General features: G+C 34.2%; 5 protein-coding genes across 9 annotated transcripts; 1 reads left to right on the top strand and 4 right to left on the bottom strand.

The window, feature by feature from the left end:
* Positions 1–77534: 77534 nt before the first annotated feature.
* LOC140744300 (uncharacterized) lies at positions 77535–107911 on the bottom strand. The gene is made up of 5 exons (XM_073075861.1): positions 107626–107911; positions 88603–88729; positions 84732–85049; positions 79724–79838; positions 77535–78561 (listed from the first exon to the last, which is right to left on the bottom strand). Exons 1-5 carry the CDS (start codon positions 107678–107680, stop codon positions 78433–78435), a joined length of 744 nt encoding a protein of 247 aa, XP_072931962.1. The 5' UTR covers positions 107681–107911; the 3' UTR covers positions 77535–78432.
* A 540-nt stretch (positions 107912–108451) lies between these two features.
* On the top strand, positions 108452–111233 carry ECSIT (evolutionarily conserved signaling intermediate in Toll pathway, mitochondrial). The gene is made up of 5 exons (XM_073075859.1): positions 108452–108944; positions 109486–109712; positions 110125–110332; positions 110610–110732; positions 111003–111233. The coding sequence occupies exons 1-5, from the start codon at positions 108554–108556 to the stop codon at positions 111167–111169; spliced, it is 1116 nt and encodes a 371-aa protein (XP_072931960.1). The 5' UTR covers positions 108452–108553; the 3' UTR covers positions 111170–111233.
* On the bottom strand, positions 111229–113103 carry bisc (TM2 domain-containing protein 1 biscotti). Its single transcript, XM_073075860.1, has 4 exons — positions 112673–113103; positions 112393–112474; positions 112032–112197; positions 111229–111674 (listed from the first exon to the last, which is right to left on the bottom strand). The coding sequence occupies exons 1-4, from the start codon at positions 112908–112910 to the stop codon at positions 111552–111554; spliced, it is 609 nt and encodes a 202-aa protein (XP_072931961.1). The 5' UTR covers positions 112911–113103; the 3' UTR covers positions 111229–111551.
* A 5971-nt stretch (positions 113104–119074) lies between these two features.
* Positions 119075–138331, bottom strand: LOC140744296 (uncharacterized). Of its 5 annotated transcripts, none has more exons than XM_073075854.1 (28): positions 138134–138331; positions 137848–137986; positions 136173–136339; positions 135366–135538; positions 134700–134911; positions 134132–134252; positions 133927–134014; positions 133696–133798; positions 133247–133400; positions 132744–132810; positions 132462–132630; positions 132024–132091; positions 131117–131323; positions 130546–130715; positions 129984–130145; positions 129300–129479; positions 128802–129091; positions 128304–128447; positions 127445–127672; positions 126372–126848; positions 126204–126299; positions 124851–126129; positions 124296–124483; positions 123675–123836; positions 122274–122340; positions 121420–121580; positions 120783–120909; positions 119075–120008 (listed from the first exon to the last, which is right to left on the bottom strand). In XM_073075854.1, the coding sequence occupies exons 1-28, from the start codon at positions 138170–138172 to the stop codon at positions 119978–119980; spliced, it is 5469 nt and encodes a 1822-aa protein (XP_072931955.1). In that variant the 5' UTR covers positions 138173–138331; the 3' UTR covers positions 119075–119977. The 5 variants fall into 5 exon arrangements, with proteins under 5 accessions (XP_072931955.1, XP_072931957.1, XP_072931956.1 ...); XM_073075856.1 differs by having other exon boundaries at positions 121420–121547; XM_073075855.1 differs by having other exon boundaries at positions 122283–122340.
* Positions 138332–138931: 600 nt separating this feature from the next.
* Positions 138932–142423, bottom strand: sro (SDR family oxidoreductase shroud). Its single transcript, XM_073075440.1, has 6 exons — positions 142321–142423; positions 141816–141936; positions 141447–141593; positions 140482–140639; positions 140021–140183; positions 138932–139314 (listed from the first exon to the last, which is right to left on the bottom strand). Exons 2-6 carry the CDS (start codon positions 141913–141915, stop codon positions 138971–138973), a joined length of 912 nt encoding a protein of 303 aa, XP_072931541.1. The 5' UTR covers positions 141916–141936; positions 142321–142423; the 3' UTR covers positions 138932–138970.
* Positions 142424–144179: the final 1756 nt, after the last annotated feature.

Raw genomic sequence — 144179 nt, 5'->3', positions numbered from 1 at the left:
GCTACGATACTCGTAGCAAAAGCTCGTAGCAGTGCTACATAATCTCGTGGCTGACTCTAAAATGCATAGAAGTACAATGCATTTTTCAATAATGCTTGCCAAAAATTTTAATGCAGATTTTTTTCATTAATTGCAATTGCATAAATACCATTTGAATCTTTCAGTAGTTGTATAGTATCCCATTACATTTTACCAAAATCTAAATAGAGCCCCAATTTTGTATGATTTTATAACTGACTAGCTGACCCGGCAAACTTTGTACCGCCTCAAAATCTATTTATCAAGTATATTTCATATAAAATATAGCCTATGTTACTCGTGGATAATGTAGCTTTCGAATGGTGAAAGAATTTTTAAAATCGGTTCAGTAGTTTTTGAGCCTATTCATTACAACCAAACAAACAAAGTTTTCCTCTTTATAATATTAGTGTAAATAATTGGCCACTTAAGTCTACCGTTACGTAGACATACATAGATACGTACAATTCACATAGGTTCTTTACATAATCATCTTGTCTACAAAAGACGTACCTCACGTAAATAAAACAGTTGTAAAATATTGACGTATTCTTGTCTAAGCCTCGTATACAATTTCCGCTTCGTTTGCTACAGGAAAATGCATGTAGGTGTAAATATTTTTATTCTCATGTGCATAATATTTTATTGTTGTACTCGGGTATTGTAAGTTTGTAGCAAAATGCAGTAAAGAATTGTTCTAAACGAAATAAATAAGGTGTTTATGTACTCATACGTTACGTACGCTATCTAAGAACTTGAACTGAGCTATTCTTTTGTAATTAGTCACCGAAACTGCTTGAACAATTTATTTGAAATTTAATTAACTAACTTTGTCTAATCGCTACTCACACCATATGTCATTTTCTGAATCCCTGATAACGTGTATATAAAATTTCACGACAATTGGTTATGTAACTAAGGCGTGAAAGTATAGCAAATAAACTCACATTCGGATTTATACTACTAGTTAGGATTAAGATAGATATAAAATTATTTTAGAAGTAGGTGGTACCATAAGTCGCCTACATACTATATTGTAAGTAACAACTAGATAAGTATGTGATCCATAATAATGACGGTAAGTAGTCTCTACAACATATGAATCTGTAATTAACCATCAAACTTAAATAGGTAGGAGTCCTATCTGAACCCGATTACAAATGCATATACTCCTAGAAACTAAGTACTCCTAGTACGTCTTATGCTCCTCAAACGCACACATACGAGTACATATGTGAATTTTAAGCTGTATGAGTATATGCATTTGAATGTGTGTGTTTTATTCAATGTAGTTTGTTAGTGTATAAATAATACATAAAAAAATGTATGTATATTTGTCTGTTTGTTCTTTAAATAAAATACATCCAATTGGCATGAGACTTTGGGAAGTTTGTAGTACAGAACATCTATCATTATACGATTGCACCCGAGTTACTTAAATTATAATTAAATCCGAAACAAAAATCTTAAAAAAATAATTTTAGGTTGTAAGTGATTTTGCCACAGCCCGTTTGACAAACCTTTTCGTTTTGATGTATAATTAAAGCTTTCCATCTAAGTCACTATGTCCAACTAACACAATGACATAAAAAACATCAAGTTAGACAATAAATATGTCAAGGAAACCAAATCCAAAAAGATTTGTAAAACAGTCGTAGAAAAGATTACAGCGGTTGCCATTACGAAAAGGAATGGAACAGGCCAGCGATACATCAGCAGGTAATACGGCAGATTTGTACCAACAGAGAAATATTTTGCTATTTATTGCCGTTAACTGCTATAAAAATGTTCGAAACACACATTAGCGAGACTAACACGTGGCACGCGAGCCGCATGCCGTGATATGATGGCGGCCAACAACATGCTTACAAATGTGCGCTAGTTTAGCAGTGGGCTCTCCTTTATAGGAACGACACGACACCGCCACGGCGTCGCAACGACATCAGAAGGCGCGTGATTCAAGGATATTGTCTGATAGCATGTCGTTGCCACCGCTCAAATGTTGTCGATGCCAACTGTGTGACAATTTCGTGCCGGCATCTTAATACGTGTGTTGTCTACACACTCAACTTCTGTATGGGAATATTATTTGATGTATAGGTTATCCTTTATATTCAAAAGTAAAATAAATTTAATATCCTTATTTTAATAAATGATCTGAATAATGAAGAGACAAACCACTCGTGTCGTGTTGTGTCGGTGTGGATCAAAATGAATAAATAGCTGCCGGTGTCCTTGTGTTAACGCAGTTGCGGTGTCGTGTCGTGTCGTCACTGTGAAGAAGAGCTCAATGACGATTGAGAACTTTCTTCAGAATGTTGACTTTTTATTGTATGTCTTGATAAGGTCCTGTCACGTTAGGAAATGAAATACTGGTTTCTATTACGCGGTACGAGCTTAAGTTTTGCTAGCACGGTTTTCTTTTATAACTGAAGTTGGTTTGAAATTTGAAGGTAAAACCTTACTTATGTGGTTCAATAACGAAGATATCACCGCCTCGGCCATTTGTCTTCTAAAATGGTGTTAATTCTGAAAGAGGTAACCTCTTGCAGAATTAACCATTATGATAAAACCAATTTTATATAAACAGCCCTTTTGCTTTACGTTAGCTATTTTTCTCAAAGCTTTTAGCTCAAAAGTATTCATTAAATTACAATTTATTTAAATCTGTGATTTAATTTTTGTAGTTATTCGTGGACATTTTTGTACCATATTTTTTTATGCTACGATTAGAGTTTTTTGTCTCATCCACACAGGTAACACATGTACCTATTTAAATTCACGCATCAGACATATACCTAACCGGGGATCAAACCTGCACCATCTGCATAAACCAAATAACTAGCTGCACGTTAACACATTAGACTTAGCCACGGTATATCTGGCGAAACCGAGCAAGTTCTAACTACGAGTTCTAAGGGTTCAGAACTTGTTCAACATAACAATACCTTCGGGCCTCTTGAAGTTTATACCAGTAGTGCGTTCAAACTCCTTGAGCACGACAAAGGATAACAACTGTCTTTAGCAATACTACGAACTAAATTGAAACATATTATTATAGCGGAGATATGGTTAAATGTATATAGTAATATAGTGGTACATTTCTATTGAATATTATAGAGTGAATAGGTATGTTTTAGTATGTTCTATAATGTTTATTTAAATTTAAAAATAATAGTTATCTTTGATAATTAATTAATTAGACTCTGGAAATGCCATTAGATTTGCTTTTGCAATACTTAGTTCAAGTTTTACATATTATATAAATAAAATATACGTGTGTATTCAAAGGAAGTTTAAGTTAATCAAGGAACAAAATAACTTAATCATAAATGCAAAATTGCAATAATAAGGCCGTATTTGGAGTTCAAACAAAAATATATAAATAACTTTATAATAAAGATTCCACTATGTATCTATAATACAAACATATTTGAAAGGTGGTAGAACCCTTTGGGGTTCGACTCCGGCGGCACCTCCGCCACACCTATTACTGCCTCATAACAGCAGTGTTAAGCGCTGCTGTGTTCTGGTTTGAAGAGTGTGGTAAGGGAGACAGACTTTTCCGAGGCGTTCCAGCTTATTCCTCAGGGGTAGCGGCGCATTTGTGGCCGTCCTCAGGTAGGAATATCTAATCCTATCTGGGGTTGGTTATAGATGTCCATGGGCGGCAGTAGCCACTGACCATCAGGTGGATTGCATGTTCGTCTACTACTCCTATATTAAAAAAAAACATTTAAGAGTAAATAAAACTATATATATGTGTAATATAAATGATTCGAGAGTTTCCACCTAACTATTTTTAAGAAACATCGTTCCTAAGGGTCACTTAAACCCGCCCGTATATTTAATCTAACATTTTTACATAATGATATATTATAATAGTACATTACTTTCCTGTCCCTTCGGTACCTCGTCACAGGCTCACTTTGTGCTTAACGCGCTTAGAGGCTTAATTTAGGGAAGGTTAATTACATGACTATGGCCCTTCAGCTTTGACTGTTCAAAGTAGACGCATAAGTGACATGAATGTACTTGAGAAAGTTGTTTTAGAGGACGAAATATGTAGATACCTATTACATTAAAAAACATTACTAACCCGCCTTAGTATAAAGATATATTAAAATTCGTGTAATATAAATATACATAGAGTATGCGACGTAGAATGTTTGTTTAATAATATTGGAGTAGTACTGCAGTCCAACTGATGGTAATGGCTGCCGCCGTCCAAGGGCATAATTTAATTTTAAATTGATTGTCTTATTTTAACCTAGGTAATCGTACGAAAATTTTAAAATAAGTTTAAATAAACTATATTATGCTGTCTGTATGTGTTTTTACGTTTTTACAAAAATGACTGATTTTGTATTTGTTTATGTATTTCCCATACATATCAATCCAGTTCTGATACAGTCAGCTAGGAGTGGTGATTGGAAATATATGGGCAAATACGCAAAAAAATACAAAAACGGTAATTTCTGTAAAAACGTGAAAACTCATACTAAGGGTACAGACAGCATAGTAACATATTGACAGCAGACATACAAAGAGATATAGATAAAAATGCATACAGACGCGTCCTCAAAGCCGTCCGGTCCGCATAACAATGAATGGTATTGATTGGCAACTAGCCACTGATTGCAGGTGGCCAGTTTGGCTGGCAAAATATAGACTAAAGTACAGGAAAGCCTCATATGCAAGTTTATAGTTTCGTAACAATTTGAACTAGTTTGTGGCTGTTTGATCCACTATTGGATATTTGCGCCCGTAAAGTATTTTACGGCTTATTAGAATAAGTTGTTTTGGAGTAACGAAATTCCTATAATATAACAATAATTAAACTGATGAGATGTGACACATTTTAAAAAGTGTAATGAGACCTAAAAATAAGATTTACGTAACTCTTATTACTAACGAACATTCTCAAATAATAGGTATATTCGAATTTACCGGAGCATGTATAATTGCCAGTTATAAAATACGATTCTTGTAATTGTATAGTAAAAATTACATGAAAAGTGCAACTATCGACAAAAATCATTATTAATAAGCAGTGTGAATTCAGCACACACGTGTTTTATCCGAATCCTAAATCGATAAGAAAGAAAATTCTTTTAAAACATTGAATTGTAGTTAAAGTAATCTTGTTACTAAAAATAATTTTTGTATACCTGCTTATGGTAAAATCGAGATAAATCAAAGTATGTTTACTGAGTGGTTAATTTGCGGCAATACATTTATCTACGAGTAAATTGATCAAACACTCCGCCACAACGCGTTTTCCTTGGTTTAACAGTTTTGAAAAAGATTATTAAGAATTCAATATATTTAACGATACTTATTTTATATTAGATAACCCTCCACGATGTCGAAACATAACGTTATAATAGTCCAGGTAAATTATTCAAATAAGAGCAAGTATCTCGGAATAACAGATAGGCTGTAAACTTCTAAAAACCTTTTGACAATCTAATGAGTATGTGTCTAAGTGCTATTCCTATTTTCGATCTCCTTCCCAAGAATGCGTTAGTAATAAATAATGCTAAGCAAAAAGTTAACGCTTATTTCTTCATACACGTAGATCAGTTTAACAGTCCGCATTAAGGTTAATTCCATTTCAATTTAACAGATCATCCGAGCACAAGAACAATTTACAAGACGGCCGATAATAGTTGTAAGCTGATTAGTGAAATTTATTACGACAATCTAAAGAGTATGTATCTAAGAGCTATTCCTATTTTCGATCTCCCACCCACGAATGGGTTACCAATAAATTCGCCGACATCTAAGCAAAAAGCGCTTATTTCTTCATACATATAGATCAGTTTAACCGTCCGCATTAAGGTCAACACATCCCATTTCAATTTAACAGATCATCCGAGCACAAGAACAATTTATAGGACGGCCGATAATAGTTGTAAGCCGATTAGTGAAATTAGTTCGCAGTTTCGCAGACCCGGCTGACCCTCGCAGTTTTGCCACATAAGCTTTGATGCTTAAGTCGCACAACATGTAGAAATACCGGACATGGGAAGTAATTTCACTAATTGTGATGACAATTTGATATTTTTGAGAATTTGTGTTTTGAACGGACGTGCTTGTCGTAATTTGCGATGAAGCTATTCCTTAAGTTAAATAATGGGCAATAATATTTAGTCCTTTCAATGCAACTTTGTGGCTGCTACATTTTACCAGTCTAAATTTCTAAATGTGAGAGACACGAAAATCTAGACAATCAAGTGGGTTTTTAGTATTATCTAAAATAATATTATACTTAGAACAGTTCCAACTTGTAAGAACAAAAACACTAATCCTATCATTACGATAATTAAAAACTTCGATTAAATGTCAGTCCTTCCGAAATTTATGATTTCACGAATCATCAATTTAAATTCTTACTAAAATATTGAGAAACACTGAACCGTAACGTATCCATTTTACTCTACTCTCGTGCAGACAGGCTAAACGATTGCAAATAGTTTAACAGCTAACTGAAATGCATTTTCGTGTGTGAACATAGCTTTCGACTTAAACGAATTTGCACTCGATCATTCAAGCATTGGACAAGTACACAAGAGTTCACTAAAGTAATTTATACTTTTAAATATTTATGAAAAATGGTTTATAGAACGAACATGCGTTGCAATTTTATAAAAAGGGTTAATCAGGGACATAATGATTTTTTTAAAACATTCAAAATTAGTTAATATTTTATCAGATTTTTATACGATTGAAGTATCTGTTTGTAATGTCATAATAAATAGCCTTTTTATTGCACTTGAAGTATAGGGTAATTATACAAAAAATATATTTTTTTTAGTCTGTCAATCTGTCTGTCCGCTTATTCCGATTAATTTGCAAATCTGACTAATTTCCAATAACCACTTACCAAGTGCAGTGTTTACTTACCACGACTTTTATCGTCAATACACAGATAGTTTTGGATACAAATATTTACAGAGAACATGCTACGTATTGATAACAAATGGCACTGCGGCTATGTGTTATATATGTGCATATGTGATGAATATCTGCTATGAATTGCATGGAAACTTCAAATACTGACTGCTATATTTTCAATCTGTTACAATTGACATTACTAAGCCAACTAAAATATGTAGGTGCTTAAACGAATATCTATAACTAAAGCCAAATAAATCCTTATATCACAATTACCTCTTTAAAATCTTTATTTATTCATTACTATTAAACTGCTGTGCCCTTGTTTAAAATCAAAATGAAAAGAACTCGGGCCACAGTCAATCACGTCAAGGACAGATTTCAGACACTTTTGAGCATTATATTTACAAAGGCCTCAGTGCAAGTCATTGTTAATTTCTAATACTTATATAACTTCAGGCAGTGATAGCCTAGTGGTTAAGAAACTTGGCCTCTCGATCGAGGGGTCCAAGGTTCAAATCCCAGGCACGCACCTCTGATTTTTCAAAGTTATGTGCGTATTAGAAATTAATTATCACTTGCTAAAACGGTGAAGGAAAACATCGTGAGGAAACCTACATACCTGGGAGATTTATAAAAAAGAAAAAAATCTCAAGGGTATGTGATGTCTACCAATACGCACTTGGCCAGCGCGATGGACTATGGCCTAATCTTTCTCATTATGAGAGGAGACCCCTACCCAGCAGTGGAACAGTAATGGGTTCCTGATGATATAACTTCATGAAATTACAGCTACAATGCAAACTGTGAACCCCCAAGCGAGGTTCGATTTTCAAACCACTAAAAAAACATAGTACTATTATGAAATAAAACATTATTTAATTAATATACTTTCAACAATATTTGAGCTATCTAAAAGTAATCACGGCTGACCGGCGAACGTTAAATAAATTAACGATTGTATTTGGCGAGAACGTTTCACAATCAGTTCGCTCATTAAAATCATTCGCGTCCAGTCATTCAGAACGAGCCTGTCAGCGGTTCTCTTTAACACTATTAGGGATAATTTCCATTTTCAGATACACTCGCTTACGCAGTATGATTTTATGCAAATGATTGTAGATTGTTTTACTAATAGATGCAATAACGAAGTCGTAGTTCATCTGATTTTAAGTGGTCTCTCATAAACATCATGTATCCGATTTCATATAGAATAGAGCTCTCGAAACCGATTAAATATAATTTACACGTAATAAAGAGACAGACACCTATGATAATGTGCAATGTGTTTCAGTGACTATTTTGTACCAGGCGCATTAGTTACGGATATGATATACAAAACGAAATATTTCAGAAATAATATAACGTTATAGTACAATATTTTTGTTGTCAATTTTTCCCGAATATAGAGTTTAACCATAGTATTACTCAGGTAGTTAACCTAAGGGCCTTATTGTTATGCTATTCGGCAAATCAACTGTGTATCTATGCAAATTATCCTGTAAGTAGGCAAATACCGGGTTGATTAGCTAAGCAGAGATGTGATCAGGATCTTTAAATGTTTAAGTATTTAGGCAGGTCATATGTAAGTTTGTTTATTATGAGAACTCTAAGAGATTTATGTACAAGATTTACTATAATAATTGTCAATCAAAGATTGAGCTCTAATTGTTTTCTAACATTTCGATGGTAGTTATATTTTACCAACTGATGTTAACGATGTAACTTGGTTTCCTAGAAAATTACTTGTACTATAACTACATATCAAGGGATGCAATAATGCTCTTTATTTGGGAGATTTTCCGTCGGGCTAGGGCTTGCAGCGCCATCTCTTGACGAATAAGCCGCCACATCTATCAATCTTAACTATTTTTTTCTTGACACGCTTCGAAATTTGACTAAGTTGGCAGCCAAAAACAGTCGAATAAGGAGTTTTCGACCGTCGTGTATAAACAATTTTTTAAGCTGCCAAGTATAATTTGAATAAAGAGTCGACTAACAAGTCCATGCATACAATGAAACAAAAATCAAGGCAAATATGTACCTCCTGCGGTTATGCTAATCAGAATAAACTCGCTAGAAATTAAAAATGTGCACACAGAAACAATTGGTCCATATTTTTCTGCCGTTCTTCGTATAATTAAATCACAATATGCTCTATTTCACATTTATTTATTCACAGTTAAATTTTATTAAACAGACAATATCAATTTTCATTACGAACATGAGTGTCACCCGAGGCGGTCGCTGCATTGCAAACGAAACGTATAATTGTTTGTTAAAAATCAATCTATAGAAATAATGCAACTGACCAGTTTGTCTGTATTTAATATTGACGACTTCTACGCTCTTATTTTTATGGTCTTAGTTTCTATGGTACTGCTGTCTGTCTGTCTTTCTGTGGTGTACACATACAAGCTTAATATACAAAAAGAATTGAAGGATTTAGTTGAGATGTTAAATCATAAGTAGAAGACGTCTCAAAACGTGACATAAAATGTAACAGGTAGTCGCAAGTAATCCGCCGAGTAACTCGCCTGACAATGACGAGTATGTAAACGCCGCAAACGAATATAGACGTCGTTTAATTCGAGCTACAAAACGCACTCCGGCACCATAGGACCATAGCAAGTACCAAATACACCAGAGTAGGTTATTTTATACTGGTATTCGTAGTACCTAAATTCTATCGAAATCGATCGTCAATATCAAAATTTCAAAATGTGCGCGTGAAACCGACTTCTATACAAACGCACCCATCCCTAATATTGCAAAATAATAACGCAATAAATATGTACGAGCGGCACTGAATGCTCTCGGAACATGACATGTAAACTAACCTAATAAACCAGTCTGCAAATTTATTATCGCCTCCATATTTCGTTGCAGATAACAACTGAGCTTTGTCCGAATTGTGAGCATTAACTGGAACAATTTTGCATGAATGTAATATTTTCCCATACAACAGATAGCTTGGTATATTATTAATCGAATCGGATATACATGTGATCAAATGTGGTGTCAATGTCTGAACAAGACCCAGTGTAGTTCGACCGGGGAGGTACTACTGTCACACCTTTGTTTAACGTGAAGCAGTTCCTACTTTTCGATGGTAATGTTTGAATGCCTGTTGACTTTCTTGAAAGAGGCGACCATCTTAGTAGTAGAGACAACATAAAGGAAATTTATTGGTTGATACCACGTACTTAATACATTTTATTAAATATCCGGGACCATCTTCAGGTCAACTCAATAATATCATATTATTACATAGTCACTGAACTTACGTAACTATCCCAAATTCCTGCATTAACTATGGGTTAAGAAGCTAAAAATTACAAGATTCTACCTATAAAAATTAACATACCAAGTTACAAAAAACTTTTTAAAATAACTTTAACAGTTATTGCAAATTGAAATAATATTTTTAATTTATTTCAGTGTCTACGTCTACTACAGTACTTAACGAAATCCACACGGGCACGGAAAAAGTTTCCCAACTCCAGCCAACTCAGAGGCAGTCGGAGCCGGTCCCGAGCGGGCGATGATTGCTCGGGGATCGTAGATTGCTTATTGCGGGAACCAGCTAGCTGAGGTGTTTTACCAGCTATCATAAATGAGTGTAATATACGTTCCTATTCGATATTAACACGCCTATCCATTTTCGTAATTTTTGACAACAACGAATTCATAAAACAATGTGATATTTTATTACAATAGTATAGTCAGCGCCAAACTGCTAGTCCGCTTTGAAGTTGTTGCGAACAGGTGTAGTCATACAATTTGCTATGGCGATGCGATTCATTTCTATATTTGGAGCGGACTACGGGACTAGCAGAATGCTAAAGGATATATGTTTTACATATCAAATAACATCAATATTATTATATAGAATTTTAACAGAAAACTTGAAATTCCACCACGTCTACCGCAGTACTTAACGAAATCCACACGGGCACGGAAAAAGTTTCCCAACTCCAGCAAGTCAGAGGCAGCCGGAGCCGGTCCCGAGCGGGCGATGATTGCTCGGGGATCGTAGATTGCTTATTGCGGGAACCGACTAACTGGACTGTGTTAACCGATTATTATAATGTATAACGTTCTTTTAACATTCACAAGCATTTTTATTAAATAGAGTAAACGAGAATGAAGTCCACCTGATTATGAATATCATTTTCTGTCTTTTGACACCTAATCAACCCCAAATAGTAGTAGAGTCCTACCTAAGGTCAGCCACGGATGCATCGTCAGCCCTTAGGGATTACTTTTTAATACCTGATATAGGTGATTCAGGACCACGTCAAAGAAATTTTCACGTTAAAAATCGATATTTTTATCTTTTAAGTCCGTGTAAACGAGAATATAATTATAACGTTTTACTACAGGTTTATTTGTTTTCATAGATTTCCGAATAAGGCCTAAACTTTATAAAAAAAATGCTGATTTATAAACGAAATTCGCCATGTCATAAGTATCGAAACGTTACAGCGCACGAAATTATGCATGCATTGCGCTCCAACGGAAAATGAACGGTTATTGTGAACGACGCTTTATTAGAACCCACAATTATGTATTTTTCCATGTAAATATGCAGCAACAAACTTAATTTTGTGGATATTATGTGATATTGTAATTTAAAACGCATAGCATTTTCGGATAGCTAGCTGTCATATTTGATTTTTGAATTAATATAGGTAATCTAGGTATGAATATCGAAATTGAATTTAATGTTTTTGTCGAAAATAGTTACAAGGTATGAAAATAGTTCAAATTCAAGCAAAACAGCAATATTCTTTAAATATTTTTTAAGTATTATTTTGTGATCCTGAAATGTTCTAATAGGAGCACATAGAAGACGAACGAACGAAATTTAACTGATCACCTGTAATTTCCATAACGTTGATAAAAATACGAAAAAAAGATGGCCAGCAAACTCTAAACAAAAACTCTGTACCAGAATTAATGAATACGTAATTATGCAAAGTGTAACCTTTTGTAGGAAAAATGCACGCGCGTCGCCGAAAAAGATCAATTAAAATGTTAATATGTGTTTGATGCGCTTCACGAGAATATTCCATGGAGGTTTTATATTTTCAAACACCACACGGCAGCGACTACTTAATTGTTGCCCGTAATTGTAATTTTACAATAGACACATTTGTTTTCCAAAATATACTAACCTATTTATTATATTACGCTGTATGAGTGTATTTTAATGAAAATATTCTGTTCAATGTAAGGTTTTTAGCATGATTTTATGTTATGAATGAATGACATGAAATTAGAATATGGTAGAACCCTTTATGGATCGGTTCCGTAAATAAAGTTTCTTTCTTAAATGTCGTGTAATAGTTTAATAGTGAGTTATTACCAATTTATGATATACGAGTATATTGATTATTTTATCCACTAGTACCGTAGCCCGTCTGCGCTTTAGTAAAAAAGTAACGAAATACCTTAGTTATTTATAAAAATACAAAATATATATTATTAAGTTGATTATTTTTACTAAACGAAGCACCAGTTATAATACGAAGCTAATGAGATGAGTAGCCTTAAATGTAACGCCTACGATGACTTTTTCAAGCAAGGAATAAATAATATCTTAGGAAAGACTTTTTCTGTGAGGATATTTTTCTCCCAAGGTATTTTTTCTTAGAACATTCTTCGACCGCTTAACGTTTTTATAAAATATTATAAGTCTCTTAACTTAAATAAATATAACATTTTAATTTCCCATCTACCATCTTTACATACTTTACATATAACAATAGATTTCCTTTAGGTATTATAACATATCATTTGGGATACACATCAAACAACAGTGATTAATTCAGTTTTATGTATATCCTTTATGTAATTTAAAAAAGGTATTGAGTATATATCTTTTTCCATTCATCACAAAATATCTATATATATAAAAGCGAAAAGATACTCACGTTCAAAACGTATTAATCAAGGTTTTGACTAAACTACTGAAGCTGCAATCATGAAATTGGAAATAAAGCTTCATTTTATAATGTAGATGCGCACTAAGAACGGATTTTTTGATATTACACCGTTAAGGGGGTTAAATGGGGGTTGAAAGTTAGTATGAAAGTCCGTCAGTTTTAAAGCAAACTGGATGAAAATTGGAATTTAGATTTCTGATTTAAAGCAATAAAAATCTAATCTAAGGGTTTTTCCAAAATCAACCCTAAAAGTGGTTAAATAGGGGTTGACAGCTTATTTTAAATTTTGCCATTTTGAAAACCAGCACTATGAAAGTTAGCCATTGCTTTACTGGTAAGATATAAAAGAACTTTAGTTCTACCGTTTTTGGAAAATCATCCCCTATGTGGGTTAAATAAGGGTTGTAAGTTTGTATCAAATTCCCTCAGTTTTGACGTAAACTCTATGAAAATCGGTATTAAAAATAATTAAATACCTAATTCACCATTTTTGGAAAATCAACCCTTAAGTTTGTAAAATAGGGGTTGACAGCTTATTTTAAAATTTGGCAATTTGAAAGCCAGCACTACAAAAGTTAGTCCTTGCCTTACTGGTTAGATATAGTGGAACTTTAATTCTACCGTTTTTGGAAAATCATCCCCTATGTAGGTTAAATAAGGGTTGTAAGTTTGTATGGAATTCCCCCAGTTTTGATGTAAACTCTATGAAAATCGGTATTTGGGTTTACGATTAAAAATAATTAAATACCTATTTCACCATTTTTGGAAAATCAACCCTTAAGTTGGTAAAATAGGGGTTGACGGCTTATTTTAAAATTTGCCAATTTTAATGCCAGCACTACGAAAGTTAGTCCTTGCCTTACTGGTTAGATATAGTGGAACTTTAATTCTACCGTTTTTGGAAAATAAACCTTTATTTGGATTAAATAAGGGTTGTAAGTTTGTATGAAAGTCCCCCAGCTTTGATGTAAACTCTATGAAAATCGGTATTTGAGTTTTCGATAGAAAATAATTAAACACCTATTTCACCATTTTTGGAAAATCAACCCTTAAGTTGGTAAAATAGGGGTTGTCGGCTTATTATAAAATTTGCCAATTTGAAAGCCAGCACTATGAAAGTTAGCCATTGCCTTACTGATTAGATATAGTGGAACTTTAATTCTACCGTTTTTGGAAAATAAACCCTTATTTGGATTAAATAAGGGTTGTAAGTTTGTATGAAAGTCCCCCAGTTTTAATGTAAACTGTACGTAAATCGGTATTTGGGTTTTCCATAGAAAATAATTAAACACCTATTTCACCATTTTTGGAAAATCAACCCTTAAGTTGGTAAAATAAGGGTTGACGGCTTATTATAAAATTTGCCAATTTGAAAGCCAGCACTATGAAAGTTAGCCATTGCCTTACTGATTAGATATAGTGGAACTTTAATTCTACCGTTTTTGGAAAATAAACCCTTATTTAGATTAAATAAGAGTAGTAAGTTTGTATGAAAGTCCCCCAGTTTTAATGTAAACTGTACGTAAATCGGTATTTGGGATTTCCATAGAAAATAATTAAACACCTATTTCATTGTTTTTGGAAAATCATCCCTTAAAGTCGTTAAATGGGGGTTGGAATTTTATTTCAAACTCCGTTAATTCGGAAGCAAGGACTCTAAAAACTTGCATTAAGGCTTTCCTGTTGCAAATAATAGAACTTTTTTAATTAATTAAATATTAATGCTACTTTATCGTTAACATTGTTAAAGGTACAAATTTACGATTACAGTTATTTGTATGTCATATCATATTTTTTACGCGGGCGAAGCCGCGGGTTCTGCTAGTAATTTATAATAACACTTATGAATGAAAGGAAAAGGCAAAATTTATATAAGTTGTGGTAAATAGTACCTAATTACAGAATGCTTACTCCAATATAAGAACTTGCAACATACCCCGAATAAAGTAGTAAAAAAAACAGTATTATTGTACATTTTTCTAAGACATATAGGTACCATATTTGTCATTAATAACTTGGCTTAAATATAGCTCTTCGCCTTCAGAGACTAAGTACTTAAGAATGACCTTTTTAGACTTTCCTTTGAGTTTTATATGTCTAAGAGGTATTGTCCTGAAACTGTTTGCTCCACTAACGGGATTAATCTTAGAAGCTTATACGTACAGCTTGTGGAATATGTTTCTACTCTGTGGAAATGGATGTATCTACTGAGATCTGTGAAAGATCTAGACCGAACATTGTGGTAGGATAGTTTAGGAGAATTGAAATGTACCATTAAGTATTAGTACCTACCGATACACACAATTTACGAATATCTTAAAAGTACAACTGTATCCTTTGTATGAGTTTTTACGTTTGCTCGAAAACTCTCTCCGTTTACATATTCACTCATACAGCGAAACTATAAAGCTATCAAAATTAAATTAAAAGTGGAAAAATAAATGCATTCTATTTATATTTGTAAGTTAAAAGTCGATACAATTGACTATTCAGTTTTTTAAAACTCATAATGAGAAATTATAATTGCGATACGATATGGTCCAAGGCGCTGTATGAGCAAATACGTAAACGGTGAGTTTACATTACTTATACTAAGGCAAAACACTCATTAGCAAACATATTTGAAGTCTTTAAAAAATAGATATTAAAATTTTCGTTACAAGTAATTAAAAAACTGTATTTGTGTCATGCGAGCTTCGTAAAACTTTAATGGGAAAATATGTTTTGTAAGCGCTACAAATTACGGCAAAACATGACGAATGAAGTTTTAATGCTCCGGGCAGGAGGCTTTGTTAATCCGCGGCGAAACGAGCGAGTAATTAAATAATTCGCGAACAAAAACCACCCGCGCATCGTCCTTTTGAATAAGTTAATATTTCATCGCAACGCACCCATCAACTTTATCTTTCAGAGTTCAATTTGGAAGGTACTAAAAAACCTCAGAAAAGTCGTAGTTACTCGCTGAGTTATGTGGTGCTGTATGCCAGTCTTTTTTATGTACGTATCTAAAATTGGAGTAGGAAACGAGCGTACTGTCCACCTGGTCTGTAATCAATCTCAGATAAGATTCGATTCCTATTTAAGGTTGGCGATAGATGCGTTGCTAACCTGGCGAAATAAGTTGATACGTCTTGAATAACTATGTCTTCCTTACCATATAGTATATCTATTCAAAAACAAATGAAGTGCGTTAAGTCTTAGTGACAAATGACCTAGATATAATGCCTATACATAATATAGTCATTAAAACGTCATATCATTGTGTGCTATATAAGATTTTTTTATATGAACGTAACTTGTGACCCACTTATAGATATTGATGCATAGTACTCCTCTCCTACAAATCCATCCTTGTTTATTTTACTACAGGTATTCTATATACACTCGACTCTTATACATAACATGTGATATTTACCGATGCGTGACGTAGGTACTTTGTGGTATTGGGTGCAGGTGCAATCCGGTTTAGTTTCGACATCTGGGTGTAGCGGAGCATTCGAGCGAAAACCATAAAGCTTGAGGGCTCAGTTAGGAGATATTCGAATACGTATCTCACTCTTGTGTTTATATACATAGGAGTATTTGACTGGGATATAAGGACTAACTATTTAGTTATATCATTCATTTTTACGGGTTTAAAACACGCGCTCTAGCTAAAACTTCTTTCTTTTCAAGCTTGAACTTATATATCTCGTAATACTTCTTTTTATCATATAAAATTATACTCGTAGTATCGTAAATAGTTAATAGTTAATCAGGCTAATATAATAGAATCTAATATAATATTTAATTATCACATCGTTTTCATTTCAATGATGATGTATGATTGAACGAATTGTGATTTAATCTAGCCTAATGAAAGGTTTATTGTTGGCAAATATACATCTTGTATAGCAAAACATTGGTATTAAAATATAGATTACTCGCATTTTTGAGAGTTGACGCATGTTGAGATTATCTCAACTGCATCGTTTGTGAAACGAGCTTTGGGTAAACCCGACTTACCTAATACTAAGCAGAGCTGCTCTCTGCTGACAAATGACTTACAATCTAATTGAATTATGTCACCTGGAGAGGCCATCTCAATTCGTACTGTAGTTTCGTAACCACACAGTCGAAACACACAGAACTTGCTAACGACATCGCCCCGCATTATGTCTCTCACATCACAATTCACGAAATAGAAATGGAATGTAAGCGTACTCGTAACAACCGTGTACACAAATACAACATAACCAAAGTTTCTCTGTATATTTCCAAAATAACTTCAAGTTTAAATACTTATTCGTAAGATACATACCAACTCATAAGAATCCTAGTCTCACAGACTGGTGGATTATCTAATAGGCTGACAACTAATATTTCCACATTTTTCCGAATTGATTTTGAGGAATTAATAAAGTGCTATTTAAAAATTTTGTAGAGTAATAAATAGGCTATAAGATTATTACGTCTAAAAAACTTGTAATAAAACAATCTTAAGGGAAACTATGACGTATATACGACAGATTCTATATACCGAACATATGGGTACTAAACTGCATACTGCCAGCCACTATGTTATTCCATTAAGAGGGCAATGTATCAACTCGCATAGAATTGGACGCGGAATTGTCTCTCGAAAGCTGCATTGACAACTATACCGTACCTATACGTATAAAGTGGAGTAATAAAGCCGAGAACAATCTTAAATGTACTTTCGATGTAAATATTATTATTATTAATGTCTGATCTCGGTCAATTTCCCAAAAAAATCAATCAGATTTCTAATAAGCGACTTTTATGAAGGTGATAAAGCTCTTTTTGGTTTGACTACGAATACTGCCACACTGTTTCCTGTCTTATAATAACAGTGTTACTATTTGGTTTCATAATTGTGGTAATAGAGACATATTTATCGAAGACATTTCAACTTGGCCATCAGGGGTAGCAACAGTAACCGACCCTAGTGAGGACAGTAATCCTATCTAGGATTCAATACAGATAAACATGGCAGTGGCTCCCTGGCATCAGGTGAACAAAGTGTACAAACAATATACAAAAATTTAGGTATTTGATATGTTTATTTTTCAATTATACAAACCCATATTTTTTTAGAAGATTTTAGAAGATATAATGTAATAAAGAATGTCACAGTACAAAGGTACCATAGGTGCGAAAAAATAACCTTAGTTTGCAGTTGGGTAATAAAAACATTAATGTAAATATATTTATTAACTTCATGTTTTTACCGTACGCTATGTTTTTCAGTATACTTATTACTTCATTACCTGAGCCTTAGATAAAATAAATCATATTACTAGTCTTCAATATCGCTACAAAGGAATATGTACATATATTTATTACGGAGTTGCCATAATACATAATGTAATATCTAGGTTTCGAGTTGTTTGAGACAATATTGATAATTCAAGTCTAGGCAAATGTTATGCTTTAATTTAATCTATGAAATATCTCCGATACATAGTATAAAATAAATGTCGATTAATAATAATATAATCATACAAAATAAATATTGATAAGTAGGGATTTTTTATGAAAAGAACACATACACACACAATTTTTTTTTAGAATATAAAAGTAGCAGACGAGCATGCAGTCCACCTGATGGTAAGTAGCTACTGCCGCCCATGGACATCTGTAATCAACCCCAGATAGGATTAGATATTCCTACCTGAGGTCCGCCACAGATGCGCCGCTACCCCTGAGGACTAAGCTGGAACACCTCGGAAAAGTCTGTCTCCCTTACCAAAACCTTGAAACCGGAACACAGCAGCGCCTAACAATGCTGTTATTAGGTAGAAATAGGTGTGGCGGTGGTGCCGCCGGAGTCGAACCACAAAGGGTCCTTCAAAAATATACACATACTCTCAGACCCAGAAACAGAAACCTACACTTAAATTTCTGTCTGGCTAGAAATCGAACCCGGGACGCTGTACGCGTCAGACCGGTATGGTGACCGCTCTGCCACGCGGGTCGTCATAATAAATTTTATCAACTATTTACAAATTACCGAGGTCGATTAAATATGACACCAATTGGAATTAAAATCTGAACTGATTAAGCTGACTCATTTCACTAAATTCGTAAGCGATTAGTGACGGCACGGGTTAATAATCCCCAGTATATTCGAACATAGAATGAATTCGTTTATTATAAATATACGAGATTTTGTCATATACAATAAACGAAAATTGTAATTACTAGCAATTTCAAATAAAATGGTAAATAATAACACAACAAAAGGTAGAGTCGAACCCTAAAGGGTTATTTATAAAATCTATCCAATGTTTTGCCAAAAGTCGACTGTAAATTTCTACTGCCTACTACATTTTTTTATATTATTTTTTTTGTTATAAGTAAGGTTGGTGAAAACCTCAACTAAATAGGGTATGTGTAAATGGAATTATAGACAAAATATGACCAAATTACACTAATTTCTAATCTCAAAGTCACGACTTTGTGATCAATACAGAATTAATGAAGTACTCGTATCTACTCAGTGCAGGTTTTCAAAGCATTTTTTCGCGAACCTTAGATTTTGTAATATCAGAAATAAATTATGAACCTTAATCTGCTTAACTACTACTAATACAATCTTACTAATACTTACCTAGATTTTGCTTAGAAACCTTATTTCCATCTAAAATGCACCTAGCAAAGCTTGTTACGCTTCCGCAATTCTAGTAAATGCAGAATTATTCTCATATATGTGTATGTACGTTATTATATAATACTGTATTGTACGCAAAGCAAATATATCTCTTGAAAGGAAGCAAGTTCTTAACATCTACAGCAACTAAGAAGCTCTTAACATCTTTATGAGCATGATATATGTAATTGAGGTTGCCTTAATTAATAGGTTAACTTATACAACCTAATGAGATTCGAAATGTTAACTGAACATTTAATAGCAGTATTTCAAATTATCTTTCGTAACTTATGAGCACGATATAATATTAAATATAAAAATAAGGAATGAGCTTGCTGATATGGATGTTTTGACGCAGATCGGTCAATGTGTGTAGGAACATATATTCGGATCTAATCCAATATATACCGAGAGTCCCAATGTATCTTTGAGCTTTTGTAGACGATGCCGTTTTTTCGTCAATTTACAATCACTTTTCAATCAAATGTTCCATTCAATTTCCATTCAATTCAATTTCATTTCAAATTCAAATTCAATCAAATTTTCCCTGACAAAAAAGGTAATTTGAATACTTCTAGTAGGAAAATATGTCAAATGTTGATATTATCTATTAGGCAAAACTTTAGATTGGATTCACTATTAGTTAGTTATTAGGCGTTAGTGACGAATTTGCAAACTGTCGACGAAAATATCCTTCTTCACATTTCAAACGGCTATATAATTATATGATTACAAGCAAGGTAAATGTATTAAAACAGAAATTAACGTACTCCCACGCAATGTTATTGGAGAGACGCTTAAAGGGACTAATATGTGGGCGCGCCGGTAGGTAGATCTACAATGGTATTTCGATTCAACTAATTTAACCAATATTTATAAAAATTATAGTTAAAATAATTAAACGAATAAGCGTTAATGCCACCACAGTAACAATAACACCCAAGCAAAATACCAAACAGTTCAGAGCACCACCGTGCCGTGCCCACTATTGGACAACTTCTGATCTGTTGACAGTTGCGCGCCCCTTTTTTATACCATGATACAGGTAGCCAATTGTTAATACGGAGCGGTAGTTCGAAATTAATATATTGTGACTTTAAAAACGGAATATTTATATATGAAATTAAGCATTCTCCCACAAATAATATTTTTCTTTTAACGTCGACAGGGGTGGAAAGTTTATAAAATTGTAAATTACAGAAAATAATTTCTTAATTAATTGAATCCCCAATTGAGAATAGGTATTCTCAATATATTCTCAATATTCATTTATTTTTAGACTTATAGTAGACGGGTATTGTTTAACGTTTTATCGACGAATTTCTTGATAATAAGCCGATAAATATGCTTTTTTAAGGTATTGCTTAGTATCTGATTAAATTAAAGTTTTTTTCGTATTCTTATCAGAAACTCCTTTTATTTGATACCCATAAGAATGAAGGTTCATAAATAAATATAATTGGCCTACCATATTCCGTCGTCCGCCATATTGAATTTAAAATGACGTCAATCATCATTTGTCATTCAAACCAACCGTAGCATTTTTTTATATGTTACCTAACGATAAGGCAGACGGGCTGCCTGATGGAAAACAGTCACCGTCGCCTATGGACATTTGCAACACCAGAGGAGTCGCCAATGCATCGCCGGCTTGCAAATTTACTTGCAAGATTACCCTTACATACATAAACAGAACAACATAAAAGAATAACATCCAGAAATAAATCGAACCAATTATTATCAATTATTGTTCGTATAAAAATACATGCCAAAAATAAACGACATAAATAGTACACAAGAGACACCGTATCAAGATTAACAGAGTAATTGATCCGTAAATCCCTCGTCATAATTAACCTTCTCATGACCTCCCTGTTAAAGGTAAAAGCGTATAATCAACAAATTGCTTTTGTAAAAAAAACTTGGTTTTCAACTGGGAGTGGTAAAGTATAGAGCGAGCATACTTGAGCAAGAACATTTGATACAGGAGTCATGACAGAACACACAGTTTAGTTCAAGTTAAGTGAGATAATTTCATTGACATAACTTATAATAGTAAATAGTCGACGGACTGTAGTAGGACTAACTGCGAAGTGGATCTCCTCTAGAGTGAGAGGCGTTTAGACCACAGACTACTATTGAACTACCGCTTGCCAACTTTCTTAAAGTTTTTTTATAGAATTCTTAGACGCGTAAGTTTCCTCGCGATGCCTTCCTTTACCGAAAAGCAAGTAATCATTAATTTTAAATACGCAAAAAAAATTGAATAATTAGAGGTTAGAGCCTGGAAAGAAACGTCGGACTAAGTTATCACTACTAAAGTGATAAATAGTCATTCCAGCGAAACCTGCTGTAAAATCGAGTACTTAGTATACAGTTTACAACTATTGAGACGTTAAGACTAAAACACACGACACGACGTCACAACTCAGTACGTTTGACTTAGTTTTAACTAAAGCACCATAGACGGGCTCTATCCTGGTATTACTCTGAGTTTAATACAAAAGTGGACTGCAAACAATAATCCATTAAAGCTTCGTAAACTTTATCGCGATCCAAAAATTATTTTTAGTAGCAGGTTTTTAACATCCATCAATTATTTTTACACTAGCCCGATTTTATCTGGCGAAAATATTTTTCAACAGATATAACTTTCAGAATCAATTTCAGTCCGTAAATTTCGTATCACACTTTTTGTTTTATGTTTTACTGAAACTTTATTTTTTTGCAACAAAAAAATGTAATGAGCCGTTTCAGAAGAAATATTCATTAAAGGACAAAGAGATTAATTCATTCTACGTAGTCTAATGATTTTGAGAGAAAATACCTTTTATTTATGATACTTTCATTAATTCTTTAAAATAATACTGATAAAACTATATCAAATATCGTATATGTTTTTGAAATTTTAGGTTGCTTTGGTTATGTGTTATATATTTATGTACCTATTATGTAATCATGTTTATTATTATAAGATGAGCAATTCAAATGTATATTTGTTTGCGTCTACGAAAGGACAATACATAATGTTTATTTATGGAAAGTTTTTTCCAGACGCGCATTTGTGTACGAGTACTAAATGTCTGTGTGCATATTTATTTAATAATCAAACAGCTCTTGTACAGAAATCATACACCAAGAAGATCTTAAACCTATCGTTTCCTACATAAAGTTTGAGAGAACGCAAATGAACACGTATTAGATGTACTCCAGTCAGCCTGTGGAGATCCCGTATGATTTATTCACGCCAATACAGGTATCATAACGTGGAGGCGGTGCAGGTGCGTGCTAGCTCAGCGACAGCTGGCAGCGGCACAACTATATGTAAACGTGCCCGACTTGCTGAATAGTACGTCAAAAGGTACATAATACACTCGTATATCTTACTCGTAGAGCATCTACACCGCGGTTATATTGATGTAGATAAATGAATTTTAGGAATTTCTTCTATGTAGGCTGAAGATCCAAGTTCGATTCCATGGCATGTATAAGTGGAATAGGAAACTAAGGTTAATATGCTTTTAAAACGTTCCCTAAGTCATAAGGGGACTATTTAGCCATAACCTCAATTTAGCCAACATGGTCTTTAAAACTCTTTTTACTAGACTGTAGGGTAATGTTTTAGAGCGTTCGTCATATTATGTATGTCTCCGTTTTAACACGCTTTGCAGTAAAAACGTCTTGACGGGTTTTAAAATACAAAGTGTCGAATTCGTCATAGTTTATATTTATAAGCAGTCGAGTGTTTTGCTTTTATAATAATTTTCTATTCCCATTCTTCTGTCTAAACGAAGATTATTTATTTGTTAATATTCTTCCCTCATCGTAAGTTCAGGAACCAGAATTATATTTTCCGACATTTCTGAATCAAATATGTTTTACCAGTACTCGTCACTCGTCGAGAGTCATTACATTTACATTGTTATTAGCCCCATTGACAAAAGTATAAGTAATTTTTCATTATATAATTTCCCCTTATTGCCCATAAAATTAGCACTGCTGCGTTATTTCAGAGTCCCCAGTCAACGATTAACTTTTAAACATTTATATGAAAGATATTCTCTAGTAAATTGTCCTAACTAAAACATTAATACTATTTTGAGAACAGGATCTTAACGATAAGTCTTACGTGTTTTTATATGTTTGTATCACCAAAATATCACGAATATCTAATATACGTTATATAAACACAAGGTATAAGTTTTATAATACTGTAATACAAAAATACTAGATTAATTGAAGTTAGGTGATCACGTTACTCGAAATCGAGACCTTGCGACCTAGTAATCTGTTAGAACTGAGACAAGATTGTCTTATTAATTTTACATGTTAACTTATTTGATACTTTTATATTTTTATGTAAGATTGGCAAATAAATTATTTAAGGTAAATAAACATAATTATAAAAAGAACAAAAAACCCGAATACTTATAGCTTATAGCTTATGCTTATAGCTTATAGCTCAAGTTTTGAAGGTGGTAGAACCTTTTGTGGTTCGATTCCGGCGGCACGACCGCCACACCTATTTCTACCTAATAACAGCAGTGTTAGGCGCTGCTGTGTTCCGGTTTGAAGGGTGTGGTAAGGGAGACAGACTTTTCCGAGGCGTTCCAGCTTAGTCCTCAGGGGTAGCGGCGCATCTGTGGCCGACTTCAGGTAGGAATATCTAATCCTATCTGGGGTTGATTACAGATGTCCATGGGCGGCAGTAGCCACTTACCATCCAGGTGGACTGCATGCTCGTCTGCTACTCCTATATTAAAAAAAAAAGTGACTCCTACTATTTACTCGAATCTAACGACACTTCATATGTTAAAGTTCGTTAAACCTTTTAAATTGTAGGGCTGCCATAGAAAGAATCACACATACATTCGTACACATACAAACAATACGAGTAGTCAGTGCGTAATTTATCAAAAAAAAAATTTGTTACATTAAAAGCTTCGTAATTTTCTATTCAATTGACGAGTATTGAAGCACAAATATTTCACATTCAAATACAAAATAATAAGCTGATTATTACCTCACTTGCGAAGAAATCAAAGTCAGAAATCATTCACCCTGAACGAATTTGAAATTGAAATTTTCCTTCCCAATGTCGTCGTTTTGCCACAGAAATAATATCTTTCTTTTCTAATAATCTGACCATTCATCGAGAATTGAAAGAGATTTTTTTATTTAAATCACCAGTATTTTTGCAATACACGATTTATATTGCAAAGTATTTAGATAGCTACGTAGGCTTTATTAATAATTGAAAATATCATGAGCTTTAATAGCCTTTGCCTTTAGCTAAAAATAAGTATATAGTTAATATTTTATCACTTACCAAAAATGTGATAACTTCATGTAATTAAACCATCATCATAAAATAATAGAGTACTAGAACGCCGTGTACCACGATCCCTCCATTGACAATACAGGTTGTGTTGCGGGTACATTTTTTATTTCACACACGCGAGAATTAGCTAGGTATTTGTGTCATTCTCACAAGTTACCGCTTTAAAATACTATGCCTAACTCTTGAGCATATAAGCGTTTTCTTATGTATTGCACAAAGCCTTTAATGTTAGTCAATATAGCTATTTTTTAAATTGTTTTAGAAATTTATAGTAGTCCATTGAGTGCAACAATTACGAATAGAAAATAAAATTCTTAAGAATTATTATTTAGGTGGAACATCTGCAAATCATTGCAAAATTTGGTTAAAATTAAATTAAAATAATAAACGTTTTCAATTTGATTTACAGGTACTCGTATAAAACGGTATAACTTCTCAACAATCAATAAACCAATTTTAGTAATCAAGAACGATATTTTCATTAAACACTAACCTTGAAACAAAACGTTATTAATCCTAATTAGCCTTATAAGAACAGTGAAGTGATTAATCAATACGTCTGGCGCAAAGAGATGATTAATCGTGCTTATAATATCGCTTACAAATAACAATCCCAAAGTTATAATGTACCGAACTGAAGAGCTTGGTGTTTGGCAGAACACCTGAGCACTGAAATGTGGCGATCATTAAGTGCTTAAGCATGTACAATATTTTCACAACTTTATTTTGTGAACACTCAATATTTTATCATATTAATTAGTTAAGCTTTTTGGATCAGAATAGATTTTGTTGTGTAACTACTATAATTCATATTAGATATATTACAGCGTAATAAAAGATTAGTATCATAGATTAATCATTAATTTCTACAGGAGCTCTGCGAAGACCTATTAATTATTACTTGTGTTCGCCTGATTCTCATAATTCGGCCATGATCATAAATAAAAAAATGTTAATACTAACGTTGCGATTTTTGCCGCATTTCATTTGTTAATTAATAATGTTTCACTAAATTACTTCCGTGTATATATATACGAGAGTTTCCGAAACTGGAGAGCAGTTCTAGTTAGGCAGAAACACCTGAGGACTTAAAGGTAGCTAACGATCATTAAATGCTTGAATATTTATGTGCATAATTTTCGTACATTCATTTTTATTTCTAAAATAACTTTCCTCTACATTGCATTGCAAATTTTTTAACTTATTGAAGATCTTGCAAAAACGTTGTTATATTTGTCTAGAATAGTAAATGGTTAGTTTATTTTGTACTTTAAAAATATATTACATACTAATCGTTTTTTGCAGGTCAAGGTTGAATCCCTATTAGTTAGAGATACTTCTAATATCCATTACAAATAAAAAAAATCTCAAAAAATATATTGAAACAATATATGAAACAAAGACTATGTCGAAGTTTGAAAGGAACACCTGAGGACTGAAATGTAGAGATCATTATGTGTCAGAGCGTGTACATCCTGTTCCTGTCTTTATATTTCGGGACTTTCAATGTGACCTTTTTTCCTACGATGCTCTTACTACGATCTTTGTTTTTGTTAAGTCTAGTATATTTTTATAGGATACTAGCTGACACGGCAAACGTTGTGTATAAATAAAAAAATGTTAAAAGTGAACAACCCTCATCACTAAGGGGTATGAAAAATAGATAGTAGCCGATTCTCAGACCTACTGAATATGCGTATAAAATTTGGTGAAAATCGGTAAAGCCGTTTCGAAGGTACGGTAACTAACATTGTGACACGAATTTTATATATAAGATGGAGACTCAATACTTTACACGTTGCTAAAGCATACAACAACTTCATTTGACATGCATGCCGATGCACTTTACCTTTGAACTACAAACATGAAGCGTCGCTAATGACTTTGATCCTTGGAAGTAGGTTGTCATTAAAATTTTAGCGAACATTTTTTGAGTTTTTGACAGGATTCGTTTAAACGCTTTTAAAGAACACTTTGTGGTACGTCAAAGGTACGAACTACTGTCCTATTCTCAGTCGTAGGGCAGAAATAGGCGCAAAATTTGCGTTTCTGTCTTTTTTGGTAAATAAAGTAAGGAAGACATTTCGGCGGTTTTTGTAAGTATGGATCTTACATAACGGATATTTTTCAGTGCCGGAGGACAAAAAAGAGTATACTAAAAACTTCAATGAAAGTAAGCAGTGAAATCTTCGAGTAAAGTTATTAAATTACTGCTAACACTAACACAATGTGGTGTGGTGACTACAACAACATTTTTAGGGAGGCCTATGTCCGGCACAAGGTTAATGAACGATGAATTATGTTTTTGATGTTAAATATACTCTTAGCTATATATCTGAGCTATCTAGTTTAGCTATCAGCTGCAAATACATAAAAATGAGCAACGAAATTTATAACATTAGAAATTAAAAGCGTCACGTTAAATAGGTTACGAAAGTTATTCCTGCAATGTATGTGAAAAATTTTTCAAAAAATAGTAGAGAATGCAGCTTCTGCTGTAATCCTGATTTAAATGCAAAGCTTTGGAATCGAATCGCAACGCCACAATGCGATCATTTATTCGTATTCTGTTTATTGTAACGGATAAAAGTATTTCATACAATTTTGCTGCGGGTTCAGCATAATCAAGCAAAAAGTCACATCTATCATATATTATTTGCGGTAACTAACCTATATTGTAGTGTGACTGCACAACTGTCACTGTCTACTTATGGCCCGTGTACAACATGTTATTAATTAAAAAATCGAAAATTACAACACACCATGACACCATGATATTCGTATTTTATAACGCAATAAATCAAGCAACAAGATAACACGTTAAGTATTCTTAAAGATGTTTATTTTAATTTTAATTATATCTTGTATGAATAATTGGTGAGGAAGACATTCTAATCCGAGGCGTTCCAACTAGGACAATGTAGGACTCTTATCTGAGGTTGATTACATAAGTATAAGGTCGACAGTAGGCACTTACTCAAGGTCTTAGAAGGAAAATATTACATAAAGTGTGATGTTGACGAAGATGAAAGTTATTTTTTTATAATACAGACGAGCATGCAGTCCACCTGATGGTAAGTGGCTTCTGCCGCTCATGGAAATCTGCCCCATATAGGATTAGATATTCCTACAGATGCGCCGCTACCCCTGAGGACTAAGCTGGAACGCGTCGAAAAGTTATGTCTCCCTTACCACAACTTTTAAACCAGTAAACAGTTATTAGGCGGAAATAGATAGAAAAAAGCAGTGATAGCGTAGTGGTTAAGAAACTCGGCCTCCCGATCGAGGGGTCCGAGATTCAAGAAATTAATTATCACTTGCTTAAAACGGTGAAGGAAAACATCGTGAGGAAACCTGCATATCTGAGAGATTTATAAAAAAATAATGACAAAGGTATGTGAAGTCTACGCACGCACTTGCCCAGCGCGGTGGACTATGGCCTAATCCTTCTCATTCTGAGAGGAGACCCGTGCCTAGCAGTGGGACAGTAATGGATTGTTGATAATGAGATGTGGCGGTGGTGGTACCGGAGTCGAAGGGTTCTCCTTCAAAAAGTATTTTTAACATCAACATACAAGAAACATTTATTTTGTAATCACATAAATAATGTAGCATGTAATCACACAGTACCATTATTTACGGAATGTTAAGGGTAAGACGGTTCATTGCTCACGGCGAGTGAGAAATGGTGCGCAATCTAATTGAATTATGTCACCTGGACAGCGCCGTCCAATTTGAACCAATGTGTAATGTAACCACAATGCAAGTAGCATTCCGACCGTATTGCGAGCAATGTGTCAACATTAATTGATGCTTCTAACTAGAGTTATCCTAATAAAGAGTTAGCACCACCACAATACTGCCCTATAACAGTGTTAGCGCTTCTATTATGGTTTGAAGTTTGGTATGGAATATACACTTATACGAAATGTTTCGACTTAGTCCTCATAAATAGCAACGCATCTGTGGCCGTCAGATAGAACTCTAACCCGATATCGAGGTTGATATACAAAAAATATACACGAGAAACGTAAGAAACCATAAATATACTACTATAACGTCTTTATTAGTGGTACATCTATGCGAGAAAAGTATAATCGGCTGCTTTTGTATATGTTTCTTGCTCATTCATATCAGGAAGGATCGAAAGGCAAATAGAAATGCAAGATTTGTAATACACTTTATATAGTTATATATAGTGCTAGTAAGCTAGTTAGCTTATGTGGCTAGCCTATATAACCGTAACCGTTTACCTTTATTAAATGACGCGTCAAGTGAAGCAACACCGACATCAATTGGACATTGAATGGATTATCGCTAAGGGCAATCTACGTCGCGTTGCGATCACCACATATCGGTTTGATACGATCCCCATACAATTCTCAGCCAGGTGGTATCTGAAAAATTGTCCAAGTGCGAGTTAAACTCGCAAGCAGAGTGTTCCGTACCACCATTCATTTGTTTTATTTTTAGTATTTGATATCATAGCAGCAGTACATTGCATGCATTGTGAAAATTTGAACTGTCTATCTATTACACTTTAATAGATTAAGCGAAAGACGCTGAAAATTTGCGATTCCTTGTATAGTGGCCCCCATTTATTTTTAAGGAATTTTTATTTTTAGTACTTATTTGCTGTTATAGTGGCCACCATTATACATATTCTGTGATTTTTTAAGTGTCTATCTCTTACGATTACGACAGACAGCGGAGGCTTAGTGATAGGGTTCCTTTTTTATCTTTTGGGTACGGAACCCTACAAAGGATTTATAATACTTGCCAGTTGTTTATGTGCTTATTTTATTTGAACAACAATAAAATCAACAAAATAATCTCATAGTAACATACAAACGTATTCAAATACATATGTAGATTTATTTGAATAAGCTGTTGCCTCGATCGGTTTAATTGGATTTTGATTACTACAAATAAACATATGAATTGTAATTTTCAGAAGAACAGTTGTCATGCAAAATATTTTTGTTTTAAATATATTTGGATTATCGATATGCAAGACTGTTTGAGAAGAAAATCAACGGGTTGCACCGGGAGTGCCGACAGAAGTGAAAACTTTCGAAACCTAACCTGAATAATAAAATATAATAAATAAAAATGAAATTGACACCCATTGACATATTTTTTCTATGCTAACGACGGATGACATCTTGACTTTTGCAGTTTGCTTTGCTGTCTTACGAATTTCCGATCTGGCCACGTGCTCTGACGCGAGTTTAATATTTTTTACACATCACAAAGAGTGCACAATGCCGTTAAAGAAGTTTTCACTTCAAAAAAGAATATTAACATAAACAGAAAGTACACTACTGGAATATTTACTTTATGTATTGTAGAACAAAAACAATAGTACTGTGTAAGTACTAGGTCTGTACTTTTTTCAAAGAATAAATAATACTAATACCTTCAGTAGTAATGGTAATATCATAAAGGCCGTAGGGACCTAAAGCCAACGCACAAAGTCCTTTGTTAGGATTCTGAATTTGTCAAAGAAAAATATATGAGATGAATATTATTGTTTCAGGGGAGCTTTCTCAAGTGGCGGATGTGTGAAAGCTCTTAAACATCCTTGTGTCAGAAGGTTGTAGAGTTTTGAGCGTAATGATACCCTAGGGCGACGGAAGCCTTGTGATGGGAATTGTAACATCTCGTATTAATGGTCGGGGTTCGATCCACGGCTAAAGATTTTTAGAGACTGTGTAGAAATTCTAGAGAAACCTGTGTACTTGTTTCTATTCGTTATTTTTCTTGTCCTTGTCTTTATCCTTTTTCTTGTCTTGTCCTTGTATTTGTGGCCGACCTCTGGTAGGACTTCGTCTAAGATTGACTACAAATGTCCTGGGGTAGCAATAGCCACTTACTCTCAGCTGGACTATATGTTTATTACTCAATATAAAAAAATGAGTATAGAAATTGGTATTATAAGGATTCTGTCCCCAAATTATAAAAAAAAAGTAAAAAATAAACCATAATTTACTCCTATCAGTCATTCTGCTTATCCATCAATTATTCCGACCGGTTGTCTATTCAGCCGTGCCAAAGATGGAATTTCTACGATTTTAACTACTCTAACCTCAGTATAAATATTTTAGCAACACGAAAGGATTTACCCATAGCAAAATCACAATAGATATAATAAATGTATCTTACCATACAATTAAAAAAAGAAGCTTCTTAAAGTTACGTCATTTTGTTTTTAGTATTTTCTTCTTTTTATACCCATATCATAGTGTTGCATAAAAATAATTGTTTTGCCATCATGGGACATCCACCATATAGAATTTAAAATGACGTCACTAAGCTAATTCAAATCAAACATATACAAAAACTGCAAAGTTATCTCATTTGGGTGGGATCAACTAGTTTAAAATTCAGTTGCAAGATTTGATCCATATAAACACACGAACTAACTGCCAGCAAATTCCGTCTTTCCCTGGTGAACATTTGTGTACCTAGACCTTCTGTACGACTAAGTAATCTCAAGCATTTTTATACCTTTTACAATAAATGTAAATATGCGTACAATTCGCCTTTAAACCTTGCCTTAAGAGATTATAACAATGTTTTCCATAATGTTTATATAGATATTTTTTCGGAATCATTATTTAAATTTAAACAAAAACTTCATATTGCTCTAGGCTATTAAAATTAAAATATTACCGTTACTTTATTTTTATGTATTTTAAGTTCCTTTTTATCTTGTATCCATTTTAGATTAATTATTTTTTGTGATTGACTATGTTTCTTGCAATGCTGTGCACACCTATTAATTTAAGTACATATTTTAATAACTAGCTTTGTATAGTCTCTTTTTAATGTTGTTTATGTATTTAGTTGGTATGCCATTTTTCAAATAAATAAATAAACGAACAAGGCAATTTAAATAAACGCTTAAAAAATTGCTGTAATGTGCTTTTTAGGTACAATAAGTACGTTAGGTATACTACTAAGATAATCCCTACATAGCTCGACCTCTTGCAAACTTGTATTGCCTTTATTGGCCAACATCCTCTTTACAGCGCTCGAAACTTGGACAATTAGACGTCATCGGTACCCTCGGACTATTCGCAGTAATGTACAGACTTGGAGAATATCCTAAGAAGCAGTTTTGTTAAACAGGACTCTGGGCGGCGTTCGGAGTTTCAAATTAGGTTTAATTTTTGTTAGGATAACGACGGACATTAGAGATGCTGTAAAAGATACAATTGTGTTAGAGTCTAAGAGAAAAGATTTTCATTTCATTAATAAACATAATTAATATAAAAACAAAAACCCGGCTGCTTTACATATAGTTCTGTTACTTTTACAATTGAGACAAATTGGACACAAATGCGTCATGTTTTACCACCTTCAAATCAATATTTTAACAGAGTCAAAATCGGAAAACATCTGTCTATTTCTCATTTCGAAGACCAACTACATCTTTCAATTTCCAAAAAAAAATCCTTAACAATGACCTGGTAATGTACCTGAGGGTTAATAAACGTAGTTGGTAACAAACTGTCTGTTCGACCTACATTCGTAAGTTACGACCGCGGGTAATATCCGGCGAAACAGATTGATGCGGTGATGTCGATGTTCACCGGGTTATAGACCGCTCTTTAGTTATAAATCTTAGCCAATTTTTGCCTACAAAACTTCAAAATTTGACAATTTTTGCCTAGAAAAAATTCTAAACCAAACGTATCAAAATTTTAGCTGAATCGGTTAGAGTTAAATGGTTAAAAATTCAATTGCAAGATTTAACCTTCAGATACGAATGAACTAAGCAGAAAAATTAAATAAAATCTTGTAAAAACTGCTCCTAACTGCTTAATATCTCGTACTTCTTAAAGAAATGACTAAAAGACAGATATTTTGCTTAATTGAGAGATTTATGCAACATCAAAATGTTGAAACTACAACAAGGATATCATAGAATTCATTTAATTCCGGCTTTAACGTACGCTACGAACAGTTATGGTGTGGCGTTCATTTCAACTTTAGTGGGATATTCCAGTAGCCTTAATCTAAAAAACATACTTTATATCATTGTGCACTTTTTTATTAGGTACATTAAAAAGTCTTAAATAAATAGGTAGGTTTATGTGGGTGTATCAAAAAGGTAGTAAATATGTACGAAATGATTTGTTGAATGGTGAAATCAAAATAAATGTCCTCTTTCCTTCTTTTCCTCTCTATTTATCAAGGTACAAATTATTTGTACATAAGTACCAAATAGTACTAAAAATAGAAGAAGGCAATTTAGTATTATCCACACATTAAAAATCACATGTGGTCAAGCGGTTCTGACGCTTATGATAATTCGTATTAGGTAAGATAACAAGAGTAATTAATAATCACTTTCGTTTGCCATCATTAAGTAATAGTCTTGCAAACTGATATTTTTGTATAATATAAGAGTAGTAGACAAACATGCAGGCGACCTGATGGTAGCTACTGCCGCCCGTGGACATCTGTAATCAAGCCCAGATAAGATTAGACTCCTATCTGAGGTCGGCCACTAATGTGCCACTACTCCTGAGGACTAAGCTGGAATGCCTCGGATAAATATGTATCCGTTACCACACTCTTTAAACCAGAAAACGGCAGGGCTTAACACTGCTGTTATTAGTCAGCAATATGATCGAGTTCTTCTAGAAAGGTAGATGTTTAAAATTCTTTTTTATGTCATGAAGTAGCCTCTAGCCTGTAAATATCCAGTTAAGAATATCCGTTCTACCTGTAGTTCGTGGTCACACGCGCGACTCACATCTTCCACACTCAAACCCGCAATTTAGTTTGTGGTTTACCGTTGACAACGAGCGCGCTCTATCTAATTCCAGCTACACATATTAGCTAATTAATAAAAGTGGTCAAGCATATGGGACAATGAACGGAGGACAGAGGAGAGTATAGTAATCGATATGAATATGTTATTTTCGGAAACAAAAATAAAATTCTGTTTCATTTTATTTATCTATAAAAGTTTTAAATCATATTCGTAATGGGTAAACGCAAAATAGAGTATCACCAGACATTTTTTACTTTTTTGATGCATGAATGTGAATGTAACGATACTAATTGCATACCAAGTAAATTGGAGAACCATTTTCAAATGGCAACTATTTTTTAGGGATACGTTTATTTCCTTTTTTCGGCTTTATAAGTTGTTTCTTATTTTTCCCATCACTAGGAAAGGATCAATAGGAAAGAAACCCTATAAATGTACGGATTTCCTTATTTGTTTTTATGTGAGTACGGCAACGTTCTCGGAAGCCGACTTTCTGCTTGAAAGTCGACTTCTAAGAAATAGGTGGATTAAGTTTTAATCAATATACTATGTTTATAACAAATCCTGTTATTTCCAATAGATGCAACAAAACATTCTATTCCTATCTCATACATTTTTATACCAAACAATAATGCTGATAGCAATCTCATGTAAACATTTATGTTCTATCGGAAAAAACAACACGATCGGTATTTACCTACCTTACCGTAAATATTTACCACCTGTCTGTTGTTTTGAACTTATCATACATTTGCATATACGTCTATTTGCTTTATCGAGGAACTAGCTTTATTGACTGAATCATTTTGTGATATACCCTAACCTATGCCTCAGATAGGAATTTTCAATTATTCTGGTTTTAGAAAGGTAGAAATAGAAGAAGTCTGATCGGAGAGGTATCGTCGCCACACACATTTCTAGCGTGAAGCAGTTCTGCGTTTCAATTGAAAGATGTGGATAATGACGTATGAGGTAGGATCTTAATCCTGAAGAGTGGCCATGTATTTGTTATAACATGGGCGGCAGTGACCGTCATTAAAGATTAACTGTGATACGCCTATATGACTTATATGTGAATGAAACTTGTTGAACTTCGTATGGCACTACATCACATCGTAAGTGCCACGCGTCATACGAAGCGCGGCGTGTTATATTGTCTCGAGCTAATACTGTTAGAGTAATAAAGTACACCCTAGTACTAGATTACTAACAAAATGAATCAACCTACCCATCTTTCAGCACTATCATCTACTATAAATATCATCTATCTATAAAGACCAGAGACTCCTTACCAATACGAATGAAAAGAGACTAAACTCGACGATTTTGCGTTGAACGAACAAAAACTAATCTAATGAATTTACGACATCTATTTTGACTTGCAAGATGTCTTATCTGCCATTCATATTCATCTGACGACCCACGTGGTGGAGCGGTTACCATGCCGGTCTGACGCGCAAAGGGTCCCGGGTTCGATGCCCGGCCAGACAGATATCTAAATGATGAATTTAGATTTCTGTTTCTGGGTCTGGGTACTTGTGTATTTGTATATGTGTGTTTTCATGGCACCCACGACACAGGGAATCCTAGTGTGGTGAGTGTAGAAAGCGTTTGTTTAATTATTTATTTATTTTATATTTAGTTATTTTTCTACAATTTGTTTGAAAAAGAATCAATAGCAATTACACACCCATATTGTACTAAGTACCATTGTTCCTTTGCCTCAAAGAGTCATTGTAAGCGAACCGTGACCTATCAAGCTGCTCTTTGCAGAAACCATTGCAGATGACAGAGCTTCATTGTTATGCAGTTTTCATTATGATTGCTTTCTTTATTCCCTATACCATATTTTATTTATACTGAACTAAATGCAGTGCAATCAAAAGTTAGATTGTAAGCTTAACCGGACTTTATGTGACGTTAGCGCAATGGTTACCTGTTGAAATTTTCGTACTATATTTGTCTAAACTTTAAGTATTTAACAAAGCAGAAAACATGTATTCAGTCCATGTGTTAATTGGTCACTACCGGCCTTTAAATAATTGATTCTGAAAAGTGTAGACCCCGCAGACACCAAAGTTTGTTTTGACTTATCCGTGATGTAAAAATGTCCCTTTGAAATCAACCTTTCAAACTTAATTTCTGAAGGTGGTAGAACCCTTTGTGGTTCGACTCCGGCGACACCACCGCCACACCTATTTCTACCTAATAACAGAAGTGTTAGGCGCTGCTGTGTTCCGGTTTGAAGGGTGTGGTAAGGGAGACAGACTTTTCCGAGGCGTTCCAGCTAAGTCCTCAGGGGCAGCAGCGCATCTGTGGCCGACCTCAGGTAGGAATATCTAATCCTATCTGGGGTTCATTACAGATGTTCATTGGCGGCAGTAGCCACTTACCATGAGGTGGACTGCATGCTCGTCTGCTACTCCTATATTATAAAAAAACCTTTTTTTTTAATTAAACCCACATCGCTCGGTGATCAAATTCAACTGATTAAAAATAACTGTACCGGTAAATAAACTCCCTTTAGGAAAACCACATGGTTTTCCTAAATAGAAGTGAGAAGATTCTCACTCTATCGACTCACCTACTTTTTAATACGACAACAACGATATATGTATGTATCATTGCGATTAGTGGATGTAACACTATAAACAACTTAAGACGCTGCGTATTAGTAATCGCAAAATAAGAATAATAAACCTGCTAAGCGGTTACTCAAAAGAAAAAGTTCCACTGAAGTCCAATTGATCCAAGTTAACCGTACTCTTAACTAAGCTCGCAGTAAAAGTATCCTACGGAGGTTTAACTTAGCAAGTACTTGTTTCTTTTTAAGTCTTCTTGCACTGTACTGTGCAACGTTGTTTTTATTTTCTTACACGCAGAAGTAACATGAAAATAAAATAAATATGCAGGATCTGGAGCCAAGTCAGGATTCGGAGGTCCCATATTGCAGGGATTAAATACTCACAATTAAGTAATCAAAGGTTTATTTACACTAATCTTACAGGATAGTACAACACGTACGATAAGTACTCAATATAAATATCTGGTATACAAATGGTAACAAAGTTAAAATAGTTACGAACAGAACCTTAATCCTACGTTCATATAATGGCAACACTATCACTCGAATAATGACGAACATAACCTTAGTTCTACGTTCGTATAGTGGCAACACAGCCACCCGAATAGCGACGAACAGAGTCTAAGCTCTATGTTCGTATAGTGGCCTCACAGCCACCCGAATAGTGACGAACAGAGCCTTAGCTCTATTTTCGTATAGTGGTTACACAACCACCCGAATAGAGACGAACAGAGCCTCAGCTCTATGTGTTCGTATAGTGGCCACACGTCCACCCAAATAGCGTATCGCCTTGTTCAGGCAATACAGCTAAAGCATAGGGTATCGCGCTAGCGATTCCGCTTATGCAATATACAGTGCTAGACTGTACCAGGTAAACCAACAGTTCTGTTGGGAGCAGAGCTCTTTCATGAGTCTTATCCGAAGATAGACTGCCTGCATCAGCCAGGATGAGCTCTTATATAGGGGTAGACCACGCCCCTAATTCCCGCCAAACAGCTCTGTTCAATGGAGTTCGGAAATACCATACGTCACGTGTTTACTCGATACAGTTCTAAATTTAAATTATTAGAATTAAATCAAACATTCGTTCAGAAATTATCTTAAAGTTAATACAGTGTTACAATGTCAAAATTTAGCCTCAATAATGTTTTGAACAGTACCCATTTAATATTTAATTATATTCTCAATTGCCTTCGACAAATATAACTTTTACTTTTGAGTCAGACATTTTAAATTTTAAAGATTAATTTTCGGTATAAAAATTTAAGGGCCTTTTTCCTGACCACTTATCGTGCGTTTATCATGCTTTCTTATCATGCGTTCCACAGAGCACAGACACGTGGTTGGATAAAATACTGCATCGAGTTCATTTACGCGTACGGTAGAGTCAAGCGTGGTACGTAGACCCGCGTGACAGGAAACAGGTCCTTAAGATTGACGGGTATATTTAAGGTAAATCTCAAAATCAATGTTTGATTTCTTTACCATGTACATAGCAGGAATAAGTTAGCGATTTAAGATAATAAAGTATATATATTTTTTTATTTCATAAGTTTTTTAATAATAATAATAGGTAGTTTGAATTTTAACTTTATATTAGTTGTCACACCATAGACTTGGATATTTTTATATCACCACAGTATCACTGGCTTATTTGTAATCTATGATAGATGGGTATGATCTGTGATAGAATTTGATATCTAGAGTTCACAATCAAAGAAATTCGGTATTTTTTTTATCGTAATAATAGTTTTATTAAATTAAATTCCAGTAAAACCAGCCTTCCAGGTACTTGATCTAATGTTTTAAACAAATTTGCAGAGTCAAGATAAATACTGAATCAATAAATCAGCGTTTACCAATATTTGCCAGTTTCGAGGCTTCACTGTTCAGTGTTTGCTGAATCGACGATAAATTTTGTAGAAATTTTCGTACAATTTTTATTAGAGTTATAATTTGAAAGATTTTAACGAACCAACCATTACTCTTACTCTTTATTAAATGTTGTACTAAAAATGTAGGTACAATAACTATTCTAACGCGTTAATGAAATTTGGTTTTTAGATAAAAAAAACTATAAGAAAAAAACTTAAAAACTAAGTAACTATTTGTTCTTTTCTTCATTGTATTTTTAATTGAAGAGCTAAAAGGTTCCTTAGGACAACTTTCTTAGTTTGAGGACTTACCATTACGTGATTGATTTCGAGTAAATAGTCTTTGTTCCCGTTATAGCGATTTACTAAGTTTGTATGGGTACTACGAAAAGAAAAGAATAGTTTGGCCAGACTACTCCAAAGTTTGACAATACATCCACCAGCGATACCTTGCAAGTAAAATTCTGAAGTTAGAGATTTTTTGTTATTGTGAGAATCTTTCTTTGAAATAGCAAAAAAACACGCGGTCTCTCTGACTTTAGTCCAAATAAGATGGTGCACATAAGACAAGAGTCCTATCTGAGATCGGCCGTAGATGCTACCCCGTCGAGCTATTTTGGAATACTTCCGCATGAATGTTACCGGAGTCAAAACACGGAGTCGATATTTTTTAAAGAAAGTCTAGATTTTTTAGTGTAGCCTATTTATTTATAGCTTCTATATTATATTAAAAATATCATCTTCAATCCTTATAACTTGTGTATATCAAAAATATCGTTAAATACATACTATACGTATATAAATAGTGTACATAGCTGCCAATCGGAAATGTAAAGAGTCGACCCTTGTTTACAATCAAAGACAAGTTAATTGGAGAAAGTGATTGCTTGCTATTGATTCAGTAGCCGCCTGTAAACAACTCCGATTGTTCTGTAATCCGACTGTTTTGTTACTTTTTACTCGACTACGGAGGATATGTGTGTATCTATGTATGTATTTATGTATGTATGTATGTATGTATGGATTTCAACATATGAGATGTCGTTGGTTACGTGTAAATTGTGGGAGTGACATAGGTTATATTTTTAATCAGGCGGGATTTTCTTTTTATAATAATTCTCTAGTATTTTTTAAGAGATAATATTCGTTACTTATAAAAAACTGTATTTTAAAAATGGTTATTTTTAATACTTTCCTTTCTTAACTATACAAAGTATAAGTAGGTACTTAGAATGATCTACCGTAGCTTGCAGTTCTCCTGATAATAAGTGATCATGTGGGTACTGCCGCCCATGGACATCTGACGTTCACTGATAGTTCACTACGTAAAAAATAGACATTTATTCTGTTCTACCCGTGCGAAGCGCGAGCGGGTTGCTAGTTAAAGATAAATTAATTAAAGAAACGAATTGTAAATGAAATGACATACATTAGCAGACTCTAGTGGTTCTCGTAGTTACTAAAGTTAATCTAGGGTAGGAAGTATTTTATTTAGGTTGAGAAGGATTTATAAAAATACGCCACTAAAACATGAGATTGCTTTTAGTGTATCGTCTGTTACATTTCGCAAATAAAGATACATGGTTAACACACCGTTTACATAAATGATATGGACTACGTTAAAGTATTAACGAGCTTATACATCGATAATCAGTTAAAATCATTTAATTTATCCGTCTTGAGTTGAGATGTAGAAAAAATAAAATCTTTTCGTTTTAAGACGAAAGCTCGCTTTTACTTACTCGTAATGAAATTATTTTTAGTTTAGTAAATACTAAGTTATATGCTCTGACATCTGTAATCAACCCCAGATAGGTTAAATATTCCTACCTGAGGTCGGCCACAAATGCGCCCCTACTCCTAAGGACTAAGCTGGAACGCCTCGGAAAAGTCTGTCTCCCTTCCCACATCCTTCAAAACGGAACACAGCAGCGATTAACGCTGCTGTTATCAGGTAGAAATAGATGTGGCGGTGGTGCCGCCGGATTCGAACCACAAAAGGTTCTACCACCTTAAACTATATTTATTATTATTATTATCAATAGATTTTTGACTAAGCGTATAAATTGTGAAATATATAGAGAAATATCAACAACAAGGACACACACAGACCCAACTAGAATTAGCTTGTAAAGCTTGCTTGTACGTAAAGGATACTTACGATATGTGGTTTTAATTTCTTTATAGTCGATATTTCGACGCCGTTACGTGGATCATGGCCGAAACGGCGTGTTTAGTGGTCAAGCTGTGATCATGGTCGAAACGGCATGTTTCGTGGTCACGTGCGGGTTTCGCCGTGACCACAATTCGTGAAACTGGGTCGAAATATCGATAATAAATAAATTAAAAGCTGCATATCATGACTGCTACACGGTATAGCTTTGTTGCATATTTCAGTTACGCGATAATATTAGTTGAGAATAACTTTATTTTATTTCCTTTGTGCTGCTAATTTAAATTAATAAGCTTTTACTATTTTCAGTACATTTTTAGTTACAATCTACAACTATTAAGTAGTTGTCATGTTTTTAGCCTAATCTAAAAAGTTAATAAACAAAGAATTTAGGAGGGAAACCCAGCCTTACGTTATGGCAACAATAAATAATTGAACGTCAAATACTCCCACCGGCGGCTTATCCCACATGAACAAAATATTTACAAACGTCATTACCGGCGCGGAAATAAGCCTAAAGTTGCACAGGAACCCCGCACGTGACTGCGGAAGTCAGGGAAACAACAATATTTTATATCAAAACAACCATTTTATACACCGCGAGGTTTTAGATTCATGAGTTTTTAAATTCAGAACATAATACATAGGTAATTGTGATTCAGTTGACTTAGGGAATGTTATTGGGAAGTTGCACGGGAACCCCTGCACGTGACTGTGAAAGCCAGGGAACCAACAATATTTTAAAGCCAAACAACAATATTATACACGAGTTTTTAAATTCAGAACTCCATATAGATAATGGTAATTCAATTGAGTTAGTGAATGTTATTGAAAGTTTTTTTTAAATTGCTATTAAAATATTACTGGAAGTTATTGCAAACTAGTGAATGTTATTGGAGGTGACTAAGGGTGGCAATTTTTTGGAAAATCCTCTTTTTATCCCTTTTACTGTCTCTAGAATTACTCACCGCCATAGTAGATGTCAGATAAACATTTCTATCACAAAACTTATAACATTTAATTTCTCCATTTCTCCATTTAATCGTAAAATAATATACTCATTAGCTACTTAACACCTATAGATACAATAAAAATGTTTATCTCTTCCCGTTTAAAATTTCTATTTACCCTCCGGGAGTAGCTCGGGGGTGCGAAGTTTAGTAGGCTAATGAACTGTTTGGCGCGCTCACGGAAACGTGATTCCTGCTCACCGCAAACCGATAATTCAATATTCATTTTATTAAAATCTCAGTTTTCCCTAGAGAACTCATTATTGGATCTTCATACGAAACAAGCTCTATTTATGTTATTAAAAATATATAAATAAGTAGTTATTTTATTATTACACTAGGTTATAGTGACCTCAGTTTTCATTCTACGTATACAACTTAGAGAATCATTAGAAAAATCCCATCTGCTTAAAAATACAGCCTATGTCACCCGCACAATTTAGTCAAGTCGTTTACAGTTTTGCCTCGGAAAATGTTACTCTCCATAGCCGGTCAAAAATCTATATGTAATTGCATATTGATATTACTAACTTAATATTTACGGTCAAATTGCTAAGTAAAAGTCTTTCGAATGATAAGGAATAAATTCTTATAACATTAATAGCCTGTATATGCGAGTTGAAAATCTTGAAACACTTTTTAGAATATTACGGGAAACTCTAATGTACTGAATATTCATAGGAATAGCAGGATTTAACATAGTATAGTATTAACTCGCCAATATTGTGTGCGAATAGTGTTTATCTTTCAAACGCCATGGCACTTTTACGAGCTTCCCCAGAGCTTCGTTGAGTGGCGCAAATAAACAGCAAACACAACCTCGTTACGGAGACGCGTAACTTGGGTCAACAAGCTACCCATCTACATATATTAATAGTAAGACGCAGAGTGTTTGTATAATACACGGACTTGGCGTCTCTGATTGTAAATAATAGGTAAATGCACAAACTCTTATCTTCGTGGATTTAATGTTAAATGTTATTATCATTTGCTATGTTATTATCATTTGCTATGATTCAAGACTGTCCCAGTGTGTACAACGACATGTTTAAATGTAAGAATGCTACTAGCCGGGAAAAATTAAAAAAACGACTCAGAACGTTGTGTTACAATGGTACATCTACTTTAGTTTTTACTTAAACTATCCATAAATGTGATGCACGACCTAAGGGCTAAAATGGTTACCTCATATGTAAGACAGCCGACATCCTTACCCTTCTACAGAAACCCTATTTCAAACTAGAAATTAGTATAATAGTGATAACTCCAAAACAGTATATCATCTTCAGGTACTTTCAATAACTAAATCATCATCTCTTAAATCGTTATCTCGCTACAGCTGTGAAGCAAGTCCCTCGAATATCTGAAAGTACGAAATAAACAATCAATCAGAGGCGATTCCCGAAATTTCTTCACGGTTTTTCCCGTCCCCTACTGAGCTCAGATTCATTGATATATTTATTACGATTTCTTTGTACTCGGTTGCTTATTACATATCAGATGTTACATTTTTTTGTAATGGAAAATGTTCTTAAGTTCAAATAAAGTTTAAAGGTAGTAGAACCCTTTTAAGGTCCAACTCCAGCGGCACCATCGCCTCCACCTTTTTTGCCTAATAAAAGCAGTGATAAGCGCTGCTGTGTTCTGGTTTGAAGCGTGTGGTAAGCGACATGCCTTTTCAAAGCGTTTCACTGCAGTTCTCCGGAGTAGCGGCGCATCTGTGGGCGACCTCAGGTAGGAATATCTAATCCTATCTGGGGTTGATTTCAGATGTCCATGGGTGGCAGTAGCCACTTACCATCAGATGGACTGCATGCGCGTCTGCTACTTCTATATTATAAAAAAAATTCGTCTTTAATAAATGTAACAGATCTTTCAAGACCTTGATCTTTCTAGATAAATTATGATCTTACTAGGAAAAGCATACATCACTACTGGGAAAGCGAATGCGGGAACTATTCGCAAAATATGAACTGTCTGAGCGGAATAAAACGTTACTTTATGGAAGAAATATTTTAGACATACTCGTAATAAAGATTTTTTGCACCAGATTCGATTATTGAAATACCTTTCGTCTGCTACGTTCCTGCTACGTTCCAATCGACATTTTATTTTTGCTTAGCGAATAGCTTAAACTCTTATTCTTTTAATTTGATCACCTAAGTTACATTTTTGTTACTAAGTATCATAAAAGCATTTAATCACAGTAGAAATCAATGTAACTCAACTCCAGAAGCACCACAAACCATGCATATTTTTGCCTTTTAAAGCAGTATTAAATGCTGTTGTGCTGCACTTTAAAGGGCGTGTTAAGGGAGACATACTTGGAGGCATTCTGACTTAGTATTCAAGGATAACATTGCACCTGCGGCCAGCTATTGGTAGAAATCTATTCTTATCTCGGGTTTAATCACAAATGTCGATGAGCGATACAAGCCATCAAGTGGATTATATTCATGTTTGCCACTTTAATATTATAAAAATACACAAAATAATGATGAAAAACAATCCTCACCACCAGAATGAGTTTGAAGTACCCCAAACCGTTTTTATAACACGTCAGCCGGCAGTTGTCCAACTATACTTTGAAAAGGGTAAAAACTAGGAATGACGACCGCTCCCGGATTTTGCAGGTAAACATCAGTTTTGATTTTGACGCGGGTAGACGTCTGCGGACAGGCTCGCCGCAGATTTACAACGAATGGCAGCAACATGTGAAACCTCTACGTTGGGTAGGCATTACCTATTCATCATCCTACACTCATGGGATGAAAGAACGTCATACTATACTATACATAAATAATAAAATAAGAATGTATGTAACTCAACTTCCTAAACTATTTCATACTGATAATTCCTTTGTAAATTTAAGACCTCATCCCAGCAATTTCTATAAGTAAATATATTATACGTATTAACCGATTAGTTGTAGTAAGTACATGTATGATGCAATGAAATTAAGAACAAATCAATTACTGAAGAAATAAGAATACAGTCCACTAATGATAAATAACTGGCCACTGCCACTTATGGACATCTTTAATTAATTATTCAAGATAGGGTAGGGTACAGACGCGTTGGTATTCCCGAGTAATAAGATGGCCTCATATAAGTACCTTTCACTTACCACAACCTATAAACCAACAGACAGCACTTAACACTAAAGTTATGGTTCATAATTAAATATGTGTAATAGTTCTTCCTTACACGTTGAACCGCAACGAGTTCCACCACCATCAAGATAAGGCGTTTTTCAGAAATTAGTTTAATTACTTCATTCTTCATTATATCAAAAAAAAGTGTGTGTGTGTCAGCTACGACGCACGATTGGAGTTTACTCCTTACGAACGATAATTATGATATATATCGAATAGAAAATAGTTAATGACGTTTTAATGTTTTATATATTGCTAATTATTTTTATTGTAATAATTACTTTCATATGGGATTTGAACTTACTGTATTTTAAATTAATAAAAGCACTCTTGATTCATATTTTGGTTAAAAACGCTACTTCCTTTTTGAGAGGATATGATGATTGTAATAAAAAGGAGGGATACGTTGCCGCCTAGCGACATGTATACATGTCCGAAACGAAATGTACCGTAACCGTCCACGGACATGTATACATGTCCGAGTTTAGCACCTTCGTATTTGGCTTATTTTAAATTATCTATGTTTTATTTGTGGCTAAAAATACTTTTAATATGTAGTCTGTGAACCTATTTTACCGATACAACGCATTCCTTCACGTCACTAGTACAAAAAAATAAAATTATGACATTTCTATTCAGTGACTTCACTGGTGTTGCGCGTAAAGTGTGGATATATATGTTTGTCTCTTTCTACGTTACGCCTCAACTTTTCGTGTTACACTTGATTTTACTCCTCATAAAATTTCCGTACCGGGCCTTATAACTCAAATCGTTTCTTAAGGAGTAAACTCCAAAAAATCTTATTCTCTTTTGGGGATCCTCTAAAGCTAACACCATCGTTATTTTATGTAAACGAGCACACATACAAAAATGAATACACAAAGAATACACCAATGTGCTTGAAGTCAAACTGACACGAAGTTCAAACACCATTTGTGCCGCTTTACATGAATAATTGAATCCCACAATCAAAGGCGAAGTCGTGTTCTGTTTACGCATTTATATCAAAACACATGTATTCATTATTTGGATTTTTCTGTCATAAAAAAATCTAAGCTATTTTAAGAGTTGTTTCAAACATTTTCATGTATTTAAAAGTTCCGTGACTAAAATAACTAAGTAAGTAAACTTTAATTAATCTGGATCGGAAAATTCGTAATATACGTTTTTTGATTTGATTTTATTTAATGTCTATTTAACAACACTAAGATAAAAAATAAATATCTACATCATTGTATGAAGACGAGTATGATTATTACTATGCCATATTTATGTTACGTACGAAAATTTCAGCTTGAACTGTCAATACACCTAAAATATGAAAACTCTTATAACGCATATAATGCTGGTTTCCACCGGTCACTGATATCACGGACAGACGCCAACTAGTCTGCACCGAAACAATGTGGGAGGAGCATTGTTTGTGGTAGGACGTATGAGTCTGTAACAGCATGTCAGAACCGTCGCATGTCAGTAAATTCAAAGGTGCGTTGCGGACCACTCTGCATCTATCTTCATTTTAGAATAACAAAATTACTTTAAATCTGAAGAGTACAATACGAGAGTGCAACACATACAGTTCAAAAGGGTCTAATGCGATTTTTGGCCGTCCGCCGCCCGTGCACAAATCCATAGATTTACGACCCGTCGGAAACCATCATTAGAAGCCCCTACAAATCAAACCGGACAAATACTTTCTCCAATCAACTAAACACATTGTAAACAAGGGTGGCAAGAAACGTACGAATAATATCAAATGTATTCGTAATAAAACAAACGTTGACTTTAACAGATTTTAACATCGTTTCGCTAAATAAACACTATTATACTCGTAATTTAAATTTTCTTCCCTACACTCATATTGTTTGTCAGTTTCCTTCACATTACTTTGTCACGTTAAATAAGTAATGTCGTAATTTACTTTCTTCATGTTCCTTTAACATCTGGTTCTTCTGTTGAGTACTTAATATTGCAAGTTTACAACCTATCATTGTAAGTACCTTTAAGCGTAGACGGCAAAAAAACTACTGTCACTTCACTTTACTTAAAATAATTTAATGGAATGACTTTCGAATCACTTTCGTAATAACTTAAAAGTTCTTTAAATTATTGTTGTGGTAAAAACATGGACATTGATCATCATCATCAACCCATTACTGTCCCACTACTGGGCACGGGTCTCTCAGGTCGGGTCGGGTCGGGATTTCTCAGATATGCAGGTTTCCTCAAGATGTTTTCCTTCACCGTTTCAACAAGTGTCAATTAATTTCTAATACGCACATAACTTTGAAAAATCAGATGTGTGTGCCTGGTATTTGAATCTCGGACCTCTCGATCAAGAGACCGAGTTTCTTAACCACTAGGCTATCACTGCTTATCACATTCATCATTGTGATTTATGTATTTGTTACAGAAATATATGTCCTAACAGTGTTATATCCAAATCAATTATCATCATCCACTCAAATTAAGAAGGTTCATTTCATCATGGGCCAAGTGTAAATTTACCACTAAGAACTTTTAGATTTTCTTTATAGAAAATATGGCATTATTTTAAAAAACTACGCTTGCCCGTAACCACGAAGACTCGAATCTCCAGTACACAAGTTCGTGACTTATTTGACCGCGTCTGTCTCCATAGACGTGATGCACGATTTGATACTTTAGGTCCCTGCCAAGTGCACAAGACCTATTAATTGTGAGAGAACAAAGCTAGCGATTTATCGGACAATTATAATAGAGAACTAAATCGTACTTTTTGGCCAAATTAATTTTGGTCGTCAATTTCAGGGTTCCAGACGTTTTATTTCTCGAAACCGTAATAAAGATAGTCTTATGTGAAGTGGAATATAATAGATGCGTATTCAAAGGATCAGATAAACCATTTTTGAAATTCAACACAATCAATCCACTCAAATAACAATGAGAGGTATAAATAAAAATAATACGTCATTACAAGTTTCGCGGGAGAATGGCTCGCAGAGTTCGAGATGTTTGTTTACTACTTAGGCCTTATTATTCGGGCCTGAATCAAGGGTCTTCAAGGGTTGTTTTTCCGAATAAACACAAACACGCATAGTTGGCCTAAAGAATTAGCTCTTGAGCTGCGGAAAGTTAGCTCATTTCCTCGAAAAACTCCTTCGTTTAGGCCGCGGTCACGTGCGGGATTTCCGACAACTTTCGGAATAGCCGTATTTCCGAACGGTAATTACGTTTTCAAAATCATGTCTGTAGTGTGTAATTAAGTACCTTTCCTCATGGTTATATCTATTTTATTTATAGATTTTTTTTTACAAAATTAAGCTTGTCTTAAAAAATTAAGCTTCTCCATTCTCCAACTTGTGAAGTGATAATAGTTGTATTGACATTCAAAAAGTGCTCTGTAAAGAACCTATTTTAATAATATAATAATACATTTAATTTTAATAATACATTTTGATTTGATTTGATTCGTAAATGATCGTCCACCTGACAATAGTCGCCGGTTCTACCTAAAGCCGATCACCGCTACGTTGCCATCACTAAAAACTTAGGAAAACTGTGTCATGTTAGAAATCAGACGATCGGACCATATTATAGTATAGGAAGACTTTGTCTACCACGGCACAATTTTGTACATTAAATGTCTGGACATATAAACGAACCCTTATACGCCCCTCAACATAATACGTTGTAGAGAACCGACAAACCACAATAGGCCACTGAAGATAGCCTAAACACGTTCAAAACACTTCGCTTAGTACCCAGCAATAGGACAAATATGGTGACATGTGATGTAGTGTACGTAACATATTATTCTTCATAGCCTTGTGGACCCTTGTTACCTGTCTCAGTTACCACGCTATTTATTTTTACCCCCAAAACATAATAAATGTCGCCTCGAATTATGTTTCTTTTGTACCTAATTTTACGTCATGAATACGAGGTCTTTAGGAAAATGTCCTAACAGTCTGAAATTGCTTTATTGAATTAATTTTATCTCATTACTATAGTCTGTATTCTGTAATATGAGGAGTAATAATAGGTTTATTATTTGCTTTTAGGTATATTTATAAAGCCGTAGGTTGAAAGCGTCCATAATTTCTATACCTATATTTATTATGCCTTTTTTTTTGTTTTCGAGGGGGAAACCTTCAAAAGGTACCGATAACTTGGGAGCGACGCCGGGTTATGTAGGATTTTTACCGCACTAAAACCCCCCGGTGGCCGTCCTCAGCGCTTGGTGGAGAACTCCGGGATCTCCAATGAAACACAACCGGAGTCCTCCGAGCACGATGTCCCGGTCGGGCTCTGCCCTGGGGGGAGCAGTTTACGCTCCTCCCGCACACCTGGTGTTTACCACGGCATGCGACCACACATGCGGCCGTCCTTCCCAGGGTGGCTTGCCGGGCGGTTCGAGCTCCCACTCTTGCCGCCCGCAACCCCGGAAGCCCCCTTTTAGTCGCCTCTTACAACAAGCAAGGGATACCGTAGCCCTATTCTAGTCCCGGAACTACAGGGACAATAATTATTATGCCTATTATGTATTTCAAACTAAAATATGTTTTATATAAGGCTCACTATATTAAACAGATTATTTATAAGTTTTACACCGTTTTACGTTTATTGTACATATTATTGTATCAATATATTGTGCTGTGTCTGTTAGTATACATAATATAAATATGTGTAAAAGTTTAACGACTAAGTGATGGAAATATATTTATTGGAATTGACATTCGTTACCAAATTCATTTTAAAAAAGAAACAATTTGAACATTATTTATCGAATCTTTTAAACGACCTACACATTAACGTTAACATTTTATTATGGAACAAAAATTAAAAATAAAAGCGTACCCACTCACCATTATAAATCATGTCGGCTACATGATATTTAAAATTAAATGTGACGACATTATTGTAGTAATGAAGCAGGAAATTAATGAACGGAAATTAAAAGTGGAAGCTTTGTAACAACAGATACATTTTTCTCCTTTATGGTAGGGATGGCGATTTGATATAATCGAAAAATCGATCTTTTGGGCCAAAAAAAAGTATTATTTTAATCGATAGATTCGATTAATGGATCGATTCGGTGAAAGGATTTTTTATCCTAGAAAATCAAAAGTCGATCTTTTCAAAGTTGGTTGGATGTGTTATAGACATTTTTTGCTGATGGATACGTACTTCAGTGCTTTGTTGGTCATGATGACCTTTTTTACGCTAACTTCGCCCTTTTTTAGCGGAAAACATCGAAGATCTATTGAAAATCGATTATTCCGGCTTCGCTTTTTTCTGAATCTATTTATTACAATTCGATTCTAATCGATTCAAGAATCGATGTTTTTCGGAAAGAATCGCCATCCCTATTTTATCGTCTGCTCTTGTCGTGTAAAATACAAATATTTAGACCGAGACCCAGCCGTAGGTCGTGACAATGTTTATGAGGGAAATAACAATTTTTCTTACCAACGTTTTGTGCAGTTACAATGAATTTCTAGCGATTTACTTGTCTAATAAGTAAAATTGTAGTCTTTCGCTTGTTATGTAGTTTTCTTGGCATAATGTATGTTTTACATTACTCTACCAAGATACTGTCAATTTCATTGTTTATTAAGTACTAATTTATCACTGTTTTTAAAAAGGTGATAATAAAAAATTCCGAAGTATTGAGGTTAAAAGGTACAAAGTACAAACCAACATCACGCCTCATATAACTTTGTTGTGGGTCTGAAAAATATTCATAAGTACTTACCTACTCATTTTATAAATGCTAAAGTACGAGTACGTAACTCTGTTTGTTAAGATTTCACAGCTAAACCATCACACCGATTTTAACGACATTTAAAATGTATTTAGATTGAACCCTGAGAAAGAAAATAGCCAATTTCTTTTTCGTAAAAAGTCTCCAATCGAATAATAAACTCATATTCTCTCTACGGCCGAATGCGTAAACACTTCACAACCTTTTTTAATGTATGATATGATAGACTCCCAGATGAAAAGAGTCACAGTAAATGTCAATAATCAGCAAATCAAGATCTCATCCGTCCATCCTACGCATATCGTTAACAACCAAAATCAGACAAAGTGACTTTCTTGCTTAAGATTAAATCTTTATCTTTGCATTTTATTGCAGAATTGGAGCACGACCGAAATAATTGATTGGATTATACCTTTCATCGGGTCGCAGCTACGTGATCTCTGTACATGATTGGTGGATGCGAGTCAATTTATTTAGCTACAGTGACAATAAAACGAGTTATCTACGTCATACAAATCCATTGCCGGACGGTGCACTCGAATAAAATGTATTTTTAACTCGCAGTTTTATGCAATTTCGTATTTATTTAAATCCCCGTCACAATGGCGCGATGTTTCACTATCGCTGGCAACTGACACCGCTCGTTGGTTTTATTTCTAATGTAAAAAATAAAAATACGACCCGTTTGGCGTGCAACAGATTAAATAGGGCATAGTTTAATATACGCAATAGTAAGTTTAGAATAGAATTTTTTGCTAAGTACTTATTTTAATGATGATTATAATCATAGTGTGCGGTGATATTTAATCTGTGTGCATATTTGTGCATGCATACATACATGTATGCGTGCGAGTGCATGAGTTCGTGCAAGTTTGCATACGTGCATGTGCATGCTTATTTCTTTGTTTCTTTCTTTTATCATGATACTTTCGAACTCAAAATCTCCTCGAATAACTTACTTTTTATTAAATTCTATTCAATATCACATAGAACTAACGCGGATAAAATCCTATCCTAGTTTTTATAAACCTCATTTGACCCCACAGATCCGCAAAAATTGCCCTATTTATGAAAGGGTAGAATCTATAAATAAAATCTACTGTCTAGATAGCTGGGATTCAACGTTACAATTTCGAATGAAATCTGAATATGTAAACAACCCATATCAAGGGTAAACTTCAGAATAAATAAGTATATCTTTTATTCTTTTGAAGTATTATAACCCGCATGGAATGATCACTTGTGTGGCAAATTTGACAGCTCCCTGTGGCTTAAACACTTAATTTCTTTCGTCTTCGTCAAACCATTGAGAATGGCTCGGATCGCTTCTTTGAGTGAAAATGGTTTAGGCTGTCCTCCACGCTGACCAATTGCAAATTGGTAGACTTCACACGCCTTTGAAAGATCTCGCAGGTTGTAGGTTTCCAACCAATCGTGAGTGTGTGGAATTTGAAACTCTGATCCCCCGCTATATAATTATACCGAGTATCGAACACTAGGCTGTCACTTCCATCAAGTACTTAACTATGATAAACAATTATTTAAGATTATCTTACGAAAATATCACTTAATCAGTGCCTCCCAATAATTTAGGAATTCTCCCAAAAATTCTTCCAGAAACATCCAATCTATTCCAATGCTGTTTTCACTCTCATCAAATTAATAAACGTTTAAACAAAGCGGTATACAACAAATATTATATCGCGATTTCAACTTCGTATCTGAATTCTGAGATCAAAAGTATTTCATTACGTTCACGTGTACACATTATTTGATTCATTAAATATTAGACGGCGACACGAGCGTCGTGATATCGTTACCGTAACAATGTTCTGAACGCTCACACGTGTTGAATCTAGAGAGCTCGCAGAGACAATTTGTAAGCCGGTCCCTGGTTTCGTTTAAGTTAAATGTCTTATTGGATCTTAAGTTCCTTAATACGATTGGCTAGTAAAATTGTTTTAGTGTATAGTAAGAAAATTGGAAAGTTTGCAGCTCCTATTTCTATGTAATACTATTTATTGCCTTACTAATATTATTAAAATGATTGCCTGGTTGTTCGTCTGTAGAATTATATGTCTTTCAGGGTATAACAAATAACCGACCAGAATTTAGAAAAAAAATCCTTTTAAAAAAATATATATCTGTCTGTTATCATGTTATTCACGTGTGTACAGTGTAAGTTCCTTAATACTATTGGCTTGTAAAATTGTTTTAGTGTATAGTAAGAAAATTGGAAAATTCGTACCTACTATATTCTTTGCTAATGAAAACCTGTTCTTACGTATGTTGGATTATTGTGATTGCACGACATAATAATATTTTTTGTCCTCGAAACTCACGACACGACATTGAGCGTCGTGATATCGTTACGGTAACAATGTTCTGAACGGTCACACGTGTTGAATCTAGAGAGCTCGCAGAGACACTTTGTAAGCCGTTCCCTGGTTTTGTTTATGTTAAATGTCTTATTGGACCTTAAGTTGCTTAATACGATTGGCTTGTACAATTGTTTTAGTGTATAGTAAGAAAATTGGAAAATTTACAGCTACTATGTCTATGTTTTACTATTTATTGCCTCAATAATATTATTAAAATGATAGCATGGTTGTTCGTCTGTGGAATTATATGTCTTTCACGATATAACAATTAACCGATCAGAATTTAGAAAAAAAATCCTTTTAAAAAATATATATCTGTCTGTTATCATGTTATTCACGTGTGTTCACATCATTTAATTCATTAAATATTAGACGGCGACACGAGCGTCGTGATATCGTTACCGTAACAATGTTCTGAACGCTCACACGTGTTGAATCTAGAGAGCTCGCAGAGACAATTTGTAAGCCGTTCCCTGGTTTCGTTTAAGTCAAATGTCTTATTGGACCTTTAGTTCCTTAATACTATTGGCTTGTAAAATTGTTTTAGTGTATAGTAAGAAAATTGGAAATATCGTACCTACTATATTCTTTGCTAATGAAAACCTGTTCTTACGTATGTTGGATTATTGTGCTTGCACGACATAATAATTTTATTTGTCCACGAAATTCACGACACGACACAGAGCGTCGTGATATCGTTACCGTAACAATGTTCTGAACGGTCACACGTGTTGAATCTAGAGACCTCGCAGAGACAATTTGTAAGCCGTTCCCTGGTTTCGTTTAAGTCAAATGTCTTATTGGACCTTTAGTTCCTTAATACTATTGGCTTGTAAAATTGTTTTAGTGTATAGTAAGAAAATTGGAAATATCGTACCTACTATATTCTTTGCTAATGAAAACCTGTTCTTACGTATGTTGGATTATTGTGCTTGCACGACATAATAATTTTATTTGTCCACGAAATTCACGACACGACACAGAGCGTCGTGATATCGTTACCGTAACAATGTTCTGAACGGTCACACGTGTTGAATCTAGTGAGCTCGCAGAGACAATTTGTAAGCCGTTCCCTGGTTTCGTTTAAGTCAAATGTCTTATTGGACCTTTAGTTCCTTAATACTATTGGCTTGTAAAATTGTTTTAGTGTATAGTAAGAAAATTGGAAAATTCGTACCTACTATATTCTTTTCTAATACTATTAAAAGTAAAACCTGTTTTCACGTATTGGAGTATTGTGCTTGCACGACATAATAATATTTTTTGTTCACGAAACTCACGACACGACACCAGCGTCGTGATATCGTTACCGTAACAATGTTCTGAACGTTCACACGTGTTGAATCTAGAGACCTCGCAGAGACAATTTGTAAGCCGTTCCCTGGTTTCGTTTAAGTCAAATGTCTTATTGGACCTTTAGTTCCTTAATACTATTGGCTTGTAAAATTGTTTTAGTGTATAGTAAGAAAATTGGAAATATCGTACCTACTATATTCTTTGCTAATGAAAACCTGTTCTTACGTATGTTGGATTATTGTGCTTGCACGACATAATAATTTTATTTGTCCACGAAATTCACGACACGACACAGAGCGTCGTGATATCGTTACCGTAACAATGTTCTGAACGCTCACACGTGTTGAATCTAGAGAGCTCTCAGAGACAATTTGTAAGCCGTTCCCTGGTTTCGTTTAAGTTAAATGTCTTATTGGATCTTAAGTTCCTTAATACTATTGGCTTGTACAATTGTTTTAGTGTATAGTAAGAAAATCGGAAAATTCGTACCTTCTATATTCTTTGCAAATGAAAACCTGTCCTTACGTATGTTGGATTATTGCGCTTGCACGACATAATAATATTTAGTGGTTTCGTAATTCACGACACGACACGAGCGTCGTGATATCGTTACCGTAACAATGTTCTGAACGGTCACACGTGTTGAATCTAGAGAGCTCGCAGAGACAATTTGTAAGCCGTTCCCTGGTTTCGTTTAAGTTAAATGTCTTATTGGATCTTAAGTTCCTTAATATGATTGGCTTGTACAATTGTTTGTGTGTAGGAAGAAAATTGGAGAGTTTAAATGTGTACTATTTATGTCTGTATGATACTAAATATTTCCTTCTTAATAATATTAATTCGAAAGTATATTTGTATCTTATTTCTATTCCTCCATGGTAAACCAATAAATTTATTATAATTTAGAAAATAGATGTTATATTGTGTAACAAATTTACGCGTCCCCGTATACAATGCTATAGTTATATACCTCTAAATTTGTATGAGTCTTATATTGCTGTGTTTAAACTTCAAAAATATTTTTGATTTTATGAATAACACGCATCCCGCGAGAATGTAGATACACTTTTATGGATGATGAATTAATGAATGAAAACGGACGCTGTGGAGTTTCTCCGTAATGTAAAAATAAATATTGTACTTAAGTTCAAGTTACGAATAATCAGGACATTACACGTAGTAGTACATCAAATAAATCAGCAAGCTCGTCGGAGGGAAACCTCTACATTATTAATAACAAACATATACTCAAAGGACTCCTTTGGTAACAGTAGCATTACAATCTAAAGACATTTCCATTTCATTATTTATTAGTAGATACTCAGATACTGTATAAATATCTATTGTACCCGATGTACTGGAGTTACTTTTAATTAAATATCGTATTACTCTCATTATGTTAATTAAATAGTAATTAGAGCATCAGATGAACTGAAATATCAAATTACTTCTTAATTATGACCTCGCCTAGAGCATTCCCAACTTTCCCAACGACGTGGAAATATTCAAGTATGCGGTGCACCGCATACTTGAATACTTCGGTCATACAGCCCGAAGAAATAATGACAATCTGGAAAAACTACTGGTGACAGGCAAGGAGCAAGCCCAAAACGATGGTCAGACCAGGTATCGGACCATCTAAGGATACCGGTCAGCTAGGTGATACACCAGGCCACCAATCGCAATCTCTGGAAAGACACTATAAAGCAAAGAAGTCACGATCATCAGAATTGAGGGACCGACTATGGAGAGAGACCTCGCCTAAATTTATTTATTTTCAGTAGGTATATGTTTAAATTTGACTTTAACATAAGAAACACTTGAGCTAGTATCGCTTGCGTATATCTATATCTATTTATCAATCTGGTGACAGCTCAGTAGACTAACCGGGCTATTTAAGTGCTAGTAAAATTATAGCCTACGCAACTCAAGTACTATTCGCCAATGGGCGTTCAGCTAAAATCTTTAAAGCTACCAACGAACGTATGATAGCCTGTATGAGCCTATAAGTATACAGGCCTCCCACGCATAAGGTCTCGACTCCAGGGATATTAGACAAAATGTAGATTTCTATGCTGAGTTAATCGTCATGTACATGCTTAGGGATTCTGGTAAGTGTAGAAAGCGTTAGTAATATCGTCAGGAAGGACACTTATTTTATTTGAGATTACTTGGCTCTTGTCTTAAAAATGCTCATAAACCTCATATATACAATTTTATTTTATTGAAGGTGGTAGAACTCTTTGTGGTTCGACTCCGACGGCACCACCGCCACCCCTATTTCTGGCTCATAACAGCAGTGTTAAACGCTGCTGTGTTCTGGTTTGAAAAGTATGGTAAGGGAGACCTACTTTTAACGGCGCAGCTGTGGCCGACCTCAGGTAGGAATATCGAATCCTATCTGGGATTGATTACAGATGACCATGGGCGGCAGTAGCCACTTACCATCAGATGGACTGCATGCTCGTCTACTACTCCTATGTCATATAAAAACAAAAAATCATTAATAAGATAAACTTTCAACCTCATAAGCTACCTGTAACTCATATCTGAGAAACTCCTGTGCAAAATTTCATACCAAAAACCTACTTTTTCCAGGTGTGATCTGTTTAGACTTTAATAAGAGGTCTATTTTCGAATATTTCGATTGCGAATATATTTTCTATAAATACAATTCAACCATGCAAAAATAAAAGCGTTACTAACCGGTAGAATGACGGATAAAGCGCTATGTTAGAGTTCCATTTTGGAGGTTTTATTTCGGTACCATTCACAGCGGCCAGTTTTCAATCACAAAGCAATTTAACTACACAAACACTAAACTATTTACCTCCTATTATGCGATTTTCATTCAGCAAACTCGATGTTTCAATATGTTTCTTTTAGATGAAGTAATTACATGATATAATGAGTTTTTAACTATGTTTAATAACGGTTGAGATATTAAAATATTTAAGTTTATGTTTTAAAATTTCTGTGTAGGTCCAGGGTTGCACAGAGCACATACATATTGACAGTTACATTATCTTTGCTTAAACTATTAACAGTAAACCGTTCAATATAAGATTAAGGGAACCTACCGATTGATGACTTTTGACCGTTCAAACACAACATGATTTAATACTGCCGTGGTAAGGCATAAATAGATATAACAGTACAGTGTGAGTAATTGCAAAAGATTCTACCACCTTCATAAAAATACTAAAAAGATATCAATGGTAGAAACCTTTATGATTTGACACCACCACCACACCTACTTCTACCTAATAACAGCTGTTTTATCCACTGCTGCGTTCTGGTTTAAAGGGTGTGGTAAGGGAGACATACCTACTTATCCCAAGCGTACCAATTTAGTCCTCAGGGTAAGGCATCTGCGGCCAACTTCAGATAATACTGATATTATCGGCGCAGCAGTGGCCACTTACTTTCAGATGCACTGCACACTCATTGGCTACCTCTTTATAAAAAAAAAACCTAATCGATAAGCCAAGACAACTAAGTTCCCGTCCAAATATTGTCGTCAATATGGCAAACACATGAACGTGCTAAGCCTCGCAACAGCGCGATAAATATCTGCAAGCGCTGACTTATTGCTACAGCTTAACGGTGCAGATTTGCTTCATCTATTCCGAACACCAAATTTCGCTGCGAGAAAACAACTTTGCTTGTAGGAATAAAATCTTTTTAGTTTTACCACATGCTCTGATACGACAGATGAAGAATAATTTAATAATGTGATATCCATGTGATATCCTACTAATGCAAATAAGCATATATTACATAAGTTTAGAAAATATTAATTATTTTTAAATTATTAGCAGTAAATATAAAAATAAAGAATATTGCTTCTCAAATAAATTAAATAAATATTACATTTTAGGAAAAATATTCTCTACGTTTTTTGATTCGAATAATAAACATTTATTTAACACTATGGTTCATCAAAGATAAACAGAAAAAAGAGTTCTTATAATAACAAGAAAATGTTTATACGCGTTGCTTATTTATGTTTCTTCTCTTTTAATTATCTCTAGAGACCAAAATCAGCGGAGGACAAAATAGTCAGTCAGATCTTAATAAAAGTACATTTTCTTTTGTTATACAAGTACACTTCATTATTACGGACGAAGGCTTAGGACAAGTAACTTGAAGAGTTGTTCCCGCACCCAAAGCTACAATATCACGCGTTAACCTACAGAATTAGTTCTCAGCTTGGGAAAGTTAGTTCATTTCCTTGAAAAACTCCCTTCGCTAAGTACGGTACGCGCTCACGTGCGGGTTTTCCGGACTCTTGGATTATAAGTAGAATTTCCGCGCGGTAATTACTTTTTTCAAATATTTTTGTTTGTATCAAGTAACAATATCGTGAGTTAACCCACAAAAGAGATTGTTTACGTTAGTAAAATAAGCCATTTACAATAAAAACGTTTTCTACAAAGAATGGTACTCAGTTATGTGCGATTTTCCGGACTCTCGAATTATACAGAGAATTAAAGTGCAGTACCTACCTACTTAAGTAATTTTTACAAATAAAAATTATTTGTAGCAAGTAATACCTAATACTATAAAACCAAATAATTAGGGAAGATCATCAAACTTAGAAATCTAGGTAGGTTCTTGAAATTTTTCACTTCCTGCTTAAAGTACCTAGTTACTTAAGAGTTTTACTGACTTTTAGCATTAAGATTATAATTTCCGGTGATAATATTACTTTAGTAATATTTTTTTTTCTATCAACCAACAATATCATCACTTATTTTTTAATTTCGAAAAGTTAGTCACTTCTTATAAAACTTATTGCCGTGTACGGCACCCGGTCACGTGAAGGTTAACCGGACTCTTAGATTATAAGGAGAATTTCCGGCGGTAATTACGTTTTACAAATATTTTTGTTTGCCAAGCGAGCGCCGGGTACATTATTCTTTATGTCTGTCTTGTTGACCCTCGTTACGCGTCTCCGTAACGAGGTTATTTGTTTGTTATTTATTCAGACCTCAACGAGTGCCGTTTCGGAGAAGCGCTCGTAAAAGTACCACGGTGTTTGAGATAAAGAGTTTTACCACTTGTGGTGGTATAAATTATAAGAAAGCCTAATTTGCCTAGTTGTTTTAGCTAACATTATAAATTTATTCTTATGAAATAACTTAGACCTTGCACATTGAATTATTATTTTTGTATTTAGATAGGTAAGTGCTTGATACTTAATCTAACCAGATGCTTGATACTCAATTATATAGTCAAATATATAGCTCAAATATATAGTCTATAGTCTAAATAAAATATTGTATAGGTAAGATTGAAATTTGACAACATTGGATTGGGTCAAACATTGGATAGGTTGATTATTAATAACGGGCGCTAAACTAATCCCATATGTTTCCAGAACGGTGTATTTACGTGTCCATTTATACAAATGTTTGTCGTGTCTTCTACCATACACGCATTTATTTTTCTTTTGATTACTCATCTTTCAATAAGTATTAAGCAGTATACGCGAAAAATTACAGTCTTTTATTTTTATATTGATAATAACATTTCAAATTCAAAATAAAATCCTCGAAAACTTAAGCCGTCTGCAAACAGTAGATAGCGTTGAACTGCAAATCGGAACGTTTCATGTTGATGTGAAAACATTTGCGGAACAATTCCTAAAATTTAATAACATTGTTTGTTTCATGCATCGAACAGCCTTTGACATAAATAGGATACGTTGCTCGTACGTGATGTTTGATAGGATAACCGGATATAACCGGATATATGAATGATCGCAATGAATTTTTACCGTCATTTTTATAACTAAGCTCTTCGGTCGTATCTAGAAATATGTGAATTTTTATTATATGTCGTAGAGTAACTTTACCTTAAGGTTCATGAATATTATGCCCAACGTAGTAAGCCAGAGTTAGTAAACACAATGATTGAGGTATTGAGGCTTTTATTACAAATATTTAAACTGATAATGTGAAAATTAAATAAGTCAATCTCATAGATTAGTAAAGATACTTCGCCGCCTTCTGAAATTGAATGGCACACAGCTTATTAGTAAGTTCTTTTTTTAATTCTTGACAAATAATAACATTTTTAGAGAAAATTTACGATATATTTACGATTACGATAAATAACTAATACTGCGTAATTTACATAATAAATAAATAATTATTTCAAATATTTTAGGGATATTTTAGCACGGAGATGTGGCAAAACATTTTTACGCAATTATTTCAATTCTCAAAACTGGGTACATTTTCTTGTTAGGAGTGAGTAATCTTTACTTATCTATGGTCAATCTAGAAAAATCTTTATAAACATGACGATTTAAAATCTATATAGATTTATTATAATTTTTATATGGTTATGTTAGCAATGTTTTATTATTACGATACAACAAAATGAAAATACAATTAGGTATTTCGCACGCCGACACAGTTAAACAAACAATGAAATCGAATAATTTCTGATCGAAAGCCATCGAACAAATGGTAGCATTTCCCGTTTATAATATCGCTCATACAAATACAGTGCCTCATTATTGAAGATAATAGCAAACATGGCGGATGATATCCACGATCTAAGCAAATATGACGCACTAGAACGAAATTCCAATAATTAAGTATAAACAATTATAGCTCTCAACAACACAGTTGTTTTGATAGCGAATTAGTTTGACCCAATTATTATTTGTTGCGTTCATTTACATTTTGAACGGTGGTCCAGCACATAGCGTGAAGCAGTTTTGCGTTTCGATGGACGAGTATGTGGATAGAGTTACTAACATATGAGGAGACCATGGACTTCAGAAGCGGCAACGCATCCTGTGATCGGCATCACGTAGATTCTGTTCTGTACCCTTACCATGAGTTTTTACTTTTTGACAAATATGACTGCTTTGGTATTTGTTTACGTATTTGCCCATACAAATTCCAATCAGCGCCCCTAGCGGATTGTATCTGAACTATAGTGTCAGTAACGTAACATTAAATGTCTAAATTGACAAAATGGCGCTTTATGTTTCGTCTCTCTTTTTTGCGACCATGTGAGGCAGACAAAAAGACTGTAGCACTTACTTTTTGTTACGTTTACTCAGTGTACTGAAGCAAACGGAACAGAATAATGGATTGAGTAAACGTAACGTAAAATTGTGGGATGTTGGAAAACTCACGGTAAGGGTACTTGTACAGAGTTGGACACATATATCGGTAGGCGACAGTGACCACTTATCAGGGCTTATATAGAGCTAGTCTCAACGGCTTCAAGCTGTTTTCGTTGTTTAATGGATTAACCTCGTCACAATGCGATCTATACTCATTTAACCTAAACGTGGTCGGCAATAATAACTATATTACTATGTTTCAACAAATGTTATAATACCTTTTTGAAGGTGGCAGAACCCTTTGTGGTTTGACTCCGGCGGCACCACCGCCACACCTATTTCTGCCTCATAACAGCAGCGGTAAACGCTGCTGTGTTCTGGTTTGAAGGGTGTGGTAAGGGGCACATACTTTTCTGAGGCGTTCCAACTTAGTCCTCAGGGGTAGCGGCGCAGCTGTGACCGAACTCAGATAGGAGTATCTAATCTTATCTAGGGTTTATTACATATTTCCTTGGGCGGCAGTAGCCACTTACCATCAGGTGGACTGCGTGCTCATCTGCTTCTTCTATATTATATAAAAAAAACCTACATACCTATATTATTGTAAAGCACACGTTAACTGTATAAATTTCATATAGAAATAAGTAGTCTGTATATTTGTATTAAATTTTACGTTTTCCATCCAGCAAGGAGGCATATTCATAAAAACTAATTATATTAGAATAATACGTCCACTGTTTTACGCTAAATTGCACGTTATTTCAACAGCCTAAAAAAGGGTTCAAAGTTTTCATAATTGATTACCTTTTTGACCTGTGGTAACAACCCTAATCATTAATTGTGAAGCCCCTGTAACGACCCTCCTATAATAATATTCATAAATGACATATTATTAAATTTAAAGAATAGTGAAAGATTTTCTTGATATTTTAAGCCTTTGTAAATTTAAATTTGTCTAGGAGTCCACCAGTAAAGATAATGAAACTTTATTGTGTGGTTTTCGTTTTTTTATTACATATAAATATGATTATGTTAATAGGTCATCAGGTGCCATCTATCGTGACTATGTGTACTTTGTGGACAAGTATGTTTTGATATATCGTAATGATACCTACACATTCTATATTTTTCTCTATCCCTTGTTTCCCAGGTTCTATTCCGGCTTCACAGAAGAAAAAAATATATATTACCTACGTTAATTCTTGTAACTCTTATCCCTTTTTAAACATTTTCCTCTCGTTGTGTGTGGAAAGTGTTAACGTTTATGACTTTTTTATACAAACATTCCTTCTATAATCCCGGCATTATTATACATAGGATGTGAGACCTAATAAAAGTAGGTAAACATTTCCCTTGCCAAGAACGCCGTGCCAAATGGGTAATACTGAAAATTTATTGACCCATACGTTTTTTATCTTATTATTACCTAAAGCATGTAAAGGTATTTTTATAAAAATAAAACGATTATTATTAAAAGAAATAAAACACATACAAAAACGGTTATTTTATTGTAACCTTTTTTCGTCTTCACTTTTGTCCAATTCTACCAATCATAACTCAATAAAAAAAAAAACATTTAAATATACGATAAACGAGAATTTAATTCTTCCCATTTGAGTTATCAATTAACTTCATTTTATTAACACATTACATCCCACTAAACCGCTGTTATCAGCTGCTAAGTTCAATGAATTATGATATTAGAATAATTTACTAAATACTTAATACCATTTTCCACTTTACATATTTCTGTAACGATACATTGTCTACCGAGCTTTAGGTACTTACCTGTTTCAGCACAATTTCATTATATTTTCAAATAAAAAATAACATTAAATGTTACCACACTATTGTTATGTCTACCCAGCAAGATTCGGGATAAAATACGCATAGCTCGCGGCGATATCACTAAAAAATAACAAGGTATAACACTGACATTGGCATACATGAAACGAAATGAAACCACAATTCGTTTAGACTATTCTGACGTACGCAATGCTACGACAAACTTCAAAATAAACGGTATAACTTCAATGGAATCATCGCTCTATTCACAAACAATATTAAATTTTACACAAGCATTTTTTAACAAATTTAATAATATATACCTTTTTTCTTTTTTCTTAACAAGGGAGAAACCTTCAAAAGGTACCCGACGATGTGGGAGCGACGCCGGGTTATGTGGTATTTTTACGGCACTAAAACCCTCCCGGTGGCCGTGGCGGTGGCCAGACCACAGATGAGAACACAGAAGCGCTTAAGACTGCTGTTACATAAGACAAAAATATATACTTACATTTCGAATAAACTTTCTAAAGCTTTTGATAAAAAACAAGATATTAAGGTAATCCTGTAAGATATGGCACGCTAAGGTCTATCATTCTAAAGATAGGTCATCACACGTGGGTCGCTCTAGATACAAATTTCGCTAAGGAAGTTACTGAGGATATGCGCAAGGTATGAACCCATAACTGATAAGAACCTGACGACTTGAGTACAGGTTTACTGAACTACATAGTATTAGGTAAATCATGGGCAAATCAAATATATTTTATATGAAACTTCGATACATTTCTAAGAATTTCCGTTAAACTATTTGTTAGTTAAGGGGTTAAAACTGACGCTAAGTCTAGCGTAGCTAAGTGGTTACTTTAAAGTCCTAAAACGCAGTAGGTTGCGGATTTGATTCCGTATACATCTAAAAAATATGTTTTTTTTTTATGGGTATTTGTTCGGTTATTCATCAATGTGTGTGGCAGTTACATAGACTCTTTATTCCTTAGAACAATTAATCTAAAAATATTTAAGAATCAACAACAGATTTTAAAATACATACCGTACGTAGTAATAAAATAAAGGAACAAAAGTTCTTTTGAATCTCCAGATAGAATACCACGTAAGTTACAAAGGTAATCCCGTAAGATATTGCACGTTACGGCGGTCGTTCATTGCGCTCGCTGCAATCGAGTAGAGAGTAATCGTATTTCATCAGGACTCGGTCTCAAAGTACTGATTCCTCTGAGGAAGCTATCGAGTACCTGCTTAAGGTATTTGCTACATCGTCGATAAGTAACGACTACGAGTTTGAAACTAGGTTTGATATGAACGGCAAAATAAACTAGAAAGACATTCTAAAATAAAGGTTGTTTACATATTAGATAGTTTTATGATATTGTCATTCATATTATGTGTTATGTTTTATTGTGGTAAAGGTGATAGAAATATTTATTGTTCGACTCCGGTGGAGCCACGGATACACCTTTTTCTGCCAAATAACATCAATGTTAAGCGCTGTTGTATTCCACTTTGAAGTGAAACATATTTATCCATTGCGTTCCGTTCCAACTTAGCCCTTACTTGGCGCATCTGTGGCCAACCATGCTGGTTTTCTAGTTCAATATTATAAAAAAGGTATTAAGTTATTGGGTTTTAAAAGTGCACATAGGAAGTGGTTAATAAATGAATGAATAAGGTTAAAAGCTTTCAAATGGTAGCTCTTTATAACATGATGGTAATGCCATAAGAAATTGCACATTAAGTCTGGCCTTCCATTGTGCTTGCTGCAGTCGAGAGAATAAATTATCAGGATCTAGTCTCTCAGTATCTACTGATTTTTCTAAGAGAATTATCGAGTACTACTTAAGGTATTCCTCTCATTACTCACGAGTAAATAACTTCTGCTACACTAAACTTATGTATTTTGATATTGATAGAATTAATTGGTTTTTATAATTTTATAACTCTACCAAGATGATAAATCTTCCTAAAGGACTTTTTATATTTTTAAAGAAATTTAATTATGCTTACGAATTTTATAAAATCAATAAGTAAAACCCTACATTTCTTTCTAACTTACTTACTTGTGTCTTGTTTGACATTATAATTACTGAAAAACAACCTTACTTATACCTTAAGGTAGGAACAATGTTAAGGATCGTTTATCGCAAATCCACTATCAGTAAAACAAATACCTAAAGATTGTAAGGGATTTAACACGAACTTTTTTCTGTGTCCTAGGACGCCAGCAACTGTCGACCGCGGACTTTTTTTACCCGCAGTCGACTCTAGAAATGTCGGCTAGATAAGGTTTTTGTACAGAACAGATCTTCGTTTGCAAGTGGTTTTATTTCTTTGTAATCTGCTTACAAAGAGATTTTAAATCACTTTTAATCTTTTCCATGCTAAAATATGTTGAACGTGTATAATTGTACTCGTACAATTATTTTGCGCGACTTTGTGGTTTGGTCTTTTAACATTGCAATAGATTTTAAAATTAATGGGCTTGGCTTGATTATTGTAAACTACATTAAAAGTCCGTTTTTGAAATGATAAAGGTATCCGTTATTGAAATGCGGTGAAATTACCAAATTAATCAATGGCATGTACTGCTTTGAGTTTAATGTGATTTCATACGAAAATATTATTATGATACAAAAGCTTATAACTATTTTCGAATATCATATTACAATTATTATGTTAAGTATCCATAAATAAAAAGAAACTTATAACAACCCTTCGTACACATCTCGTTTGAGTCGACTACAGGAAGGAGTTAGCTTGTAGCACACCTCGACTCGAGCCACTTGACTGTTTCAAACGTTTCGTACTCCTTATTTTGTGACTTTTTCTCTCAACTCCGCTATGTGGATAATAATAGGCGTTAAGACGGTTCTTACATGAATCTTTTCTTACGTGAGCTTTGGACAAAGAACCTCTTTTAGTTTTACACCTTGCCGATTACGGAGTTAACTGTTTGTAAAAAATGCGAAAACATAGAAATATGAATTTTAAATGTGTCTGACTTTATTACTTCATTTGATCACCCTCGAAGACTACGATGGCATGGTATCCGGTTATAATAGTTCGGTTTAATTTGGGACATAAACCTACCTGCCTGGGATTCGAACCTCGGACCCCTCGATCAAGGGGTCGAGTTTCTTAACCACTAGGCTATCATTGCTGATCTCTATGTACCTACCTACCTATTATTTTTATATCACTATAATGAAACGATCCAAACGTGAAACGATCAAACAATCAATCTACGTAAGTATCGAATCAATTAGGAAACAATCCGAGCAGAAGAGGAAATATTTCGCCAACAGCCCAACAATTGGACGCTCTTCCGAATATCTATAATACCTAAAAACGAAAGAACTTTTAGGCGCTGACCGACTTTCTATTTTTCGGTCCACTGCCCAATGGACGTTCTCGTCAAAGGTTCTTTTTCCGCGCCTGAATTGCATCTCTCTTTTGTCTTATATAGATGGCGGCTGGAACTATTTCTTTCTATTCTGATCCGTCGATACAAAATATCGTTTGTTTATATATCAATAGTTTAACTGGAACGAAAAGTAATAATGATTTAAGGGTGATAGACTACGTTATTGGACTCCGGGGGTAACACAGCCACATCGTTATGACAACCAACTAAAGTGTTAAGCGATCGGAGAGGGTACCAAAGGACACATTTATACGAAGCTTTTCAAATAAACAATACTCCTAAAGCGCGCAGTACCCTTATATTAGTATTTGTTTTTACGTTTTTACAAAAATGCCTATTTTGGTATTTGTTTACGTATTTTCCCATACATTACCAATCAGCGCCCCTAGCGGACTGTATCAGAACTGATTGGAAACGTAAAAGTCGTACTAAGGGTACAAGTATAAATTAATTATACATTAAAAGGCTCATTCCGTATTTATATGAATTAATTTAATGAGGGCATTAATGAAGCAAAGTATTTTAATCACTGTTATTAAATGTAATTACAATATTTACATACAGATCGTTTTTTAGATACCTACATAATTATTTTCACACATCACATAGTACCTATCATCTTTAAATTTCTGTGGAGAAGATAGGATTGACGACGCTTCACTTCCATACATCAAATCCGTCCATTTCCTACCTAAACACTTATGTAACTTTAAATATTTTAACATATTTACTTTAGCGACCATTCAATTTTAGCCGTATTTAAAGTAAAGGGTTAGAAGTCTTTGACGGGCTGGACTTTGAGGGATTATAAGTGTTTGTGGTAATTTGTCGTGGAGCTTTAGTAATGGTCTTTTGATCAGAAGCTTTTGAATGGGCAGGAATATGCAATGGCGGTTAAGAAATATACGCGTGAATTCTCTTGAAAACTCTAGCATTCATATTTTATTTCAAGCGTTACTTCATTTACCTACATTTTATTAAAGTATAAAAAGAAACTTCTTAAGCTTAAGGCCCGACTGAAAATCTCATAGGTATTGCATACTGTTGTACATAATTAGAAAAGAATTTGTAGAAATTGTTACCACCTCGTGCAGAAAACAATCATAAGGAACCCACATGTCAGATAATTCCATAACCTTAATGATTGAATTAGCAGGGTGAATTTAATCATTGTAGTTTCTTATAACGATAAATACTAATATCGACAGTTCCTACGTATTAAGCGACATGTCAAAAACGCAGATTACAGGGGAGCGTAATTAAGATTCAAACCACTCTAGAAATAAATATCTGTACAATTGTGAGATTTTTTTTTTTGTAATGTTGTTCTAAATTTAGAAAGCTTGTACTAGTATTTTTAAATATTGTATTTTTTTATATTTCCTGAGAAAACTGATAGATGACCGTTTCTACATGAACAGGAAAATAAAAAAGCATGTCGATATGCGATCCAGCTCGAAGGCCAGGCCGAATTTGTGATGAGTAGATAAAACCACCAACCTTGCCTTCCAAGTCGATCTGCGGACTGGAATCGTGTCAAGGGTGATACGCACGGCGCTGTCACTGGGCCCAAGGAAGCAAGCACGGCCTAATCTTCCCGAGGAGTAGTCTCTTTGCACTTCACAATGCACAAGAGAGGGCACGTACAGAACGTCTTTAGAGTCCCACCGAGCGCAATACGGCGACTGGTCGCACGAAACGACTTTGACAAGACAAATCTGGTCAAATATTTACATCTACCCACCTAAAGTTGGCAAGGATTGAAAAACTAATAAAAGGATTTTTAAAATTACAACCTCCAAGGTGTCCTCCAACTCTATTAAGTGTATGCTATTATATACCTAAGTTCTATCACACAGGACATAGTGCACCGTCCAAAATATTGGTCATGGCACATTAGATAAATTGTTTTTACTATAGTTGGAGGAGGTAATAAATCAGTGCAATACATTGTGTATGCTTAATATTCCGTCGTTCAAATACACCAACCCCGACCTGTTGCAGCAAGTTGGAGCCACTAAATCACTTGCAGTACGAGTGATTTACAACCCCTTTATACACATAAATGCAATGTGGAAATAGGAATACAAATGTGCTTTAAAAAGGAGTGGCAATAATTATTTATGTACCCTTTCCCTAGATAGAATTGAACTTGTTAACTCTTATTTGAATATGATAAAAAAATTGAAATTTATTAAATAGGAGGTGAGCTGCATGTTATGCAATGTAAAGTTTTTTATTTATTACGAAGCTCAAATTGAGTTCAATGCAAACTCGAAATAAGTGATGGTATATATTTCACATTAAATTCTGTAGCTTGAAGTGAAAATAACATTAAAATCGTTGTAGCTGTTTTAAAGAAAACCCTTCAGGAGCCACACCGATGTTTTCCGACGATGTAGAGCTCCCAGAGTTTAATTAGGAAGAGTTCTACCACCTTAAAACAAATAAAAACATTTACCGAAAGTTCCATATTAGTCTGAATTCCAACTTGAAAATTAACTACTTGCTTCCTCTCATCAGTAGTCAATTTTGCGTCATAGTCGGAAGGTATCTCAATTACTTATTAACTGTTTCGAACGGATAAGATGGAGCGCAACTGAAACTTCTCCGAAGTTTCCAACTAGAACCCGTTAACAGGATATCGGGTTATCTGAGCTCCTAACTGATTGAACTTTATGTAAATGAAGATGTTTATGCGGTTGATTTTTAATACAAACTATAATTAGGTAAGTAAATAATTATCGCATAAACATCCGAGCGATTGCATCCGAGTAGGTTCCTCTAACACGTTGGTATCTAAGTAGGTACAATTAAGGATAGATATCAGGAATAATTGATTTCTATTTCTCATAACACAATTCTTACGTCTGTCTGCCCACAGACGTATAATAGGTAATAACTAGATCATTTCTAAAGATCTTATGTTATTTTTTGCCTCTTAGATATAAAGCTTACCTCTTTCCTATTTCCGTTACAAGTCCGTGACAACAATATACGGTAAACTTGGTTAGAGTTCAATGGGGCCAATAGTAAAGATATTGCGTTATAAAAAAATAAACTTGTAGAACTACGTTGCTTAAAGTTAGTGTTAAACAACTCGTACAAGTAATCTCCAAATTATTAATTGTTCAATTAAACAGGCTGCGTTTGCTACGTAGACGGCTTTCAGTTGTATATTTGGAATTTGTAACATGTCGAACGTGATGTCATGTGTTGTGATCGAATGTGATGTGATGTGTTGTGTTTAAACGTTAAATTAGATAATTTAGCTCCAGATTTTTTATGAATAAGTTAAATATCTTTAACCAGTTAATGTATGTAGCGATGCGGCGAGGAGTGAACGATATTGGAATGATATTAGGTGACATGATGTATTGCGACCTGACAAGACCTAATGGGACAGGGATTACCGAAATTTTCGAAAATTTCTATATTATTTATAAAATGTAAATGTAGATATGTAGTACGTACGTACTGTATTTCTCATAAAGAACTTAAGTACCTATCCTATATTAAATAAACCTAACTGGTTTATTTAAATGCATGCATAATAGCAGTGATAGCCTAGTGGTTAAGAAACTCGGCCTCTCGATCGAGGGGTCCGAGGATCAAATCCCAGGCACGCACCTCTGATTTTTTCAAAGTTATGTGCGTATTAGAAATTAATTATCACTTGCTAAACGGTGAAGGAAAACATCGTGAGGAAACCTGCATACCTGAGAGATTTATAAAAAAAAAGACTGGCCTAATCCTTCTCATTATGAGAGGAGACCCGTGCCCAGCAGTGGGACAGTAATAGGTTGATGATGATGATGATGATGATGACGAAATGCATGCCAACGAAGATATAGGAAAAAAGGAAGCAATTTTATAAAATCTACATAGTAAATTGTTAAGATGCATCCGTAACTTTCTCGCGAACCAACTTTTGATCGAGTTGTGTATTGAATCAACAATTTACAGAAGTCAAATGCAGCATTTTTAAGTTGTAACGATATCAACACAATATTCTATACTTTAAGCTTCTGTTACTTAGGTACTGTTGTGAACTATGCTGCCTTATGACAGCAATGCCAAGAGCTGGTACGCGGTGTTCCAAATAAGTTCTCAGGGGTAGGTAGCAACACAACGGTGGAAGTTTGAAGGTGGAAGAACCCATTGTGGTTCGACTCCGGCGGCACCACCGCCACACCTATTTCTGCCTCATAACAGCAGTGTTAAGCCCTGCTGTGTTCTGGTTTGTGGGGTGTGGTGAGAGTGAGGTGAGACATACTTTTCCGAGGCGTTCCAGCTTAGTTCTCAGGGGTAGCGGCACATCTGTGGCCGAATTGTAGGTATATCTTATCCTATCTCGTGTCTTACTGATGTGGTGTCCATACTGATGTCCATAGGCGGCAGTATCCACTTACCATCAGGTGGACTGCATGCTCGTCTGTTACTCCTGTATAATAAAAAAAGGAAAAAGACCTGTAAACGACCTCAGGTAGAACTAGTTATTCTAGCCCTAAATATATGTCCCCGACCGCACCTGCATTTAAAATTGCATGTATGTATGTAAAAAAAACTTCTACATGTAATCAGTAATAACTTATTTAGTGCTACGGTTGCTAACAGGATGCATCTGTGCCTGAAGTTTCTCGCAAACGTACCAAGTTTTCAAAGAGTTGTCTGTTGAATCAACAGCTTGTAACAAGTTGAACAGTAATTAAAGATCGGCGTTTATCTTAGCTGGCGTTGCTACTGGCTTTCAACAACTCACCTGTTGAAATATAAGTTAAAACTAATAAGTCTAAAGCAAATTAAGGTTAGAAGAGTAACTTGTAGCTACTGTAGACAAACTGTCATTTTAATATTGTTTGGGGATTTCCGACAAATAAATTTTCACTAAGAAGCTACTCATTTTTGGTTAGGATTAATTATTCATTTCTAATTTTCACTTTTAACACACCTAATAAAATTTTCCAAGTTTCAAGCTTCCCTTGTCTAAGATTCCTTTGTTAAATTTAAATCTTTCATCATATACAATCGTAAAAAATTTAAAAATTAAAAACTTCAAAACAGTTTTTTCTAGAAATAATAGCAAAAAATAAAACACCATATGAATTTAATTGAGTTCGTATTTATTCGGTTATCAAATAATCCTTTAAAACCTAGTGGATACGGATTTTCTATAATAAGAGATAACAATACAAATACAATAAATAACTAGATGAAAAATATTTACAATGAATAACATGCTAGGCATCAATGACTTATTTTACATCTAAAAGGGAGCGATATGTAAATATAATTTATAATTTTACCCCTAATACTTAAATATTTACGAATACGTATATAAATATTCTATAGGTACATACAAATAAATAGGTACATAATGACACCCTTAATTAACGGTGAAAATACGTAGAGAAACTCATTATAACAATTATATTAAGGGGTATATATATGTATATAACTGGAAATAAACCTCAAGCAGGACTCTATTTTAAGAAATATTATTTCATACTGTAACTTACAAGATAGTATATATATAATGTTGAAAAACAAACAACAAACTCACTAAGTTTCAACAAACTAATAAGCGTACGATAAGCGACGAAAAAATATTCTCCCGATAAAATAGCAACAATTTTACATGAACTTGCATATGCATTAATTATTAAAACTGGGAATACACTTGTTTGAATATAAAGCAAACCGCCGATTATCAGTTTTCATATGAAATTAAAAAGCTTTTCATCGTAAAATCCATATGAAAAATTGCGGCTTTCTTTTTCAAAAATATTTCCATTGAAAACTATACGTTTAAAAATTGCTTTGCGAGATTAAAGGTTCTCGACTTAATGAATAAATCGAAATTTACGACAAAATAAAATTTCATATTTCGGATATTCGACATAAGAGTATTATCCTCATCTCATTTGTGTAATCATAAGCACACTGCCTCATATTAATATACTGTACATAATTATATTATTATTAATTTCATACTAGAACAGAATAATTTTATATTCTTCTGCAATTGTAACATTTTTGTTAATCTTATCCAAACAATTTTGTACCTTAACCAAAAAAGTCTTCTAAATAAGATTTACCAGATGTTATCCGATTATTTCTTCCAAGCTTTCCCTCCAGAGAATGCAAAGTAGAAGGCGAAATGCACATTGCTATTATAAATACGTTACTTATTTGGATACTGATATTAATTCAAACTCTTTGTACTTGGATTACAGGTGTGTCACTGCCACATCAATTTCCCCCTCATAGAGTATGATCGCACTGCTTAGTATATTAGTTAAGTAGATATTCTATATTCTAAGTTCGTCCTCATGACTGACGTAGGTATGTTTCACATTGTTCCTGTAGTTCCGGGACTAGAATAGGGTTACGGTAACTTCTGCCTGTCGTAAGAGGCGACTAAAAGGGGGCTTCCGGGGTTGCGGGCGGCAAGAGTGGGAGCTCTAGCCGTCCAGTAAGCGAACCCGGGAAGGACGGCGGTATGTGTGGTCGCATAGCGTCGTGTACACCAAATGTTGCGGGAGGAGCGAAAGCTGCTCCCCCAGGGCAGAGCCCGGGGCATCGCGCTTGGAGGACTTCGGTTGCGTTCCGTCGGAGATCCCAGAGTTCTCCAACAAGCGTTGAGGACGGCCACCAGGGGGGTTTTAGTACGATAAGAATCCCACATAACCCGGCGTCGCTCCCACGTCGTCGGGTACCTTTTGAAGGTTTCCTCCTCGTTAAGAAAAAAAAAGGTATGTTTCACATATTTTAAGTCTAGAAGACTTAAAATACATATGTATATAAAAGACGCAAATAGCACATAAGTACATAAACCTTGTGATGTTGGGCTGTTTGGAAACTTCCGACAGGCACGTTGTCACTAAATTGTCTCCACTAATCTGCGTTTAATTAGCGTTGTCCTATTAGAGGACTGGTTTTATTCATGTTCATAGTTAGGCAGGTTCACAGTTAGTTAAAACCTTTAATGCAACTATATTTCTTTCAACTATAGGCAAGACTTGCAAGATTTTCAAGTTCAAAATAATATTCTACATTTTTTATAACATTTTGATCTCTCAGCAAAGGAATGAAATCGTGAAAATCCAAATATAGATTAATATGCAAATGGAAAGCTTTTACAGCTAGTGGCCTATTTTTAAAATCACCTTATAGCGTTCAAGCTTTTAAAAGCTGCGATAAAAGCTCAAATTCTACCAAAGGCCCGCTTTGGTAAACATTTCGCGGTAATATTGTGATTATATCGTAATATTTGAAATGGTATTTAAAAACTAATAATAAACATCGCCTTGACTTCCGTTATTTTATTTTGGTAAAAAAGAAAAATAACACTTTAAAAATAATTAGATAGGTATAGTCCGCGCCAAACTGCTAGTCCGCTCTTATATTGGCTTCATTGTACTTAAAATTATTTATTGTTGTTGTTTTGTGTGACTTGTGTACTTTCATCAAAAATAAAAAAATTAAAATTGAGACCTTGTCTAGATAGGGGACGAGAACTTAGATTTTTATGGGAGAGCGGTCAAAAACTGGACAATAAATTTTACCACATATTCAACTGACGAAAATTAACAAAAACGCAGGTGCAATTTGAAACTTTAGATACTATACTCTTATATACTTTAGATACTATATTCTTTATTGCCTCAAAATAAGTTTTCCCAATATAAGAGTTATTTTCTCACATCACCACCCTTATACGCGAATATAAACTATATTCGGTCGTATATTGCAAGTATGTACCAAGTTCGTAAACTACCATAGGTTATTACAATAAAATGGAAATAAATTTCAGGAAGCATAGCAACATTAGTTAAAACTGCAACCGGCGAGACAACACAATGCCTCCAAGTTTATTATAGTCACGGCGCTTCTGCAAATTTATTTGTTCTCTTACTTAGTTGCACAAGTTGCACTGAAAATTTTATTTCATACTCATTGCAGCGGCGTATTGCTGTTTAGGAGTTGAGTGTTTTAATGGTATAGCCCATTCGAAAGCAAAGGAAAGCTACGTACGATATTTTTATAAAAATATTATTTTGTTCCTTCATTGATATTATACATACTGGCATGTTATTGGAGATCCATGCTATTTAAGATTATATTTAAAAACACAAGAATCATAAATTATAATAAGTGCGTATTGAAACGTAAATGAAGTGCGTTAACTTTTAAGGAAAACGTATTACGTATTATTATATTTGTTTTTATAACAATGTTTCAAATCTTCGCTTTATAAGTCTCACAGCTAAGTAGTACGTGACTTCCCTTGTTATGAGAAGGTCTCGGATCACGCTAGTTAAGCGGAGATTAATAGTGTTCCTAAATAAGCAAGGATTAGACTACGCTGGTGATAGACTTCACACATTTAGAATACTATGAATATTTTTATCAAATATAATATTTTTTCTCAAGATTAAACTGATTTGTAGGTTTATGCACATTATAAATAATAAGTACTAAGTAGCAACATAGTTTTTCACGGCAATTTATTATAGTAAGTCGCAACAATATACTTCATATCGGGAAAAGGTTTAACAAAGTATTACGTTCAATCTTTTACTGCTTCTACGTGTCCGCTATAAGGAAAATAAAGAGAAAATATTTTTAAATTTGAAAATGTAACAGAAATATCCAAACTAAAACAAGTATTGGTACATTTTAAAGTACCTTATTAAACAAAATATTCTATTATAGGGACTTATGACAAATTATATGATTTTATGTTTTACGGGGTTACGCTACAAAATAATTATGAAATAGGTGTAAAAATAAAAACAAAAAACAATTAAAATTATAATAATATGATGAAAACGTATTTACCGAAATAATTTACAAAATTAATTTACACAACTGAAATTGTTTCTAAAACTATCACAGGGTGTTCTGAGCTTACTATATTATAAAATAACTATACAAAATATATTAAAAATAATATATTAATAATCAATATAAGCTGCATATTTTTATTAATAATATTCTACTATTGCACACCATTCATGCGTTGAAATGAAGTACGAACTTACTAATTCTATAGTACAGAAGTTGGTTAAAAATAAAACTAATCACTCAATGCTATGTTCTTAAAAGCATACACAAATTGGGATCTTATTTTAGGAACCGTGATACAATAGAGGCACCATTGTCATACTTATTTCTGCCTTAATAGTGTGTAGCAACTGTTTTCTGTATGCACGGATTCTGTAGTTTCGAGCGAAGTTTTGAACATTTTATATGGGAAATATTTAGAAACATTCATAAGTTGAATCTTAATTCAAGTATCATGATATAATAGGATAAAGTGGTAGAATTCGAATAAATTGGCCACATGACTACATTGGCCACACTTACCTATTTTTCTGTCTTATATTTCTGCTTTTAATCTGCAATAGGCGTATTTATTTTTACATAATAATATAATAATGATGAAAAATAATATAATGATGAAAAATGAGTACAGATAAAAAATATAACAATGAAGATAGCCTACTTTTTACAACATATAAGTTCATAATCTTTTCTTTACCAATACATGCATCATTTTTAGCTCATTGTAAATCGAAACTTCCTAACTCATTTGAGCAAGCAATCACAACTTTCATACAATATCGCAAAAATTACCGAACATAATATCAACAGAAATTATAAGTATCAATTAAATCACATACACATTACATTTCAAGGTTATTAACCCAATTTAGGTGCAGTTTACAGAAAAAATATACTAAAGTATTTACTTACAATCTCATTTTTAATTGAAATAATTATATTTCATCGAGTCGAATATTACGGCGTAACAGAAAGTACCAGTAATTTATTATTAAGTAATATGCCGTATAATTTGTTATGACACCAATCAAAGACTATTCATCAATAATAATATTTATTTTAAAGTATGAATTAATATCAGTGGTTCTATTGTGTTCTATCCGTTTCGGACCATCCAAAAGTTAACTTTTGTGATTTGATAAATTTTCTATCAACATATTTTAACAAATGGACTTGTAGCAATATAGATGCAAAAAGTCCCGAATGTATGAATGATATTCAATTGAAATATACTATTTTCATAGCTATAAAATAGTATAAATCACAAAGTTTAGCGCGACCTCTGTATATTTTTTCATATTCTAAGAATTGTGATTTTTACGCAAATTTCCATTGGAAATGCAGTGCATTACTCGAATTTCCCTCTAAGGATAGTTTTTATTTTCATATTCAACAAAATGATATAATATTTAACAAGTACATAAAATATAATGACTTTGCTCACTTAAAATATATTTACAAGACTTGAACAACTTTGAAGATAAGTAATAGGAATTACAGAAACATTTGAACCTTTGTGGTTCGACTCCGGCGGCACCACCGCAACACCTATTTCTACCTAATAACAGCAGTGTTAGGCGCTGCTGTGTTCCGGTTTGAATAGTGTGGTAAGGGAGACAGACTTTTCCGAGGCGTTCCAGCTTAGTCCTCAGGGGTAGCGGCGCATCTGTGGCCGACCTTAGGTGGGAATATCTAATCCTATCTGGGGTTGATTACAGATGTACATGGGCGGCAGTAGCCACTTACCATCAGGTGGACTGTATGCTCGTCTGCTACCCCTATATTATAAAAAATAAAAAAAATTAAGATGTAACGAATTGAAATTCACGGAATAAAGATCTTTAGGCTTTGCTAGTTTACCTCAAATAAGAATTTTAGAACTATGAAAATGTATATCGATACCTTAATTCGCAAACCAGCCAACTCCACTTTTTTTCAAAATATTTTTTTTTTATTTATTTTGATAATAAATGGCGTTAAACGAAATCAAAATAAATAAAAAATAACATTTTGAAAAAAGTGGAATTGGCTGGTTTGCGAATTAAATGACACATATTTATATCTGTCGGTTTGTCTGTTTCTTTGAGTATTGATTGTATGAGTACAAAATCTATGTTTTGTAACTTACATTGAATATATTTTTAATTAATAATTGTAAATTATTTTAAGAATATTACGTCCTAACCAGTTTCATACTTTCATAAGAAGGCTGTGTATAAGTAAGATCGTGACAGGTTTATAAGGGCTGTAAATGTTTAAGGACATTTAAAGTTTTGAAGGACACAGTATTATGTCGCATTCTCACCTTTATTTATAACTGTAGCACACCCTAGACACTTTTTAAAGCCTTCTGGAATCAAGTGAAAGGTTTTTTAATTAACATCAGTACTGGGAATACTAAAGGCAATATACTCTTTTAAACACTTGCCGTTACTAAATTGGTAGGCGTTTGATTATATTTTTATAAATCCAAAACTAAGATCATTCAATTTTTATAAACAATTCGTGAATATTTTTATAACGTTTAATAAAAAAAAAGAACAACCATTTTAATACACACAAGTAAATATACTTTTAATATTAAATTTAGAATATTAACATGTTTTTTTTAATTATAACAATCTTAACTTTCGAAATAATTGTAGCTGATTACTCTGAGAATATGCTAACTATAATAACATAATAGATGCCACGACAAGAAACCTTGGCAAAATTACGTGATCTATACTTCGCTATCTCATAGTACGCGTATGAAAGTAGTCTCTTCAACAGTCTTGATTAAAAGTAATTTTCCGTTGTTCAAATGAATACAACACGTAAATGAAAAAACAAACATACATTAAGGGTCCACACAGACTGCATTTGGACTGCAACGTAAATGCAAAATTGCAGTTTGAATGCAGCTTTTGTCCAGTTGCAAATGTAGCAAAATGTGCTAGCAGACTGCACAATTCGTTATAAGTTGTTAAATTGCATTTCAACAGCAAGTGCATATACCATTAGATGCAGTTGGATTAACTACACAAAAATCTGTGTAGTTAGAACTGCAAATAAACTGCATTCCAATTTCGTTTCAGTTATGTCAATTTGGTCAAAATCGGCAACCAAACTGCAATTTTCCAGTTATATTGCAATCCAAATGCAAACTGTCTGCATACACTAACATAAACAATACAGACATAGAGCCCTACTTTCGGCTTAGCCGGTTTACTTAAGATCACTTATAAGTTTCACCTTTAACCGAGGAACTAACATTCTACGAACATCGATTATTTACAGTTCAGTGAACGTTGCAACAACGAACTAGCAACAATTTTCTGGCACGCGAATTACTGGCAACACATTTGCCATCTATTTTAATTCGGTATTTCCCATTAAGTATGGATGTGATGGATATTTTTATGTGGCTACGACGTAGTGTGTTATATACGTCATCACAGCTATGATGGGTAGTAGTGGGCTGTGGTGCGTCCGTACTGCGCTCCCAGCTACACTGCACTCCTGGCCGCGGTATTCCAGGCAAAAACTCTGCAAAGAACAAATAATGTTACTGAAATTAAGACCTGCATATGAGAAACAGATGACATTTTTTATTGTATAATAGAAACATTTTTTTCGCGACTACCTTCTCTATTTATCTGAATAATCTTGGTGATTCCAAAAACTCTATGGCAACGCGAAGCACAGTCAGTGCTTTAATAACAATCAATAGCCAAATTTTAACAACTTTTCAACAGTTTAATAATACGCTAATCGGATTGACCACTAATCAACACCAAATATCACCGTATTCATATTCTAAATGGATCTAAAAACGATACCATTTCTAATAAAAGATGTCATATTTTCATATGTTCTTTGCTGTCAAAAATATGTTTAGTTAACCGATATTTAAACGTCAAACAGAAAGTATCATAAATGATAGCGCCTACAGCTACAGTACAAATATGGAACAAGGTACGATTCTCACCACCGCTTAGCTGATATTCCACAACATGTAAACTAACAAAAATAGCCGAGAATAATGCTAAACTCTATTCCATTATCCGGTGTTCGCAACAAAGAAACCTTTTTATGGTTTACGTTCAGTTAAACGCGGGAACAAACAGAAAATAGCCGCGGGTCATTCAACCACTCTAAATACTATTCTCGGTAGAATGTTATGAATACAAAAAGTTACTCTACTGAAATATACGGATGAAAAAGAATACGTTTTTGTTATAGCGCTGCTGAAGTCAAGATTTGTATTGTACTTTATAGAAGAAAATATAAAACCTAGAATCTGTGTAATATTAATTTAGAAATACCTAAAACTTTGTAGGAATGGATTATTCCAACCACCTCAATAATAATAGTAATAATAATTCTAATAGTAGAAATAAGTGGGGTAGGTCCTCGTAGCTTATTTGAACCTTGCAACCTATATTCTGGTTTAAAAAATGGTGAAGTGGATATACCTACTAAAATAAGGTCATAAGTGGGTAATGTAGTCCTGAAAGGTAGCAACAATTTAATATGTGTCATTTAGTAGGGCAGAAACTTCTTAACAAAAGGCTTTCATTTCCATTCATTATTCTGTATTATTAAAATACAGCTTGACATACCCCCGATTCTTCGATATCTATTGGTTATGTCAGGTCAATACTGCTACAGCAAACAGAGTCGGCAATCAAAGGCTATTGAATAATACCTTTATTATTTTAGAAGCCATCCGCTTCAGGAATGCGCTGGTAAACAGTGCTGCCTCTTCTCCGCATGACCTCTGCACTGTCCGCTCGGAACACGCCAGATATTCTTGGAATGAGCTGCAACAATTATGACTAAGTTAGAGATATCATTTGACAAAGTTTATTGATTATTTTGTGTAGAAAAGATAATTATGATGACGACGCGTGCAATATTTTAGTGGTAAGTGGTCATTGTCTGCCAAAGACACCTTCTATTGTCGTCAAATAGGAATGGAATTCTGCTTGGAAACTAAACTGGAATGCCTCGTGAAAATGTATTTTGCCATATACACTCCACATACCAGAATACACCAGCGCTTAACACTGCTTGCGCAGCCAAACCACAAAGATTTCTACCGCAGTTAGAATAGTATAAAAAATACACAATACTAAATTATTACTGAAATAAATTAAATATGCATTGTGACGTGTTTGCAATGAAATATTTTGTAGAAAAAATAGTATTTAAATGCACGGAATATAATAAAATTAGATATTTAATTATGTTAAGCGATTGCGACCAGCTTTGCCAAAAATAAGAAAAAAATCTCTTAGGTACTTTTTAGTTAAAAGTAGTGACAATTACTAAGTTCATTTTAATATTCATTACAATCAATGTCAAGCAAAGTTAAATGCTGTACATAAAAAATCTATGAACTCGTAAACTATAAAAACAAAACTGGACTTGAGCCCAATTTCTTAAAAATAAATCAGAACCACAGGATTTTCATTAAGATTTAAAATCGGAGCTATTGAAATCAACCCGTGATTACAGATGACAAAAAATATTTCTTTTTATTACCAGATCTCACTGAGACATCATAGTTATCAAGTACAATAATCCATCAATAGAAATAACAAGCAATTACTAGAGATTTGAATTATAAATTAGATCTCGAGTAGATACCGAGATACACTAGACAGCCGTCGAAGTTCTAACGAGATAAAACATACAGCGGGGCATGTCAGCTGGGAGCCTGGTGAATAATATGAGCATATTGTTATGCCTACGAGACGCTTAGGACGGCTACAAAACGTATAGCCCCGTGTGTAATGTCGATAAGCAGTAGTAATAAACTCAGTTCCACTGCTGGGAACAGATCTTCTCTCAGAATGAAAAATATTAGGTCATAGTCCAGTACGCTTGCCACGTAGCTAGCATGTAGGATAGATTTCACATATCCTTGTGATTTTTTCAAATCTTTCAGGTGTGCAGATTTTTTTACGATGTTTTTTTTCACACTTAAAGCAAGCTTATAATATTAATTTCATAGTTATGTGAAGACACGTAAAATCTTCTAGTTTACGCGAAAGTCTCCTCCAAAATTACACTGTATGTATTTTTTAACTATAATATAACCTTTAATCAATAATCCAAATAGTAATCAAAAATATCCGTGTCCCCCAGGGTGACTGGTAGATAATACTATCAGACCTTAAGTTAAATCATTTTCTTTTTAGAGGGTATGTAATCAATAAATATTTCAAATACAAATATATCAAAAATTTACATAGAAATACATTTTACAAGCACTCCATTCAACACTGATAAAAGCCGGAAAGCATTACTAGTGACATAATAAATGGGTGTACATTTTACTGGGAATCATTTGCTCATATTTCCCTGTTCGCACAATTCGCATTGCGAACAGAATCGCAGTTTTTTCGCGGGGAAACACTATTGTTTTATTTATCTTTCCATTGTACCGGTGCAACGATGTATAAGTCCTGTGATAGTGACTGAATATTTTTAATAGACAAAAGTGACCGCGTTTTAATATTACATTGTTGGAACAATTGGAATCCTCTTAAAGCTTAAAAGATTTATTACAACGTGAATATTTTTCTCTTGCAGATTTATCGGGATGTATATTTGTGTGTATCCAATCATTCAGTGTCCACTGGAAACAATTAACGAAATGTAAGTATGTCACATATGATCCATTCATATGATCATATGATCCTAGTTGAGTAATTTGACAGGTTAACTGAAATAACTATTATGTCATCGAATTGATCGGTGCATCGAAATTTACATACTTCACAAAGGAATTCCTGTTTGGATTTTAATTCAACTTAAGACTTCATTAAAACGTTATTAGCAGAGCAATTAAGTTTTTTATTAAAGCAATAAATTGAATAGAAATAATGGGCGCGGATAAAGGAGTCATTAACACGAAAAAAAATTCTTAAGTGCGTCCCTAAATCCGATAGTATTCAAGCTGAATCTTAAATAGGATTTAATGGCTGAAAAGCGGCCACAAAAATGTTCAAGAAAACCAGAGAAGCACGTAAATACATTCGACTGCGACAAAATCGCGGAAATTTATGTAAAACCGATAAAAGGATACGCCAATTAATTAGCATACCAAGCGTCGGTAAATAAAGACAAAAGAATTTAGCGCTGAAACATTTCGGGTTTCCATTTATTATCGCTGTGGTTTGTAAGAAATTATTGTTTCAGATTTAAGTGGATTCCTTGAGAAACAATCCCTATTTAGAAAATATATTTTACAAGTAATATTTTATCATCATCATGTACCCTTTACATTCTGCGAATTTAAAGTGTATAAGCCCTACTTTACAGCGATGGCCTAGTACGCTGGATCGACTTCACACACTCTTCAGAAGTTTATGAAGTATTTCCAAGTCTGCATTCGAAAAAATAACAAAAATTAAAAATTTCGGATATGTTACCACAATAAAGATTTAAATAAATAAATATATCTCATATTAATATCACTGTTCTTTCAAATTAAATATCTATATATCTATGTAGCGTTTTTAGGGACGTAAGTCCACGACGTGTGGATATGGAGAAAATCATCGTTCCTTAAATTACAGTAAAAGGCCGAAGGAAAACAAGTGTTGAATATAAACCTAAAGAAATGTATTTTTTCCTCTTGAAAAAACGATGAAGTAAGAGCTAATGAGAAAGCAGCCTTAGACATAATTATTTTCCACTACTTCAAGAAAATCTACAGACGGAAAATATCTAAAGGAAGCCAACATAAATCATTTTAAAGATTGATGGGTAAAATTAATATCGGCGAAATGATGTCTGAGACAAGCAATTAGTCCAGAAGAAACTCGTTCGATTAGTTGAATATTTTATTAACGAGGACTATTCAATATTCAAGGCTCTTTGAGTACCTCATTGGAGCTGCTTCAAATAAGTCCCTTTCCCTGACAGTTTAATTTGCGGAACTCATTATGAACGACGCCACTCGTTATAACTGAAGACAGATATGACTTGCCAATCACGATCTTAGGATTCAATGTTCATGCATAAAATTAATGTTAAGTTCTTTTTGGAATATTAAAAAAATAATAATAAATATAAAAACATAAGAGAGAGAGAGAAATGAAGTAACCAAATATCAAATTTCAACTCATTTGTTCCAATCGTTTCGGAGAAAACTGGCTGTGACAGACAGACGGACGGACTGACACACGAGTGAACCTATACCTAAGATTTTTTTCGTACGGAACGTTCTTATTAGTGATCGAAGTACGGAACCCTAAAATGAATGTAAGAAAGATAAATTTTATCTTTATTTACGCGATGAGATCTATCAGAACGGTGTTTAACGGTTGTACAAGATTGTGGGTCAATGTGAATTTTAATATCAGTGAGATACAGTCCGTAGACAAATATTTGAATGGCAGTATTACATTTTATATCAGTGAATTAGAAATTACATTTGTCAAGGATTTTTTAACGGAATGACAACGTTTAATAGAATGATATCATTGAAAGTTTCCGATCTTTTATTTCAAGGTAATCAACTAAAGTCAAAAATTACTGTATGATAAGGCCAATGCGTTCATTTTATTTTATAAGATCGCAGACATACTGTCTCACATGTCTCACTGTCATTTAATGACAAAATGGTAATCTTTTACATAGATACTACCGCTCAAATACGAGTAGTAATAGATACTAACAATAAATTAATATTTTATGACAAATAATCGGCCACTGTCCTTAATGATTGCAAGTAATTAATTATGGTATCAGTTACATAAACGTAGGAACATTCCACTATTAGTAGAAGTATTCCACTGCATTCGTAACAATGAAAGAAAAACTTACCTATTTCTCTAACTTTTCCCAGCGATGTCGTACGAAACTTTGTAAAAAGATTCTATGTAAAATTTAAGTTTGAATAAATCAATATTAGTTTGATCCAATTAGATTTTTAGAAAACGTAACAAAAGCAAGATCTTTTGTTATTTTTTCTGAGCCTAACTTAAAATATTGTGATTACTTCTTGGAATAATGAGATTCCGAAAATTGAACGTGAATTGGAAAGTGATAGAGATCATTTATTAATCAAAATACTTGATAGATCATTTAAGCTTCTATCTCTCAAGGCACGAACACGTCTGTAACCTAAGCTTTGATATAGAATATTGGATTTTAGACGTAGATACTGTAGCTCCGTGTGTCCGTCTATACCGGATAGATAACGATGTTTGAAACTTAATAGTCTAAGGAAAATTTGAAACTGAAACGTATAGCCCGTAACGTCATTGCCTCACATCCATCTATCAACCCTTACAAGTTGACGGTGGTTGGCTGTAGGCTATAGATGTTCTCAAAAGGTTTGAGCGTTGTTAGAACAATTATTTTTTATTAACGTACGAACGTATTGTAGGACATAACAGAGAAATAACATAGCAAGAAGACATTACTGCAATATCCTGGATATAGTATTTTTATCGTTTTTCACGTCATGAATGGAAAGATACGGTAGGACTCTGTTTCAGGTTTACTTTACGCGATAATTTTTAATACAATAAATTAACACTATGCATCCTGGTTCCTGTAAACATGAATGACATTTTTTAGGCAATTTTGCGGTCTTTAGAAGACACAGCGTACTATAAGACCAAGCCTATAACAAAAGATATAATGACTGCTAAACAATTAGAAAATTATAATGCCTGTAGTAAAACAAGACTCACCAACAAACAGTCCTCAGGTACACCTCATGGCTGGTGACGGCATCCGCCTGGTCTGTTTGGTACTGCACCTGCTTCTGGTGATTGCTGAGAGTGGTCAGCGTCACTTCGTATTCCTTGCTGCAAGTCTCGTACTCCGAGCGGACGTTCTTCACGCAGTTCGCATGTTTCAAATACTCATCCTGGTATGGACCCCTGGTACACAACTCCTGAACCACGTCAGTGATACCAGCGTATATCTTCCTGAACATGTGTTGAACATTCTTATCCATGCAGACTTCAGTGTAGTTGTCTATGCATTTTATTCCCGCGCGCAATTCCCTGTAAAAAAAAGTCCGTTAATATTTGTAGATCAGTTTGCATTAATCCCCAAATATTTCGAGGAATACAATTTAAACGATATAAACAACCATGTTATTCGATATTTTGTTTATTTTCATACACGAGTCAATATAAAAAGTTGAATTCGATATTCTTTATTGCACGTTACAAATAAAATATACTTTAAAACTGTCAACTACTTCACCAATTTTGCAGTCAACACATTTTGTTTACTACCTACGAATGTAAAAAATATATTTATTACCTACAATTTATTAATAACTAGTTTTTTTATTTAGTGTACTAAGTATTACATTGTCTCATTATGTTTATATTAAAATCTTGTTTCAAAATTCGAAATTAATACAATCACATGACTATGTATGTACTAATGTATATCACATGACTAAAGCCATCATAGAAAAATAAATTCAAACTCTAATTCAAATGTCATTAATAAATTGATTCCTAAATTGATTCCTAGATGATTCCTTAATAAATTGATTGCTAGAATGTTTTTATGACGACTAGCTACCACCACTTTGGATAACGTTTTGTTTTGGAAAGGGGCCTAATTCCGATGATGAAAAAAACCGAATAGCATCTCAGACAGAAGTACGTAATCTTCGTAACATCAGTAAACTACGTAACTACGATAACAATGCGTCGTAGATCAAAGTGCTACGTTCACACTCGACGCCCTAATCAGCGAGTGAAGTTAGTCAGTCGGACAACTAGCTCCAAATTGCTATTTCCCGCAAACAAGCACGCTAAATTAAGATGAGCCAGCGTGCGTGCCGCTTTCGTGCAAGTTGTTCGCACATTGCGCTGGGAGCAAACTTATAAACTTTTCCGTAATAAAATTTCTAAAACGGAAATAAAATGCAAGTTTGCTGCAATAATTTTGTTTTATGAAATTGCAGTAATAAATATCCAAGGAGAGCTATGATAGTATGTGGTTTCTGCTCATGGATATCTCTATTAAACTCTTGATTGTATTGGAGTCCTACCCAAGATCGGTCACAAACGCGCTGCAATACTTGAGGATTAAGTTGGTCCAGGTGGTTGGTTCAAACCTGTTATATGGCAGAAATAAGCAAGGTAGTGATCCCGCCGCCCTTAAACTACGAACGGTTGTTAGATATAGCGTATAATAGCATTAAACTAACAATATTGGAATAAAGTGGTTGGAAAAATTGACACGAGTTGTGAATCAAATTAGTGTCAACCAAATTGATGTGAATGTGCGAATTGGTACATCATGAATGAATAGGTATTAACACTTGCAAATTCAATTACATTTCGTGACTGAGTTTCCATTTTTTATCTTTTTACACAAAAATATATGAAGAAATAGAATATGTATAAGATAACCGACACGAACAAAACAAAGAGGATTGAACCATCAAGGGCTTCTTTATTATAAAAGGAACACGGGAACACCTTTATACTTATACAAGCTTTCATCCCTTATTTAACCCCCTTAAACTTCAGGTTAAAAGCCTGAAAATGAAGTTGAAAACAGGGGTAATTGTTTAAGATAATACAGGAAAATCTTCGCGAAAGCCTGAGTTTGCAAGTGAAATATAAAATGTAAAAGAAAATAGTGTATAGGTACTGTATAGGTAATAACCTCTTTTCGCACTTACGACAATTTGATACTACTAAGTAGCTACGTTGCGTATTTGTCTGCTACAATATTTCATATCTTTTCACAAGTTTTTCCGAGAATTTCCCAACCCTTTTCTTGCCGTCTATTGATGTCAAGACAAGAATGAACGAATGTTACGCCGACTGAATTCTTCGAATTACTGTCAATCTGTGAGAATTTATATTGTTACAAGTTGATTTCCAATTTTTCTTTTAGCACATTTATTTTGCTTCTTTTTACGTATTTCGTCAATACTACTTTATTATTAGGGGTAATTTACATTATCTACGTTTAAATAACTTATACAAAATAAAAATTATATAGTGGATTTTACCACTGGCCAACTAAATATAATTCTAGTGTTAACACGTGAGTATAAACGAATTAGAAATTAATTATCACTTGCTAAACGGTGAAGGAAAACATCGTGAGGAAACCTGCATACCTAAGAGATTTATAAAAAAAAGTCTCAAATGTGTGTGAAGTCTACCAATACGCACTTGGCCAGCGTGGTGGACTATAGCCTAATCCTTCTCATTACGAGAGGAGACCCGTGCCCAGCAGTGGGACAGTAATGGGTTGTTGAATATGATAAACGAATGCATTTATTAAAACATTCGTAATAAATCAAAACTGTTTACATTTAATTTACTACTCGTATATACAAATAAACAAATCATAGTTATGATAAACGTGTATCAAAATTCTGGAAATAACTCTACCTTGTTTAATTTATTACTCATTTCTGCCATTCACCCAGTGGAGTATAGTTTATTTATTCTATGCTAGTAATCACAAACAGAATACAACACTCGAATGAAGATAGATGCCAAAGTAAATCATAGGTATATTGCGCGGTTAAGACAAACGTACATATTACGAAAACGTGTAGTTCAGTTCGTGGGCGGTAAATAGGGATGGCGAACTGATATCGATTAATCGAAATCAGTCAAATCGGTCAAAAATCGATTATTTTAATCGATCTCCAATAAAGAATAGATTTAGTGAATTGATTTTTTATCCTAGAATATCGAAATTCGATTTTTTCGAAGTTGGTTGAATGTGTTATAGACATTTTTTGCTGATGGATACCTACACGAGTTGTTGTTTGGCCCCGATGACCTTTTTTTCGCTATCTTCGCCCGTTATTTAGTTGAAAAGATCGGAGATAGATTTTTAGAAAATCGATTCTTTGGGCCTCTTTTTTGTGAATCGATTTACTGCACTTCGATTCGAATTTTTTTCGGAAAGAATCGCCATCCCTAGCTGTAAATGATCAACATTTGCACTATCTTGTAAGTCGCAAGCGCCGCTAATTGGCACCCAGCCAGCCCCTGAACGCAACTAATAGTGTTGCAAGATACAATGTCACAAATAAAGACGACTAGAACAATAAAAATAAATGTGAGGCGATATCCCTTCATGTTATAGTGTTTTTATCACAGTTGCACTTTTACTGAAGTGTGCAAGTACCTACGGTTTTTCTTTAGGCACGAAGTGACAAAGAAATGGGAGTGATAACTTTACATTTGCAATCAGTAATTTATTTGTTTTACGTTATAGAAAAGATCAATATATTTTAATTATAAAAATACTCTGTGAACCAATTTTTTTTTTAATTTTCAGTCACACCAAATAAATAATTATATCGTGCCTACAAAATACACGTCATAATACTATTGTCTTAAACTCAGACAGTTATTTACGTAGACACTTATTACATAAGATAAAGACTAGTTCCCCATATTACTCTATCTTGCCTCATTTCTCAAATTAGGGCAAAGCTGATTGAATCATGATAATCTGAACTGCCTTAAAGCTGGAAGTACTACCACCCTTCGTTCTCTTTGAGTTTGTATGCTCTTCTGCTACTCCTATATTGTAACCCTAAATAACACTTACACACAACTCTTGTCCAATTCCTCTCGGGTGACAGCGAACGAGATGTCAGGAGAGCTTAATACTGGGAGCGCTATCGAACACCGCTGCAGAAGATCTTCATCCTTATTGCAGGTCTTCTTGAGAGCACCTGCCGACAAAGACGATAACTTTTTATAACATGCCGTAATTATATTTATACTGTATGCAGTAATCAAAGGTATATGTGATTTAAAATATCCTTTCCTAAGTTCCACACACTGTAGTCCATTTGGTAAATAGTGGGATGTAATGGCAAGTGTCCATTGCTGTCCAGAAAAATCTGTGCTCAGTCTCAAATAGGATTGGAATCCCAACTGAGGTCGACTACAGATCCATTATTATAATATAGTCCATATTAAAACACTTAGTGGAAATGTCTCTCCCTTACCAAACACTTCAAATCTTCTAAAACTCAGCAGCGCTTAACATTGCTGTTATAAGGCAGAAATAGATAAATAGGTGTGGTGGTAGAGGTTTGAGATTTCTAGGGAGAGTGTTCTAGAAATTTCAGATCTCTTCTTCAATCTTCTCTTGTTTTATTTTATACACTATTATTAGCCAAGTAGGTTTAAGTAATAAAGAATCTACAAACGGAAGCTTAATAATTCTAAATACGCAGAATAATTGTTATCATATTTATCATAGATAAAATATAGGACTACATTCCAGAATTAATAGTTAATCCCAGATAATAACTATGCCTATTGAAAATTAATTTAATTGACGTAACTTTCTAATAAACATTCTCAATATTCCAATATTGAACAGAAACAAATTATATTAGTAATGAATTTTACATAATTGAATATATCAAATTAATATTCAATATTATGTACTATGAACTATCTTCTACATCTTAACCTAAAGCGTATCTAGATATAGGGTAAAACCAATCAAATTTGGCAAATTTGTTATCAAATACCTACGCATGTTAATGAGTACCTACGTACTTTCATTGATATTTAATACGATATCTCTATTCTGATTCATCGGTAATCCTTTTATTACGTTGGTAATTAAATGTTTATTTATTAAGATTTAATTATATGATACGAAAGATAAAACTTGTGAACGATAATATCTAGTAATAAGTAGATACTAATTGATCTTAATAGAATAGATATTTTTAACATATACCTACATTTTATTTATACGTAGTAGATTGTTGTTTAAAAACATTTTAAGTGTAGGTGCTGTGAGAAGACTCAACTTCTACTATGCCTATATACCTATGCTAAATGTTAGTCTGCCCATTTTCACCTAAAATAGACTCAGAATAGGGAAGAGGTGGGGAGGGGTTTAAATTAAAATGGGTCTTCGGCTGATCTTAGCAAATCTCATGACATTTTTTTTAGATAAAAATACAACTGATATTGAAATGAATAGGTAACTAAAATGCACACAAAATTATGTATTCATCAAACATTTAGACTACCTCTACATAAAAAAAAATATAAATTTGCATATGATACAAATTCTTGCTTAAAAGTATAGGTATTACTTTTATTCTCTATTTTTTTATCATGAAGAAAAACAACAAAAGATTTTCAAATTTGATAAAACAAGACCTCTCTCGTTTGGGAAAGTCGATTAAAAAAAGTTTAAAGCTTAATCCTCACTGAAATCCCTAACCGGTTTTAAGCAGTTATTTTTAAAACAAAGAATGTATTTTTTGTTTCCTTTGAGGAAAGATATTTTATAAGACATTTTTATACAATGTTTTCGTAAAAATAAATGAGTAAAAATTATGAATTTGCGAATCGGACCATTAGGGTTTCGTAAATGTCTTACATAGTAGGTGTAATATGATTATAGTATAGTGATATAGATAACAGTTTATATTTATTTATTTATTTATTTATTTATTTATTGCACCTCTATAAAAATAACAGATACAATAGGGCAAAACTTAATGCCTGATGGCATTCTCTGCCAGTCAACCCTTGGTGAATGGAGAAAATGGAGGCAGGTGTTAATTATATATACATGAAATTAATTATGTAATTTATTATAAATACATAAATAAATACATATACATCAGATATATATCAAAATATATAAACAAATACATACATATTATATAAAATAAACAATACAGATGATTAAGATATTGACGAGGTGTTAAGAAAATGCTCTCGGACAAGTTTTTTAAATACTGCTTTACTGGGTGCCTTCCTGATATGCACGGGCAGAGCGTTCCAAAGCAGTACTGCCTGAATAGTAAATGAGAAATGAAAAAAGCCGCTCGTATGCAGTGGAATATCTGCTCTTAAGTTATGAGACGACCGAAGCATTTTGTCATGGGTTAAGAACCTATACTGGAAGTAATCCTTGAGGTAAGGAGGAGTATTAGTATCATTCAAGATAGAGTAAAGCTGAAAAAGGATCCTAGAGTTACGTTATACTAGTAGTTCAAGGTTCAAATCTCTCCGATGCAAAATATTTCGGCCACATATCTAGGGACAAAAACTCATTGGTACGGCTGGCAGTTCAGGAGACAGGAGATAGGAAGACAGGTTATGCGGCAGATCACCTACTCGCTGGACAGATCTTAGCACACAGTGTTCCATCGTCAGGTGTTGCCGCAATGCCACAAATAAAAGCTGGTGGTGAAGGATCGCAAGAGCTAGAGATGTTCAAGACAGCCGTGATGACTATTGACTAACCAGTTGTCACCATAAGGCCACGACCACTCTGTCAAGAGTTCACGACTACACAGAGATAGCAGAACAGCTAACGAACAGCATAAGTTCTACCATTTTCAACGTGAAATCACACGATAGGCACAAAATAGATTCAAGAGCGTTTGGCGTTATCAATTTTGTTTGCTACGCGAAACTATGATAGCGATTGTGACGTATCTAGCCAAAATTATCTTCAATACGCTTATCATTTAGATCTGTTTACGGCGCAATGTCTCTAAATACCGTACATCGCGTCACCACTCCCGCGCCGGGTGATCGAGTTACGATGTGCGCAAGCGCAATCGTGTTTGCTCAGACCATGATTGGAATATTGTGTCGCGTACACGAAATAATTTGACTATTATTAGGAAAGGACAGTCCAGAACTATTCAAGTAATTATGGGAAAGAGGAAAATTTTCATTTTATCCGCGATTGATAGAATAGAATAAAATAATCTAACTAAATATATTTTTATCGAAAGGAACGTATATGATATTTCGGCAGTGGCCTTCGCAATGCATATAGTAATGCGGGTGTCCTGCTAAACAGGTTTATTTTTAACAGCACCCGTCTAGTCATACATTCCAATGATGTAGTGGGGAGCCGAGCCCACCACGTCGCCCCATCCCATTGGTTGGAAACATCGTACGATGTTTTTTGATGTGTGCGTGTTTAACCACACTCTCACACAACACTCTCTCAGCTACGAGACTTACGACGCGTATCGAGGCCTAATTTAAGAAACATCGGTAGAAAAACCGCCAATTGACTTGACTGATTGAATTGATCCCGCTGATGCCATAGGAAGTCGCAGCTCCCTTGACACAGTGCTATCTACGCTTTTATATCAAATGTAGTTTATTTAGTTTAAATATGTGGTATTTTATGTGACACTTGCTCGAGGTCATTTAGCTTATAGGCTGTACGTACTTACTTCATTTATACAGGTGTTAGTTAACGTAATCATAGCAAATAACTATACTAACATACATAGAGTAAAACTGTAACTTCGTCTATTGCGCATTTATGACAAATGACTTCTGGCATTAAATTTAATTTATTGTTCGTTAACAACTTAACAAATTGTTTACCAAGTTCAAACACCATGTGATTTTCCATGAGAAAGATAGACCTAATGCTTGAATTAACTGTACTAATTTGTATAATGTACTGGTTGAACGTGATCTGGCCTATATGATAGCGAATTGCGATTACAATTACCAGGATTTCTTACAAGTAATCCTGGTAAACTATTTTTTCCTGGGTGTCTCCTATTTAAATTGACTTATCATCTCCAAAAAGTTACTCTACATATCTACAGTGACAGACAGTGACGACACTACGGTAAATAAAGTATTCTCATTACGTATTTGCTAATTACAATTCGATAAACCAAATTTATAGCACAAATTGTTAATTAAATTTACCAAACGTTTACCCGAGTCAGGTATTCTAGTATTTTCTATCAGATACATACAAAAAGAAAATATAGAATCATACTAGTTGATAGACAGTCCTTGGAGTATTTACCATACCAAAAAACATAAGATCCGATTGTTCAGCCCAACATTTATCAACGCTTAGATTCTTTAACCACCGTCCAGTTCAATTATTTGAGTAGCTAATACCAGAATATTTTACCTTCGTAATACTTAAGTACATATATTCGTAAAACTATTAAATTTCAAATTTTAAAATCTTTAGGTTTCCTAGAAACCAAACGTAGGTACTCTTATACATGTAGAAATAATGGTTATGTAATAAAATGATATAAGATTTAATAATATAAAAACGGCCATTATTTAAATCTTAGTGCATATAAAACGTCTTATACCTACCTAACTTGTGACTACATTACGTACTACTGTGTGTGGTAAAATACACACTAAATTTTTGCATACACTTTAAATATAATTGCACGTTATAGTACAAAAACGTACTATTCTATTACTAGGTAAACATGGCTGTAATTCTAAGGCATTTCTATTATTAATTTAGTTATTGTCAATCTCAAGGATACCAATGATTGAAACCGACATAATCTATGCCGTGCTTTGTATAGTTGTTTCTTCGAAGGAAAACTCCATTATGCTAACTTCAAGTATAACCGGTAACGTTATGATACATACATAATAAATTTCATAACCGATCCCATATAAAAGACGCGACCAGCTGCATTAAACGTTAGCAGTAAGCCATTGATCGCAACATGCGATCTCCATATTTTATCATAATGGTCGCACATGCCAGTTTTATCTCAAGTTGTAATTGGAAACGAAATTGTGTACATTCTGGTCACTCTTATCGGTCTAGGACAAGAGAACTTCAGATTTATACAATTTATTTATTATACTACGTACCTACTTATTTATTTTTTTTTTTTTTTTTTTTTTTTTTTTTATAATATAAGAGTAGCAGACGAGCATGCAGTCCACCTGATGGTAAGTGGCTACTGCCGCCCATGGACATCTGTAATCAACCCCAGATAGGATTAGATATTCCTACCTGAGGTCGGCCACAGATGCGCCGCTACCCCTGAGGACTAAGCTGGAACGCCTCGGAAAAGTCTGTCTCCCTTACCACACCCTTCAAACCGGAACACAGCAGCGCTTAACACTGCTGTTATTAGGTAGAAATAGGTGTGGCGGTGGTGCCGCCGGAGTCGAACCACAAAGGGTTCTACCACCTTTCAATTATATTTATTATAGGTACCTATATTTATTTTCCGAAACTATTATCATATCGGGGTGACACGCCGCGGATTCCGGGTTCCGGGTTTTAGCCCTGGCCAGACAGATATGTAATTTAGGAAATTAGTTTGCTCTTCTGGGCCTGGGTATTTGTGTATACGTCTTTATGTATGTTCATGGCAACCACAACCCAGGGATACCTAGTATGAGGCTATGTATGTAGATAGGAAACTTTTGTGTTGCTCTATAATTACATTAATTTTATAAACTTTCTGTCTTTACATACTTTTTAATACAGACACAAACGGAAGCAGCTCTAGCTAAAATATAATAAAAACACAAATTTACAACTCAAGATAAAGAACTGTTACACCAAAAATGTTTTGTAATATCAAACAATACATTTTGTTACAAACCCCAGGATAAAGCACCGACGGGTAATATTCCGTATAATAAATTAATACTTTGATAACAACCAAGTAATTGAGGCTCGTGTCTAAAATTACGGTAGATAAATTCAACGGTCCTTACAGGAAAATCTTACCCTACGTTTAAATCATAAATACGATAGCCCCAACATAAATCTTTGGGGCAATGAAACAGAAACATTAAAGATTTAGGCAGGACCTACTGTTTTGGGATCTTCGTCTGTTCATTAACGTGAATAAATTTTTCATCGTAATGAACTCGTGTAATTAATACATGAAGAATGAAAATGAATATTTAAGTGCATATGAGTTATGTAAACGGACGATAAGAAAAAAAAAATATTAGTCCTACTTATAATTAATAATTCTCTAACAAAATTTTGTAAAAGTCTCAGAGAAATGAGGGTAGTAGGGAGCAGTCACTTTACATTGCTACGCTATACGTGAAAAAATTCTACGTCTGTACATACTATGTATCAACAAATAAAACGCTATATATCACATTCTCCACTAATCTGCATCAGAGGAGAATGATGGAGAACGCACCAGACTTCCTCATATTATGGGGAAAGCGACGTGCTTAGCAGTAGGACATACAATGGGATAGCAATCATACCAAAGACTAAGTAGGTACGTTTAATTTCATATAAACATACATAATTGTGTAAACAATCATTTTATTTCAGAACGTATTACTTTGCGATTACCTATTAGCGATGCCACACTATCGATACCGATACCAAACCTTAAATACATCCGATAGTTTAAAATCTAAAAAGTCCAAAAATCGATTGAAAGAGTGCAATACAATCTATTTTTTGTTGTGATATGTCAGTCTTGCTATCGGTCGGTTATAGATTGTATATCGATATTTGATTACTCGGGAACACTAATTTCTGCTAAAGACACATAGGTATCATGCTGTTAACACGCTCAAGACCACTATATAAGTCGTGGTTAAACGGCACTCAGTAACAGAACCACGTTCAAAACTTACATAAAACAATGATTGATATTGTAATCTACTTATTTCAACAATTAACATAAACAGACCAGTTATCAACGCAGACGAATAAATATCGGAATTTTACGCAAAGAATACCGCTACAAAGATTTGTAAAAAGTATGTAATTGTCCCACAATTAAGTAACTTTACCCATATAAAAGATAGACACTGGCTGACACAAACAAACCATTTAAATTTACCTAGAAATAGAGGACGTCCATGTCGTTAATTATTCACATTATGATGTACCGTTGAAGTCTATCCATCTATGCGTACTATTATAGATACTGTAGTGTATTTATTTGTTAGATCATCACGCAGAAAACTACCGGACTGAGTTTTTGTTTTGTTGTCTTGGAATGTCTGCACAAATGCATAAAACACTTCTGACTGTTTGCCTGTATGTAGACGTGAATATATTCCGGCGAAACTTTCACGCAAAGCTTGAGTTTGCATGAAGACAAATTACTTTTAAAATATTTAGATTCCTACATACACAAGACAACAAGACAATATCTGTAACAAATCGATGGCTTTATTAATGTTGAGTTTGATCCCCGGCCAGGTAGACTGTAGGTCTGTGTGTTTGCGTACCCGTCCCTGTTACTATTTATATAACTCATGATTAGATTGAAAATAACGATGTAAGAGAATTAATAAAATTACTAAAAATTAACAACTTATAAAAAACATTGATAGAGTCTAGAACACATCTATTTATTGAACGTATGCACGAGATAGGAAATATCTCAAATAATAATATAAATGGAAAAACCAGTTTAATTCGGCGGATAGCAACGCTTCAAAACAAAAATCAAGATTACCTAAAGAGTAGTTTCTTGAGATTTCAAATAACGAAATACAACGCAAAGTCCGGTGTTGAGAAACCAGTTTAATTCAACTAAACGTGGACTAACAGAGAGTTGTCGCTGATTATTCTTTTATTACTTTGCTAATGAGAAAGCAACGGAACACTCAAAACTTATAACGATGAGAAGATGTTATTTGCTATTTCATGCCGCTTTTATATAAAATTGTTAAGCGATCAATATTTAAACGAGTTTGGTGCGACGTGCTCATATGAACCTCGGCGCTTTTAGTAACCTGAGTTATTTTGGGGTTAAGAATAGCCTTTGACCATCCTGTAAAGTGCAATACTTTATGGATGATGTTTTGATAAACTTAAACTACCAGGGCGAAATAGCCGTGTTAATGCTATATTGAGCAGATTCATACTTTTACTCCGGCTATGTACTCATATAATCTCATGAGCTTAAAAATAATGTACAAAAATACTCTACGGTTGAATATATTACGTAAACGTATGTAGTTATCATTAAACTAACCAATTAAACGAAACTCAAACCATCAATAACATTTAAAAATACATGTTCTGATACTACACAAAATAACTCATAATCTTGTAGAAAAAGCGTTTACACTAAAATGTATATGAACTGCATTCGGTAATTTAACCAAATATGACTCTTGTAGCAAGTATAGTAACAGAATCTAACAATCATCATCATCATCAACCCATTACTGTCCCACTGCTGGGCACGGGTCTCCTCTCAGAATGAGAAGGATTAGGCCATAGTCCACCGCGCTGGCCAAGTGCGTATTGGTAGACTTCACTAAATCTAACAATACTATACACAAAATCTACAATAATTTTAGTTTGAAATATAACTGAATCCAAAAGGGACTTCAAAGATGAAATGTACTTCAGAAAAGTATGAATAAATAGGCAAATTGAACAATTACGGTCAACCAATTTTAATTTGATTTCTCTAGGACCGTCTAACCCCATTTTATAATCTGAAGTCTAGTCGTTTTGTAAGGCGTTTCGTAAATTTTAAAGCCGGTGTTGTTCGAAATCATCGCATTTATTTTATATTTTCTTGAAGAATTTGAAATAAAAATAATACAAGTTGCAAAACAAAGTTTAATTGTGAAATCCAGTATTTCTTAAGCGATGAATCTCTTGAATATTGTGTTTTTCTATGCTAGCAACATTCGATAGAAAATTAAGTAGGATATGATTGTCCTAGAATATATTTTATACAGCTGCTGTTGTTTCCAAATGTCATTAATGAAGCTATTGTTCTTCGCTACTGATTACTCCATTATGTTCAGAATTATATTATAGTCATGTCGATATAACTAGGTACCTATATGAGATAATTTCAATATGGATAAATAATAGTAGGTATTTAAAGTTATGTATCCTAAAACGAGCAGTAATAGCAGAAGAGGCTAAAATTACATAATATAAATCTTCATCTATAATATAATATTATAAAGAGGAAAACTTTGTTTGTTTGATTGTAATGAATAGGTTCAAAAACTACTGGACCGATTTCAAAAATTCTTTCACCATTCAAAAGGTACATTATCCACGAGTAACATAGGCTATATTTTATATGAAATATATTTGATAAATACATTTTGAGGCGGTACAAAGTTGCCGGGTCAGCTAGTGTAGCATATAGTTCATTTTACTTACATGCTTATTAATAATCTATGTGTGTATAAGAACAATTCTATGTCTTCTGTATTTTCTTCTCAATAAATACCTACTCAATGGTAGAGAGTACTAGAGAGACGTTTGTCTTGCTTTATTGCATTTAAACAATGATTAGTCATGTAGAATTAAACACAGAACATAGAAAATGTTCATTCTGTCTTACACCATAGAACCGATTTCGATGAAACTTTGTAATACTATCCAATATATTATCGAAACCTGCCATGATAATAGTATGGATCAAGTTTTATTCGTGGTAATTAATTGTGAATCGTTCAACATATTAGAATTTTAAATTAACTAACACAGGTAGGGTTCAATAGAATACTAAATATATTTTTTCAAATATCATACAAATTGGTAGACCTCTTCGTAGGAGCTAGGAGCTCTTAATTTATAATATACTGTGTATAACATTTTGTTTATGTAATGTTCATTACTTACACTTTATCAATTAAACAATGGCCTTGGCTACTACTTTGGCGATCTTGTATTCTAGACTAGATGGCCTTGCTGATAGGGTTTATTCTTATCATTGTCATGGCGATGTCGTGTTTTTCTGACGCGTCGACGGAAAATTTCTACCATTCTAATCTCTAGACTGACCTACATTCGCGATTAATTGTACGTATCCTTACGATTACCATTGATTTGTTTTGACAAATTATATCAACACTCTTCTAATTATTTAAAAAAATAAACAATTAACATTAACTGAGTAGAAAGTGGTAGAACCGGTATGATTTGATGGGGAAGTTATTTCACACGTGAAACGGCTCTTGAGTGTCGATAGAAGGGTGTTAATGCCGATTAACTTACATGTGAGGCGATACACACATGGAATTAAAATACCAAATATTAAGTTGTCACTGCAAAGGATGAATATCAAAGACCAACTAGAACCAAACATTTACTCCTCATTGTATATACCTACCTACTACGTGTACTAAAAATAGCACTCTCTCAAACCAAAAAGCATCTGCGTGAAACTGCTGCGTGAAACCAGTTGGACAGTTCCGTCAAGTTTTACAAATTAAAATTATATTTTACTTCATTAACAGAGACTTCAATTTCAATTATCACGGACAGTTTTTTAATTACTTTATTATTATGTGGGTTTAACCATAATTAAAAATGGTTAACCGTACATTGTATGTTTTACGTACAATGTTTGCACAATCACTCTGTTGGAAAGCTCGTAAATAAAAACGTGTCTGCTTTGTGGATTCGGATGGCTAGCTAGCCAGCCAGTGGTCTAGTCGCAGTGCCTATTATGCTTGACTTAATTGCCTGCAATTCTTAGTACGTATATAATAAACGTAAAATAGAAGTTGTTTTGTTTGTGTGAGGTGATAGAACCCGTCATAGTTCGAATCCATAGACACTTCCGCTACTTATGCCGTATTACAGAACCATATTGCTGCTGTGTTATGGTTTGAAGAGTTTGGAATGAGAAAGCTTTGATTTATTCCACCTAATACCTAATTATGATGGCTGAAAGAGACTGGAACTTAATATAAAAGATTTGTTAACAAGAAATAATTGTTAAGGTCAATATTTTAGAGTTTTCCTAAAACGTAAAGCAACGCAAAAAAGAATTGCATTGCAAATTGCAAACCATTAAAACATTTCGTTGCGTTTTATGAAAATAAATTAATGAATGAATAAATGAATACGACAATTATAATTATTTAAAGTACCGCACTTCAGGAAAGCGTACAATTGCTTTTCAATAAAACGTTCACATTACAAAGGGCGCATATTATCCCTCTATCTCAATAAAAGGCAATCCCTAGTGAATCACGCGGAGACACATAAGACACATAAAACTCGGAATGATCGCGAAGCAAATCGGCCATTTCAGTCATTTGTCTCACAGTAGGCGTGAAGCAGTTATGTTTCGAGAGATTATATGAACTATGAATATCGGTTAAATTTCATATAGGACGATCTTAGTTTTCAAGAATAACTATACATCTGTAATCGATAGGTAGACTACCTCTATTATATGGTGTTATGTACTTACATACGTCTATGAGCGCAATTGACCACGTGCCATTAGAATCATCATCATCAACCCATTACTGTCCCACTGCTGGGCACGGGTGTCCTCTCGGAATGAGAAGGATTAGGCCATAGTCCACCGCGCTGGTGTATGTTGGTAGACTTCACATACCTTTGAAAACATTTTTTTTAAGATTTCTCAGATATGCAGGTTTCCTCACGATGTTTTCCTTTACCGTTTTAACAACTGATTTTTGTAAAACGCACATACATTTTAATATCCAGTGGTGCGTGCCTGGGATTTGGACTTCACACCCCTCAAATTCCAGGCCGAGTTTCTTAACCACTAGGCTATCAGTGCTTCTGCACCATTAGAATAACTAGATGGAATATGATTGAGTTCTTTCCTAGTTATATGGATCTTCAGGTACATGTCTACAGGCAAAGGTTTCCAGCAATTTAAAGTTAAAAGAAGGCATTAATGAGAGCATTTGCTCTGCATTTATTTGTCTTTGAACAGAGTAGTTTCAGTAGAAACTGAAATACACTCGACGATTTACCTACTTAGCTCATCATCATAGTATCACAATATTCTCATTGTCTTTTGTCAAAAAACTGTTACTCGCTGCTACTATTTAGTGAGACTATAGCCCTATATCTCTATGGGCGCGCTCCGTCATTTGTCATCGCGTTCAGATGGGATAACTTTTTGTTCGCGCCGCTGACTCCATCCCAACTTTTGTACGGAAATCGCGCCTTATTATCACCCGACATTAATGCGTTCTATTCGTTTCAGCAAAAACTACTGATACGTCATTGTGTAAGGCGGCACGCGTACCAATATATCGTATTACCATTCTGAATGGGGAGCAACCACATCGAAAATTAGAAGTAAATAGCGTAAAACGATTAATATGCTATTCGGTACGATAAGTAATAGTAATAAATGTTTTTTCTGTAGGTGTATACCTCAGTAACATCAGAAAAAAATGAAATTTTAGCAATGTCGAGTAACTTGAGTAAAGTTTTTGCTAATGTAATACCTACTCCCCTAACATATTAATATAGATTAATAAAAAAAAAACAAAAAAAAATACGAATATTGTCGTGTGCGGTCAACCTTAAGCGTAAATTACCTACCCGTTATCAGATAAAACAGTTATTAATGTAGCGTGAAATATTTTAGGTACATTTACGGTTAGTTACAGGACGTAGGGGTGAAAATAACGTATTTCCCAATTTATCATTACAGTTATCGTTTTCAGTTTGCAACAAAAATATTTAAGCCGGCCTCCGGTGGGCTATAAATTCGGATAAACCATTTCACCCCATGCTACCCGAACTATAACTCCTCATAAATCCAGATTAGCCTTCGTCCGAAAGAAAGCTAAAATAGATTATTGTTATAACAGTTTTACGCGTAAACAATAACAACATCGCTCTTCTTGATTTCAAAAGTATAGATTTCTTTTCGGAATTACATAATAAAAATGAAAGGGTTTAGGGGTGCCGAGCATTTAAGCTTAAAGAGAAAGAAATAAAAAAAAAATACATTAATATGTTTGGTAAAAAATATTGCATATAATAAGGGGTAAGATCAGTGGCGTAGGGTGCGCTTGCGCCGCTCTCAACGGAAATTAAATTCGCCTCCCCTAAGAAACCGATTAGGCCGAGAAAAAAGTCCTAAAATTAAGAGGACGCATTAAAAGCGTGACAACCCTCTTAAGATGCCAATTGAATTTTAAAACATTATACAAAATACTATGTAAGCTACAGACCTGTACCTATTTGTTTTGTACCTAAGGGTCTGTGATCTAAGCGGTCTCTTAAAATTGTTGGCAGAACTTTTAACAACCAAATTATTTAGGGTCCCTCCATAAAATCTAAAAATTCCTTTACAATTGTGAAGCCAACCTCGCGCGGCCTGTTTAAATTCCCTTACGAAACCTTGAGTTCAATAAACCTTAATAAACAACAAAGCAAGAGGCTCCCTATAATAAAATATCAATCAACGTTTATTACTGGCTATATCTACGGAAGTATAACATTTTATTTTTCTACGTTCTAACATATTGTTCGATAATGTTTATTCAACATACATAAACAATGTACATAGGTATATGTAAAAGATATCTTAATTTAACATATGTTATCAGTTATCTAGATTTTTCCTCAGTAAATAGTGTTCCAAACTATCTATGGAAAATTCGTAACAAAAATTGGGAAATATTGAAGGCAGACGGAGTTATCGAAATGCACGGAAATCCAGGTTTTTCGCTTATCCCGATACCGTTTGATAACTTTACTGTCCAATCGATTTTAATCTGATGAACTTCACTTTAGACCAATCGAGATAGATTCCACTTAAGTTTCTATCGGTCAGTTAGGTATGCGGAATGAAATATAATTGGAAAAATGGAAAAGCAAAGAAAACTTATCTCAAAAAGAACTAACGTCCTAGATTTATGGTCGACAACTCGTGAGGACCTCCAGTCGGACAGTAGCAACGAACACATCTCACAACACCTGGGTAGGTTGGTTGAACATTGTTATTGTGTTGTATGATCCAAACTTTCTTCCTCTGTCACTGACATATCACACCTAACTAGAACACAGTAGCACATAACACTGCCTTAGGCAGAAAGGGGTAGCTATATAATGCTGGAACGCAAAACTTTGAAAGAACACCAATAATTCACCGCAGACAATAAATCTGGGACTACTGGTAAATATCAAAAATCGGATCGAGGGAGCTCGCAACAAATAAAATGCCTTTGTCGCAAGGTACTATTCTGTAACCGTACGGTCCAATTACACTTCCATACACTTGCGGTTACCGTATCGCATTCGTTGTTTGTGTCTAATATCCTGTCGAATGTTGAGAAATGTGGTTCAAGACGACTACAATCGATATCCTTTTTACAGGTGTATTCTGTTTTAGGTGAATTGCTCATACTTAAAATACACGTATGTTTAATAGAAAGTATCATCATCCTGATATGGTACTTGGTCTCAACGCAGATAAAGATTTAAACCATAGTAAACCGAGCTTGCCAAGTGGAAAATTTGAATATATTTCCTTCACCCTTAAAATAACGATTAGTATATAAACTAGACCAAATATTCTATTTGAATTCAATTACAGAAGAGAGGTAACCTTCAAAAAGTTCAAATGTCCGGCAATGACCAATTACCTTACCTTTCAAACCACACCAACGCAACTACCTACTACTTAATAAACATTTATAAATATTATAAATGATTAAATATTATTTTTATCTTGTTAACAAGTTACGTATTTTTATCTAAATGTGTTTCTGTTAATCAAATGCACATATAGAGTCGTGAATAATGTACTGTGAAGCAGTCCGCCATCTATATTCATTTGCATACTGAATCAATCAACTGCGTTAATTACTAGACAGTATTACAATGATGCGAGTGGATCCAACAAACATGTTTAAATTTCGATACGTTTTGCTATTTTTTATTTGTTTCCTAGGTAATCAACAGGATTGTCCCTGTAGTTCCGGGACTAGAATAAGGCTACGGTATCCCCTACCTGTCGTAGGAGGCGACTAAAAGGGGGCTTCCGGGGTTGCAGGCGGCAAGAGTGGGAGCTCGAACCGTCCAGCTAGCGACCCCGGGAAGGACGGCGGTATGTGTAGTCGCATACAGTCGTAAACACTACATGGTGTGGGAGGAGCGAAAACTGCTCCCCCAGTGTAGAGCCCGATCGGGGTATCGCGCTTGGAGGGCTCCGGTTGTGTTCCGTCGGAGATCCCGGAGTTCTCCAACAAGCGTTCAGGACGGCCATCGGGGGGGTTTTAGTGCGGTAAAAATCCCACATAACCTGGCGTCGCTCCCACGTCGTCGGGTACCTTTTGAAGGTATCCCCCTCGAGAAAAAAAAAAAAGGTAATCAACAGGATATATTCGCTTTAAGGTAAAGTTATATCATCGGGCTATATTTAATTATATTATATAACAAATTAGAATTTTAAAAAAATATTTGTATAAAATGTTAATAGATAATGTGAAAGATTCATTATAATTAGATCAGTAAAGAACCGATCTACAAAGTTAAGAAACTTCGGGTATGGTCGGAAGTAGAAGATGGAAGTGTTATTGCTAGTGAGCATATCATAAGTTTTTCATAACAGGAAAGAAGTCATGAAGCCTTGAGACACGAGTTGGCCACTAACTCATACAACCATCCATTTGTACCATTTCAAGCACCGTTGTAGAGTACGCACTATATCTAGCTAACTGTTGAAAGACCATGCCCAGCAATGCATATAGAGGTCTCTCCCAATCATCATGATTTACCCCCGCAAAAAGTTCAAAGACTTATGAAAAATATCTTTAATTAGCTGTTACTACACTACTATACACAGGTTTCCTGTGCAAACCTACGCAAAAACAGTGCCGCGGCCACTGCATGTTATTTTTTCGTGAGTTTTTTACACCAAAAAAACGAATAAACACGAATGACGTTGTGTAGGTTTTTTTAGGAACAAATATATCAAGTGTTTCTTGTTAAAGGTGAACGAGTTTGCGAGTTTAACATTTTTAACTATCATTACCAAGTATGTACTATTACGTATCACAATATCTATTGTCTTATCATAAATCCATTATGTAGAAAAGAGATACAGTAATCTTGAGTTAATTACGACCGCAACGTGATCGCTTTACATACTTGCAGAATTACTTATTTTACAATGTTCTGTTAAATTGTAATGTTGTTTATTATATTGTTTATTAAATCCATTGTAACGGAGAGAGTTTGGAACCATTACATTCAAAATATCAGAGGGTATAGCATCAATTGACGTGACGCCAATTAGAGTAGGTCTATGTTCATCAGAATACCCGAATAATTGATAAATGAATAATTGGATGATATCCATACTTCTATTATGTATTAAAATATATACATTATACATATGAACTCTTGGTCCGCATGTATTCATACCCACATTTATTTCTCATATCAAATTTGGTAATTGCATTTTTATTAATATATAGTCATAAATCGCAGGGGCGACGACATATGTCACTTTATAATCTACAATATTTATTTTCTCTCTCTTATGTTTGTAGAGGATAACTTTCAAGCGACGAATGTGACTGAAAATGTTAGACAGCAAAATTTATACAAATAAACATGATTAATCTAATAAACACGATCTGTGGTGTTAGCACAGAATAATACCTATCTACCACTACACCTGCTATCGTGAATGTGACTGAAATATTAAATCTAGAAGCAGCAGCACTCTCTATAATAACTTCCTCCTACGTTCACAAATATGTACAGCCAATTGCAATTACTGCGGCAATGTCAACGTTTCCAAGAGAAACCTTTTATTTAACCAGGTCTCTGTCCAATGATTGAAATTAACAAGATCTACCTGCTAAACATTTCATGTTCATTATCAATTAATTAGTGCTGTGCACAGGACTCTCAGAATGAGAAGGATTAGGTCATACTCCACTGCGCTGACCAAATGCGTATTGGTAGGCTTCACACACTTTTCGAGATTTCTTTATAAATCGCTCAGGTGTGCAGATTTCCACAAGATATTTTCTTCACCATTTAGGCAAGTGATAATTAATTTCAAATACGCACATAACTTTGAAAAATCAGAGGTGCCTGCGATTTGAACCTCGGACCCCTCAATGGAGAGGCCAAGTTTCAACCACTAGGCTGCTTAGTTTATTAGACATTTGGTAAGCCAAAATTTAATGGATGGTTTTATTAATAACGCGCGTTAGTGCGGATAGAACATGTGACAGACAGATTATTATTTACTTTTTAACCAAATGAATTTGAAGTTCCCATTCTAAGAACAAAAAAATACATGCGAATATGTAAATATATAAGCGCGTCAATTTACTTTGGACAAATAACACACGCGTATTTAACGCGAACCTTATCATTTGTAATACCGGTTTAAAACAATGTTGTGAAGCCAATGTGAAGGGAATGCACGTTTAGGAGACACCTGTTAACCTAGCAAGCGTCTGGTACCGTCGGAGTTACTTAACTTTCATTTTTATTGGCATTGCAGGTACTTACTCAAAATTGGAAATAGCAAGCACTTCTAGAATCATGTCGAGGTCTCGCGGCCACGCTTAGAGAAAAGAGTTTAATTAGAGAAATACACACAAATTTAAACAAAAATGCTGACGTAAATAATCATTACCCACAATATGATTCCGGGTCATTTTGAACGTTCGAGAAGTGAATCAGTTTAAACTGAGAATTCATCAGTCGTCGAAATAAAACTGTCAGCGGGTTTAAACAACTGCATCAATCAGATCAGAATAGACACGTGCCTCGTAAGCACTGATTATTTCGTCTTCGGTATCAGTGCCACACCTATTTTTACTGGTATGCCGGTAAGGCAAACATACTTCCATATATGTTGCATTCTAACTTAGTCCGTACAATGCACGGTGTTAAAAATATCCTTTAAACTAGATACATAATGTATGTAAATTATATAAGTAAATTTAACAAATGACGTGTTTGTTTACAAGTGGGTAAAACTTACATAAAGGTTGTAAAAAAACACTTCTTTAAACGAATTTATAATAAAAGGCCGACTAATTGCGCAGTAAATTTTGGAACACAGATTTATTATGAAAACAGCATTCAGACTGCAGTCTGCAATATAGTATAATACTTTCAATAAATTTTCTTGTGTTCTATATTTGTTTTTCTTTTTATATTTTACCGTTATATGTAGATATGCCAGTGTTAAATTTTAAATTAATGCCTGCAGTATTGTAGGTATACTTTTATTTTTTTAAACCGAACATGTTTAACATATTTATTACAGTTGTAACAATTGTATATAACATCTCGAAATAACAATTTATTTTCAACAAACGAAAACAAATGTGGGTGGTTGGAGCACACCCAAAATACGTCACCTCGCCACTACCTCTAATCTTTGAACAACGAAAAGACACTGCATCTCATGTCTGTCAAATCTATGGAAGGTGACACATAATTATGTATCTAATAATACATTTATGGTTTCTACGTGACTTCTATGCTTTGTAAACAATGGGATTTGAATTTATCTTTTGAAAATACAGTTTGATTTTTATTTTAAATTGTGATAAGTTTATTTAAATAGGCATTTACGATGTAATGTTATAACTTATAACTTAACTTAAATGGCATTTATGCTGCGAATTAAAATTAATATTTGAAAGTACCACTACATTTATTTGTAACAAATGAAATAGTTAAGTATCTACTTACATGTTATGTTCTTATAATGTTTATAAGTAATGTCTATAGCATGTTCATAATTAAATATAATCCTTGTATAAAAGGAACAAAATCTTTCTTGTTATAATTACTACGAAGAACTAATTAGGATGTTACGTAGTTAATGTATTGTTAAGATAAATAGGTAGCCAATTAGTACTGAGCAGGTTGTGATCGTGTTGAAGTGTTCGGTGAGTAGTAAACGTTTAATTTTTAATTTGGTATTATTGTTATGGTTGTAGAAAAGTACATAAATTAAATTCGTAACTGAAAAACTTATTTATAAAATTTCAATTTATCCAGTACGAAAAAATAATAATTCCTTTTCAAACACGTCTTTTAAAGTTGTGCATAAAAAGTTTTTAAACCACTTACCGGTAATATCCAGCGCCAAAAATATTGTAAAACCAAAAATCACAATTTTACACATCGTGGCCAATTTTAACACGTTAAATAAGTTATTTCATTTAAAGTTTAATAACTTGTTTAAAATATTTATATAAACACTATAAATAACAAGCACATTTACCGAATAATATTTTCAAAGTCTATGTAAAACGCTGAAATTCACGTATTTCAGTACGTAATTTACTTGCAACGGAAAGAATCAACCTCTCCCATACAACGGTAAAGTTCGACTACCTAAATGACAGAATGAATGTATTGTGTAATGCCGCCAAAATATAGGAAGAACGAACAACTTTCGTTAAAAGATCATTTATTATAAACAACTGCTATGTACTATGTATTTATTAATTTAAAATATATAACATATTACATATTCCATCATAGGCATTAATAATCGCTCATATTTTTAAAGCAAGAATTCAAAACTTGTATTCTAAGTTAATAATTTAACTCTTGCAACTTCCTCGCACACGGCACAAATAGAATTGGCAAATTTGGCAATACTTCTGAACTTCCTGTCAAAATAAAAGTTATTTTTAACGAAAATGTCTGGCAACTCTGATTATTTTAAAAACGTTTATTTAATAATTAAGTACAATAAATCATGCAAAATGAGATAAAACTGTTCCTAATATACAGTTCTACGATTTTTGTTACATTTGGTGGAAGCTATAAATTATTATTCGTTATAATAGTGACATTTTGAAAAGGTAACTGGTAACACTAAACCTTATTCTCAAAAATATAACCTCATTCGCATTCTATTTTGTATTTAAAACTTGAAAGTCTTGAAACTATAAAAGAATTGTGTTATAAATTAAAAATATAATGGAAAATGTTTGTCTTTTAAAATAGTTATATCTTTTTAACCGTTACATAGTATTGTGAATTGAAAATGTTTAAAGTGGCAACAAGAATTTTACGGAATAGTCTAAATACAGGACCTAATGTAATTTTGAGAAGGTGGAAAACATCTGAGAAGAATGTGACTATATACGATCCATTTGTGACAAAACCTCAGAAGAATAAGGAGACGTACTTGGACGTTATTCGTATGTTCGAGGGCCAGGACACTAGAAGACGAGGTCATGTAGAATTTATATACGCAGCGATGGCTAGAATGAAAGAATTCGGTGTCCAGAAGGACTTGGAGGTTTATAAAGCGTTAGTGGATGTGCTACCCAAAGGACGGTTCATACCTACGAATATTTTTCAAGCAGAATTCATGCACTATCCTAAACAACAGCAATGTGCTGTAGATTTGTTAGAACAAATGGAAGATAATGGTAAGAATCCAATTGGTTTGAATGTAATTGTGTTTACAACAGATACACAGATTAATATATACAACAGGAGACTTAATACTTGATATATTTAAATATTATACTTTAATGAACCAGAATGAGAACTAATTTGATGATTGGCACTTCAAATAATAAAATTTTTAGACTATTAGTCTCTAAACTACAGCTGTCATCCTAAATCACTATAAATATATTATTGCATACTATTCTATGTACACAGTAATACATGGCCTACTTGATATTTGCATGTCGGGTACTCAATTATAGTCCTCCCAGGTGCGAGCAGGTGTAGTCATACAATTTGCTATGGCGATGCGATTAATTTCTATATTCAGAGCAGACTAGCAGTTTTACACGAACTATACTCACATATTCATAAAACCGGTTACCATCTGGTCCAACTTAGGAATTGATTATAGATTATACCTTTTTACTTTACTATCTGCCTAAAAATAAATGTAGCACTTTGGTTAGAAAGTAGATTTTTTTTAATCAACTAACAGTGACATACCATATATTTCAGGTGTAATGCCAGACACAGAAATGGAACAACAACTATTGAATATATTTGGTCGGAGAGGCATCCCATTAAGAAAATACTGGAGAATGATGTACTGGATGCCAAAGTTCAAGAATCTGAGCCCCTGGTACTTACCAGATGAACTACCCAATGATACCTTGGAGTTGGCCAAGCTCGCGATACAGAGGATAACATCTGTTGACCCAGATACTAAAATAGAAGTTTGGCAGGTTATACAATATTTACAAATATTTCATTTATAATGTGAAGGCGAATTTTGCGGACACATAAGACAAGGAAGTTAAGGCATTATTTGCACAACAATAATTATGATATAGTAAAAAATTCCCTTTCAATCAATTATCCTTTAATTTTTGTAATAGCATTGGTCAAATATTTCTTTTTTAGGTTTGAGAGGTGTGGTAAAACAGATTTATATGTATGTGGTATCCAACTTGGATTTTGAAGTTATCATGTCTGTTATAGACCACAAGAATTAGGTAGATTCTGTTAGGTTACAGACCAAACAAACATACAACTTTCATGCATATATGAAAAAAAATGTATGTCCTTGATATATTTAGATTTCAAACAGACTTCCTTTAATAATTAATAAGTACTTAAACACTTAAATTTTGTCAGACAGAAGAGATTGAGGCATCACTAGATAAGACTTGGATTGTGAGTGCACAAAGTCGAGCCCAAAAGATTTTACTCTCAGAGCAGCCACCAGACGAACCTCTTACAATAAAAGGACCCTACAATGTGTACCTGAGGGAGCAATCTGTTACCTACTTTGTATTATATGGAAAGATTAGACCTGAAGTCAAGAATGAGGAAGATTTAGATGGTATGGTTGCACTTAAAAATAAATAAAAATATAACTTAAAAATATATTATAAGTGTTGTCTGTAAAATCAAAAATCTTGTATTTGTTTTTAGTATGAGACTATTTAATTTATACAACAGTATACAAATCACCTTTCTACTCCTTATAATATACTACACATTTCATGATTAACTAATAATAAAAAGTATAACACTTGTAACACCGATTCAACATCTATCTATGTATATCACTTTATATTCATATATAATTTAGTAATAACTTTAATGTTTCTTTTCAGATGTATCAGATATTAAGAAACCACTAGGCATACCTGGATTTATTGGTAAAACTACAATACCTGCGGTGAAATGCACTGTTCATGAACAAGATGACGGTACAGTTGTTGCTGTATGTGCAACAGGTAACTTTTTATAAATATTTAAAACATTTTTTGACTAAACAAAAGGTTAAAAGGTTTTGCATATTAATAACAGATTACTATTCATCATGAAATCTAGCATGAATATAGAAATATTTTGATACAAGAACAAAACAATGCATTTCATTCATACTTTAATATAAAGCATCTAATAAAGTGAAATCTAACTTTTTCATATGCGTACATGTACAAATATTTAATTATATTAAGTACTAATTCTATTAAAATGTATTAATATTAATAATTTTACAGGTTCATCATCAAGAGACTCACTATTATCATGGATAAGATTACTAGAGAAATATGACAACCCAGTGTTATCCGATATACCTGTGATATTTACGCTTGTGGCACCTCCATCAGAAATTGCTATACCAGAAACACAGCCTGCTATTCAAGATGAAGGCAAAAAAAGCTAATTTTGTTAACTACAAATGTACAAAGTTACAAACTGTTATTTATTTAAGTAAATAGTCAATTTTGTTTAAATTGTTTTATTTACATATTAAGTTAAATTTAAATACATTTACAGATTAAATTTGGTTGATTTAACAATGTTTACAAATATTAGCTTAGTTTCTAAGTATACTATGATTCACTTTTGATTTCACATTATTTACAATTCACTACAAGATCAACAAATAAAAAGTTTTTGATTGTGTCCTATCATCACCAATTTTATCACAATTTCACAATTGTTCATACAATGTGCAGCACATCGAAGATGTTGAGTAGGTATTTGTCATCCTGTTAGGTCCATTCATAGTCTTCATCAACTTCGAATGAAATGGTACCCCACTGTCAGGTGATGTTGTGCCAGTCGGCTTGAGGAAGCAGGTAGGTCTCGTTGGTGCTGCGGATCACGGTTACTCCGGCTCCAAAATATGGTATGACGTACGCAGATCCATCTGATGGACCAACAACCTGCAAAATAAAGAGTCAAAACTACCAAACGTTTCACATACTGGTCATATTCTATGACTCATATTTTGTGATTGAGTCTGTTATTAGTAAAAGAAATAAAAAATCACTATACATATGTATACCTATATAAAATAAACACATAGTCATGTTTCATGAATCAGATCCACTACTATACCTAGTGTCGTAACGAATGAATGTAATCAATCTCAGTCAGGATTTATATGATACTTTAGTTACCATGACCATGTTTGACGACAACCACATAAGTTCAAGTGGACAGCATGCTCATTGGCTACCATCATTACAGAAAATAATAATGTATTGCATTTTGTACAATAACGAACAAAAACTACAAACCTGTGCAGCAATTAACATGATATCCAGTAGTTGCCCAAGGAACATAAATCCAAGAGTGCACAATTTAGCTAATCCAATGCCAGGGTACCCCAGGTAGAACCTGTCTAATCCAAACATTCCAAGGAACACAGAGAGCAGCAATGCAATTTCTAATGAATAACCGTTTCTGAAAATATAATGTATAATTTTTGTGAAGTAAACAAACCCATCATTCGTTTTTACACTATAGAAATCACAAATATTCCAAATAAATTAGATCATCACAATACCTAAAGACTAAATAAAATTTACTTAAAATAGAACAGGAATCTATTCCTTCACATTTAGTAAAACTTTAAGACAGAAATAAGGTTTTACTTACGTCCATTTACATGGCATTTTTCTCCAAAATGTTGAGTTATTTGTTTCATTACAAATAATATCATCCGCTGCTTTGCACATTACTGGAAATAAGAGAAGATTAGGTAGTCTTTGTACACCTTTATGGGCCCTTATGGCAGCGCAAACTCTCAAGCACAAACAACTTAGACATCAGAAGTCCGGAATGTAGACTAATGTGGGGACTATTTCAAACAGATATGTTACACATTAAAGAAACCAATATACACCATATGATCTACAAATCTTATAGTTAAACGAACCTAGTGCTTCTCCCTCCGATGGTATTTCTTTTCCTTGAGTACAACCTATGAACTGCTGAGTATCTGGATCAATCTGGTTTTTACTAGGATCAGGACATATATATTGTCCTAATCGTAATGTACTGCAGTCCACGTGCACTGTGTTATCACGTTTAGCCTCGTCAGACTTTACTTCTAAGAATATGAATAACAAACAAATCTTGATATACAGTGCACTCGACATGATGTTGGCTTTCATCTATTCATTTCCAATTTATATTTTATACACCTATCATAATTTTACGGCTTACATCACTCGCAATATTCAAAAGACATGATTTAATTGGATTATTTGAATAGATATTTCTTAAGTTTCATTGAATTGTAAAATCTATTTTTCACAACTGTCACACAGAAAATACTACAAAATTGCAACTACAACAACTGTCAGTTGTCACAATGTATGGATTCCGCACGTCTTTTTTTATATGGTGTTTTACAGCCTTGGGTTCTTACTTTTCAGCCAAACATTTACTTGTCACACATGTTACTCGTCTCCACAAAATAAGTAATTCTTTTATGGGTCAATGTATACGTTTTTATAATAAACTTCCCTCCGAAATCAGAAATTTGTCTATTAATAAATTTAAAGCCATAATCAAAATCAAACTTAGTCGTAAAGCCTATTATAAAATTTCTGATTATATTGATGATAAAACAGCTTGGGACTGATTAATAACAAAATTATTAATTATTAAGAAAATGTCAAAGCGTATCTTGCTGAACAAACTTCTTTTTTAGATAAATGTAAAGCAAGATACTGGAGCTAATGCTTTATTAATTATATGTAAAAATGATGGCATTAAAAGAAGAGAATTATTATTAAAAAAAAAGACAAACCCGCTGAGTTTCTTACCGGATCTTCTCAGTAGCATTACCATGAGTTGGCATAGAAACGCCACTATAGAAATGGTAAATAGAAAACTTGCTACAACATTTTGCTAGTTTTCTTGACAACGTCTGTCAAATTAATGACTCATGGGACCGAATTTGTATGGCAATAGATCATAATGACATTCGCTAGCGATTTGATTTCGATAGGTTTTTTACGTATCGAGTTCTTCGATCACTAATACTAGTGATCGAAGATCGAGTTACGTCACTACGGATTTTAGTTCTACGAGTAACCACCAGAGGCGCTGTACAATTTTTCATACATTTATTTTACGCAGTCGCTAGCGAGTAATACTTTTGTAAACTCATGGTAGTCGTACAGTAGAGGTCGCGTTCCGATCCGGTAGTAGTTTAAGAAAAAAATTGTACCTGACAATTTGTAAGTGCCGTCGTTGGCCTATACAAAATAAATATATTTCATTTCATTTCATTTCACTTCAGACTTACTTACTCTTTGCTTTACGCCATATCAACCAGAACCAGACACAAGGATTGCAAGATGCCAACGCTTCCGAACTAAAAAACAGCAAATTGTTTTTAACAAATTGAAAACAGCAGACTTCATAATTTTTGACTAACTAATGAAAGTTTATTTTGATCATTTATATAAATTTCATCATGGGCGACGACGTACAAATGACAGGAAGAGACTGGATGAGAACAGCGCAAGGTCGGAACTTATGTAACTTTGTAAACGTTGTATCCAACCGTGGATTACGCCTGGTGTGCTTCGATGTATACGCAACCGTGATAAGCTTCACATTAAGGTTAAAAAGAACCCCCACGACAAAATTTTAAAATTAACCTACACACGTTACAGAAATTATTGCCAAAAACTTGTCCGTAAACTTAAAAATAACTATGAAAGTATTAAATTAGATAATGCGAGTAACAGCCCTAAACAATTGTGGAAAACTATTAAATCTATATGTCACACTAATAATGATAAAAATAATGATACTCATAAACTTGCAACAATTAAAGCTACCCCACTGGAATCTGCTAACTACATTAACAATCACTTTTCGAATGCTGGCAAAAATTTAGCTGAAAAAATTATTATTCCCTCTCAGTCTCCAACTAAAAACTTTTCTCAGAATGTGACTCCACTAAATTCCTTTGTAATTTTAAATACCGATCCAGCTGAAATATATATGGTTATAAATAATCTCTCAAGTAACTCCGCACCAGGATGGGATAATATTTCCGTATCATTAATCAAAACTGCTAGACACATTCTTATACCCATACTGTGTCATATTTATAACCTTTGCATAGAAAAAGGATGTTTCCCCTCGTGTTTTAAAAGAAGTATGGTAACTCCTATACCTAAAGGTGGATGTGAAGACAATGTTGAAAACTACAGACCTATCTCGGTCCTAACGGTGCTGGCTAAAATTTTTGAAAAGATTATCAATAACCGCCTAAAAAAGTATCTTGTTGAAAATAATTTATTGTCTAATCAACAATTCGGTTTTAGAAATGGTATTTCAACTGAAGACGCTGTATTGGCATTATCAGACGAAATAAGCAGGCACTTAGATTCCGGCCGTAAATGTCTAGGTGTATTCCTAGACTTAGCAAAAGCTTTCGACTCGGTTTCCACGAATATCCTTCTTGACAAACTTTATAACTTTGGTGTAAGAGGCCTACCACACTTACTTTTTAAAGATTACCTCTCTGGCCGCCAACAACAGCTTAAATTAGGTGATCACCATATTATAAGTGATATATCTCACATTGCATATGGGGTGCCACAAGGTAGTGTCCTCGGGCCTACCTTATTTCTCATCTATGTAAATGATCTATGTAACCTCAATCTCCAAAATTGCAAAATTTATTCATACGCAGACGATACCGCCCTAATCTTTCATGAGGAGTCCTGGGAGAAATTAAAGGTTGTTGTGGAGGAGGGCCTTTTTCATATTTCTAATTATCTGAGATTTAACCTTTTAACACTTAACACACTAAAAACAAAATATGTACCTTTTTCAATTCGTAAATGTAACTTACCTCATACTGATTTTGATTTAAAAGTTCATACATGTGCAGATCCTAAATTTACTGACTGCGTTTGTGATAATATAATTAACGTAGATCACATAAAATATCTCGGAGTTACCATCGATCAACATCTTACCTGGAAACATCACATTCGTGCCATCAGTGATCGAATGAGGAAACTGATGTGGGTCTTCAAAAAACTGAGACAAGTAGCAAACGAAAGGCTGTTAACAACCACTTATAAAGCACTAGCGCAATCTGTTTTAGGTTATTGTATTACGGTTTGGGGTGGAGCAGCAAAGACTCATTTGTTGGCTTTGGAAAGAGCTCAAAGAGCTCTTCTTAAAGTTATCTTTAGTAAACCTGTGCGATTTTCTACCTTCGACTTATATAACTCTCATAATCTGCTTACCACCCGTCAGCTTTATATTTTGCGTTCTGTGGAAAAAGTTCATCAGCAATTACCTTACATAAGTAGTCAGGCTCACAAACGTAGAAGACCTAAAGTTTGTCATATACCAACCTGTACAACAAAATTCAAGAAAAAGCAGTATAAATGCCAGTCTGCCACTCTTTACAACATAATTGACAGCAAGTTAAACATTTACCCGTTAACTATGTCAAAGCTGAAAGAAGTCACTATACAATACTTGTTGCAACTAAACTATGATGAAACAGAACAACTGTTATAAGATATTATTTGCTTTCATTATATCAGTGCTAGTGAAATTCGGATCACATACACTCTTTCACTCACAAACACTAAGACACACCATCATACACTCACACACACACTGACACACACATTCACACACACACACACACACACACACACACACACACACACACACACACACACACACACACACACACACACACATACACACGCGCTTATATGAGTTGGACATGCCTTAATTTAAGTAGTCATTATTCTTAAAACTATTTTTATATATTTTGTATTTGTATACTTGATTAAATTTTGTCCTGGTGATGAGCGGGGCACCCAGTAATACGGGCTACCAACCCAGTACAGGGGCCCTTGCGCCTTGATTTGTATGTAAATGTACTTTAATCAATAAAACATTTTTATTTTTTTTTTTTTTTTTTTTATGGAAAACTGGTAAAAGGGCCTCCATCTGGCAGTGTATTGCCAAAGAGTATAGTAACGTGTATTGCGACGGGCTAAAGAAGAACAAAAGATTAAGAAAATAAAATTGATAGAAGTAAAATTATACAATGTAACTGCAACTTTTACCTACCCTTTTAAGTAGAGAAACCCAGCATGGGTGTCTTTGAGCGACGGGGGTAGCGCGAAGGATATATTGGACTCCTACCGGCTATAACTCTACGGCTTTACCGGCTAAAATTACCAAATAGCACAATAACTGTGTAACCTCTCTGGAATCTGGATGCACTTTATTGGGAGCACGAATACGCTAAGCACTCTTCCGCGGTCCAATTTACTTTACGTTACTTTACTTAACGTTCTTGACAACAATTGTCGCGTGATGAAGTATGTACATAATAGTTAGATACTTCGCCTCGAAACAATGTTATCCTTGAGTAACTATTATGAAAATATCATTGAAGTTAATTACAGAACGCTGAGACTGACTTGTAATTTAATTAGGTTTAGATACTTAAGAATCTTAAGATATACTTATCTTTAATGTATTAATTCCTTGGAAAGCACGATTACATGAACTACTTACTTATTTATAATTTTTAATTTATATGTACATGATATACGCTGTATCTAGTAACAAATAAATTTGATTCGATTTAAAAGCTTTTCCTTAACGAAATATCAAGCTTGCGAACATCAATCTTATTTCCCAGAACTCACTTAGATATTAAATTGGACAAGTCCCACTACTGGTAACGCGTCTCTCTCACTAAAAATGCCTTTATTCTAGAATGCTACTTGATAAAGTTCCTATGAAAGTAAGGCGTCTAACATGGACTATTTTTCAACATATATAACAACAATTTATAACATAATATAAAAAGACAAAACCTTGTCGAACAATATAAACTAAATGGCATCCATAATTTTTCAAAAGTGGTTTTTGTGAAACACTTCTGAAAGGTCGGCCGCTGGTTCTCGAAATGATTGAGGGCCCTTATCTCTCTTCAAACTCTGTAACAGTCACTTACATGTTTCGCTCGATTAATTGCAATTTGTTGGAGCCTTTTGACGACTGATATTTTTTTCTCTGTAAGTACTCCGCTAAATTAATAGTTAACTACGCTTCAGAGTACATTTTGAGACTAATACATACCTAACAGGTACACAGAAATAATAATAATATCTTTGTCAAACTTGATGACGATGATTCGCTAAATTAATAGTTAACTACGCTTCAGAGTACATTTTGAGACTAATACATACCTAACAGGTACACAGAAATAATAATAATATCTTTGTCAAACTTGATGACGATGATTGAACAAATAGGTATGATCACTGTAATTTTTATACGTTATTAATTAACTACTTCCAGACAATGTATACACAACTGCAGATGTGAAATATTATTTAACCAATTAGTGTTCTTAATATCCTAGAAATCTTCAAGCACAAAAGTAGGTGACATTTCTTCTGAACATGGTAAATTCCTATTAGAATTTGTGAAAATCTTAACTACCTACACGCTACTAACTATTGACACAAATATAATTCCAACTTTTCCCTCATTAGTAAATCGGAGACGTCCAATTCCTACAGTGTACCGAGTTCAGATAAACTTCTGCTGGGTTCATTATAGACTCGAGACTCGCTAACAAAGCGTGGTATTTTTTACAATCCGCGTCCGGCCGGGTGCAACTAACGAATCAACTTTAAACTTGATCGGTGTGAACGTGTCATAATTAAGGAAGTAGGTATTCTCTACTCTTCGAATGTCGTTTTACTAGTTTCGATATTCCATAGTCATTAGAGAATATAGGTGTTATGTAGGCTTAATGTTTCTATTCTATTCTTAGTTATAAGTTATAAGGGGAAGGCTTATTTATAGTAATTTTAGACGCTGAATGTTATTAGATAACTTTTCACTGTAATACGTAATTAGATTTTTGAGATAATGAGTGGATGTTGATAAGTTTTTTAAGTTTACGTTACATTTATCTACTACATATTGCAAATGCAGTGGAAGAGGTGGTGTCTTCGGCTGTTAAGTACTGATTAGTTACGTTTTGAGCTTTATAGCGCTTTATAAATTAAGGTAAATTAACCAATAGATGACGCGATTGGTATTGGTGGTCTATAATAAAAATATACTTATACGTCTACAAAAGGCAATATATTATTATCGTGATATTAATAGTCCCTACCAAAGAGTATAGTAGTCCATGTCCCTACGCAACTTCTGGTTTTTATGCATGTTGAATCAGTGATAGTTTGAGCTTGGGTATTAACGTGACTTCGTGGAAATTAGCCGTGGAAATACGTAAAATAAAAGTACCTTTAAAGTCGATTTCTATATTTTGTCATCAAGAAAAGCAAGTACAATTCATAATTCATTAATCATTATAAATTATTTAAAATCACAATTACATTAATTAGCAGTAGGTACATAATACTATTGCCTACAGCATACAAGCATTTTATAATTCTGTCAATTAAATATAGGGAGTAAACATTGCAGCGTTTATATTTGGAGGCGGTTTTACTGTTAGATAGAGCCGTAAAGTTAAAATAAACTTATTAATGTAAATTTAGTAATAACAAGGAGTATGTTAATCATATTTATACATTTCCGTACCATTTTAATCGTTGTTCAGCTAGAATATAATATTATAAGGACATATTATTATGTGATATTATATCTATGTTATATTATACTCTGCAATAATGTAACAATGCATATTAAGTAGTAAGTTCTTTTATATTTTCTTTCATAATAGAGTATAAGTTAATTATAAGACACAATGTAATATTATAATTACAAAATTCTGCTTTTAAAGTGTCCAGGAGAGGGCAGCATTGTAATTTTGTCACATACTTGCATTTTTTTGTGAATTACTTCAGCTAATAGTTAATAGATTATAAAATTTTACACGAACCTTTCTGAGATAATGATGCATGTTTTGCAGATTTATGCAATAGTTAAAATCCAAGCAAGCCAAACATATAATTATCTTTTAATTTTCATATCGAATTTAAAAACACCTTTTTTATATTACAAATGTATGTTATAACAGTTATAAGTTAGGGCACGATTATAATAACAATAATAATAAGTCAAAGTTATTCATGATTACACTGGTCTTTCCAAATATATGGTAAAATAACACTTGGTTTCAATTACGATTGTCCATTCATTGAGTGTGCTTCTTCATTCTAGCACGCTCTTTGTAATGTAGTCATCAGCCCCGCCATCCAGTGAATGATGGAGACCTGAATGGAAGAGTTGTACAAAATTAACAAATATATTTTTTTTATTTATATCTTGACGAAGTATTTATTCATACGTAAAGTTTGCCTTCAGTAATACTTGGACAAAATGAAAAACGCGTAAAATTGACGTGCAAGCAATTTGCCTGAGAGACTGCAAAAACATACTCGAGTACTGGCAACACATCTATGATTGCAGGGCGGCATTTCTCATTTCATCTACTTTATGGGTATTTCCTACTTTCATATTAAAGCCAAATAAATCTATATTGTAAACATTAGAAATAAAACCATTTGCTAGCAAGCTGCGGCCCACAACATTTTTCTTGCATCCAACGGACCTTCCTAGAACTTAATTTTTCGCTTGCTTTACGTCAAACTGAATAGATAATTTATGCACAACTATTTTTTTGTTGCTGACAAATATCAGAAGAGACTCATTAGAGCATATTTCACGAAATCCTATTTATAGTCAGCAGGAACTGTCAGTAAAATTAACATAGCACTTCTGGCAGTTGGCAAAGACGGTAAAGAATGGCACGGAAGGTATCATGAGTTGAATGAAATATATTTATTTGTTTAAGCCTGCAGAGGAGGCACTTAAAAATTGTCAGTCACAATATTTTTTCTTATAATACTACCAGATCGGAACGCAACCTTAACTTAGACGAACTGGTAAGAAACTCATAAGTGTGTCTATTTTTTCGGTTATCATTATTGTTATTTTTAATGCATTTCACTAAGATCTTGTAAATAATCAAAAATCACTAGACTCACGCGTTGAAGCTGGGTGGAGCCGCCGCCTGTGGCTGGCCGGACTGCTGCGCCAGGTTGCCGAACGTGAGCGTGTTCTGAGTCGCTAGGCTCTCGAACGTGGCGTTCGACTGAGTTGGAGCTGCGAATGCTGTTAACATTGTAACATTCGATATAGATTAGTTCCATAAATTTATTGATATATTAGTACATTTTGGCGTTTTTCCTTGTAGTAGTAGTTTTAGGAGCGAGTGTATCGAGATGGAAGTATGGCTCTTATGAAAATGAATTAGTAAACAAACACAGATGTAGCTATCTTCGAGACATAAGTTGGAGTGCCTTGTTTGAGTCTGCCTTACCACACTCTTCAAACTAGATACACTATGACAGTGTTAAGACTGTTTTGGGACAGTGTTAAGAATGACTAAGCGATTGAAGTAGTAAATAACAATCGTCACTGAAAAGGCTAAAAGTCTAACACGCAAAGAGACTATATAATCATATACAATAAATTAATATAATATACTACAATGCCACTTAGCAATGCTGTTGTAATAAGTCAGAAATGTGAAACTGTTTTAGGTGATTACTAGAAGAAATTACCCATGCCTATATAGTTGTGTAACAACGGTTTGTCAATGAGAGATGATTAGTAACTTACTTGGTGAAGAACCTCCACCAAACATTTTCCCTGGCGATGTGCTGCCGAAGGCGGTACCGCCGAAGGTAGCGCCACTCCCGAAGGTCGCGGAACTGCCGAAACCACTGCCCGGACTCTTGTTGAAACCGCTGAAACCAGTACCCGGTTTTGGTGTGTTGAATCTGTGATCACAGAAATCACGGGGTACCTTGATTTACCCAGATTATCTTTAAGAGTGATAACTAAATGCCATAACATTACGATAACGCCATTTACATGTATTTATGTATATACTTTCTTTATGTATGTGTACACCCTAACTTTTCACGAGCTCATATATCTCTAACTCCATCCCAAAGGTTGTCTGGAAGAAATCGCTTCTAAGCGATAAGACCGCCTATTTGTATACTGTCTCATGTATTGTTTTATATGTTGCTTATATTTGTTGTACAAATAAAGAATATGTTGTTGTTGTTGTTGTTGTTGTAAATGTTTTACTAAAGTGGGCCATGGAGGCATAGAATAGTAAGATTACTCACTCCTAACAAGAAAATGGAACCAGTTTTGACAATTGAAATTGTCACTGTCATCAATGTTAGTGTTTGAAAAATATTTAAAAAATGTAGTTTTTAGATCATTTATGAATGAAACGATATTTCTCGGCACTTTTCTTCGATTTCATTTTTTCATGCGCATGCGCACTTAACTGCGCATGTCGTCATTGTTGCGCGTAAATTACACCATGACAGGCATTAAATGGTTGACAGAATTGTCAGCCGTTTAAGCCATTTAATGGCTTGCTTCAATTACAAGGCGGTGAGATATCTTTACTTATCTATGCATAAAGGTAATATAATAAAAATGTATTGCAATACCCGTTCCACCTTTCACCGAATACTGATCCACCAAACGCCATTCCACCAGATGCACCGAAGCCAGGAGCTGCAATAAATGTAAATTGTACAATAAAACTTCAAGGAATTAATTCAGGATTTTCGACCCTGAATGACCAGAATACTCCTGTATTACACTTACATTATAACACAAAAAAGTTTGGAAAATCCAAAAGTGCACGACTCATAATGCTCATTTAATTATGAAATATATAAAAAAAAAAAAACTTAAGTCGTTCAAAATTAATTGCCGAAAAAACAGCTGTAGTAGGAAGAAGGTACTGCACAAGCGCCCCTGGTGGAATAAATGTACATAATATCCATAGATATACAGTCTTGTAGTTTTCGTTTTTTATTAATTGCAATTAAACGACACTGAATTAATTAATCATTCGCATTCAGTGACCTACAATCGTCGATTAGAATTTTTTAAATTTTTTTTTAACTCAAATGATGGATTTTTTTCACAAGTTACAGTGTTTTCAGGTTTCACACATGACGGACAGGAAAATTTTTTGACCTATTTTGGTATTTTTTTCCAATTCTATTGCAGTAAATCAATTTTTAAAAAGTATGGAATTAATCTCCATTAAATTATCTCGACAATAGTATGCAAAATATCTTCATTCCGTGAACTATCAAGGCTATAATAATAAAAATAGTCGCCAAAATGAAGCGAAAAAAATTTTTCGATCGTAAAGCACTCTCTGATGCTTCGCATCATGAGTCGTGCAATAAGTGATGCTTTCAGAGTCGAAACGCAAATGATTGTATGACTTCAAGATTCTACATCGTAATGAGTGTTTCTACATTTTCATAACATTCGCACTTTACAAAATTAATAAATTACATATTCAGCGGGGAAGGAAACATGGTAAGGAAATCCTCATGACTTTGAATTCTCTATAACACCGTCACAATTTACTAATGTACTAGTCAGCTCGATGATGTCATGTAAATATCTCATTCTTATAATATGAAACTCGAGTTTAGCAGTGGATGAATAAAAGTTTGTTGCTGTTGGAGATAAAAAGCAGTAACAGGCCAGTGGTTAAGAAACTCGGCCTCTCGATCGAGGGGTCCGAGGTTCAAATCCCAAGCATGCAGTTCTAATTTTCCAACGTTATGGGGGTATTTCAAATTAAGTATCACATGCTAAACGGTGAAGGAAAACATCGTAAGGAAACCTGCATACCTGCGAGATTTATAAAAAAAAACTTAAAGGTACGTGAAGTCTACCAATACGCACTTGGCCAGCGCGGTGGACTATGGCCTAATCCTTCTCATTATGAAAGGAAACTCGTGCCCAGCAGTGGGACAGTAATGGGTTGCTGATGCTGATGATGATGATGAAGTATATCACAATATTAGGCTAGTACTCACAAGCGCCTTGTTGTGGAGATCCAAATACAGAGGGTTTAGCTTCTCCGCTGCCGAACGTGGCTTGTTGAGGGCTGCCGAAGGGTTGGCCGGTGGACGGCGCACTGAAACTACCGCCTGTAGTACCACCGAAAATCGACGAGGCTTGCGTTGTAGCTGTTTGACCTGGCAAGAAAAAATCAATAAAATTAGTTATATCCTATATGTTAAGATTATGTCATCTCTAAAACTAAATTAGTATAAATTAAACCGACTTTGAAATTTATAAGGTAGTTTCTAAACGAAAATTGTTATTTCTTTTCATAGACTTTCAGTCACACAAGAAGATCCACATCTGAGACCCACATCTGAGAGAGACCCACATCTGGGGGCACATATGGATGTTTCTGTGAAGATTACTGTTTGTTAAAATTCAGTGGTTTCAACTTGATAATTCTTGGACATTCGTGGATATATTGATAGGGATTTTTCAATATTAATTCCCCAACTAGCACATTTAATTTAAAGATTACCGCGTAATGATCGTCCAAATTGAACCCAATATATTTACATGACTTATATGGAGTGTACTGTAATATAAGTGAAGTATTATTATAAAAGTACAAATATAAAAAATATCCATACCAAATCCAGTAGAACCGAAGCCTGTGTTAGCAGTATTACCGGCGCCACTCCAGAAGTCGGTGGCCGGTTTCTGGCCGAAGGTGGTCCCGCCACCGAAAATGCTGGCTGCGGTGGGGTTCGACTGACCGAATGTGGTCTTCCCACCGAATACGTTTGTTGTACTACTGCCGAAGACAGAGCCGGGAGAACTGTGAATATTTTTGTTATTTTTATAAAGTTTATTGACATCGATGTCCGAGTTCATGTTCAAACATGTCTTTTCGTACGATCTCCTGATAATCTCATTATCATTGGGAGGTTTCTCCTTGACAACTGCCCAGACGAAGAGCGAACCTCTTTGAAACCTTCCCATAAAACTCTTCCTAACCTTCGCAATCGAAGCCCGAGAATAAGAAGTCCCTACAGTCTTTCACGATCTCGTAAACTTGTTGCCTAAAGAAAATAGTTTTCTAATAAATCCTTAACTTATATTACGCCATAATATCATAAGTTTGGAAGAATGACTATACCAATAATGTTCACTTTTGCGGATTTTAGGTTTGAATAATAACTCACCTGCCACCAAATATACTGCCTCCACCCCCTTGATTCGATGCAGTGGTAGTAGAGATACTGGCAGCCGCGAACAAATTTGTTTCCGCTCCACCAAACGGCGATGCACTTTGTGCTGTCGTCGTAGGAGTTCCAAATACAGACGCTTGAGTTGTTTGTGGCGGTGTTCCGAATACTGATGCCTGAGTTGTTTGTGGCGGTGTTCCGAATACCGACGCTTGGGTTGTTTGTGTCGGTGTCCCGAATACTGACGCTTGAGTTGAAGGTGTCGGTGTTCCGAAGACAGACGCCTGAGTGCTAGGAGTCGGTGTACCGAATATAGAAGCTTGAGTCGTCGTTGTTGTAGTTCCGAAAACTGACGCTTGTGTAGACGCAGCACCGAATATAGATGTTTGTGTTGTAGGCGTCGTTGTCCCGAATATGGACGCTTGAGTCGACGTTGTGGTGCCGAATACAGACGCTTGAGTTGTCGCTGTGCCGAATACTGAACTAGGCGATTGTGTAGTCGCAGCTCCGAATACAGAGGCTTGTGTTGACGGCGTTGTTGATGTACCGAATACTGACGCTTGTGTTGCCGTTGCACCGAAAACAGATTTCTGATTGGTTGCCGCATTTGCACCGAATACTGACGGTTGGGTTGTTGTGGCAGTGGCTGTCCCGAATATACTTTGAGTAGTTGTTGTCGGCCCGAATGAAGCTTTAGACATGGCAGCGCTAAATACACTTTGCGCTGAAGATGTACTTCCAAACACAGATGCCGTGGTTGTACTAGTTCCAAATACGCTTTGAGTTGTTGTAGCAGCGGTTGAAGTGGCAAAAAGTGACGGTGTAGTACTCTCAGTTTTAAACGCCGATGCATTCGCTGCAGCGAACACTGAAGACGGGGTACTAGTGGTTGCGAATGCTGACGGTGATTTTTCTGTAGGCGTTGTCGGTACTTCAGTTTCTGATGAAGTTGTTGGCGTGGCAAACACGGTTGGTTTCACAGTGGCTGAAGCAAACACTGATTCTGTAGGTTTACTAAACAATGAGCTTTGCGTTGTCGTTGTCGCGAATACTGATCCCTGGCTCGATGCACTGAATACGCTCGCAGTGGTTACAGCTGTAGTGAAGAATGACCCAGTTGCCGTCTTTATTTCAGTTGCCGGTTCCTCAGATTGAGTCGTTCCTCCGAATATAGAAGAGGGTGTCGATACAGGCGTAATAATTGTTGACTTAGAAATATTAGCAGCAGATCCAAATAATATTGAAGATTGAGTTGCAGCCGCTTGAGGTTTTGAGGCTAAAAAAAATAAGAAACAAATTAAATTGTGAGTTTTAAGGCATATTTATTAAGTAGCAAAGAGTTTAAGTTACCAATTGATGTCGGCGAAGAGGCATTTCCACTGCTAAAAATAGATATAGGCGACGTTTCTCCTGATTTAGTTTTGTCTGCAGATTTTTGAAAATCGACTGCAAAAAAAAATTAACTTTACCTTGGATTCCACTATATCAATATTAAACGTATTGCAAAATTTATAATACCTATGATAACAGGTGAACCAATCGGCGAACCTGTCGGTGCTTTGTTAGAAAATTGGAACGAAAACGGCTTAGCGTTATTCTCTTTCTTATCACTCGCAAACGTCTGGATTTCACTAGACTTTTCTGGTACATTTTCTTTAGGCGTATCACCTTCACTTATAATCGGTGTAATAGTTATCTTAGATGGATCTAATTTACTGAAGTTGAACGCTTTCGTGTTACTTTTCAACACATCGGGTACATTTGTTGTGGATGGTTTGAGTCCAAACAGATTTGTCATTGGTTTCTCTTCTTTAGGTTTTTCAGAAGCAGTTTCTGGTTCTCCTGTTTCACTGGAGTTAGGTCTTTGTGGTTGAGGTTGTGGTTTGGGTTCCAGTTTAACATTGGGTTGTTGAAATTTGCTAAATATGCTCACATTTGGAGCAGGATTGGACGCAAATATTGCCGATGGCGTAGCTGCCGTGGGTGGTTTTGAAACTGAAAGAGTTAAAATTGTATAGCACATACTATAATTACATAAATAGTAAAAATGGTTTAGTTTGATAATAATAAGAAAATTCGGAAAAAAAATCTCATGATTATAACATTATATCGACTACAGGGCAATCTACTAGCAAGCGAAAGCGTAAGAGAAAGCGCATGTAAGACAAAGACAAAAGGCTAGTAACTTTTTCTATTTTCTTTTATTTGGTAGCAATTGAGAAACTTAACCTATAGTGTTAAAAAAACCCTTTTTTAGGAGAAGCAGACGAGCATGCAGTCCACCTGATGGTAAGTGGTTACTACCGCCATGGACATATGTAATGAACCCCAGGTAGGATTAGATATTCCTACCTGAGGTTGACCACAGATGCGCCGCTACCTTTAAGGACTAAGTTGGAACACTTCGGAAAAGTATGTCTCCCTTACCACACCCTTCAAATCAGAGCACAGCAGTGTTTAACACTGCAGTTAAAATAGTAGAAATAGGAAAAAATAGGTATGGCGGTGGTGCCGCCGGAGTCGAATCACAACGGGTTCTATTACCTTTCTACAAAGATTATGCTTAATTAACATTTAAAGTTTATACTTACAACTAAATGCAGTAGGTGAACATACATTCTGCCCCATGAAGGTATTTGCATCTGATTTAGGTTCAACATTGGCATTGGCCTGTGATTTGTTTTGCAATAGATCCTTTAAGAGACTCTTTGTGGTTGGTGCAATGGTTTTTGGTGCGGGAACGCTCTGTTGCTCGGGTTTTACAAAGTGCATTTGTGGCGGTGATTGTATTGTCGAAAGCTCTGGTTCTACTTTAGGTTCTATAAAAAATATAATTTAAAAGTAAACATCAATAAAATGACTCCCGTGCCATATCTTATATATAAAATTCTCATGTCACAATGTTAGTTACCGTACTCCTCCGAAATGGCTTTACCAATTTTCACCAAATTTTATATGCAGATTCAGTAGGTCTGAGAAACGGCTACTATCTATTTTTGATAACCCTAAGTGATAAGGGTTGTTCACCCTTAACATTTTTTTATTTATATGGCAAAACAACGTTTGCTGGGTCGGCTAGTATTGCATTATTATGCTTTTAAATAAGATTTATTTAACTGATATGAGTCTACGAATAAAAAGGAGGCAGAACCTTTGTGGTTCGAGAGAGGCACCAGTGCCACATCTAATTCTGCCATCTAATAGCAGTGTTATGTACTTGTGATTTCTGGTTTGAAGGGCGTGGTATGGAAGTCATACTTACCTGAAGTGTTCCTCCTAAGTCTTCGAGGGTAGCAACACATCTGTGGGTAATCTCAGCTAATACTGACCATATCTGGGGTTGATTAAAGATGTCAATGGGGGACAGTGGCCATTTATCAGGTGGACTGCTTGTTTCCTACATTTATATTGTGAGAAAAAATTAGCTTATCCTTCATAATATATACTTACCATCAGTAAATAAGGTCCTAGCAACGCTATTCAATCCCGACTTCATAGGCGTCGCCATAGGTTTCAAATCAGGGATTGGTGGGTACACGGGTTTTGGTGACTCTTTCACAATATCAGGTTTTGGCTCCATTTTTATCACTGGTGCTGAGAACAAAATATATTGAAGTTTTGCTTATGTAGATGTAAATTATTTCGTACGCGTTATTTACAATTTATTCCAGTATTTCAGATGAAAAAGATAAATTGAAAACATTTTGTGCAGTTTAAAAACATTATACTTGACGATTTACTAATTCACACTTGACCAGCTTGGTGGACTACGGCCTAATCCTTCTCATTTTGCGAGAATACCAATGCCTGGCAGTCAACAGGATGGGTTGAAAATGAAGATAATCAGGTTGACTATAATACACTCCACCAATTATATTGAAAATGACTAGTTTCTCATAAATAAAGAGTCCGAAATAAAAGTTGAAGTCAAGTAGTTAGTTAACTTACTTGGTGGGGCCATCTCCTGTTTTGGTATCTGAATAGGTTCACTTTTCACTGACATTTCAGTCTTGACAGGTTCTACTTTCTCTGCCAAACTCTTCTTGTAATTCTTGTGCATTGCTGCCAATTGTTGTCTAAGCTCCACATTAATGGGTTTAACTTTGATTGGTTTATGATTTGATAATATGTCTCTAAGGGCATCTAGTTTTTGAGATGAGAGAACTTGAGTTTCTTTAGTCTTATCATTAGCTTCTATCTTCATGTTGATAATGTTTTTGGTAAGTTTGGATAAGTCCCTGTAAAAAAAATTGTATATATGAGGTATGTATTTGTCATTATCAACAGTCAGTTGAAGACTCCCTGTAAAAGAAGTGGTACACAACACAGGACAAATCTCAGTGTAGGTTATGAGCCTAGGAAGCATGATTTATTCATTTAGAATTATTTAAATATAATATTATATAGTTGTATGGGATACATCAATTAAAAAATATATCTACATACTTTTTAAAAGGCGTGCTTCTCAGTATAGACGTAGATTTGAAAACAGGTCCCATATCGCAGTCCTTTAGGGTGTTCTTCAGGGTTTTAAGGACCGCTTGCTGTCTCAGCAGTATCTCCTGTTGCTTCACGAGGGGTTGGTACACGTCGTCTAGGACTGGACGTATCATGCGTTTGCCTTGTCTAAAACATAATATGTGGATATAATAATCTACACCTGAACACTAATAATATATGGAGGAATCAGTAAATCCAACTATCCAACCAAATATACATTGTAAATGTCGTCAAATGGATTAATCAAAAAAAGTAAAATAGATTTTATTACAACTTTGCTTTAAGAATGTTGTATTTAACTGCAAAATTACTTAAAGAATGTTTTTAAATACAACAAGTTTGTTAAATACAACATTCTTTAAGCAATTTCGCCGAGGACTTCGAATAAGCCGCCTAACAGAAAGAATGCAACCTTATTACTCAATGAATAGCCTAATTATTAGCCAATAATTTTCAAAAACTTCAATTGTATTGGTCTTTTTATATATTTGTTTTTATTTTTTAATTTATCGGAACGTATCCCCTATAATTCCATATAAATTACCATTCCGTATTCACGGTTTCTGTATTCGCAGCATATTTATGGGACCTATACTCCGCGAATATAGTAGCTTTTACTGTAATACTAACTTGTTATCCATATCGTTGGACTTCATCTCGTTCCACTTGATGTCGAGCGCCTTCCTCGCCTGATCGAGTTGGTTCTGAACGTAGTACGCCAGTTTCCGAACACAGTCCACACGCTTCGCTGTTAACGGGTCCGCTTGGGCCCACTGCGGTAGGTCCTTCGTTCTGTTAGCAAATGATTTGTAATTGACAGGGATATGAAATTAATGACAAAATTTCCTCTATTAAGAGCAATTAAGAAGACAGTCAAATTCATCAATATACAAGTACCAAGGACCTGGCAGTTATCCTGACTATTAAACACTATAATAACTATTTCTTTTTTCTCAAGATAAGTATTTATATGTTCTTACAAATTTCTTGGGGATAGAGCACTGAATGATGAATCCTTCGTGCATACAAATAAATATTTTAAAATGCGTAAATACAAATGCAGCTTTCATTTAAAGTACGTAAAAATAATAAGAAAGAATAGCCCAAAAGTTATCGTCAAAAATTCATCCATTTCAATGCGACTGGTGGATTTATGTTGAGGATTAACCGTTCATATATCAACAATACTTACTCGGAATGCGATCTTGCCTCAGCGACAACAGCGCACGCGCGAACGAGCTCCAACTTCAGATGATTAATGGACGTCCGCAGTTCGTCAATCATGCAGTCTTTGATCAGCTTTTCAGTGTCCACAGATGTTACGTGGTTGTTCGTGTTTATGTTCTGAATATCCCTTTGCAACTGTTAAAATTAATCTTTTAATTTAATATTACTTATTATATAAATTTCTTGTCTATTTGCTATTTTAGTTACATTTTATTTTATAATTCAAGTGACTAACAAAGAGCAAACAATTACATTATTATTATTATTATTTATAGCAAACGATTATACAACCTGCCTGATGTTAATACGGTAAATCCACTCATAATCAAAATCAAATATTCTAATAGGAGTACAACTACAAATGTCTAATTTTTTATATTACTGACTGAGTAATTTTATTCAGTTTTACCCTTCTTACATGTATTGGATGTGGTGATAGAATAGTATTATAATACTATTAGAAAATAAGAGAAGCGGCGATTTTAGTCGCTGGATTAAAACTAAAATGAAATGCACTAGTATATTAATATAATTACCCGAGTCTCAGTTTCTCTAGTCTTCAACATAAACTTGTACAACTCCATCTGAAACTCGTTAACTTCTTTCACAAGCATGTCAGTTAGTTCCTTGTGTATCTTCGCTTTATTAGCCTTCTCTTGTTCTGCTTTCAACGCAGCGGTCACTTCATCGTTTTCAGGCGGCGACTGGGGCTGTGGTGGCGCTCTGGTGACTGATTCTTGTGGCTGTGTGAAAATTGGAGTACATATAATGTATAGACCATTTATTAACTTTAAACCACTATATTATTATAAACATTTTTCCTTCTTTTTCATTTTTCCTTCTTCTTCTTTACTTTAATAGCCATTGACGCGCTTTAATGTTAGAAATAAGAGCTTAATGGTACTGTTAAACATGAATGTTAAAAATGTTGTTGATGACGATGTTAAAAATGAATGTTAAAAATAAGAGATATTGAAATTTTATGTATAGTTGAATTTCGACCACCAGGCGAAACTGTAAATATCCGATTAATATAATTTCATACATTTTAATGTCATGTCGCTTAGCAACGGAATAAACACGTGGCAACACTATAATATTAGCCATGACATATGTGTAAGGTTTTTTTTTTATAATATAGGAGTAGCAGACGAGCATGCAGTCCACCTGATGGTAAATGGCTGCTGCCGCCCATGGACATTTGTAATCAACCCCAGATAGGGGTTATTCCTACCTGAGGTCGTCCACAGATGCGCCGCTACCCCTGGGGACTAAGCTGGAACGCCTCGGAAAAGTCTGTCTCCCTTACCACACCCTTCAAACCGGAACACAGCAGCGCCTAACACTGCTGTTATTAGGTAGAATAAGTGTAGCTGTGGTGCCGCCGAAGTCGAACCGCAAAGGGTTCTACCACTTTTAAAGGTATATCAAATTTAAACATACTTGCTGTTGTAATGTTGCAGCTGGTTTGATGTCCGGTTGTTTCTGTTCAAATGCTGGTTGTGGTTGACCTGAAAAGATATTGATATATGAATTGCTCATTTTCATAATATTTTGATACATAATAATTGGTAACATTCTCTGTATTGTGGGTGTCAGGCAACACCCAAAAATGCACCATTTTATAAAGTATTCACTTTGGGATAAATTTAAAATTTGTTTATTTGTAATTTTCTATATAATGTAAAAGACTCGAAAGTAACTGATCTAAAACGCAAAAGAATATTTTAATTATAAAACAAACCATCTTCCACGTCAGGCCAGTATAATGGTCGAGCATCATGTGTGTCACCGCTCATTGATTCTAGATTATGTATGCATTTCACTATGGCATTTACTTTTCAAATTTATTTATTTCGTAAAAAAATACTTTATACATACTGGCAGCAAATCCAAAGCTACTCTGTTGTTGTGTTCCTTCAAAGGCCTTGGCTTGCATCGTCGGTTGTGCGAAGAAAGACGGTGGATTAACTTGTGGTGTTTGGAGTTGAGGTGTATGGGCGAGCGGAGACACCGTTAGTTGTGGTTGAATAACTGATTGTGGTTGAGGCTGAAAGAAAAAAATTACGATAATTTTGCGTCATCACCAACTGAACTCTTTCTTACTGCTGAGCTTATTTCATATCTGCAGAATAGAAAATGTTTAATTTTTAGCAAAATTACCTTTGGTACAACTAAAACCGTCGGAGGAGGCGCCGCAGCCTGCGCCGGTGCATCGCCAGGAATATCACTGAAAGAAAATAGGTTTTCATATCATTGAAGAATTCTACAAATAAAAAATGACACAATGTTAATGACCCTACCCTCAATGATAAAGAAAAAAATATTTGCAATATCTGGTCATATCTGTCTGTGATCTAATTTCGAAAATGGTGAATAGAATTCGATGAGTATCGCGCAAAAAAGTGAGTATTCCATACACTGAAAAATTAAAGCATTGGCCATGTTTCATATAACCCTAAAAACGAACACATAGCCATTTAGATGCCATTGTGCAGATATTAAACAGACATCTACACATAATATAGACTACAGTAATGCTTAAAGCAAACCGCATTCAAGCAGTTTCTCATTTCAAGTAGCTTTTTAACTTTTACTTTTTTTTAATTTTTTTTTTGACTTTAAGACTACCTCACATTCAGTTAAAAGTTAAATGTTATTCTAACCTGGTCATAACATTTGCAGGTAGTAACAGAGGCTGTGGAGGCGTACATATCTGTGGAGCCGCTTTATTCAAGTTGATAACATTGAAAATTGACAGCAAACCAGTCTGAGATACGACATGGAGTAAAGGCATTGGAGGAAGCACTTCATTTTCACCTGTAAATAAAAATAAATAATATATATGAAACAAAAGTAGGTATCATAAGTTCAAATAATGTGTAAACTATAGTCTTCAGTAATTTTCGAAGTATATTTTCACTAAATAAGATTATTATAGTACTTAGATAGTAATAAATACAAATGATCCTTAAATTAAGTAACCAATCAAGTACAAGTGTATATTATGAACAAAAATTTCAAGGTTTGAAAACCTTAGCTTAGCCTAGTAATGGGTTAAGTTAGAGCCATTAATATACAAAATACTAGAGAAATTTGAATGGATAATACTTACCCCAAGGTAATTGATGTATGGCACATGTGTCAATAGACATCCCAACTGGATAGTTTTCTTGTTTTTTATCCGTCAAGGGCAACTCAGGTCTTGCTTCATCAGCCTGAAAAGTAAGCCAGCATCAATTAGCGTATTACGGATAGGAACGCATTTTTTATTAAAACTTGCAAAAAAATATGTCACCTAAAATTGTTCAATTACATAGAAAGAAAACTACAAAAACATTATTACCTGACACCATTGGAACCAACCAGCACCATCTGTTGAACCAAGAGTGGCTATTTCCATGCTGTTTGATGATGAAGAAAGTATCATGTTCCTAGAAAACAAAATTTAATTTTCTTTTAAACTGTAAACTACTGCATAATGTAAATATGTATATATGTAGTTATACATTTATGTTAATAAAGGAGTCTATATAATAGAATGTACAAACCATTGAGCAATTCCTTGTAGAAAATAATACCAAGGGCGGCTAGAACCCAAGCTATAGCAAATATCTTCATAGTTATAACATGTAGGTTGACCTCCCTTAGGCGTATTTACAATGCCGACAGCTGAAATATATAGTGATAAAACCATTAGTAGATGAAGTGATTATAGCTCTAATGTGAAAAAAATATCAGATATGATTTCAATCCTGGCTTACTGCAAGGATTGAAATCATATCAATACTGTGCAATGTGCACATTATCATAAGTATCATTCAATTTTCCAAAAAAGAATTTTGTACCTATAACTTCAATGTTCAAACTTCAAATTTCCTAATGACAATAATTGAGACTGACAGCTTGTTTGTCTTTTATAGGTACTACAAATGAGGTAACAAAATGTACCCGGTAAGGGTCACCTACTCAACTGCTCAAAGAGCTCCAATTTTCTTGGTACCGTATTCTATACATTGGATAATTATAATCTATGCAAAGCTAGGGCTTTTGCATACACCTCTCAAGTCAGGGTGGTAAAGAAATACAAATATATTAAAAATCTGTAGGCATAAGTACCTGGACGACTATCATCAGTAGCATTCTTGAAAACAACAGCAAACTGATAGGTAGATATCCAGTATATGGCTAAGGCTTCCACGGGGGATCCTTCAAACAAGTTGGGAGCGGGAACCGTTTTCATTGGCACCAAGTCTGGTTTGAACTGACAGAGAGTACCATCACTATTACCCGTCACTAGCTGCTTGCCTTTAGGACTCCAGCATAAACATCTGTAAATTGTATGTAGTTATCAAAATAAAATAACATACGAAATAAACATAAATTGTACATTTTTTTGCTTCATAACTTAGTGATATTAATCATTCAAAGTATTTCATTTTATTATTAGTGTACACAATTTACACCTGTATTGTCATTGCATGATATATAATCTTTCTTCAAGTGTATATAAAACAAAATTGCAGTTTTTATATCAAGTGCTTTTTTAAGGGAACTGGCTACTAATACTGGCTTTTTGCATATTTACTGCTGGAAACGAGTGTCCTAACAGTGTGAACGAAGTTTAGGCCATAGTCTAATACACTGTGCAAAGTGTGAATTGGCAGAACCCATATCTTTGGGATTTTTTTATGAACTCTTAGGTCTATAAGACCCTCAAACTCTCCAATTGAGAGGTATCTCAAGTTAACAGATTATTAGTATTTCTACATATTATTACAATACCTTGCTGAAGTTTGCAACTTATTCATTTGCATAGTGTTAACATGGCATACAATGAGAGTGCCATCAAAGAACACAATGCCAATAGCCTCAGGTATGCATGGGTTCCATTGCAGCGATGATACATAGGTGCCTGGATTCACTTCACACTTGAGAGTTCCTGCTGGTAGCACATTCTGAAATAAACAAATATGTGCTAAAATTTTATACTTTTACCATGTTTTGAAACCATGTATGTCAATGTTCAAAGTGGTATATATAAACAAACAGGTTCAAATAAGACCTGCAAGCGATCTTGTGAGCATGAACGAGAAAAGGGGGTTGGTGAGACAGGAATAATAAGAGTCTACTATAATGGATCTTTCTTAGCAGGTTGTGACTTTGACATTAAGAAAGGCAACCAACCTTTTTAAGTCGTCCCCCCATACCTCATGTACCTCTCCCAAATCAAAAAAGTAGGTGCCATAACAAAAAAATATATCTATCTAATAAACTACACACACTGCACACTAAATATAAAACAACATAATTTATCATTTGGATTTTTTTCAATAGTTCTAGTTTCAGTAATATCTTATAATAGCTAAGTGGCTACCTTTGTAACACCTCAAAATCTATTTATCAAATATATTTCATATAAAATATAGTTTATGTTACTCGTAGATAATGTAGCTTTCGAATGGTGAAAGAATTTTTAAAATCGGTGTAGTAGTTTTTGAGCCTATTAATTACAACCAAACAAACAAACAAACAAACAAAGATTTCCTCTTTATAATATTAGTGTAGAAAATAATAGGTATTTTAACATACCTGATTTTGAAAGTCTGACACTTTGTAAATGAATAGTGTCTGTCCACCGATAACCGCCAGCCATTCTTGGTCACAGTTCACGGAGATGTGTGTTGGTTCCACCTGAAGCTTAACAGAGTGATGTTTTGGTTCACACTCCTTGTCAACCAGTTCTTTCAGGTTATACGCTGCAAAGTACACATGTTTATGAATAGTTTATTACGAATTTTTTTTTTCAAATTTCACTGCACAACAAACAAATTTAGACCGCAATAATGTACAGAAGAGTAATAATAATATATAGAATTATTATAATAACATTTTCTTAGTAATAAATTCTGGGTCATATAATATGAATATAAGCTCTCCAACCCAACAACTACATCGTAATCATCTCATTTTGGAAAACAATTTCAATAGTTCGACAGAGATCTATTATGATCACTGTAGTAAAGCAAAAGTTTAATGGTTTTCTGTACAGCCGTAACAAGACGTATCAATTTAAGCATATACAGGGTGAATTTTTAAAACGGGCCTTCAGGGCCAAATCCGAAACTATAAGGATTAGCGAAAAATGCTGAAAGGAGTTACGAGGCCGATTTTGATAAAAACTAAAACTGCATCATTACTTTTTTAAAATAACTTTTTCCCTAGCCGGGAATCGAACGAGTTCATTTTGAAAAAAAATGCACCCTCTATATTATTCCACTATCTGATAGTGTTGCTTATAAGGATCAAAATCTGGAAAGTAATGATAAATGACAAACTAAAGGAAAAGCCTCAATTTTAAGAAAATACATATTTTTTCATATTAATTTGGCAGTTAAGTTCCCGCCATTCATTAATTTAAACATTTCGTGTATTAACATTTTTTTGGCTCAATGTTTCTAATCATTCGAAATGGACGTTTTGTTTCCCAATAATTTATATTTTTATGTCCGACTTAGCTAAGGTTATTTTTAGGACCATTAAAATAGATTTACTTGCTATGGGCGGAGTTTCGTTTAATACAGATGTAAAGTTGACAATTTGCGAGAATTACTTTTTAGAGTCAAATCCGAGTGCTTACTAAAAAATAGATATAGAAAATCATATTTAACGTTGAAACGAAGTTGTAAACAACAAACAATAAGAATTTACTATTTAATCAGTTATCTATTTTCATTAGAAAATAAATCCTAAAAACGGCGGTAACTTATTTGCCAAACTATTTCTTTCTCATACTAAGCCGTATGTCATAGTCACAACATCGAATAATTAGTTGATTAACCAATAAATTCTTCAATGGTATGACTTATGTCTGTTTCTAAAGAATTATACATAAATCATTTGTTATGTATAATCCTTAAGGATTAGTATGCCAATGTATGGAAAAATACGTATTTTCTTCAAAATTTTCCTTTTCCTTTAATTTGTCACATAACATTACTTCCCAGAATTTGATCCTTATAAGCGACACTATCAGATAGTGGAATAATATAGAGGTGTCATTTTTTTCAAAATGAACTCGTTCGATTCCCGGCTAAGGAAAAAAAAAATTAAAAAAAAAACTAATGACGCAGTTTTAGTTTTTATCAAAATCGGCCTCGTAACTCCTTTCAGCATTTTTCGCTATTCCTTATAGTTTCGGATTTGGCCCTGAAGGCCCGTTTTAAAAATTCACCCTGTATACCTAAATAAGTCTTAAGAATGTTACCTGATAATATGCCGTTTGGTGATGCAACAAATACAACTCCATATTTACTCGAGCAGGTCACAAGGTTGTATCCACGATTCGTCAAGTTGTTATTTGTATTGAACACCTTGATTTTTCGTTGTAATTTATAAAGTAGATTCTGAAATTACGTTGCAAAAAATAGAATTTATCAGTAGTCATACAATATTCATGTGTACTACAAATTATGTGCTTATGTGTATGCTTTGAGATAATTATGTATAATAAATATAAATTTATTAAGACGCTAATATTTTTGTAACCTTACCGGCTCGTCGACCGAGTTGGGGCCGAAATGGACCTCCATGGTATCCTGGAAAACCTGTGGCACTTACACAATTTTATAGTGTGCGTTATATGTTTATTCCGGTTTTAATTTCTATTTATTCTCCACTGAACTGAAAATTATCGATTATCAATAAATACGAATTCCGATGAAAGACAATTCTGAAATTCTTTGACAATTCACTCACGTCTCACTCACTCAACCATCAGACGTTTGATTTGACCTGCTGTATGTTGCCAGCACTGATAATATTATTCAAAATCTACCAAGGAGTTAATATTGTCGGCACATTACAGCTATAGTTATTATTTATTATATAAATTGACGTGTTATAATAAACGTATCCTTATAATTAATACCGAGCTTTTAATCTTGCCTTTTGATAATATAATAATAATAATTTCCGAAGACGTCACATTTAAAAATAAACTTAGTGTTTTATTTAGTAAAATTGAAATCTATCTAAAAAGACTCTAATTTAAAAGACATTTTGACAAGCATAAAAGATACTGCGTATATTTTTACTTCTAAAAAGGGAAAGATATCTGTGTATGACTATACTTGTCCCGATTCTTGTCAAGTCAACTGTCAAATAAAAGTTGCTAGGTATTTAAAAAATTAAAATTTTAAAATAAGGTTTTGCGTAGACAATGATACTCTTAACTATTCCAATTACTCCATGATAATGAGATATTTAAAAAATCAAACACCGAATTAATTGATATATTTTCTTTATACAGAGGAATTAAAATCACATATTATATATTTCTAAAAAATAGTAGGTACTAATTTATATTTTTTATTTAATAATATTTATATTTAGGAATTTATTGGGAATTTGAGAAAACGTTTTATTAGCGTGCGATGTAAGTTCATTGGAAGAGGTATCTTCATTAATTTGTAATAAAATTTGTATCTCAACGATTCCACTTTATAAATTTCTTTCGGATTATCTTCAGTCAGAGCTTTCATAAACGTTTCTATAATGTTTTCATCTTTCATTGTGTCGTACCTTGTGTTATTAGCTGCAGAGCAAAGGTAAGAAGATAAAGATTGAATCTTATTTTCGTATAATGCTTTCTGTTCTTCAGATAAATTATCCATCATAGATTTCGCGTGGGCCAGTTGGGTAGACATTATGTTACTGGCAGTGATGAAACCACCTGAAAGAAAATAAAATTATTACGAACTCGACAACTTTTAAATAAAATTCTCGACAACTTTTAAATCATATACTTATACTTACGTACTTTTTCTTAGTAATATTAAAAAAGAGTAGATAATTTATTAATATCATTGTTATTATCATTGAATTCGTATCTCAAATTTACAGCATTAGGTACATCATTTGCGGCGCATGATATAGCAGAAATCCTTATTAGAATTTCATGTTCCGAGGACATGGATATAATTTCATAACAATCCCATGAGTATCCCAGGAGTAAGCTAGTTTGTTAAAACTATTCTCGTTACGTTACCTGATGTAAAAGCAACAGCGGTTAAGCTGTGTTCATCCTATATAGTATGACTATAAAGCCGTCGTATATAGAATTTTTCAGCTTCATTTGCGCTGTTCGGCTCATTTTATTTAGTTAATAAATGCCTATTAAATATCTAGACTGCATTATTTATTAAATATATTGGTATGTAGGTAGGTATATCTTTAGCCTCTAGAGCTACACCATTAGTCTTATCGAATGTTTCCTAAGGAGTGACACGCACACTTACAATGCCAAGCAAACAAACACCCAGATATCAAAATTCATCATTTACATGCTTGCCTGGCTGGGGATCGAACCCAAAACCAGGGTAGGGTGTCTGTTATTGCAAAACCTTATCCTGTTGTATTTTTTGTTTCAACTCACTCACCTGGTATAAAAGAGACAGCAGTTAACCCGTTCACACATTGCTCGAGCCGCAAGGCGCGCGTCCAGGCGAGTATGCCGGCTTTACTTGCGCTGTACGGCGCAAAGCCTGGGAGAGGCTGCAGGCCACAGTGACTTGCCACGTTTATAATACGTGGCTTTATACCCTGAAATGTGGTTGTGAACATGTGAGTACTGTTAAGAGTTAAATATATGTGATGTATAGCAATGATCTTTAAGCGACATCAAGGCACACGGGCAAGCGCTAGGACTATTAGAAAATTTACGCTCTTTTAAGTGAGGCCTTAGCGGCCTATCTACATAAGTGGACTTATAAAAGCTGTTGGACCTTTGACCGCAAGGTGTTTTTATTTCAGTCTTGTTTAAACGTCTCTACAACCTGTTTATGTAAAATTTACCTATATAGTATTGGTAACACCTATATTTATTTTTTATTTTACTTACGCTTGATGCAGATTTTCTGAGCTCTGGTAAAAAGGCAGAAACTACCCGCATTGATCCGAGTAAATTGACATTTATAGTGTTTTCTATTATCTTAGGCGTTAACCACTCGAAATCGCCAACTGTCATCACACCAGCGTTGTTCACCACAGCATGTAATTCTAGATCAACAAAATAAAGTTAGGTATACCTCAGCTTTCATATTATATTACTTACGGATAAAAGGATTTTATTAGTAATATTTGGTGTTTGATCCATTTAAATATCCATACAAGTGTCTGAAAAGTTCGGATCCTTTTCGCGTAAGTCCAGTTAAAATTAGTTCAGTATGTAGAAAGATGGGACCTTACTGACGAGGTCGGAAAAATGGTAATTTGTGGCGATGTCCACTAAGATCCATTGTAAAAATCCATTGATGGATCTTTTTGCACTTTTTTGTCCACTTTAATCCATGATACCATCCATCCATGATTTAGAAAAAATAAATTAAAATACATGAAAAGATCCCTATTTAAGTTTATTTTGTGTGTTTTGAGCCATAAAAAAGTTATGTTACTTAGTATGTTTTTATTCATAATGGATCTTCCGACACCCGTTAGTCCTAAAAGATCCACTTTGAATAAATTCCTGTATCATGGATTAAAGTGGACAAAAAAGGGCAAAAAGATCCATCAATGGATTTTTACAATGGATCTTAGTGGACATCGCGAAATTTGTTTCGTACAAATAATTCCAGTTTATGAAAGAGGAATTAATTTGATATCATAGACGTAGACTTAAGTATTATTTATTCACATGGAAAAATAGTTGCAACGTTGTTTATTGCTGTACCTGTATGGTTTTGATCTTACTACATATCTTGCCTCTGCAAGACTAAACACGGCTTATGTTTTAGCATTTCTACAGTCATCAGAAACTCTGATAATTGAGCACGTATACTCCAATGAAATGTAATTGTCTTTACTTACTACAGTCGGGATTATCTTTTAAAATGTTGTTCACGTAATTCTTGAATTCGGCGATGCTGTGTGGGTCTGTGACGTCAAGCTTATGGGTGTGAGCACAAACACTTTTCAAGGCTTGAGACGCCTCGGTGTTTGTATCATTGTACATTCCTGTAAATAATAGAATAATAGAAAATGTTGTATACTACATGGAAGGGCAAAAATATTCTCAAGGGTGAGTGGAGTCTACCATTCCGCACTTGGCCAGCTCAGAAAATAGTGCCCTAAGCCGGTTTTGTATAGTAATGGGTTTAAGACATACAAGTTGACAAAACTTGATCAGTACAGGATTCATAATATTTGAGTATATATACGAGTATAATAAATAATTACCTGCAATCGTAATCATCCCTTCACGGGCAGTGCGAGCGGCGATTGCCCAGCCCAGCCCACTATCACACCCAGTAATGGCAACAACTTTTTTCCAAGACATTGTTTTTTATTTATTCTTAATCTGTAATACAAAAACATCAATTACCACCAAAATAATAGAAAATCAAAACACTTTTACATATTTTGAAACTTTTAGGAACTTTACTAAAAGCTAGTCTAACTTTATCCAAACAATGCCACTGGAAAAGTAGCTTTATTAAAATATCTTGATATTCGAACCATTTCAAAGTACATACTTTTAAAATAAACATTGGCATCTGTACCAACTATAAGTAAGAAACTTACAAACTTAATACATACAAAGTATCTGTTATGTAGGCAGGTGGGATATTCTGGGATTTGTTTCCTAATTGTTCTTTATCTGTCTATACCGTATATAGGATAGGATAGTTATTATGTTTGTAAGGTTGGGGAATAAACAAAGTATTTAGTTCGTTATACTCACATTCGTTTCACAGTTCACACTTTGTTTATTTGTCCGGGCGTGTGAATCGTCTAGGCAACTGGCGGTCGCGAGATCCTCGACCCGAGTGCATATCAAGCGTCGGATGTGTTGCATATTTATAACGAATTTCATGTTTGAATTACTCCGTCTTAGGGGAAGATGCTTGTATCACAGGATCGATGTGAATTTAGATTCGATTTATGTGTTATTTATGTTTCGATAACTACATTAAATGAAGTACATATAAGCGGAGAAGTGGCATCAATATGTATTTTCGTATTTTCGATTCAAAATTATTTTTCCTTTATCTCTCTTTATATAACTCTCAGACTACTGTCTATCACGCTTCCCCGCAGCGTAAAAGGCCAAATTTCAAAACACTTTATTTTTCGAAGAGTTGTACCTATATTTATCGGATGATAAAAAAGTATGCACAAAAAATCTTTATTTTCTTGTGTTGTAAATAATATGAACATTTATTAACACATATCAGTAGAAAGGTATAGTCCGCGTAAAAGTGTTAGTACGCGCTGAATATAGAAATGAATCGCGTGGCCATAGCAAATTGCATGACTACACCTGCTCGCAACAACTTCAGAGTGGACTAGCAGTTTGGCGCGGACTATACATAATCAGACAACCTATGTGTCTATCAAAGGTCGAAGTTTCCTACTAGAATTGTGTTTAAATCTTTGGTAGTAAAAAATGGGATACATTGATTCTTATTAAGGTCTAAAGTGTCAAGTTAGCGCTCGAACTCGGAACCTGCAAAATATCTACCAAGCGATGTTTGCTGTAACCCATTTTAATATCCACACTTTCCATCTAATCTTAACCAACTAACAAAGTTGTCAACCCCCGAAATCGGGTGTTGTGCCGCCGAATGAAAACGTCGAATACTTGAACAAAGGGACGCCAATAAAAGAGGATCGCTTCAGCACGAATACCCAACTGAGAGATTAGAGCTATTGAACGGAAACAATCTTGTATTTCTGGTTGACTTCACATGGGATCCGATCGGACTAAGTGTTTGAACGCACCGCAAATGTCATAGCTATTAATCAACTATTTAGTTAATATATTTGATTTTTTTATTATATAGAAGTATACAGCTCCCTGATGGTAAGTAGCTAGTGCCGACCATGGACATCTGTAGTCAGCTGTCGCTTCTATATGTTACTATACGTATATAGTCGCTTACATATGTGTCCTCTTGTGAAGGATCTTAGAAATACCCATTTTAATCCTGCGCAGAAAACCCGAATCGGTTATATGAAGTTTTAAGCCATAGCCTACTAAGCTGGCCAATTATAATTTACAGCCTACCTACTCATAATATTCTTTATCTACCATTATGCATTTCAGAATGCATTATATCATACGAGTACATCGTATATGTATTATTCTCTTAATATTACGTATTGTAACATACAACAATGCATATTCCACGCGAATTTCCGTGGAAATGTAGGCAATATTAACCTTAAAATGAAATGTGAAGTGGCATTGCGAATACCTCATTACTCTAAAATTTAGTTTGTAGTTTGTTGTAACGAATTCTGTGTTAATTTTGCGTTTATTATCTAAATAATTTCCATATTTTCGATAATTGATGGATAAACTCAAATAGTACTGTTCAATGAATGTTAAGTGGTCACCGCCACCGCGGCTACGGTTGCCGACTATGTACAGAACAATGTGGCTATCTCTGAAGGCTAACTTGGAAAGATGAGGCGTTTTAATTGAATGCCCGCTGTACTACGTCCTCTAGAACAACACTCCATTGTTGCTGTCTAGTAGCAATTAATGATGTTTTTACTATATTTATAAATCACATACCAGAATGGCGATTGGAGTGT

The sequence above is a fragment of the Epargyreus clarus genome, unplaced genomic scaffold (assembly GCF_041222505.1).
Source record: "Epargyreus clarus isolate Ecla_fem2 unplaced genomic scaffold, WU_Ecla_fem_2.2 ptg000008l, whole genome shotgun sequence".
Taxonomy (NCBI): domain Eukaryota; kingdom Metazoa; phylum Arthropoda; class Insecta; order Lepidoptera; family Hesperiidae; genus Epargyreus; species Epargyreus clarus.
This window is presented reverse-complemented; position numbering and strand designations above follow the sequence as displayed.

Bases quoted from the DNA above. Each gene is read 5' to 3' on its own strand.
- LOC140744300 (XM_073075861.1), bottom strand. From the start codon at position 107,680: ATGTGTAAAATTGTGATTTTTGGTTTTACAATATTTTTGGCGCTGGAT. The intron at 79,839-84,731 runs GTGAGTCTTGTT...TAATTGTTGCAG, and splicing joins TACCTGAGGACTGTTTGTTG to CTCATTCCAAGAATATCTGG. The intron at 78,562-79,723 runs GTATTATTCAAT...TGTTCTTTGCAG, and splicing joins TGGCTTCTAAAATAATAAAG to AGTTTTTGCCTGGAATACCG.
- ECSIT (XM_073075859.1), top strand. From the start codon at position 108,554: ATGTTTAAAGTGGCAACAAGAATTTTACGGAATAGTCTAAATACAGGA. The intron at 109,713-110,124 runs GTTATACAATAT...AAATTTTGTCAG, and splicing joins CTAAAATAGAAGTTTGGCAG to ACAGAAGAGATTGAGGCATC. The intron at 110,733-111,002 runs GTAACTTTTTAT...ATAATTTTACAG, and splicing joins TGTTGCTGTATGTGCAACAG to GTTCATCATCAAGAGACTCA.
- bisc (XM_073075860.1), bottom strand. From the start codon at position 112,910: ATGAAAGCCAACATCATGTCGAGTGCACTGTATATCAAGATTTGTTTG. The intron at 112,475-112,672 runs GTTCGTTTAACT...TCTTATTTCCAG, and splicing joins ATCGGAGGGAGAAGCACTAG to TAATGTGCAAAGCAGCGGAT. The intron at 111,675-112,031 runs GTTTGTAGTTTT...TTTATTTTGCAG, and splicing joins TCATGTTAATTGCTGCACAG to GTTGTTGGTCCATCAGATGG.
- LOC140744296 (XM_073075854.1), bottom strand. From the start codon at position 138,172: ATGGAGGTCCATTTCGGCCCCAACTCGGTCGACGAGCCG. The intron at 137,987-138,133 runs GTAAGGTTACAA...ACGTAATTTCAG, and splicing joins CCAACTCGGTCGACGAGCCG to AATCTACTTTATAAATTACA. The intron at 123,837-124,295 runs GTATGGATATTT...TTTTCTTGCCAG, and splicing joins CTTCGGTTCTACTGGATTTG to GTCAAACAGCTACAACGCAA.
- sro (XM_073075440.1), bottom strand. From the start codon at position 141,915: ATGTCTTGGAAAAAAGTTGTTGCCATTACTGGGTGTGATAGTGGGCTG. The intron at 141,594-141,815 runs GTAATTATTTAT...TATTATTTACAG, and splicing joins AGGGATGATTACGATTGCAG to GAATGTACAATGATACAAAC. The intron at 140,184-140,481 runs GTAAGTAAAATA...ACCACATTTCAG, and splicing joins TCAGAAAATCTGCATCAAGC to GGTATAAAGCCACGTATTAT.